The sequence below is a fragment of the Mustela nigripes genome, chromosome 4, assembly GCF_022355385.1.
Source record: "Mustela nigripes isolate SB6536 chromosome 4, MUSNIG.SB6536, whole genome shotgun sequence".
NCBI classification, from domain to species: Eukaryota; Metazoa; Chordata; class Mammalia; order Carnivora; family Mustelidae; genus Mustela; species Mustela nigripes.
The window spans coordinates 125,331,276-125,475,454 of NC_081560.1; the positions used below are offsets into that span (position 1 = coordinate 125,331,276).

The following is a 144,179-nucleotide window of genomic DNA, read 5'->3' on the forward strand; positions in this document are numbered from 1 at the left end:
CATATTTTTTATTTAAATTCAGTTAGCCAATGTATAGTTTTTGATATAATGATTAATGATTCATTAGTTGTATTTAATAGCCAGAGCTCGTCACCACGTGTCCCCTCCTTAATACCCATCACCCAATTACCCCACTCCCCCCAACCTACATCTCCTCCAGTTTGTTTTTTATGATTGAGTCTCTCATGGCTTGTCTCCCTCTCTAATCTCTTCTCATTCAGTTTTCCCTCCTTTCCCCTGTGGTCCTCCACACTATTCCTTGTGTTCCACATATGAGTGACACCATATGATTATTGTCGTTCTCTGCTTGACTGATTTCATTTAGCATAAATTCCTCCAGTTCCATCCATGTTGAGGCTAATGGAAGGCATTCATCCCTTCTGATGGCTGAATACTATCCTATGGTATGTATGTACCACATCTTCTTTATCCATTCCTCTGTTGAAGGACATCTCAGATCCTTCCACAGTTTGGCTCTTGTGGACATTGCTGCTATGAACATCATTGGGGAGCATGTGCCCCTTCTTTTCACTGAATCTGTATCTTTAGGGTAAATACCCAGGAGAGCAATTGCTGGGTCATAGGACAGCTCCATTTTTAACTTTTTGAGGAACCTCCATGCTGTTTTCCAGAGTGACTGCACCAGCCTGAATTCCCACCAACAGTGTAAGAGGGTTCCCCTTTCTCCACTACCTCGCCAACAGTTGTTCCTGTCCTGCTAATTTTAGCCATCCTAACTACTGGAGGGTGGTATCTCATTGTGGTTTTGAATTCCCAGATGACAAGTGATGTGGAGCATTTTTCTTCATGGTCTGTTGACCATTTGTGTTTCTTTTTTGGAGAAATGTCTCTTCCTGTCTTCTGCTCACTTGAGTGGTTTCATTGTTTCTTGGGTATTGAGTTTGAGCAGTTCTTTGTAGATCTGTGGATACCAGACCTTTATCTGGCATGCCATTTGCATATATCTTCTCCCATTCTGTAGGTTGCCTTTTTGTTTTGTTAATTGTTTTCTTTGCTGTGCAAAAGCTTTTTATCTTGATGAAGTCCCAATAGTTCATTTTTACTTTTGTTTTCCTGACCTTTAGAGACATGTCTTGCAAGAAGTTGCAGTGCCCAAGGTTGAAGAGGTTGTTGGCTTTGTTCTCCTCTAGCATTTTGATGTGAGACAGGAATCAATTATCTTTTTTTCCTGATTGTATTTGATTTCTTGCTCTTTCTTGGTGAGTCTAGCTAAAAGTTTTTCTGTTTTGTTTATCTTTCAAAAAAAGGCAACTTGTATTTTCTTTGATCTTTTGTCTTTTTAGTCTCCATTAGATTTATTTCCACTTTCCACTTTGTTATTTCATTCTATCTATTGATTTGGAAATTTCCTTGCATGTGTGTGTGTATGTGTGTGTGTGTGTTTCCCACTTCTTTTCCCATGTGTATTAGGTTGGTTATTGGAGGGCTTTCAGATGGATTGATGAGGACCTGAATTTCTATGAACTTCCGTCTTAAAAAAACTTTTGCTGCATCCCATAACTTTTCATAGGTTCTCTTTTTCATTTGTCTCAAGGTACTTCTAAATTTTCTTTTGATTGCTTATTTGACTATTGGTTGTTTACTAGCATCTCGTTAAATTCCCACATATTTGTGACTATCCCATTTTCTTCTTGTGACTGATTTCTAGTTTCATACTATTGTGATTGGACAAGATTTGAACCAGAGCATGAAGGGAGCATTCAGTTTAAAGGTTAGTTTCCTGGGGTATTTTCTGAGGGTGGGCCATGACTTCCATGGGGACAGAGGAAGGGTTTGTGAGACTGGGGGAGGTGGTCAACCCTTGTTAGATTACTGATTACTACCATGCAGGCTATGTACCACACTGTTCACACGTTAGCCCTGATGGACTTGTACTTCCTTAGAAACATTTTCCAGGAGGTACAGGGTGGCCTTCTCTAACAGAAAGGTGCCATTGTGGGTTCATAGCATGGCCCCAAGTCAGCAACCAGGATGTATGGTAAATTGGGGGATCAGAACCTGGCTTTCTGTAGCAAGTGACAGAAACAGGGCATGGGGAGTTTCATGACAATATATGAGGTCATGAGTGACCCACTGTGTGTTCATAGTGGGTGGGGTAATGGGGCCTGTGGATCTGTCCCCAGAACCTATGGAATTCATGGACACTCTAGTGTCAGTTGAGTTGTGTGGAGACAGGTAGACAGCAGTCTCTGGCCAGGCACGAGGGCCACACTAGACTGCCACCAGAGGGGCAGTGTGTGGTGGGAGCCAGTGCTTGGTTTCCATGAAAACCAATCGCAATCTGGTGACTGTGATTCCCAGCACCAGCATGGGGAGAGGAAGGTGGCGGTGGTGCATGCTTCCTAGGATTGTGGTCAGCACTCATCTGGAGCCCACTGAAGTGAACCGTGTCTGACACAGAAGGCACCCAGTCACTATAGCTGTGGGCACTATACCCATGGCACTTTGATGCTAACCAGCTCCCATGTGGCTGCCTCCAACTTTTCATCATCTTCATTGCCATGAACCTCTGCTCTTGCCCCATGGCCCCCCAGGGTATTGTCCACCTCCATCAGGGCCTCATTCTCTTCTCTACCTTGTGCAACCCAATGCCAGGGTAGCCTTCTTGAGAGTCAGCACTTGTCAGGCCCCTGATGGAACACTTCCATTGGTCCTGTGAGGTGAGGATAATGCTTTGCCCTGGAGGGGGGTTGCAGGTCCCCAATCAGGAAAGACACATCTCCTTTTTCAGGCTGGCCTGCCCTCCCCTCAGTACTCCTCAGGGAAGCTGTCCCCACATCCTGAGCTGACAGCTCTGATCTTAATAACAATATTGTTTTCTGTTTCTCCATGCCTTAGTTCATCCATGGCATGTCTTTCAAACCTCTCAGTGGGTTTTTAGAGGTCCCACAGCACTGTCTGCTCAAAGAGGTGATGATCTGGGAGGGGCAGCCTTCCCTGAACCTCTTTCAGCTTGTCCCTGAGCCCTGGAGTCAGCTGTCCTACTGAGGATTGAGGGACCCAAGCCAGCTCATCCTGAGCCTGGGTTGTGTCAGCAGTGTAGACTGATGTGTGCCAGGAGCAGTGACCAGCTGGCATGAGCCAGGTGCAGGCAGTTTCTCTTTCTCATACCCTCCCCCACTCCCTCCCAGAGGAAGCTCAGAGCAGCCTCCATGCCCCGCATCTTGAGATCCCTTGACCTGTGTCTCCTGCATTCAGGTGGTGAGTTTGGTGGTTTCCTGTTGTTTCTGTCTCCCATACCCGCACCCATGGCAGTTCCTGGATCAGGGGAGGGATTGTATCCTTGTCTGTACTTGATCCTCTTCCTATCCCACACTGAGCCCACCGACATTTGTGTCTTCCATGGATGTGCTTGGAAGCAAGCTCACCCACAGGTAACCTATTAGCCAAATGGATCCAGGGAATGACCCCTGAATTAACGATCCAGGTTAGAGAACAAACCTGCTATGAAACCTGTCCCACACTCTGTGACCATCTAATCCTAAAACATAAACAATAATAGCTTTCTGGATTATGACATAGCATCTATTTCTACTTATACTCTCTTGAATGCATAGGTGATGATCCTGGATAGAAAGGAACCATGGCTCCTGTGGGCTAGGATTAACAAGTAAAATAGAAGAATTCAGTGAAATTTGAATTCCAGGCATAGAGTGAATGAATATTGACAAGGAAATGCTCCCTAATAGAGCATGTGAACATTGTGTACCAAAGCTTTTTCAAATAGATTACTGAAAGAAAAATCTTTTTGATTGTTTCTTTTAATTCATGTTGACATACAGTACTATATGAGTTACAGGTGTACCATAGCATGAGTCAGTAATTCTCTATATCACTCAGTCCTTATCAAGAAAAGTGTATTCTCAGTCCCCTTCATCTCTTTCACTCATCCCTCCAGCCATTTACCCTTTGGTAACCATTGGTTTGTTCTCTTTTGATAAGAATCTGTATTTTGGTTTGTCTCCTTTTTCTCCTTTTTTAAATGTATGTTTTTTTCTTCAGTTCTACACAGGAGTGACATCCTATGGTATTGTCTTTCTCTGACTGATTTCACTTAGGATAATCCTCTCTAGATCCATCCATGTGGCTGCAAATGGCGAATTTCATTCTTTTAATGGCTGAGTAATATTCCACTGTGTGTGTGTGTGTGTGTGTGTGTACACATCTGTCATCTCATTTATCATTTTATCAGCAGACACCTGGGTTGCTTCCATATTGTGACCTTGTAAATAATGTTGCAAGAAACATGAGGGTACATGTATCCTTTTGAGTTATTGTTTTTGTATTCTTTGGGTAAATACCCAGTAGTGTGGTTGCTGGATCCTAGAGTAGCTCTATTTTTAATGCCTTCAGGACCCTCCGTACTTTTCTTCAGAGTGGCTGTAGCAGGTTGCTTGTCCACCAACAGTTCACAAGGGTTGCCCTTTCCCCACATCCTCCCAGCACCTGTCATTCCTTCTGCTATTGATGGGAGCCATTCGGACAGTATGTGGTAATATCTCATTATACTTATGATTTGCATTTTCCTGAGCTTGGGTGATGGTGTACGTCTTTTCATGGGACCATTGGCCATCTGTATTTCTTCTTTGGAGACATGTCTGTTCAAGTCTTTGGACTGTTTTAAGTGGATTATTTGTTTTTGGGGTGTTAAGGTGTATCCACTCCACGTATTTTGGACAGTATCCCTTTACTGCATAGGATATTTGCAAATATCTTCTCCCTTTCAGTAGATTGTCTTATTATTACTACTTCTTCTTAGTTCTTCTGCGGTGTAGAAACTTTTTATTGTGATACATTCTCAGTTGTTTATTTTTGCTTTTATTTCGTTTGACTCAAGAGACAGTTTAGAAAAATATTGCTTTGGTCCATGTCAAGAAGTTACTGTCTGTGCCCTCTTGTAGGATTTTTATGGTTTCAGGTCTTCTATTAAGGTCTTGAAACTGCTTTGAGCTTATGTGTCTGTATGCCATAAGGAAGCAAAAAAAAAAAAAGAAAGAAAGAAAGAAAAAGCATTCTTCTGTGCGAAGCTGTCCAGTTTTCCCAATACCGTTTGTTGTAAAGACTGTCCTTTTTCCTTTTGATATTCTTGCCTGCTTTGTGGAACACTAATAGGCCACACAATTGCAGGTTTATATCTGAGCTTCAATCCTGTTCCCTAGGTCACTGTGTGTATTTTTGTGCTAGTACCATCCTGTGAGGATGACCACAGCTTTGTAGCATAACTTGAAATCTGGAATTGTGACTCCTCCAACTTTGTTTTTCTTCTCAACATTGCGTTGACTGTTCAGTATCTAAAAATACAAATTTTTAGGAGTGTTTCCTTGAGTTCTTTTTGCTTACCTTTAATTCAATGAGCCAATTTACAGTACATCTTTTGTTTCAGATGTAGTGTTCAATAGTAGATCAGGTGTGTATAACACCCAGTACTCATTGCATCACATGCCCTCCTTAATGCCCATCACCCAGTTACCCCACCCCCCATCCACCTCCCCTCCAGCAACCCTCAGTTTGTTTCTGTAATGAAGAGTCTCTGTAGTTTGTCTCCCTCTCTGTCTTTCTGGTCTTCGCTAAAAGCATCTTCTCAGGAGCTTCCTTAATGGGCCACTCTGAATAGAATGGATCCCTTAGCCCTTAGCCTACATTCCTTCCTAAAAATTGATCCATTGATTATATCCCACATTCTTCACAAGCCCCCAGGTGGGACTAGAGCCATATATTTGCATGAAGTATATACTCCATAAATATTTATTAATTGAAGAAGTATGGCTTTCTTTTTAATTAAAAATATCTATGTTTTATCAGTGAATTTTTTTTTTACCATATCAGAATATATTTGGAGAAAGCTATTGCTCCATGAATATACATCTTTCAAAGCTGTGGCTTTATTATGTCCTGTATCATGCTTCCCTGAGCTAGTCGGAGCACTTATGACCTATGTATGAAGCTCAGCTTCAAACCTTAGGGGAGAGTTCTGTGATGCCACTGGGGGGCTTTTGGGGGGCGTGTCCTGCTGGACACCACCATGTCATCCATGAGCACCCCTCTCTCCCTAGCTTTTCCCATCTTCTACCCTCTGTCAACATGTGGGTTTCCCACCAACCCTATCTTTGCAGACAAACTCTGAGTTGGCCTATGGCTTGGGACTCCATTGACATCATAGAGTCTCATTATATCCAGTTTCAAAGATTTCTGTGGCACTGACATGATCTTTGTTCCCACAATATGCCCCATAAAGAGTTTCATGACAGTTGGGGATTCCAGGAAAGATAAATGGGTGATTGCAGCTCTAACTAAAGCTGCTCTGGGGGATCCTGCAGCTGGGGGATCCCATCTCAGTCTGGCTCTTTTGCTGATTTCCAGTATGACCTAGGAGAGTCACTTCCTCAGAGCTTCAGGCTCATCTTTTCTAAAATGTGGAAGTGTTTTTAGATTAATTGATTCATGCAAGATTATGGAATGAAACTCCTAGGAAGTTCTGGGCAGTCTCCAATATGAATTCTATCTCAGGAGTCCTGACTCCCATCCTCCCCACTCCTAATGAGTTCCCCCACTGGACACAATGGCTCTTCCATGGAGATTCCCCAGGGAAACACTGGACTAGCAAGAGTCTTCAGGGTGGGCCCCCATGACATCTGATGTGGCTAAAGGGCCATGAGCAATCCTGTACCCAAACCAAAGTTCGGCTGTGCTGCCTTGCACAAAAATAGCAGCACCAGGGTCAGGATTTCACTGCAACCACTGGGCTGGCTTAATGAGGACCTTGCCCAGGACACTAGCACCCATGACACTGTGAGGGCACTTAGAGTCCACAGTTAAGTCATGGAATGCAACTAAGGGATTCTACATCAGGGTAGATGATGCAATGTATCATTTCAAAGCAAAGATGACAAAAACCATTTAAATGACAGAACAGAAAGTAGTTAAATGTACTCTGTATTATGGCCATGATAATAAAAGTGAACGATCTGGTCTGAAAGGGGAATGGGAGTTCCAAGAAGCAGGCTGGTCATCAGGAGCAGGGGGTGTCTCATGGAGGAAGGGACCAGGAAGCTTGGCATGGGTTCCAACAGTGCAGCATCAGGGTGTGCCCTGACCCAAGACCCCCAGGGGCATTGGGGGCTTTCTAGCTCCAGAGGATCTACAGAAATGCAAATTAGCCTGAGCAGAGCCTCCATGGTCGGTTGGTCTTCTTGGTTCCTGGGTGTGACTCCTTCTCTGGTTCTGGAGGCTGCTGATTCTCCTTTGTTTTCCTCTGAGCTGTACTATTTTGTATGGATTCAGTACTGTGAGTGGACACCGATTCTTACTGCAAAGAAGTGGAATAAAACTCATCCTTGTTTCCTAAGTAGACCTGAATAGATTCAACAGTAATAGCCTTTCCCCAGGTCCCTAGCCTTCATCTGCTTGCCAACTCTGAGATTTTAGAAAACATCTTCTATTCTGAACAGGTTGAAAGGATTAGTTTGGTTTTTAAAAATTCAGCAAAGTTACACTTCTCATAATCTCTACAATGATCTGTAAACATTGAATGAACAAGGTTTGACAGGATAAAGGAAGAATTGGCTTTGCAGTGGGATTTGGGGCAATGTTTACTCACTGTTGCCCCCATGTGGCCACTCTCCAGATAGCACGTGGCCCTATATATTCTGCGTTACCAGCTTCCAGGGAGAAGACAGAAGAAAGTTGGTCCCTGAATTCCTTAGCTCCTAAACACCATCCTCTAATTTATGAGCAATATTCTAAATTGGGCATATCTTAAGTAGAGATTACGGCGAGGGTCACAGTCAAGTTATGTACATTAACTATGGGCAGCTTTTTGTATGTCAATCTTACCTGCCTAAGGGGTTTTTAAAAAATATAGTGGAAGAGGATATAGTCACCAAACCACTGAGCATATTCCCTATCCCTGGATATAGGTCACTAAACATAAATACCGTTTCATCTTATCTGGGGACCAGGGGCTCGTCCTATAGGTACTTGACAGGTAGCATCTGTGGCCAGCAGGCCGTCTCCCCTCCGACATCCACACCCAGCTCAGCACATCCTCTGCCCTGCTCAAGGGCAGCAAAAAGATGGACTGGGTGCAGGTGGGACTCCCTCTGGTCAGGCATGACTTGCTTCTGACAGGTAGAGAAGTGGGCTAGTTCACATGCACATGACATGTTCTTTTGGTTCCTTACTCTCTGTTTTCCCTTTCTGTCACCATGGTCCTGAACATTTAGCTCCTGGGAGAACTTGGGATTTCAAATTTCTGTTGACATTTCAAGGTCTAGGTCTGTGTTGCTTTGGTTCCCTGTCCTTGGGTTGGAGGTGAAGGCAGGAAAAGTCATCATACTCTGAAAGCAGAGTATGAAATATTCAGTGCACTCTGACCCCAGCACCTCAGGCTTGCTTGAAAGCAATGGCAAACTACATACTTCATGTTATACACAATGAGCTTTAGGGACTCAAGGACACATGTGATATGAAATCATACTGAAAGAAATCTCGTTACTGAACTTTGCCTTGCAGAAGACAATTTAGGGATACCGCCCCTCACCCACGCTGTCAGTTCCAGTCTGGCCAATGCCCAGTCACACTGACATGTGTAGCCACACAAAGGCACATCTCAGACATCCTCCTAGAGCACTCCTGGTCCCCCTGCCACCCTGTCTGGCCAACCCTGCACACCTCCAGTCCTCCATAGCATCCCCCATAGTGAAACAGCTGTGATCACCCTCCTGGAGGATTTCCGGTCCCCCTACCGCCAGGTCTGGTGAACCCTGCACACCCTCAGCACTCCTGAGTGTCCCCTGTCATGGCACATGTCACACAAGGCTGTCAGTTGTTGTCTCTCAGTCTGTCCTTTCTGCTTGGAGTAGATCTCTCACAGATGCCTGGCTGGATGATGGATGGATGAATAGTTACAAGATCTTTTGTCCTGGAACAACAGGTATGCTTCAAAACCCCGATGGGCAGGGGCAGTCTCTGTCTCTCTGTGTGTCCCCAGCCTCAGTGGAACATTGTGTCCAGGACAAGGGAATTGGGAGTCCTCCCAGAGGAAGTTTATTCTACGAAGGTGACTTCCTTCCAAGATCCTGGAACCACATGGTGTGGCCGACCATTCCAATGGGACAGAAAGCATGCTACTCTATTGTCTTCTCCTTGCACACTGTGCCTAATAAAGAGGCAACACACGTTCACACTCACAAGTTCACACTTACACCTCCTTTTCTGAGCATCACTGCCATGTAAATGACAGTGAATTCCCACTGGGCTGCAGACCTGTAGACGTGCCATTCCAGGTGTATATAGAGGAGGCATGAGATGGAGTTCTGCCTAAAAGGATGGAAGTCCTTGCCTCTGAGGATGAAGAAATTGGATCTTTTCCCAGAAGGTGCTACATTCTACTCAAAGAAGGGACATGTTCCTAGGATCTTTAAACCAAGAATCGGCACAGACTATTCTGGAAAGTCTTCTGTAAAGATTTTCTGTTAGGTTTGCAGGCCGTGTGGTCTCTCTGACGATGACTCCACTCTTGCATTGTGGCTTGAAAGCAACCACAGACCATCCATAACTCATGTTCCAGGCACACTTGATTGACAGAATACAGGGGGAGGTTCCATTTGGCCCATGGGTGGTAGTTTCCCACACCCCAGATTTGCAACATGATCGTTGATGGGGGACAGGGCTCTTCTTTTCCAATGGCAGAGTGGGAGTACACTTTCCCAGTGGCTGGGTGGGAGTACTCTGGGATCTATCCTGCCTGAATCCGGCCCCTCTACTTGAAAGGACAAAAGATGATAGTGAGATTGGCCAACAATTAAGGCCTCAGGAATCCTCCCACCCCCACCCCAGCCATTTCTCTGTAGGCCTCAAGCTTCCCATAATACGTTTGTCTGTGGTTGAATTCCATGTAGGTATTTTTTGGCTGAGTAAGTCCCCATTGCCGGGTGGGTATATCTTACAAGTTATACACCACACAGATGGTCATCTTGTTCAGGCCAAGACCATAAGCACATTTAGGGTTCTCCTGAGTTAGCAGAGGATATAGCATGTGTGGGCTTCAGGATGAGCCCTCAGCAATGTTATGGAACACGTGAATTTCTGGGCCCTCTCTGCCACTGGCATGGGCCTGGCCTAGGCCACTTCTGCAGTTGCAATGGAAAAGCCCCTGGCCTGGGTGGCCCAGCCCATGCTTGGCTCTGCAGGCTGAGACGAGGATCCTCCCACCTCTTTGGCTGGGACCAGGTCACATGCCCATGGATGAGCCAATCCCCGGAAACAGGGAGTGGAGCCATGGAGATTGGCACACGTTGTTAAGACCTCTGTTGTAATGACTTTTCTGTTGGCTGTGGTGGCAAGATATTCTGGGATGCATCAGTTAATAAAATGAGTATTAATTTCTGATAGTAAGTGGGTCCAAGGTGCTGACTTAGCACCTAGGACCTCAATCCCAGCATCTCCGTGTTACTGTACTTCTCTGCAGAGACAATGGCTGAGAATCAGTGAAATGGATGGAAATGGGTCTGGAGTGCACAAGGGAAGGGTGTGTGTGTGGGGGGGGGGGGGTGGGGGTAATAGCACTGGCAAAGCTGTATCTCCAACTTACCTAGGTTCAAGAAGGTGTGGAGAATCTGTGGTGTTTCACCCTCCATCATTCTGTAGACAGAAAATATGCATTTGCATGGAGTATGGCAAGACTTGTTCTAAGTATTCTCTAGTTGGTACAGAAGTCAGGAAGAGCAGCATCCTCCTTCTCCTAGGAGAGGATTGAGAGACTGAGTGCTCTCAAGAAGGTGTCTGGCCTTCACAGGACTCACTGTGAGCCTGCACACAGGACTGACAAGTACAGTTCATAGTTTTGTTCTGAGAATGGAGTATTGGAAGAATGTGGTTTCCCTTGTAATCTCTGTGGCCCCAGGATCCCCAGTCTGGAGAAGTTTGGGGCCAGAATTCTGGGAACAGAAGTCTGTGGGTCAGGCCTATGGCATGGCAGGCCCGATCTTCAGATGTTGATTCAAGCTGCCTGGGGTCTGAGTTTATATTGGCAGTCAGGCTGTGGCTCAGGCTCGAGTTTGTATCCATGGCAGACCTCTGAAAGTGGGGGTGGCCTTGAGGGTGGTGCATGTTTCTTCTACTCTGAGGGTTTTACAGAACTCTAAATAGCAGGGTGACCTTCTGGGGGTCAGGATGATTTCCATTTTATGGCTCAGCGGTTTCCATTTGGAGGGATTTGAGACCAGGCCTCTGTGGTGGGAGGTGGGAGGATGCTGGAAAACCTAAGGTAGAGATAGGAATACAGCCTAGGGACATGGCAGGCCTGAGCTGGTGGCTCTGGGGCAAGCTATCCAAGGGGTTGATTTGATGGGCAGGACTCAGGATGAGTGTCAGACTGTGCATCAATGTCCAGGGCAGCCTATGACAGTGGGGTGACTTTGGGGACCTTGCAAGTTTCTCCTAATCTGGGTGTTTTGTGCAGATCCATAGGACATGTTTTCCTTCTGGAGGGCAGGCAGAGTCCTGTGGTATAACTCCAGAGTCTTCAGTTGGGAGGGCTTGTGGATCAGGAGTCTGGAGACAGAAGTGTGAACTCAAGCTAGGGCTAGGGACTAGGGCATGGTAGGACCAATCTGCAGATGCTGAGATGAGCTTCCCGAGATCTGAAGTTAGGGCACGTGTCAGGCTGTGGTTCAGGCTGGAGATTGCATCCATGAGGGGCCCTGAATGTGGGGTGGCCTCAGGGGGCTATGGAGGTTTCTCCTGTCTAGAGGTTTTGCATAAACCCAAATAGCAAGATTACATTCTGGGGGACAGGAAGAATCCTGTTTTGTAGTTCAGGGGTTCCCATATGGAGGGATTCGAGACCAGGCCTCTGGGATTAATGCCTGAGAATCCAAACTAGGGTTAGAATTAAGGTCAGAGGCATGGGAGGCCAGATCTGCCAGCTGTGGGGCGAGCTACCTGGAGGCCTGAGTTGAAGCTGGGCTCAAGCTGAGTGTCCCCGCCACAGGAAGCAAGTTCACTGGAGCTTTCTGGCCAATTCTCACGAGCTTTCTGCCCAAATCTACATCTATTTGGGCAGAAAGCTCGTGAGAATTGGCGATTCGGGCCACACTGGCGCCTACGGTCTAGACTGCTTTCTTGCTAAGCGTGTGTCATAGCCATCTGGAAAAATGGGTCAGCCCCGCGCAATTCCACCGAGGGCCCATGCCCAGGGTAGCTTTCTGGGGGAAGAGTTAAGTGAGGGATTCTTGCTGGGCATCAGTTTCCAAGTTTGCAGCACGGTGTGGCGCCAAATGTGGGGGATGATCTCAGGGTGGGCATTCAGCTTTCTCCCATTCTGAAGGTTTTCTGCAGCTCTGCATGGCACTGATTCCTCCTGGGTGGCAGGCAGAGTCATGCGCTGTGGCTCAGTGGTCCCCATTGTGGAGGACTTGAGGGACAGGTCCTTGGGGATGGAAGCATGAAACCCAACGGAAGATTAGGGCTGGGACCTAGGAGCATGGCAGGCTCCATCTGCCAGTGCTGGTGCAGGCAACCCAGGGGGCTGAGTAGCTGGAGGCGTTGGCCAAATGTGCGCCTGATTCATAGAGGGCTTTTTGTCATGTTGGCCTCTTGGCATGGAAACCTGAAAACCCAAACTAGGGTTAGGATTAGGATTAATCCTAATTAATCCCTAATTGAGGGCGGGTGTCAGGTGGAAGGGTGGGAGTCTGGGTTTGGGTCCAGGCGGCACGCAGATGCTGGGAGTGGCCTCAGGGGCATGCAGGTCTCTCCTGCTCTGAGGTTTCTGCACAGCTCCAAATGGCACCATTTCATCCTAGGAGGCTGGAATAGTGCAGGCACAAGTCTCAGGCATCCCCAGTCTGGCAGGTTTGGGAGCCATGCCTCTGGACACGGAAGCCTGTATACCCTACCTAGGGTTATGGTTAAGGCCTAGGGCCATGGCAGGCCTGATCTGCTGGCACTGAGGTGGGCTCCCCTCAGGGCTGACTTGGAGTCATTTGTTTAGCATCACAGCAAATCCAGCTTTATGGCCAGGGGGCTACTGATGATTGGTGTGGCTTTAAGGGGGCGTGCAGTTTTCTCCCTCTCTAAGGGTATGGGCAGCTCCAAATGGCATGGTTTCCTACTGTATGGCTGGCAGAGTCTTTGAGTATCACTTAGGAGTCAGGGCCCTCGGAATGGAAGCCTGAAAACCCAAACTTGGGTTAGGGTTAGGGCCTAGGCTCAATCTGCTGGAGTGGAGATGGGCTCCCCTCAGGGCTGAAATGAGGGCATGCATCCGGCAGCATGGTGGAATCTGGCTCAACAGCTGGGGGGCTGCTGCTGATGGGGTTGGCTTTAGAGGGGGGCATGCAGGTTTCTCCCCCTCTGAGGGTTTGGTGCAGCTTCAAATAGCACAGTTTCCTACCGTGTGGCTGGCAGAGTCTTGGAGTGTCACTCAGAGGTCCTTTATCCAGGGGGCTTGGGAGCCAGGCCTCTCAGAATGGAAGCCTTAAAACACAAACTAGGATTAGGGTTAGGGCCTATGAACATTACAGGCCCAATCTGGTGGCACTGAGGCGGGCTCCCCTCAGGTCTGAGTTGAGGGAATTTTTGGGGAACCACAGCAGAATCTGGCTTTATGGTTTGTGGGTCGCTGATGGTTGGGGTGGCTTTTTGGTGCAGCAGTTTTCTCCCCAACTGAGGGTTTGGCACAGCCCCAAATGGCACAGTTTTCCTACCATGCTGGCAGAGTCCTGGAGTGTCATTCAGGGGTCCTTTATCCAGGGGGCTTGGGAGCCAGGCCCCTCAAAATGGAAGCCTGAAAACCCATACTAGAGTTAGAGTTAGGGCCTGGGGAGATTATAGGCCCAATCTGCTGTGGCTGAGGTGGGCTCCTCTCAGGGTTGAGTTGAGGGCCTTTGTCCAGCACCACTGCAAAATCTGGCTTTGTGGCTGGGGGCTGCTGATGGTTGGGGTGGCTTTAGGGGGGCATGCAGTTTTCTCCTGCTCTGAGGGTTTTGCGCAGCTCCGATTGGCACAGTTTCCTCCTGGGTGGCAGCCAGAGTCCTGGGGTGTGGCTCAGATGTCCCCAATGTGGAGGGCTTGGCGGACAGTTCTCTGGGGTCAGAAACCTGAAAAGCCAACATAGGGTTAGGGTTAGGGCCTAGGGGCATGGCAGACCCAATCTGCTGGTGCTGAGGCAGGATCACTGGGGGCTGAGTCATGAATGGGGCTCAAGCAGCACATCAGGCTCCGGGTTTTGTTGTCGTGTGGGTGGTCTCAGGAATGCATGCGGGTTTCTCCAGGTCCGAGGGTTCTGGGCAGCTCTGAACAGAACAGTTTCCTCCTGGGTGGCTGGCAGGGAGTCCTTGGGTGTGGCTCGGGGGGCTTACAATCTGGAGGGCTTGTTGGCCAGGTCTCTGGGCACGGAAGCCTGAAAACAAAACCTAGGGTTTGGGTTAGGGCTTAGGGGTATCCAGGCCCGATCTGCTGGCACTGAGGCAGGAACCCTTGGGGCTGAATTGAGCATGGGGGTCAGGAAACACGTCAGGCTGTGAGTTTGTGGCTGGGGTGGGGGCATCGAGGTTGCGGGTGTCCTCAGGGAGACATGTGGGTTTGTTCCATTCTTAGGGTTCTGCACAGCTTCTAATGGCACAGTTTCCTTCTGGGTGGCAGGCGGACTCCGGAGTTGTGACCCAGAGGTCCCCATTCTGGAGGGACAGTGCCAGTGTGGCTTTAGACCTGTGGAGGGGTTGTGAGCTGCATTAGGAGTCTGTGGAAGGCCCAGCAGTGCCGATTCATGCCACTGGAGGGAGTGGTGAGCTGTGGTGTGAGAGACCGCTCAAGGCATGGCAATACTTATTGACACCACTGGAGGCAGTGGCGAGCTGCGGTGGGAAACAGAAGAGTCAGTGGCAGCCTGCTGGGTTTGAGGGCAGTGGTGAAGTGCTGGGTGAGAGACGCTGAAAGGTGAGGTTGCAGTCAACTTGTTTTTACTGGAGGGAATGGTGAGCTAAAGACTCTGTTTCTCCAGGCTCCAGAGTGATGTTAATAACCCCTGGAGCTGGGCCCCCACTCAGCATTGTGCCCTGTTGCCCCAGGTTTTCCAGCAATGTGCTATCAGGATTATTCAGGAGGGTCCTCCCGGTGGGGGTCTGGACCCGGGGGGAAACCAAACCTGACTCGTGGTGCATTTGGAACCGAGGAGTTGAGTGTTTGGAAGAGTAAATTTGCTTCTCCAAAAAGGACAAAGGCATTGGTCGGCTTTAGAAGAAAGTTAATGACCACTTAAGAAACAAGCATGTGTCTCTCCTCCCAGGAATCGGAGCAGGTGTGCAGGCTTTAGGTGGGAGGTGCTTGCTTATCCCCACCTGACAACCCTTCTTCACTCTGGCTCCACGAGACCTGAAGTTTGGAAATCAGCATGTGACTCAGTTATGCAGCTTGTCCCAGGACGTCAGCTTTCAGAGAAAACAGCAGGCCCATGGGGCACAATGTTACATCCATGCCAGGATGGGAGGTAAAACTTCTCTTTCACCCCAAACTTCCTGGGTTTTCTCTTGTCTCCAGTGGAGCCATAAAGTCACACTAAAGCAGCTGTCAGCAATGTAAAGTGGGTGCCAGAGTTCCTGAGTTTCCCTGCAGGGAGCACCTGGCAGAGGTTCTCATTTCTCTGTTTATTTCTGGCTTACAAAGGTATTTGGAATATCTCTTTCCTTGGCAATCCCTTGGATTCGAAAGGGAAGATGAGACTGACACAGTGTGTGTTTTGAACATAGGATGTGTTCCTTCATCTACTGGTGTTTATTCCATTGGTCCTAGGCTGTGGTGGAATGGCCAGCATCTAGAGTTAGGTGGCTGTTTGTGGTCAGATAGAGACTTGGATGACGTCTTCTCTTTTGTCAAAAGTGATGTATCCTAATGGATTCATCTTTTTTATCCAAAGAGTTCCAATGAGGGCAGAGGGAAAATGCAAAAGGATTCCAAGGAGCCTTGGATGATTAAAAAGGGAAGCTTGACTTTCTAGTTTCACTTGATGGACTATCTAGATAGTTGGACATGTCATATTTTCTCTGCAGTTTTATGGGTGGTAAAGTCAGGAGAGTCTTTGGGAATTCCCTGGGGTAGAGGCATTCTGATGGCTTCATGGGGATTGGCATCAGGAACCCTGGGGTGAATTTCTGTAGCTGTTTGCCTGATGCTGGGTGAGTCAGGTTTTCCCACAGGTTTTCCATTTCCTCCTTAGGAAATACTCTTAGGTATTTCCCTAAAGAGCACAAAAATGCACATTCAAAGGTGTACAAGCACCGTGATATTTACAGCAGCATTATCAACCATAGAAAAATGATAGAGGGAGTCCCAATGTCATTCACTGATGAGTGATCAGACACACACACACACACACACACAAACACACACACACAAACACACACATACATATATATTAAATATATATATATATATATATATTTAATCTCCCACATCTTCTTAATGGGATAGAAGCCAGGTTCAAAAAAATGAAATCTTACCATCTGCAAGGATGTGGATGGATCTAGAGTGGATTTAGCTAAGCAAAATCAGTAACAAAAGACCAATATCCTATGACTTGACTCCTATTGAATTTCAGAAAGAAAACAGATGAACATAGTGAGGGGAGAAAGGCCAATGAGGAAAAGACTCAACCTTAGAGCATAAACAGAGGGTTCCTAGAGGCAGGGGTGTGGGGGGAAGGGTTAAATGTGTGACGTCTATTAGGGAGGGCACTTGTGATGAGCTCTGGGTCAAGTGAGGAATCACGAAATCCTACCCCTGAAGCAAAGGAATGAACACTGCATGGAAACATATTGGAATTGAAGTCAGTGAGGAAAAGAAGACCATGTACTACCTCAGGAAGACTGAGGTAAATATGGAGTGGTTTTTGCTCTTCTAGTCTGTATATGATCATTTTCAAACACACTGTGGTAGGATACACTAGTTTCTGATTGCATAAGGAGTCCTCAGAAAGCTGCAATGAAAGATTCAGATCTCAGAGCATGTACATGTTCCATTGATATGTTCCTTCCAGTTTGCCCAGGTACAAAGGTAAGTGGAGAAAAATATGGCAGAAGAGGAGAGGAGGTGTTAAGCATTCAGGAGGTAGCCTTCCCCCTTTCTCATGAAAGCCTTGGGCCAGTGTAAATTAAGAAAAATGGGGGTGGGGGATCCCAGGGCTTTGTGGTAGGCAGGGGAGTTCCAGGTTTGCCTAGAGCTGACAGGGGTCCCTGAGGAGAGCTGAGCTAGGGGCGTGGCAGACCCAAACTGCTGGTCTGAAGGTGGCTTCCCTAAAGAGCTGAGTTGAGGATGAGGGTCAGGCAGTGCATCAGGCTCTGGGTTTGTAGCTGGGGGGCTGCAGAACGTGGGGGGGTCCTCATATGGGGGTTCTCTGAAGAAACTGGAGCTCCAGCATGGCAGTCGAATTCCTGGATTGTTGCAGAGAGATCCTTAATCTGGGGAGTTTGGGGGGCAGGCCTGTTGGGATGGAAGCCTGAAAACAGAAACTAGAGTTATGGTAAGGGCCTAGGGGCTAGGCAGGCTCCATCTGCCGGTGCTGAGGTGGGCTCCCCAGTGGGCTGATGTCAGGGTGGGCATCAGGTGGCACGTCAGACTCCAAGTTTGTGTCCAGGGAGGCTATAGAAGCTGGGGGTGTCCTCAAAGTGGCATGTAGGTTTCTCCCCCTCTGAGGGTTCTTCAGAGCTCTAGAGGGCACCGTTTCCACCTGTATGGCGGGCGCAGTCCTGGGGTGTCACTGAGGCATCCTTAATCTATGCTAGCGTGAGTCTCTGAGATGCCCATCAGCGGGCTTGTGGGACAGACCTCTGGGCATGGAATCCTGTACACCCCACCTAGGGTTAGGGTTAGAACCTAAGGGCATGGCAGGCCCAATGTGCAGGTGCTTATGCAGGCTCCCCTCAGGGCTGAATTGAGGCATGTGTTGGGCAGCAGCAGGATCCAGTTTTATGACCATGGGGGCCTCTCATAGTGGGAGTGGCTCGAGGGGGGCTTACAGGTTTCTCCCTGAGGGTTCCACGCAGATCCAAACCACAAGGTTTCCTCCCACGTGGCAGGTGGAGTCCTGTGGTATCACTCAGTAGTCCTTAATCTGGGGGTCATGGGGACCAGGCCTCATGGGATGGAAGCCTGAAAACCCAAACTAGGGTTATGGTAAAGGACTAGGGACATGGCAGGCCAATCTGCCTGCGCTGAGGCAGTTGCTCCAAGAGGCTGAGCAGTGAGAGGCATTGGACTCGCATGCACTTGGCATGTAGAGGGCTTTCTTGTAGGGTTGGGGTTGTGACCACTGAGGACCCTATTCTAGGTAAAGGCTGCGGCCCTAAAAACATGTGTCTCAGGAAGCGAGTTCACCGGAGGTTTTCTGGCCAGTTCTCATGAGTTTTCTGCCCAAATCAATATCCATTTGAGCATAAAGCATGTGAGAATTGGCTGGCATTGGGCAGCGATTCAGGCCACTCTGGTGCCCGCGATATTTAACACTTTCTCCCTAGGTGTGTGTAGCAGCAATCTGGGAACACAGGCAGAGCCCACGTGGATCCCCCCAAGGGCCCCCATGCAGGGAAGCTTTTTAGGGGCAGAGTTGAGGGAGGGGTTTCGGCTGGGCCTCAGCGACCATATTTGTGGCCCAGTGGGGTGCCCAGTGGGGGGTGGCCTCAGGGGCCGCATGCAGGTTTCTCCCACTCTTAGGGTTTTCTGCTGCTCTGAATGTCACTCTTTCTTCCTGGGTGGCAGGTGGACTCATGGGGTGTGTTTCAGAGTTCCCTAATTTGAGGGCTTGAGGGACAGCCCCTAGGGAAGGAAGACTGAAAACCCAACTGAGGGTTTGGGCCTGGGCCTAGAGTCATGGCAGGCCCAATCCACCAGAGCCCGGGTGGACACCTCAGGGTACTGAGTAGCAGGAGGCATCGACCTCCCATGCATCTGGGTCATAGGGGGGCATTCTCACTGTGTTTGGGCTGTGACCACTCAGGACCCTGGGCCAGGCCCAAGCAGCAGCCCTGCAGACATGCACCACAAGAATTGAGTTCACCAGGGTTTTCCAGCCTGTTCTCACGAGCTTTCTGCCCAAATCGATATCAATATGTATTTGGGCAGAAAGCTCGTGAGAATTGGCTGGCATTGGGTGGTGATTTGGGCCACGCTGTCACCTGGGGTCTAGAGCACTTCCTTGTTAGGTGCATATCACAGCCATCTGAGAAAATGGGCTGGGCCCGGCAGCTCCTGAGAGGAACCCTCCTCATGGAAGCTTTCTAGGGGCAAGGTTGAGGGAGAGGAGTCAGCCTCCATGTTAGTGGCCCAGTGGGACACCGAAGGTGGGGGATGGCCTCAGCGCGGGGCATGCAGGTAAATCCTTCTCGGAGGGTTTTGCACAGCCCCGAGCAGCACGGTTTCCTCCTGCGTGGCAGGTGGAGTCATGCGGTGTGGCTCAGGGGTCCCCAATCTGGAGGATTCGAGGGACAGTCCACTGGGGATGGAAGCCTGAAATCCCAACCAAGCATTTGGGCCAGGGCCTAGGGGCATGGCAGGCCTGATCCGCCAGCGCCAGACCGGGCACTCCAGGGGGCTGAGTAGCAGGAGGCATTGGCCTCCCATGCACCTGACTCATAGAGGGCTTTCTTGCAGGGTTCCAGCCATGACCACTCAGGACCCAGGTCAGGTTCAGGCCCAGGCAGAGGCCCTGCAGACATGCACCACAGGAAGTGAGTTCACTGGGGTTTTGCCAGCCAGTTCTCACGAGATTTCTGCCCAAGTCAATATTGATTTGGGCAGAAAGCTTGTGAGAATTGGCCGGCGTTGGGTGGCGGTTCGGGCTGCACTGGCGCCCATGGTCTAGAGTGCTGTCTCGCTCAGTACATGTTGGAGCCATCCAGTAACACAGTCCGGGCCCATGTGGCTCCCCAAGAACCCCCACGCATGGGAGCTTTCTGGGGGCAGAAAGAAAGCGTGTCTTCTTTCATGGAGATAGAAGCCTTGACAAAGGGATATGTGAAAGCATAAGGAAAGTGCCCTGTCCCTAACTCTAAGAAAACTGTAGAGAAACCTCCATTCTCCTGCATCGTCACTCACAGAAATCGAAGTCTTTTGCAATGGACATGCAGAAGCATCAGGAAGTAGCATATACTTAATTCTAAAAAGATTCCCAGAGACAGGGTGTCTTGTAACTGACCTGTTTCACAGAGATAAGAGCATTTTCAACTGTGTGTGTAAAGCACAGAAAAATGGCCAATACTATTTGCCCTCAGAGAGCACACCATATACAAAAACCCTCTTTCAACCAAAATGACTTTTTATGAGGACAGAAGTGTTTTTCCATGTATGCATGAAAGGGGAAGGCAAGTGCTGTAGGCTGAACTTGGAAAAAGAAGTCTGTGGAGAAAGCTTCCTTCAAGTACCCTATGCTTTCATGAAAATAGAGCTATTTCCCATGTATGTGTGGTTGCATAAGGAAAGTGCCCTATACTTACTTTACCAAGTGCCCTTACTTACTTTACCAAATATAGTGCCCTATACTTCCTTAACTTTTACTTTACTAAAGAACCATATATAGAAACACTCTTTCAAGCATCTTCCAATGAATCCATAAAAAAAATGCCATCTACTGAACACTAAAAAGAACACCGTCAAAAAACCATCTTTCAACTCTCATCCTCTGTCATCAAGATGGAGGCATTTGCAAAAGTGTGTGTGAATGCATCAGGAAAGTAGCATTTACTTCATTCTAAGAAGCAAGTCATTTGTGCAAAGAGAATGCACCTTTGAAATAACATCTTGATTTGTGAAGATACAAGCACTTTCAGGTGTGCATATTGAAGCTGAAGGAAAGGGCCATTGACTTAACTCTAAGAAACAACACAGTTGAGAAACTGTCCTTCCACTAATGTGTTCATTCCTGAAGATAGAAGTGCTTTAAAAAGTGTGTTTGAACTACATAATTCTTAAAGGGACTATTCACCAAGATGACCTAACAATTGTAAATATCTATGCCCCCAATATGGGAGCAGCCAATTATATAAGAAAACTATTAATCAAGATAAAGAGTCATATTGATAAGAATACATTTGATAGTAGGAGATCTTAACATGCCTCTCTCAGTAATAGATCATCCAAGCAGAAAATCAATAAAGAACCAAGAGCATTGAATGACACAGTGAACCAGATGGATCTCATAGATATATACAGAACATTCCACCCTAAAACAACAGAATACTCATTCTCCTCAAGTGCACATGGAACTTTCTCCAGAATAGACCACATACTGGCTCACAAATCAGGAACCAACCGATACCAAAAGACTGAAATTATTCCCTGCGTATTCTCAGACCACAATGCTTTGAAACTGGAACTCAAACGCAAGAAAAAGTTTGGAAGGAATTCAAGCACCTGAAAGCTAAAGACCGCCTTGCTTAAGAATGCTTGGATCATGAAGGAAATCAAGAACTTAAACAATTCATGGAAACCAATGAGAATGAAGACACTTTGGTCCAAAACCTATGGGATACAGCAAAGGCAGTCCTAAGGGGGAAATACATAGGCCATCCAAGCCTCCCTCAAAAAAATTTAAAAATCCAGAATACATAAAGTCTCTTTACACTTTAAATAACTGAAGAATCAACAACAAATTAAGCCAGCCCCATGCACAGGAAGGGAAATAATCAAGATTAGAGCAGAGATCGGGGCGCCTGGGTGGCTCAGTGGGTTAAAGCCTCTGCTTTCGGCTCAGGTCATGATCCCAGGGTCCTGGGATCGAGCCCCACATCGGGTTCTCTGCTCAGCAGGGAGCCTGCTTCCTCCTCTTCTCTGTCTGCCTCTCTGCCTACTTGTGATCTCTGTCTGTCAAATAAATAAATAAATCTTAAAAAAAAAAAAAGAAAATTAAAAAAAAAAAAAAAAAAGATTAGAGCAGAGATCAATGAGATAGAAACTAGAGATACAGTAGTACACATCAACGAAACTAGGAGCTGGTTTTTTTAAAGAATCAATAAGATCAATAAACCACTGGCCAAACTGATCCAAAAGAAAGAAAGAAGACCCAAATTAATAAAATTATGAATGAAAAGGGAGAGATCACGATTAACACCAAGGAAATAGAAACAGTCATCGGAAATTATTATCAACAGTTATATGCCAATAAGTTAAGCAACCTAATTGAAATGGATGCATTTCTGGAAACCTATAAACTTCCAAAACTGAATCAGGAAGAAATTGACATCCTGAATGGACCAATATCTAGTAATGAGATTGAAGCAGTGAGCAAAAACCTCCCAAAGAACAGGAGCCCAGGAGCTGATGGATTCCCTGGGAATTCTATCAAAGTTCAAAGAAGAAAAAATACCTATTCTTCTGAAGCTGCTTCAAAAAATTGAAGCAGAAGGAAAACTCCCGAACTCTTTTTATGAAGCCAGCATTACCCTGATCCCCAAACCTGGTGAAGACCTCACTAAAAAGAATTTCAGCCCAATATCCCTGATGAATATGAATGCCAAGATTCTCAACAAGACCTTAGCTAACAGGATCCAACAGTATACGAAAAAAATTATCCACCATGACCAGGTGGGATTTATCCATGGGACACAAGGGTGATTCAACATTTGCGAATCAATCAATGTGATAGAACAAATCAATAAGAGACGAGAGAAGAACCATATGGTCCTCTCAATTTATGCAGAAAAAGCATTTGACAAGATACAGCATCTGTTCCTAATTAAAACGCTCAAAGCATAGGGATAGAGGGAACATTCCTCAACTTCATAAAATCTATCTAGGAAAAACCCACAGCAAATTTCATCCTCAATGGGGAAAAGCTGATGGCCTTCCCTTTGAGATCAGGAACATGACAAGGATACCCACTCTCACCACAACATAGTATTAGAAGTCCTAGTAACCACAACATAGTATTAGAAGTCCTAGCAACAGCAATTAGGCAACAAAAAGAAATAAAGGGTATTCAAATTGGCAATGAAGAAGTCAAACTCTCTCTCTTCGCAGATGACATGATACTTTATATGGAAAACTCAAAAGACTCCACCCCCAAACCACTAGAACTCATACAGCAATTCAGTAATGTGGCAGGATACAAAATCAATATATAGAAATAAGTTGTTTCTTACTAACAATGAAAACATAGGAAGGGAAATTAGAGAATCAATTCCATTTACTATAGCACCAAGAATCATAAGATATTTGAAATTAATAATATAGTATGCATATCTTATGTTTCTTTGGTTAGGAATAAGCCTAACCAAAGAGGTGAAGCAACTGTACTCGAGGAAATACACAACACTCATGAAAGAAACTGAGGAATACACAAAAAGATAGAAGACTATTCCCTGCTCATGGATCAGAAGAATTACATTGTTAAAATGTCTATACTGCCTAGAGCAATCTATACTTTCGATGCCATTCCAATCAAAATCCCACCAGCATTTCTCAAAGAGCTGGAGCAAACAATCCCCAAATTTGTATGGAACCAGAAGAGACCCCAAATTGCTAAGGAAATGTTAAAAAAAAGAAAAACAAAACTGGGGACATCACACTGTCTGATTTCAAGCTTTACTACAAAGCTGTGATCACCAAGACAGCATGGTACTGGCACAAAAACAGGCACATAGACCAGTGGAACAGAGTAGAGAGCCCAGATATGGACCCTCAACTGCATGGTCAAATAATCTTCAACAAAGCAGGGAAAAATATACAGTGGAAAAAAGTCTCTTCAACAAATGGTGCTGGGAAAATTGGACAGCTATGTATAGAAGAATGAAACTCGACCATTCTCTTACACAGTACACAAAGATAAACTTGAAATGGATGAAAGACTGCAACGTGAAGCAGGAATCCATCAGAATCCTAGAGGAGAACATAGGCAGTAACTTCTTCGACATTGGCTATAGCATCTTCTTTCAAGATATGTTTCCAAAGGCAAAGGAAACAAAAGTGAAAATAAACTTTTGGGACTTTATCAAGATCAAAAACTTCTGCACAGCAAAGGAAATAGTCAACAAAACAAAGAGGCAACCCACGGAATGGGAGAAGATATTCGCAAATGACACTACAGACAAAGGGCTGATATCCAAGATCTATAAAGAACACCTCAAACTCAACACACACAAAACAGATAATCACATCAAAAAATTGGCAGAAGACATGAACAGATACTTCTCCAAAGAAGACATACAAATGGCTAACAGGCACATGAAAAGATGTTCATCATCATTAGCCATCAGGGAGATTCAAATCAAAACCACACTGAGATACCACTTTACACCAGTTAGAATGGGTAAAATTAACAAGACAGTAAACAACATGTGTTGGAGAGGATGTGGAGAAAGGGGGACCCTCTTTTTTTTTTTTTTTTAAGATTTTTATTTATTTATTTGACAGAGAGAGATCACAAGTAGGCAGAGAGGCAGGCAGAGAGAGAGGAAGGGAAGCAGGCTCTCCACTGAGCAGAGAGCCCGATGTGGGGCTCGATCCCAGGACCCTGGGATCATGACCTGAGCCGAAGGCAGAGGCTTAACCCACTGAGCCACCCAGGCTCCCAAGGGGGGACCCTCTTACACTGCTGGTGGGAATGCAAGTTGGTGCAGCCACTTTGGAAAACAGTGTGGAGATTCCTTAAGAAATTAAAAATAGAGCTACTTATAACCCTGCAATTGCACTATAAGTTATTTACCCGAAAGATACAGATGCAGTGAAAAGGAGGACCATCTGTACCCCAGTATTCATAGCAATGGCCACAGTCACCAAACTGTGGAAAGAACCAAGATGCCCTTCAATGAATGAATGGATAAAGAAGATATGGTCCATATGTACAATGGAGTATTATCCCTCCATAAGAGAAGATGAATACCCAACTTTTGTATCAACATGGATGGTACTGGGAGAGATTATGCTAAGTGAAATAAGTCAAGCAGAGTCAATTATCATATGGTTTTGCTTCCTTGTGGAGCATAAGGAATAACATGGAGGATGTGGGGAGATAGAGAGGAGAAGGGAATTGGGGGAAATTGGAGGAGGAGAAAAACCATGAGAGACTGTGGACTCTGAGAAACAAACTGAGGGTTTTGGAGGGGAGGGGGGTGAGGAGTTGGGTGAGCCTGGTGGTGGGTATTATGGAAGGCACATATTGCATAGAGCACTGGGTGTGGTGCATAAACAATGAATTCTAGAACACTGAAAATAATTTTTTTTTTAAATGGGGGGAGAACCTCGCTATCAAGATGTTTAATACAAGGTAGTTCTTTCCAGAGAACCCAGGACACTGTAGTAGTGATTTGAACATTGCAGATCCTCAACACTTTCTCTTCAGTGTTTCTTCTTTAGTTAGTATGAAAGATATTTCTCACCTTAAAATATATTCCTTTAGAGAAATACCTAGTAGTGCAATTGCTGGATCATAAGGTAGCTCTATTGTTAAGGAAACTCCTTACTGTTTTCTGGAGTGGCTGGATCAGTTTGCATTCCCACCAACAGTGCAAAAGTGTTCCCCTTTCTCTGCATCCTCACCAATGTCTGTTGTTTTCTAAATCATTAATTTTTAGGGGCACATGAACCCCAATGTTCATAGCAACAATGTCCACAATAGTCAAAATATGGAAAGAGCCCAGATGCCCATTGACAGATGCATGGATAAGGAAAAAGTGGTATGTATGTGTGTGTATATATATATATATATATATATATAGCAATATTACTTAGCCATCAAAAAGAATGACATCTTGTCATTTGCAATGACATGGTTGGAACTAGAAGCTGTTATGCTAAGCAAAATAAGTCAATCAGAGAAAGACAAATACCGTATGAATTCACTCGTGAAATTTAAGAAACAAGCAGATGAGGGGTACCTGGGTGGCTCATTGGGTTAAGCCTGCCTTCGGCTCAGGTTGTGATCCCAGGGTCCTGGGATTGAGCCCCGCATCCGGCTCTCTGCTCGGCAAGGAGCCTGCTTCCCCCTCTCTCTCTGCCTGCCTCTCTGTCTACTTGTGATCTCTGTGTGTCAAATAAATAAATAAAATATTAAAAAAAAAAAGAACGAAAGCAGATGAACATAGAGGAAGGGAAGGAAAAATAAGATGAAAAGAGATGGTGGCAAACAGTACAAAACACTGAATTTTAGGAAACAAACTGGAGGTTGCTGGAGGGGAGTGAGGGTGGGGTAATTGGGTGAGGGACATTAAGGAGGGCACTTGAGGTAATGAGCACGGGGTGTTAAATGCAATGGACAAATCACTAAATTCTACCTTGGAAATTAATAATACAGTATGCATTAACTAAATTGAATTTAAATAAAGTATTTAAGAAAATAAAATAAATAAAAGAATCACCAGTGTCTTGAGGTTTCCAAACAGTCTCAGGCTGCTGAATCATGGTGGTTTCAGAACCACGGACAGCACCGGCATCTACCTCTCCTATACTGTATTTTATATTCTATCTACACTTGTAGGAGTGGTGTGATCAGAATTCCCCAGTCACATATTAAGTTACACCACTCTAAGAAAATAATACTACCAGTGCAATAATAGTAACAATACCTTATAGTTAGAGCTTAATATATGGTATTCATGTATTGTTTAATTTAATTCCCGTAACAACCTTACAAATACTTTACAAGGTATTTTTGTTATCCCCAGTTTACAGTTGAGAAGTTCAGGACAAAGATGTCAGGTGGTTTTACCACAGTTACGTGGATAGTATAAATCAGAGCCAGAACTGGAATCTAAATTAAGTATTATTATTCAATTTGATGTCCCTAATTGCATAACTCTTTGCCAAAACTATTTTCACCCTGAATAATTTTTTATAATAAAGCACTGTTTTCTAGTAATACTATCAGAAATATGTACATTTCACTATAATAACACTGTTGATCATATTTAAATAACCTTGGAACATTGAGCTCCCATGAAACGAGGTAACAGGTGGAGTCCCCAGCAAGGAGTCATACTGAGAGGCTGAGGCAGGTGTCCCTTAGATAACCACCACCTTCAGTCTTAACCTATGAGTGAGGCAGTTACTGCTACCAACAGGGAGGAACCAAGAAAGGGAATAGTCGTGAAAAATTACTGCCTTTAAGGTACTTTGTTAGGCATTTTTGTGATATGATGAAATTTGATGTTCACTTTTGAAAATAGAGCTTATTTTTTTTTCAATTCTAAATATATACTCGAGAAAAATAAAAGGAAAAATTAACTCATTTTCAAATACCTAAGTATAACCACTCTTTGTATTTTTGTGTATTTCTCTGCAGCCTTTTCTTTATAAAGTTACTCTTACCAAGTCAGGGAGTAAGTTGGTTAGGATCCTGGCTTCAAATGATTTATCCTTGCCTCAAATAAAGCTGTTAAGCATTTATCAACCTAAACATACTGGGGTCCCCACTAAACTCTCATTCAAAGAAAAGATACTGTTACTTTTTAAAATTAAACTTCAATAAATTTATCTAGTAAGGCTTTTAGATAAGATTATGGGTGTTTTTGAGTTGAGTTTCAATGATAAACCATAAATATTTGTAGCTTATGTAGTGATCCCATTGAAGGATTCTCAAATCGAGGATTTTGAGAACTCCAGTATCAACTTGCTATCTACATAAACACCACTAGGTGGTACCAGGCGATTTTCCTTTTTAATTCAAGTAGTAAAGCCTGTGTGTGCATGTGTGTTCCTACCTCAGGCCTGTTAAAAACAGTGAAAAAATTGCAGATGGGCTGAGGAACAGTTTGGGGGTAATGGAAAATTCTAAAATCGATTGTAATTTAAATCTCAAATTTGCTAACAGGTCTTGAATTATACCTCAATAAAATGTAAAAGGATAAAAGAAAATTTTCCGTACATGGTATATCTTGATAGCATTCATTTACTTTGTCTATGTATTCATGAGAAAGTTCTACTTAGCAGTAAGTTAAAATTTTGAATTAATTTATATAATGTAAACACATTCCCACCATGGTACTTTTAGCTCTAATCTGCACCCTTTCAAATTTGCCTAACAACATCAGAAAACCATTACAATGCTGCAAATAGCTAACCAGTATAATTAAATACAATTTTAAAATCTCCATTCCTGTGTCATATTCTACACTAAATAGAGATTATTCAATTTTTACTTCCAGAATTTTAACCTCTTTATTTCTTTTTAGATTTTATTTATTTTAAGAGAGTTGTGTGTCAGCTTTGGTGGGGACGGGCAGAGGGAGAGAAAGTCTTTTTTTTCTTTTTTAAAGATTTTATTTATTTATTTGACAGACAGAGATCACAAGTAGGCAGGGAAACAGGCAGAGAGAGAGGAGGAAGCAGGCACCCTGCTGAGCAGAGAGCCTGATGCTGGGCTCAATCCCAGGACCCTGGGATCATGACCTGAGCCCAAGGCAGAGGCTTTAACCCACTGAGCCACCCAGGCACCCCGGGAAAGAAAGTCTTAAGCAGACTCCACACCGAGTGCAGAACTGATAATGGGGCTGGATCTCACAACCTGAGCCAAAACCCAGTCAGTCGCTTAAATGACTGTGCCACCTAGGCATCCCTCTTGATTGCTTTTTAAGTTATATTTATTATTTTTCTTAGCAATCTGTACACCCAACCTGGGGCTCAAACTCATGACCCTGAGATCAAGAGTCACATGCTCCTCTTCCTGAGCCAGCCAGTTGCCCAGAATACCTCTGTGGAGTTGCCCAGAATACCTCTGTGGAGAGTAAGAGTTCATAAACCCACATTTCTAATTTGGATAATATTTTCAGCATTTGATTGTGGGTGTTTTTTCCTATAGGTCAGTAAGTGGCATATTCTTACTCATCCAGACATTTCTTATTAGGGAATTTAAAGAACTGAGTAGTAAGCAAATCTAGTGTGGTGGTTAAGCACTGTGGCCTCTTAGATGTAGGTTGAATTTCTTGTATTAAAGTCTGAACTCTGATAAGTTACTTAACCTCTAATAGGCCTTTTCCTAGTCTGTAAATCTGAAATAAATCTTTCTTATAAAGACTTTGTGAGGATTAAATGGATTTGAAATTAGCTACATAAAGGAGGAAAATGGACTTAAAATTGCCACAGCCAATTGTGCTTGCCAAAGAGTGGTTACCATAATTCATTAGACTTAAACTAAATCTCTGTTCTTCTATTTACAGATATTGCTAGGAAAGAGGAAAAAACAGACTAATGACTATAGTAGCTATTTATTTTTAATAAAGTTCCAGGAGATTGGATGGAGGAAATAAAGGACAATTTAGGGCAAGGATGTTTAATATTCTATTCTGTTTTTGTTACTACAGCATAACCAAGTTTTCAATTTCTCAGCCTTCCCTAGTCTGCTATACAAATGCCTTGTGCAAACAGTCTGAGAGTAAATCAAGAAAAAAGAGCTGAGTCCCACTCTTGGTTTTGTATGGAGCAGAAAGTACAGTTGTAGAGATAAACGAAATGAAATGCTTGGAGAAATACACATGGGCTAGTTTCTATTGAGAACAAGCCCTGGAGAAGTATACTGAACTTCTTACAGGATGTGGGATAGGTGCTTCTTATTTTTTTTTTAAGATTTTATTTATTTATTTGACAGAGATCACAAACAGGCAGAGAGGCAGGCAGAGAGAGAGGAGGAAGCAGGCTCCCTGCTGAGCAGAGAGCCCGTTGTGTGGCTTGATCCCAGGACCCTGAGATCATGACATGAGCCGAAGGCAGCGGCTTAATCCATTAAGCCACCCAGGTGCCCGGGATAGGTGCTTCTAACTAATTATGCCTAGACCCCAAACTAAAAGAATTGAGTTATAAATGATTATAATATGTAAATAATGCAGTGGCTGATATAAACATTCTCACTCTTTATTACAGTTGAGCCTAACTATTCATGGATTCCATATTTGCAAATTCACCTACTCAGTAAAATTTATTATAGCTTCAAATCAATATTCATGCCATTTTTACAATAATTTGTGGACATGCACAGAGTAGCAAAAAATTTGAGTTGCCCAGCTGAAGTTGAACAAGGCAGTGCTCTACCTTCATTTCACTTCTCATATTATCTCTTTTTTGTATTTTGTTTTGTGCTATATTATTGTAATTTTGTGCCTTTTTTGGGTGATATCATTGTTTAAATGGCCCTTGAGCAGGGCTGAACTTCTACCTAGTGTATCTGAGAGAAGAAGGCTGTGATGTGTCTGGCAAAGAAACACATATATTTGATAAGCTTTGATCAGGGATGAGTTATAGTGCTGTTGGCCATGATTTTGATGTTAATGAATCAAATATATAAATTTGTGTGTGTATATACGTACATACATATGTATACACATACTAAGGTGATTTAAACAGAAACACACATTAAAATACTGCAATATAATCCTGATGCTAACTGCTTGAGTTTAGCATCACACTCCACAGATTACAGGACAGTTTCCAGTAAGACCTTTCTTCAGACTTCAGCCACCAGTTTGAGTGCATATACATGGATATCACCTTTAAAAAACTTCACAGAGAGACTGACTGTGAGCCAGGTCACAGTGATGTATTTTACATCACTGGAGGGCCGTGAGTAGAAGGCACAGTAAGGAAAGATAGGTACTTCACAGGAGTTTGCTTTTGCTTTGTTATGTTTAAGGAAGGAAGCAGGAATAACAATGATTCTGGAAGTGGCTACACCTCCTGGCCTAAAGTTGTTTAGGTAGAGGAAAAAACAGTCACTACTTACCTTTAATGTCTTCTTCTGAAAATATAAGAAATTGTACAATGCTTTTTGGATGGATTACTATAAAGAGTTTAAGAACATTGTGACACCTGAAGTTATTTGTAGCTTTGTTATGTGAAGCTTCTAATACATTATTTGCTATTTATGGCTTACCTCAAAAGTTTATATTATATATATATATTTTAAAAGATCTAATTTATTTATTTGAGAGGAAGACAAAGGAAAAGCTTGGTGCGGGCCAGAGGGAGAAGTAGACTCCCCACTGAGCAGGGAGCCTGAAGCAGGGCTGGATCCCAGGACTCCAGGATCATGACCTGAGCTGAAGGCAGATGCTTAACTGACTGAGCCAGCCAGGTGCCCCTGAATATCATATTCCTAAGACTCCAATACTTGAGCCCTTCTGTAAAAGCAATGTCTCTACAAAAGCTATAAAAGAAAAATAAAGATCGAACAGCCAGGAAAAGCTACATAGCATGGATTTGTGTAGTTACTGAGCAAAATGTCTAATTTTGCTCAGTAACTACACCTATTTGATGTTATACAGAATTACTAAAAACCTAGAAACTGGAAATTAAGGATAAAATCCCTGACTGCTTTGGATAAGTAGAGAGATGTTGTTTCTCTTAAAAGAAGACTTCTTAATTTTATTTTCCCCAAGAAATATATTCAGAACATACTAAAAGGGTAAAAACCATAGTAGTATCTCCTCCTTGAAAAATGAATGAGAAATTCATAGAAAAGAGAAATTATGAAATAAACAGACATTCTTTCTAATAATTTTCGCCCTTAGGGGCACCTGTGGTTCAGTGGGTTAAGCCTTTGTCTTTGTTTCAGGTCATGATCCCAGGGTACTGGGATGGAGCCCCACATCAGGCTCTCCGCTCAGCAGGAAGCCTCCTTTCCCCTCTCTCTCGGCCTGCCTCTCTCACTCTCTCTCTCTCATGAGCTCTCTGACAAATAAATAAATAAAACTTTAAAAATAAAAGGATTTTCACCCTCAGTGGTATATTATATACTAATAACAGAAAAAAAGTGGGGAGAAAATGAAAACTAAAATCTAGCTAACCTGACAATAAAACAGCGCATTCAAGTTCAAATAATATTTTAGAATAAAGTAGCTCTTGTACCTAAAAACTGAACCAAAAGTACTAGTTCAATTAAAAACATAGTTTCATCAACTGGAAAAGAGTTATCTGCAATATGTAATAGAAAGTACATGTCTTTTGCATAATTTTTGTCATAGAAACGTAAGTTTATATACACTTGAAAGAAAATTGACACTCAAGTCATCACCAAGGAACCCCATTAAGATTGCTTAGGATAGGGACGCCTGGGTGGCTCAGTTGGTTAAGCAGCTGCCTTCGGCTCAGGTCATGATCCCAGCATCCTGGGATCGAGTCCCACATCGGGCTCCTTGCTCAGCAGGGAGCCTGCTTCTCCCTCTGCCTCTGCCTGCCATTGCCATTCTGTCTGCCTGTGCTTGCTCTCTCCCTCTCTCTCTCTCTGATAAATAAATAAAATTTAAAAAAAAAAAAAAAAGATTGCTTAGGATACCTTGTGGTATTATTCAGCCATCAAAAAGAATGAAATCTTGCCATCTGCAAGGACATCGACCAAGCTAAATAGTATTATTCTAAGTGAAATAAGTCAGTCAGAGAAAGACAAATACCATATTTCACTCATAAGTGGGACTTTTTAAAGATTTTATTTGAGAGCAGAAAGAGAGAGATCATGAGTGGAGGGAGGGGTAGAGGGATAGGGAGAAGCAGATGCCCTGCTGAGAAGGGAGCCCAATGCTGGGCTACATCTCGGGAATCCAGGATCATGACCTGAGCCGAAGGCAGCCACTTAACTGACTGAACCACCCAGGCACCTCTATATGTGGAATTTAAGAAACAAATGAACATGGGGGCGGGGGTGGAGAGGCAAACCAAAAAACACTCTAACTATAGAGAACAAATCAATAGTTACTGGAGGAGGTGAGACTGATGGGAGGAGGTGTTAAACAGGTGATGGGGATTAAGGAGAGCTCTTGCAATGTGTACCTGGTGTTGTATTTAAGTGATGAATCCCTAAATTCTCCACTTGAAACTAGTATTACACTGTATGTTAATTAACTTGAATTTAAGTAAAAACTTCGGAGGGGGGCGGGGACGTACCAAACCATTCCTCAAATAACATATTATTACAAACTGAGGATGGCAACATTGTGAGACTACCCAGAGGGCTCTACCTAGGGGAGGTAAAGTGTGGGAACCTGGGTGAAATCTTTAAAAAAGGGAAAACAGACGAGATTTTTAAATTTGAACACAGTTTATCCTGCTGCCTCTGTTCTGATCAACGGATCATTCTTATGGAATGCCCACATTGTCCACTTGATCTGACTTTGCTGCCTGATGAAAATATAGACCATGATAAGCCAGGACAATATTTTGGTGTCCTATATGAGTTGGTCTGAGTTTGGAGCATGTGGTTAATTGCATCATGCCCTTCCGTAGCTGCCCACACTAACTGGGTTGGGCAATAATAGCAAACTTGACACAAACAATCTTGAAAACCTGTTTGCATGGTTTCAGCGTCTTCTCTTAGACTCCCACAACTACCAAAAGAAAATGCTGGGGCTAGCCTGATGAAAGAAGGTTAAGACATGTCATCCCAGCCATCCTGGACTAGCTCACAACCCACCCCCTCCCAGCCCCCAACTCAGCTGACCTGACAGCTGACTATAGAAACATGAGTAAATCTAGCCAAGATCAGCAGAATCACCCAACGGACTTGCAAATCCATACAAATAATAAAGGACAATTGTTAAGCCACCTACATTTTAGGGTGTTATGCAGCAATCATGCTGACAGAGTGGTCAGGCTAGCCCATTACTGAGATTGGTCTCTCTGCCGCTGGCATAACCTGGATGGGTTAGAGTTGACCACAATAAGGAGTGGAAAATGGAAGTTAAGACTGAGGAGAACTAAAAGTTATGGTTTCTTTACAAACTCACAAAAATAAAGATACTCTTTGAACTGGATCAAAGCCCTATAAGCTATAAATTCAGCCTATTTACCTTAAACTTACAATCTTTAAAATGTTTGAGGTGATACTGTTCATTCTTCCATAGATAACAAGTGTCCACATGACGCTTCCACATTCAGCATCTTTTTTGTGCCCATCCCAAAGCACTTTGTCAAATTATATTAGTTTAATTAATAACAATTTTAACGACCTTCCTTTATGCTTGGGTGGCGCAGTCCATTGAGCATCCGACTCTAGATATGGGCTCAGGTCATGATCTCAGGGTTGTGAAATGGACCCCACATTGGGCTTCACAGTCTAAAATTCTCTGCCTGCATGCCACACTCTTTAAAAATACGGTGTGGTGCATAAACAATGAATTCTGGAACACTGAAATTGAAAAAAAAAAAAATAGGGCTTGTGATCAGCTAAAAAAGAAAAAAACCTTAAAAAAACCCCAAACCTTCCTAACTTCTCTTTAGAAACATATAGACTCAAAACATCTGAGTGTCCAAACCAATTGTACCACATTATTTCTCCCTAAAGCAAATACAATGTAATTAACAAGCATATGCAGACTGTTTTCTTCAGTTGGCAAAGTAGGCATCGTTCACACCTGTGAAAAGCTAACAAATAGAAATAGAAAAATAGAAAAAGATTAGCCTATTATTACAGGAGCCCTAAGACCTGGAGGAGGAAAGTTTAATGGCCTGACATAGCGGATGAACTTTTCTTCCATTCAAGAATGGACAGTATTGGGGCATCTGGGGTGGCTCAGTGGTTTAAGCCTCTGCCTTCAGCTCAGGTCATGATCTCAGGGTCCTGGGATCAAGCCCCACATCGGGCTCTCTGCTCGGCAGGGAGCCTGCTTCCCCCTCTGTCTCTGCCTGCCTTCTGCCAACTTGTGATCTCTATCAAATAAATAAATAAATAAATAAATAAATAAATAAGAAATAAATAAATAAATAAATAAATAAGTGACTTTAAGGGGAAAAAAAAAAAAAAAGAATGGACGGTATTAACGTGAGCCATTATTGCCTGTTATTTTCTCACATTCTTTCTCAACACTCTCCCTGGCTTTCAAATAGCTCTGGTTGCTTGGATAAAAGTGATCCAAGTTCTATTGCACATTCTACACCAAAAGAACCTTTTGAAAATCTTGCTACTAAGGAGTAGTCCATGGGCCAGGAGCATCACAGACCCCATCCAGGCCTGCTGAATCGGAATCTGCATTTTCAATGAAATTCTCAGGTGGTCATTTTCACTTACTTCATTTTTTTTTTTAAGATTTTATTTATTTATTTGACAGATCACAAGTAGGCAGAGAGGCAGGCAGAGAGAGAGAGGAGGAAGCAGGCTCCCTGCTGAGCAGAGAGCCTGACGTGGGGCTTGATCCCAAGACCCTGAGATCAAGACCTGAGCCGAAGGCAGAGGCTTTAACCCACTGCGCCAGCCGGCGCCCCTTCATTTCAGCTTTTACTTAGTTCTTACAGTTAGCTGTAACTAGGGGACTACAGCTATGGGATTCTGTTATTCTCAGCAGTTAGGCAGCCAGTCTTAGAAACTACTTCACATAGTATTGCTCCTTCCCATGGTTCATAGTAGCAGGCATAAAGAGGAATGCCTTCTAGCTTTTTGGAGCCTTGACTCACAATTGCAATGAGACTATAAATCCCTTCTTCCTCTTGCATTTTATCAGAACTGACTCCTCTCTTTCACAGCTCTGCTGTATATTGGTTAAGTATCAGTCATACCCCAATAATATTTTACCCCATATTTATATTGTTTTTTCTTTCTACCAGATAGTACATATCTTGAGAACATGTACCGAATCTCTTATGCAGCTTTTCAAAATCTCCAAAGCCAAATATGGTGCCTAATATTGGGACAGCATTTGATATACCCTCTCTTTTTAATTAATGAATGAAAATAATTAGGTCACTGATTAAGTAGCTGATTCACAAAACTTCAAATACAGGCAAAACTATCTTACCCACTTCTGAAGTTTTACAATTGTAATATGTATCTTCACAGCCAAGTCAGTTTGTTCTCCTGTTTTCCACTTCCCCTACAAGGTTGATTCCAAAGACTTTAGTACATCTCATAGAAAAATATTCAGACAAAAAAGTTAACATTTTTTTCATTTGCAATGCATTTTTTTTTTCTGTTACTAGCTTGTCCTAATCATCCTTGAATCCTTCATGATTCCTGTAGTTTCTGGTACATAACATGCACTCAAATATTTGTTGAATGAGTATGTTATTTTTCAATTACCATGAGTTTGTTAGCATAATACAATTAATAAAGAAAAGCTCCAATTGCAAAACATTTTAATAGGTTGTCAAATATACAGTTATTAGAATTATCTAAATATCACTTATAAAAATCGGTATATCACATTAGATGATTCTATAAAATAAAAACACAAATCACACATTGACAATAACCCCTGCAGTCCAAGTCCAAATACCCCCCATCAATACTACAAATTACAAACACATTTAAAAAAAGACATTGTGTAGACATTTAAACCAAAGTAACTTTGACTACACTAAATACATTCATTCATCAAGTAAAATAAATTTAGCATAGTCACTAATACAATTTTAGGTGCAATTTCACATGCTTTCATAAATCTTCCAGTACAACTCCCTATAGTAAAGTGTCTTTGTGCACACCAATTTCATTTATACGCAGGTGCATTACTATTTGAAACTATTTCACTTCATAATTAAACTTACTAACAGATTGTAAGTGAACACCAGGCCAAAATATAACCCCATGATGACAAAGTTTAACAATTAAAACTTTTAAAAGTATATTCTAATTTAATCGCACAAATGCTATTTCCTCTTATTAGACACTATTAACATAAGTAACAATTTAAACACCAAAAAACGGAGATTCCAACCTTCCTAAAATATTAACAGGCATTTTAAGTAACAATACAATCACTCTGTAAGTCAAAAATTTCGTATTCATTGCCAAATTTAAAATACCAGTGGTTTGAAGATGAGACTGAGGTCTAAAGTACTTGTATGAAATTGTAAAATACAATTTTAAAAATGTGCAGTAATTTGCTTATGAATATGTAATGGAATGTTTTTCACAGTAATGTTCTGTTAAAACACTACTCTAAATGGACAGCCTAAAAATAAACGTACCTTTACCAGCAAAAAAAGTGAAAAATTAAGGCCTTTTTATCCTATCTATAATTACTACCTGAACTCAAGAGTCAAATAGAGGTTATAATGCTGCAAGTATTATTTTTCACCCAACATATTGTCAGTTGCTTTATCTCAGCTCAATAATCATTACCTTATCTTTACACAAACTCAAATGCTAGTTAGCTTCACTATTGACAATGCATATTTTTCTGTAGCTCTCTTTTAATTAAGTCCCCAGACCCACCCCATCCAGACAGAATGCAGACAATGGTTAGGGCTTTGTCTGAACTGCATATTCAGGGCCAAAAATGCTGGGCACATGGTAGACATCCAATATTTTTGAATGAATTAAGGAGAATGGCCTATGGGTAACTCTACTTGTCTTCCCAAAGCATTGATAGACAATTGCTACCTCTTTACATGATCAAATTGACATTTTTTTTTAAAACAAATTGCTGTCTAGGCTATAAAAATATTGCAGGATGTAGTGGAATGATAACTGAGGCTACAATCATATCAAATCAAGGTTAAAGGCACTGAATAAGAAAGATTATTACAAAGCATTGTAAACAATTTTAAGAGCAAATCAAGTTTTAAAGTATCAAATGTCTAACTGTTAAGAGAGTACTAAAATGATGACAGTGTTTTAAAAACAGTAATTTCTCAAATAAAATTGTTTCATACCATTTTCTTTCATCCTGTATTTTCTACAATATTCCGAATCCTAGAAACAAAAGTTTTCAGTTGCATGAAATATGAAAACTACAACTGAAATCTTTGAAAATTAATCACTTTTTCTTAAGTTATATTATCAATATAGAGATAATATGAAGAACACTGCCTTAGAAATCATAAAATAGTAAATTATACTGAAAATCAGAAAAAAAGTTCTTATTCAGTTTAACACAATCTAAAGCCCCATAATAGCAAATTGTAGTGTAAAGAGGAATACTAAGTATGATCTTTCTAGACATATAAAACAAAGAATAATGAATACTGAGTTGAAAATACCACAAAGCTCCATGTTAGAGCCACTTAATATACACATTTTCACAATTGTTTCTTGAAAAACTATTTAGATAAAATATTTAGCATTTATCAATTTTTAATTTATCTGAATCTATGCAACTTCTATCCATATTAAAATATTAGTGTAAATACTTTATTATAAAACTATTATACAATTTACATTTTAATTAGAGAAATGTATTGTTATACTATCCACAATCTCTTAAAGTCCTTTTCATGAGTGCATTCCATAAGAAATACACTAAAATCATTATTTATGTTTCCTAGGGGGAAAAAAAACCTATGATAATCCAATTAACCCAAACTATATCCTTATTATGCTTATTTCTTAAACATGTACATGTTTAAATATGGTTGGTGAATAGTGATCATTCTTCCCCACAGTGGTAAATTTCAGCATAATGTTAAATGGCTAAACATAATGTTAAACTGGGCTAGACAGTATAATATTCACATCTAGATTACATAAACAGATACTTCCTCTGTGATATGTAAGATTACTTATAATGTAACATAAAATGGGCATTGGATAATAGTGATAAAAATGTAAACAAACAGAATTAAATGTTAATCCCTTCCCTGAAAAACAAATGATTAAAGCGCTTTTTGTTTTATTAAAACCAAGATTATCTACTGTATCAAAAAGGTAAGACACTGATTTTTCCAAAACTGTATTTCCAAATATGGATAAAGAAAATCTAGAAAGCTGATTCACACTTTATTGAGCTAAAATGTGCAAAAGTCTGGTAATACTTAGATTTATTAAATTTACTGTACATAGACCGATACCATCCCCTACAAAAAAATTTTTGTTAAAAGACTCAAAATTATTAATTAACTGAGCTTATTAAGACTTACTGAACTACTGTCCAAATAAGAACAACAGAAGTCTATACGGTAGGAGAAAAAAGGTAAAATTAAAAATTTGACTATTTATGAGCACTTGAAATTTATCTCCCCCAAAAAGCTATAGCCAATACCCATTTAGGCAGTAAGAAAAATATGAAGTCTCTACGAAAAATACTTAAACTCTAAAAAAAAATTTTTTTTTTGCTCTAACAAAATGTATATGAATTTTAAAGTAATTCAGGTTTATTAGATTTACCAAACACAGAATCATAGAGCATTTGGTACTTCCGTCTGTGCTCAGATATTTGCAAAGTATGCTTAGAGATAAAGATAAAATTGTGATACTTTCCTCCACACCAAAAAAAGCTGCTTAGTTTAAAACTTTAATTTGTAATTCTAGGGGGAAAAAGAGGGAAAAGTCCAACAGCCCACAAATCTGAAACATTTTTCAGGAATATGGCAAAACTGTTAACTATTTAGATGTGTTATTAGTAAGTCAAAGTACAATTAATGCTTTCATAAACAGCTAATATATTTGTAAATCCTTTTAGGTGGTAAGTGTGAAATGCAGAAAATACTTAAAAATCTCATTTTTCCAGGAAAAATAGCATCCCCCCCACCTATCACAAAATTAAATCATAATTTCTCTCTGGAATAGGGTATAAAACTGTTTAAGAGTGACATAGAAGGATGAATTTAGATATGCACCAATCATAGAGATGCACTAATTTACATAGTACTTTTGATAACACAATACTTGATGGTGTCCTTCATTGCTTTCTAAAATTCTGAGAAGCACTTTTTTGGCAACATATACTTATACTACTGTTGAACTAAATGGGGACATATAAATACATGAATTTTAAATGAGAAAATTCTCAAGCTACTTAAAGGAGAAATAAGACAAAGCTTCAATAATCTACCTTTTAAAGCTGCATTTAGAGCAAAAGGTATTATACGGTTTACAGCACTTTTCAAATGTAGTAAATATATATTCCAATTTTCACATCAATGAAAGATTTTAAAAGAAAACCATTTTGTTCCTTGCAAATAACTTATTTCTTCTCCTAACCCTGACAAGAATAATTACTGACATTAATTTCAAGATTTTTGTTGTTGTTCTTGTTGTTTAATTATTTTTTAATTATTTTTCTCATGAAGTATAATATATTGAAATATCCATTTTAATGGAAATTAAAAGAGAAAATCTGCTTTTGGAATGCAATAATTCTAAATCGCTTTACTAAGAAGCACCTTTTGATATGCTGGTCTGAACTTTTAACATAAAACCTAAACAGTACTTAATTGTTCTGAAGTAGAATTTTCTCCAGTTTTAATGACTTCATACATAGTAATACCAAGGACAACCTGTGCTTTCTAGATTTTTAAAAGTGTTCCATTAATTTAATGAGTTTAGATATGGCTCATTGTCAAGGTTCAGTGGACAGAGAGTTCATGACAAATTGGCTACAGAAAGCTAAATAAACTCTTAATGACTGAATAATGGTTTGCATCTTTGTTCAGCCAGATGTTTAAGCCATGTACCACCCCATTCCCTGCTTAAGATTCCTAAGTTTCTTTATTCTTCATAGTTTTCTAATGAGCAAATAATTAGTTTTCCTGAGTAAGATTATAAAAAAGATAACCCTCCTACCAAAAGTATAAAGACAAAATGTAGACTCACAATATAAATTTTTTACATAGCTTTACATGTACAGAGATATTGACTGCTGCTCTTATGATTGTCCCATCCTTTACAAAGACTGCAGCAAAAGATTCAATTGTCTAAAATACTTTGCAGTACAGTAATTAAATGCTTCAGCCCATAAACATATCCCTCATCTATTGAGTTGCTAGGGAACACATGAGCAAAATCTATCATTCGCACTTCTGCTTCTGAAATCTCTTGGCAACCAGTGGGAAGATGATAGAAAACTTTTTCCAGTTGGGAAAGTACATTTCCATTTAAATGTTCCTGTGACATGCTTTTCCACCCATTGTCTTGCTCTATATTTTCAACTTTCAATGAAGTCTGACTGTGATGCCTTTTTGAACACATTTTTCTGTGACGAGCATACATCTTGGAGAGGCTTTTGCCTACTGAAGCATCTATTTTTCCATTCTCTGTGGAATTTAACACATGAAAGTTATTATTGTACTCTAGTACATCTGTGTCTGACAGTTGCCCTTTGGACAGAAGTTTTTCTACCAAAGTTCTGTCATTCGATTTTGTAGTAGTTGGCCAAGATGAACCTTCATAAACAAACAGTAATGAACTTGCATAAAAATTAAGCTGCTTCTGATTTTCAAACCACTGCAGAATATTCTCAATCTTCTGAATACTGGCAGCAACAGCATCTTTTCTTAAGCAGAATCCATTATGAAAAAACCTGGAGACTCCTATAAACAGGAAAATATTAGGATTGTAATGAAATTATGAACTAGCTGTCACATGGGAAATAAACTTATCTTAAATACAATTCTTCAATTTCTTCCTATCACCCCTTGCAATTAGCTGAACAGGTAAAATTCTAGTCAGACATAGAAACCTGAACCTCAACATAATTTTTAGTGAAGATTCTCTTATTAGAAAATGACACTTCGGTAAAGTAAAACATACTATTTAGATTAAAAAAATTATTACACAAAGACTGGTAGTTTAGTTCTCTCTATATATATATTCTCTTAAGGAATGTGATTCCAAGATCTGCTTCATTTGCTAGTGTGAGGGATTTATTTTTAATTAGATTACTTGTTTGTTAGAGTCACATTCAAGAGCTAATCTAAAACCTAGAGTCAAATCACAACTACTTGTAATGGCAACAATGGCCCATTACCAAAATACCAAATCATAACTATAATAAATTCTTTCTGTTCTTAATAATATTGATTAAATCAGTCTTCACAAAAGTTAAGCTCACTTTGGGGATCAAAGCTACTCCAGGTTGAATATGTTATTCAAAACTGAGACTTTTATGTGTTTTAAACTATCAGATTATTAAGCCTCTTTCACATTGTTTATGCCTATTTTATCATATGTGAAAATTTATGGGTATATATAACTTGATTTCTGCTTTTAAATAGTTTGTTCCTCCACTATGGGTAGAAATTGCTAAAAATGTATACTCACATTAGCCTGCAAAATATTTTAACAAAGAGCCAATCTGAGTATTATCCTGCTATTGGTTATGTAAACCAAGGCAGATACTGTTAAGATCACACTGTGTGTGTTTGTCTTCTATATATAAAATTAAAAATTTTTTTCAAACTACACTACACGTAAGCTCTTTCCCATCTCAGGCAAAGCTAAGAATAAAGTTTTTAATAGAATATTATTTCCAGGAATCTATTAGGGTATCATTGCTTTCGTAATAGCTCGGCTGTAACTATTTTAGAGGCATTTATGTTAACAGGCTTTAAACTACTTCTAATGCCATTTATTTTTACTATGTGGTTCTAGAAGCTTATAATATACAGCTAAATTAGACATGGGAGATTTGGATAAAAATATATTACATATAACAATATACATTTTAAAGTCTCTTATGTAAAAAGCAGTTTTAATACATTATGATTTACACACTAGGATTTGAAAGACAACCTCTAGTTTCAGGACTTGAACTATATGGCTGGTTCACAGATGTTCATTATTTTTTAATGTATAATAAGAAATGAACTAAAATTTAAAAAGGCACTCAAGGATTCATAGTTTTGGTGTATTACAAACTAGGAATTATGAATAATCCAACTGTATAAATTTAAGGGTTTACATTTATTTATTACGGATCAAATCATTATACCATCATTATACCAAAGAACTGAGACCGAAATTATTTTAGAATTATTTTGATAACTGTGCAGTAATAAAAGTATTGAAATAAGTTTTTCAATCCATACCATCTTTTAAAGTTTCTTTTGTTAAGCTTCTTCCATAGTGCTGATTTTGTGTCTCATAGCTGTCAGAATGAACATGGTAAACCTGTGAGAAAAAGCACTGAATATTAAAAACTAATCATCCTTGACCATGTGGGGTTTACCCAACAATGCAATGATAGTTAAGGTAGGAAGATCTACTCATATTTCATTCTAACAGACTCAAGAAGAAAAAAATTCATATCATATCAATGGATGCTGAAAAGGCATCTAAAAAATTTATATCCTCTATTGATAGAAACTCTTTTAAAGGACTGATAAATATTTTCAATATGAAAGAATTATCAACATCAATCCACCAAAAGTTAGCCTCGAGTTTAAAAAGGAAACAAGGAAACATCTTGTCCTAAAATACAAGAAGCTTTTAGAAAAAGTATTCTACCACATTTTTTTTTTTTATCATCTATCTAATATCATTCTGGAATTCCTAGCAAATATAGACAAGAGAAAGGGTATAATAATTTGGAAAGGAGATAAATATATTACTCTTTATAGATAATAGTTGTGTATTGGAAAATCAACTGAAAAGCTAATACAAACAGTTAAGAACTTGAAACGGTTACTGAGTACAAATTGGTACCCAGAAATAACCCTTCATATTTACAAATAACCAGTTAGAAAATATAATGGAAGACCCTATTTACCAATGCAACAACAAAGAAATAAACTCAATAAGTGTAAGTCTATATAAAGATATCTTTAAAACATTCTTAAGACATACAAATCACCCCCATTGTTCTCAGAATGGAAACTCAGCATCATAAAGGTATTAATCCTACTTAAATTAACAATTTAATTTACTTAAATCAACAACTAAATCAATTTACTACTACTTATTCAACAACTAAAGTGAGATTATAATAAAAACTTTTTTTAGCCATAAAAACTAATTCTGAAGTTCATATTTAAAAAAACAATAGGCAGGAGAAATCCAAATAAGAGTAATGAGGGACTAGCCTTGCCATCCTACTAGATATTAAAATATATTTATATTTTCCAGCTTTATTGAGGAACGTATGAGAAATATAATCATACATAGTGTACGTGATTATTTGCTGCACATACACACTGTTAATGATTACTAAGATCAAGATAATTAACATGTGCATCACCTCACAGTTAACTCATTTTTTGTGCATGTGTGGTGAGAATGCTTAAGAGCTACTCTCAGCCAATTTCAAGTACACAGTACCATATTATTAACTAGAGTTACCATGCTGTACAGCAGGTCCTTTAGAACTTACCCTGTAACTGGAAGTCTGTACCCTTTGACATACATCTCCTTATTTCCGCCCCCCCCCCCCAACCCTTAGGAGCCACCATTCTAATCTGTTTCCATGAAATTGGTTTCTTTCTTTTTTGGGGGGGGGGGGTTCACGTGTAAGTGGTACCACACATCATTTGTCTTTCTTTGGTTTATTTCACTCAGCAAAATGCCCTTCAGGTTCATCCATACTATAGCACAGTAGGATTTCCTTCTTTCTTGTGGCTGAATAATATTCTGTTGTGTGTGTATATATACAAACTACATCTTCCTTATCCATTCATCTGTACATGTACTGTTTCCGTATCTTAACCATCACTAATAATGCTGCAATAAACATGGGAGTTCAGATATCTCTAAGACACTGATTTCATTAAAACATATCTTTGGAATCAAATACATGAGAAGTCTGTGAGAACAGTATTTTAAATCAATAGAAAAAGATGGATAATTAAGTAATGATAGTGTCTTTAGGTAGTGATCTGGAAAAAAAATTAGTTGTATTTATACCTTATACAAGGATAAAGTCCAAATATATCAAATATCAAAATGCACAAAATGAAATGATAAAAGTATCCCCACAAAGATGGAAGAATAACTGATACTAGGGAAGGCATTTCTAAACAGAACTCAGAAATTTCATTCATACACAGTATGTTTTAAAAAATGTTCATAGTGTTTTTGCCAAGCAGAAATCAAAAGACAAATAGACACAGAGAAAAAGTATTTAAAATTTATATAATGAACAAAGGGCATGATTACTTTTATGTGAAAAAATGAAAAAAGGATCTCAACAGTTCACATAAATCAGCTCTCGAACACAAGGGGAGCACAGCCCTCCCCCAAATCGTGAAAAATCAAGTGTCCTGGACTTTGCCAAAAGTTTCCCTGGAGCAAAACTGCTCCTGGTTCAAAATTACTGTTCCCTATCAGGGATAGTGCCAATATCTACCAAAATTACAAATGCATATAACCCAGCAATTCTCCTATAGGAACTTGTGCCATAAATATGCTTGCATACTGGTGAAATGATGTAGGTCTCTGTTTATTCATTTGTAACATTATTTGTAATAGCAAAAGACTGGAAACAATCAAAGGGAGCTGGTTAAGTCACGGTGTAGTAACAGTGTGCCACTGTGGAGAGATCTTTATGATATGTTAAATGGAAAAAAAAAGTAATATACAAAACCATGTTCAAAGTAGGTTTTTTGATAAAAGAACACATATATGTAGTATTTATATATGTTAAAAATATCTCTGGAAGGATACACTGGGGAGAAAATAATAACATCCTGTATGGAAGGTGACTTCTCACTGTGTATGTTTCTACAATTTTTGGAGTTTGAGGCATACAATAATGTACCTTCTCAAATTTAAAATAAATACATTTATTTTAAAGATTTCTTTATTTTTGAGAGAGAGAGCATGCACAAGTGGGCGGAGGGGCAGAGAGATAAAATCTCAACCAGACTCCCCACTAAGTGCAGAGCCCCACCTGAGCTGAAACCAAGAGTCACATGTTAAACCAGCTGAGCTATCCAGGCACCCCCTAAATAAATATTTTTAGGAAGTATTAAGAATATATTGATTTGGGGGCACCTCAGTGGCTCAGTGGGTTAAAGCCTCTGCCTCCGGCTCAGATCATGATCCCAGGGTCCTGGGACTGAGCCCCGCATCAGGCTCTCTGCTCAGCAGGGAGCCTGCTTCCCTTCCTCTCTCTCTGCCTACTTGTGATCTCTGTCTGTCAAATAAATAAAATCTTAAAAACAACAAAAAAAAAATACACTGATTTGGGAATTGATATAATATCTTTTAGTCTGTTACAGTTAATTACCATCTATTTCAAATGCTATACTTAACTGAGAAAAGTTCAATTACAATCACTATTTTTTTAAATTTTATTTATTTATTTGACAGAGATCAGAAGTAGGCAGAAAGGCAGGCAGAGAGAGAGGGGGAAGCAGGCTCCCTGCTGAGCAGAGAGCCTGATGTGGGACTCGATCTCAGGACCCTGAGGATCATGACCTGAGCAGAAGGCAGAGGCTTAACCCACTGAGACACCCAGGCGCCCCTACAATCATGTTCTTAAACACACACACATACTGCCTACTAAAGAAATATAATTTGGGGTGCCTGGGTGGCTCAGCTAGTTAAGTGACTGCCTTTGGCTCAGGTCATGATCCCAGGGTCCTGGGATTGAGCCCGCATCAGGCTCCCTGCTCAGCGGGGAGCCTGTTTCTCCCTCTCCCTCTGCTGCTCTGACTGCTTGCACTTTCTTGTTCTGTCAAGTAAATAAATAAAATCCTTAAAATAAGTGTGTGTGTGTGTGTGTGTGTAATTTATCTTGAGCAAAGTGTTACTATGAATGGAAGAAGGCACTTTATAAACATCAAAAATTACATGTGGCTACAGGAAATATTATTTTTATAAGAACTGTTAAGTATATCCAAAATGTGTTTTAAAATAACCACTCATGTTCTCTATACACATAAACAGGTTTAAAAGAGGATTCTTGGGAAAAAAAAAAAAAAGTAAATTAATTAATTAAATAAATAAGAATTTCCAACATGATAGAGGTGTTAGCTAATCTAATGCTAAGGTGGTAATCATATTGCAATATATAAATGTATCAAATCAACATGCTGTATACCTTAAAATTACACAATGTTATATGTCAATTATATTGCAATAAAAAAGGATGAAATTGAGAAAATTAATAATCTGAATAGATCAATGCAAAAAATGAGAATTTTCAAATTTTTAAGTACATAGTTATGTGAACCATAAACTAGAAAATGTACAAAAAAACCCATGATTTTCAAAATAAAAACTATTCTACTTATTAGAATAAGGGGTGTATTATCTGAGCTAAATTGTATTTCACATATAAGAATCTACATTTCACACACAGACTAAAGTTAAATAGTTTCAGTGGAACTCCTTTATTGATCTTCTCTTTTCCTCTATTTTACAGTTAACACTGGAATGGAAAGAAATAGAGTATCTCCATCTCTACTCTCTATCTCTACTGACTGCCCAGTCTTGGTCAGCAGCAAAGATACTTATAAATCAAAAGTTACACACCAATCTTGAAAACATGTAGAAAAAAAAAAGTTTAATGGAAAGGAAAGCTGGGTGACATGAGTAGGGCAGATTAACAGGCAAACAGGCAAAAGCTGGGGAGTCTGGCTGGCTCCGTCAGTGGGAGCATGTGACTGACCCTTAATCTCACAGTTTAAGCTCTACGTTGGGCGTGGAGCCCACTTAAAAACAAAACCAAAAACCAAGCAAAAGCAAGTTCTAGCCCTTCCTAGATCATATTTCACCATATGAGTTGCTCATTTTGTGTGAACTTAAATCTGGAGCAAACAAATAATATCTTTAGCAAAACACCTTTCCTATTAAGTCAATTCAAGATGTAAGAGGTTACTATTATCATATTATAAAGAAAAAAAAGATAAGAGTCTAATCTTTAAATAATGTGCTCAATAAATACCAAAAGAGAAGAATCATTTCTCCAATTAACTAGGAATCAGTGATTAAGAAAAAGTACTTCCCTTCAAAAGTATTTCTTTGTCAAAAAAAAAAAAAAAAAAAGTATTTCTTTGTCAAAACTTTAAGTTGTTGCCAAAAATACAGTGGAACATCTGAAAATTAAATCATTTAAAATCTTGAATTCTATGATTTAAAGAAATTTCAGATAAATTTCTATACACTATATTTTAATTACTTTTGGCTAATAAATATAATAAATCCCTATAATTACATCTTGGTTTCAGAATCAATACAAAACTGGAAAATTAAACAAGAATGTATATAATAGTCAATCCATAAGGACACTATTTTAAAAAACCCAGTAAGTCCTAAAGCAGGTTACTTCTCTTAAATCTAACACTTTAAGAAAATATACACCTCACCTACCTATATACATTGTTTCAGTCACCTTACATAAACTCCTGTCTCACAATACACATTACTTCTCAATTTTTTTACTTTCCCTTGTTGCCAGTTCAAAGGATATCTCTTGCTTTTCAGAAGTTTGTGTAACACCACTTTACTTTCACGAAAGAACTACATTAGTATCTGTTTTTACTAACCAAAAGAGGCCAAAGAGGATTTTCATTTCTATAAAGAAAGGCAAAAAGTGAAAATAGTGTTCAGCCTTTGTTTGGAGGTAACTGTTATAGAGGCAACATGAACCCCCAGCAGCAAGAGCAGCACCACCAACTCCTTCACAGGGAACTGCAGTCAGCATTCCAGGATCAGGATGCCATACCTTTGAACTGTGAGTATCTGTGCTTTACTTGATGAATTTTGTGCATCCATTAGCAAGATGGAGCCTAAGGTATCAGAAGAACCTGAGGGGTTATTTCTTGAGTGTGGGAAAACTCAAAACTTTTCCATATAAGTTAACGGTAACTGAGTTTTCACTTGAGGCCATATCAGATCACAAAAAGTTTCATAGGAGCACTCTACTTTCAGAGAGCGTGGAAAAATTGTACCATCTTTTCTAAAGTCACTCTATAACGCTCCTTTCTTGACTCCCTTGCTCTTACAGGCTCTACTCTGTTTCTACCTGTTTTGTAACACATATCTCAATAAATCTTGTTATTAAATCAATCAGTCTTTTTTTTTCAAGTTTATTTTTCATTTTTTAAGTTATCTCTACACCAACATGGGGCTCGAACTCACAATCCTGAAACAAGAGTTATGTGTACCACCAACTGAGCCAGCCAAGCACCTGAAAATTAATTTTTTTTAAAGCTTTCTTTTTTAAATTAAATTTTAGTTAGTTAACATAGAATGCAATATTGGTTTCTGGAGTAGAATTCAGTGATTCATCACTTATATACAATACCCACTGCTTATCTCATCAAGTGCCCTCCTTTAATACCCATCACCCATCTAGCCCACCCCCCACCTACCTCCCTCCATCAATCCTATTCGTTCACTACCATTAAGAATCTCTTATGGTTTCCCTCTCTCCTTCATTTTGTTTCCCCCTTCACATATGTTCATCTGTGTTCTTTCTTAAATTTCACATGAATGAGATCATATGGTATTTGTCTTTCTCTGACTTACTTTACTTAGCATACTACATCCTAGCTCCAGCCATGTCATTGCAAATGGCAAGATTTCATTTTTCTTCAGTCTTATCATCCACATCATCTTGGGATCAATGAAATATAGTATAATTACTGAAAGTCATTAAAAGTAAATAATTCCTAGGGGCACTTGGGTGGCTCAGTTGTTAAGTGTCCAACTCTTGATTTTGGTTCAGGTCATGATCTCAGGGTCGTGAGACTGAGCCCTGTGTCAGACTTTGTGCTGGGAGTGGAGCCTGCTTAAGATTCTCTCTCTCTGAAAGGGGAACCCTCCTACACTGTTGGTGGGAATGCAAGCTGGTGCAACTACTCTGGAAAACAGCATGGAGGTTCCTCAAAAAGTTGAAAATAGAGCTACCCTATGATCCAGCAATTGCATTACTGGGTATTTACCCTAAAGATACAAATGTAGTGATCCGAAGGGGCATGTGCACTTGAATGTTTATAGCAGCAATGTCCACAATAGCCAAACTATGGAAAGAACCCAGATGTCCATCAACAGATGAATGGATAAAGAAGATGTGGTGTGTGTGTGTGTGTGTGTGTGTGTGTGTACACACACATACATACATACATACACAATGGAATACTATGCAGCCATCAAAAAATGAAATCTTGCCATTTGTGATGACGTGGATGGAACTAGAGGGTATTATGCTGAGCGAAATAAGTCAATTGGAGAAAGACAACTATCATATGATCTCCCTGATATGAGGAAGTGGAGATGCAACGTAGGGGGTTTGGGGGGTAGGAAAATAAATGAAACAAGATGGGATTGGGAGGGAGACAAACCATAAGAGACTCTTAATGTCACAAAACAAACTGAGGGTGGCTGGGGGGTGGGGGGCAGGGAGAGGGTGGTGGGGTTATGGACACTGGGGAGGGTATGTGCTATGGTGAGTGCTGTGAAGTGTGTAAACCTGGTGATTCACAGACCTGTACCCCTGGGGTTAATAATACATTATATATTAATTAAAAAAAAATTCTCTCTCCCCCCTGCTCACACCCACTCTCTTAAATAAACAAATGAATAAATAAATAAAATCTAAACAAACAAATATAAAAAAAGAGAGATCCTAAACCAGCATAGAAAACTGGCAAGTTACTCTGCCTGCAAAACCTCTTCTACTACTACCTGAACAGAAAAGTATTTAAATATATTTTTGAATATTTGATATATTTGGTAAATTACAGTCTAGTCAGTGATAAGAAGGGATTTTTTTGTTTGTTTAAAGGCATGACTTTCCTGGAGGGAAATTTTTAAACATTAGAGTATAAATTGCACGTATCTCTATGATAATTGTTTTCATTTTCTCGAATATATGCCCAGAAGTAGAATTGCTGCATCATGTGGTAGTTCTATTTTCTAATTTTTTGAGAGACCTCCATACGGTTTTCCATAGTAGCTATACCTAATTTACATTCCTCGCATTCAAACTATTCAAAGTGTTAGTGGCTTGATGCTGGGATGCTGAGTTTAATTCCCAAAGGAGTGTTAATTCCCTTTCTTCCATATTCTGGGCAATTCTTGTTATCTCTTGTCTTTCTGATGTTTGCCATTCTCACAGGTGTGAGGTAATTGTCGTTGTGGTCTTGATTTGTGTTTCCCTGAGATTAGTGATGTTGAGAACGTTTTGATGTTCCTGTTGGCTATTTGGATGTTTTCCTTGGAAAAATCTCTATGTCGTTCCTCTACCCATTTTTTTAATTAGATTTTTTAATCTATTAAATTGTGATTCAAAGGAACTGTCAAGAAAGTGAAAGTGAGAAAATATTTGCAAATCATATCTCATCAGGTATTTGTATAAAACTCGTTAATAAAAAGACAACTATCCCAATTTAAAAACAGCCAAAGGATAGGAATAGACATTTCTCCAAAGAATATATACAAATGGTCAATAAACACATGAAAAGATGCTTAACATAATTGTCATTAGGGAAATGTAAATCAAAACCATATTGAGATACCACTTCACACCCATCGGGATGTCGATTGTATTAAATTATATGAGTACTTTATATATTTTAGACACTAACCCCATATCAAATATATGATTTGCAAATTTTTTTTTGGAACCACACTGTCTATTAATGTAGCCTTGGAAGAAGCTTTGAAGAAACTGTGACAGCTCTAATTTTATTCTTTCTTGTTTCAAGATTGTTTTGACTAATTCTGGGTCCTCCTTAAATTTACACTTGAATTTTAGGATTAAGTTGTAATTGTCAGTTGCTAAAAAAAAAATGCCAGTTTGGATTTTGGTGAGGATCATACTGGATCAATTTGTCTTCCTGTTATTTTTGTTCTCATAACTTCCTTTATACAGTAGTAAACATACTGTTTAATTAGGATGACAATGGTTAAACAAAAAAGAAGATAGTAACAAGTGTTGGGCAAGGATGTGAAGAAATTGGAACTTTCACAACATCACTGGTAGGTATGTAAAATGGTGCAGGAACTTTGGAAAAACACTTTGGCAGTTTCTTAACAAGTTAAACTTAACCACAGGACCTACCAATTTCAAACTCAGAAATCTATCAAAAGAAATAAAAATATGTACATGTAAAAAAGTTTTATACTCATACTCATAATAGCATTAATAATAGACATAACATGGAAATAACCCAATGTCTATCAATAAATGAGTGGATACAGGATGCCTGGGTTGCTCAGTCAGGTAAGCATTGCCTTCATTATGATCCTGAGGGTCCTGGAATCAAGTTCAGCATCGGGTTCCTTGCTCAGCAAGGAGTGTTTCTCCCTCTGCCTGCTGCTCCCCCTGCTTGTGTGCTCTCTCTCTCTGATAAATAAATGAATAGTATCTTTAAAAAAATTAAATGAATGGATAAAGAAAATGTGGACACTGAAATATTATTTCACTATGGACACTGAAATATTATTTAGCAATAAAAAGGAACATAATACCAATCTATGCCACAACATGGATGAACTTTTAAAAACATTAGGTGAAAGAATCCAGTCACAAAAGACCACCTATTAGGGGTGCCTAGCTGGCTCAGTGGGTTAAGGCCTCTGCCTTCAGTTCAGGTCATGATCTCAGTGTCCTGGGATCGAGCCCCGCATTGGGCTCTCTGCTCAGCAAGGAACCTGCTTCCTCCTCTTTCTCCGCCTGCCTCTCTGCCTACTTATGATCTCTGTCTGTCAAATAAATAAATAAAATCTTAAAAAAAAAAAGAAGACCACCTATTATATTGTACAATTCTATTCATATGAAATGTCCAGAAGAAGCAAATATATAGGGATAGAAAGTAGATTACGGTTGCCTAAGGCTAGGGGGAATTAAAAGACTGGAAGAAAAAGAGGGGCAACTGCTAGTTATTATATTTCTTTTGAGGGTGATGAAAATACTCTGAAGTTGAATGTGTTGATGGTTGCCCAACTCCATAAATATACTAAAACCAATGAATCATATCATATATTTAAATAAGTGAATTGAAGGATATATAAATTGTATCTCAAAAAGTTGTTATTAAAAAAAATACAAACAGAAGAACTACTTGTCTGGGGAAACAACATATCCCAAGAATGCTAAATCTTTTGATAGATTTCTGAGTTTGTGAGTCTTATTTATCCTGTATACGTACCCTAATGGTAATGGAAATCCACTGAAGAATTTTTAAATAGGGTAATGTCCTAATTAGGTATGTCTTTTGCAATATTTGATGAACAGACTGGAAGAGAGCAAAACTGAACTTGAGAGATCGGTTAAGAGTAGAGTCTGGAAAGGGATAATGTGACTCAAGAGACATTGGAAATTAAGATCAATAGAACTGATGAATGGTTCTGAGATGTGATAGTACTACAAGTTTTCTGCTTTGTAAAACTGTATGTATGGTGATGCCATTTACTGGGATAGGGAATAATAGAGATGTTACTATTGTTGTGGTTGTTAGTTTGCAAGAGGGATGTGTGTCAGTTTTTAATGTAGTCATTCTAGATGTCTTTACATTATCCAAGTAAATGTCGGATTAGGAGAGCAAAGATAAACCAGAGGTAGAAGATACACCTTGGGTTTAACCAGTGTAAGTAAAAATGAACCATTTAAGAACAAAAGACACTGCTCAGGAAGAAACAGAAAGAAAAACGAGGGAGTAAAATGGAACTGAGCAGAATACATCAACATTTAAAGAGTAAACAGAAAAAAATGAGCTGGTAAATAAGACACGTGGTCTTAGGAAAGTGCTCTTAGGAAACAGCCAAGAGAGGGTATCATGAACACGAAGAGGGAAAGTTTCAAGGATAACTTAGATAGCACTGAAAGTTGCTTTTCAAAGTAAAGTGAATAATGAAAAAATGTCATTTGGACCTACTTAACAATGAAGATTGTTAAGGTCTTTAGGGACCTTAGAAAGGAGCAAATCTGGAGGGATGATCAAACAGAAGCCAGACTAGAATAAGTTTAATATTGAGTGGAGGGGTGCCTGGGTGGCTTGTCCTGTAAGTGTCTGACTCTTGATTTTGGCTCAGGTCATGATCTCTGGGTCATGAGATCAAGGCCTGCATCAGGCTCCATGCTTATTTCTTGTTTGTTTTAACATTATTCCATTACCTTTGTTTTTTTCTTTACCATATAACCATATTTAATTATAGTATTCTAAAATGAAATAACTGTATATTTTTGGGTTTTATTTATAACCAGAATACCAAATTTAACTGTGCTATTATTACCATCACACTAACAATACATCTATAACACTTCTGTATTATAGTTTAAAAATCAAAAGGAACACCTATACATATATCATCTTACATGATGAGTTTCAAAACTACCCACTATACTTATATAGGTAAACAATCATTTATCATATATCCAAATTTTGCCTCCACACATCTAGAAAGCATACCATGTATTTAGAGAATTTTATTCCACATTACTTCTTAACTGTGGCATACTGTTTGCAAAGATGGCTTCAACAATCCTTCCCAACCTTGTGTGCACTACCATTTATATTGTGACCTCTCCATTCCCATTATCAGAATTGAAGTCTATTTCTTTTCCTTATCAATATGGGCTGGCCCTGTGATATTCTTTGTCCTACAGATGTCACATCAAATGACTTCCTAATGTAAATTTCAAGAGACTTTATAGCTCTCACTCTTCCCTTCTTGGAATATGAAGAAGCTCCAGCAAGCTTGCTGGAACACGAGAGATCACAGGGAAAAAGGCCCAGCCAACAGTATGATCTCCTAGACATGAGATTGAGGTCATTTTAGACCTAGCTGAGTCATGAAATGAACACAGCCATATGAGGAATACAGCCATATGAGGGACCCTAACTGAGATCAGCAAACTGTCTACCTGAGCCCAACTCAAACTTTCAACCTACAGAATCATGAGCAAATAAAACAACTGTTTTAAAATACAGTCTCTAGAAATAACCCAATTTTAAATTTTCTTTTTCTATTTTAAAAATAGAAAAAAATAAAAATATAAACTTTAACACTTTTCTCATGGAAAAATCACGAGTAATATCACTTTTACTTATCACATTATTTTGCACCTAAACTTAAGCTTCTTTAAAACAAAATTATCAGAGTCAGAGTCTTATGGTTCAGCCATTCATTCATTTATTAATTACATATTATGTGTCAGAATAACTCCAGACACCCACCATCTATTAGTGAACAAAGGAGATTAAAATCTCTACCTGCATTGGGGAGATATGAATAACCCAAATCCAAAATATATTATCTTCTAATATGTAAGTATTCTAATAACATCTATATTTTCCAAGGGAAGAACATGTAAAGAGAAATGTTACCAATAATCACTCTTACCCTCATGCCAAGCACCAAGAACCCAATCTCTTCCATTAATGGGTACTTGCTGACCTGTTGCTTAATCTTCTCAGATGAGGCAAAAGGATCATAACTCTTTCGCCCTATCTTTACATCCATTATACAGGGCTTATTAAATTTATGGGTCACATCTTCCAGTTTTAAGTATAAATCTGTTATTAAAGAAAAACCTTAATTAGTAATAGGAAAACACATTACTACCCAAATAACTTCCACAGGAAAACAAAATGAGAAAATCTTAAAACTGAGAAAAAGGTTAAAATAAAACCAGAGTCAACAATTATTATTATTCCAACTGAAAGAAGAAGAAAAAACTGACCAACAAATTTATAACAAGTATAAATATCACAGAGAAACTCTTGCAGGAAGTGATTAAATTAATATTCAATCATAAGCAAAAGGATGAAATAGATATAAAGTTCCTAAGGACATTAAAATGAGATTATTTCAAAAGCTTTTTCAAAATGCATTCCCCTTTTGAATACATTTTATGTCATCTGTGCTTCAGCAGATCTCTTAGTATTTTAATAATTCCTAAAAATTTTCATTTAAAATTAATAGTAGGAATAAATCTTTCCCACAGAATACACAACAGAAGCATAGTTTAAGAAAGTAAATCTATCTAGGGGCGACTGGTTGGCTCAGTCGTTTAACTGTCTGCCTTTGGCTCAGGTCATGATCTCAGGGTCTTGGGATGGAGCCCCACAGCGGGCTCCAAGCTCAGCAGGAAGCCTGCTTCTCCCTCTCCCACTCCCCCTGCTTGTGTCCCTCTCGCTGTGTCTGTCTCTGTCAAATAAATAAATAAAATCATTAAAAAGAAGGTAAATCTATCTACATTATGGTCACTGCCAAATACACATTCTAGTATTACTAGTCTCAAAAGAAAAATAAGTATCTTGCTTTTCAGAATATAAGCATTCATCAAAAAGTTCATCTGTAAACTACTTTGGCATCCTGCATACATCTTCCCACAGAAGACTACTATAAATGGAGATTCAAGTAAAAAATTATAAGTTCTAGTTACTAAAGACTGTAACTGAACTAATTACAGCTTAGCTTGAAAGTAAAGTCTAGGTACAAAGGGAAGGAAGGAAAGAAATTCTTTACTTGATGAAAGCATCTTCCCAAAGTTCTGAGATCATAACTTTCAGTTATGAATAAGTGAAGCATTTCTCCTAAAAACTTTTTCTCAAAAACAGAAAAGATTTTATCTACTTTTTACTAAAGTAGCAAAGTTAGAGAAGATATGTATTTTTTATGAATAAAAGGCGACTAGAGAAAAAAGACTTGTCCTATTTTCCTTTACCTTGACCCACACCAAGCATAGTTATTAAATTACAACAAAGAAGGCTGTATTGAACCAAAAATGAGAACAATCCTCATAGAGCTTGTGAAAGTTTTAAGCCACTCAGATTCAAGGGGCATAAATCTTTTCCTTGAAAGGATAAGAAACAGGGGCGCCTGGGTGGCTCAGTGGGTTAAAGCCTCTGCCTTCCGCTCAGGTCATGATCTCAGGGTTCTGGGATAGGGCCTTGCATTGGGTTCTCTGCTCAGCAGGGAGCCTGCTCCCCCCTCCTTCTCTCTGCCTGCCTTTCTGCCTTCTTGTGGTCTCTGTCTGTCAAATAAATAATAAAATAAAATCTTAAAAAAAAAAAAAAGGATAGGAAATAAAGAGGTAAGTTTTATCCCTTAGTAAAAGGAAGATGGGGGCAAGGTCATGATTTTGTAGAACCAGGTGAAGTCAAGCCCAAAAATGACAAAAAACTATAGTCCAAGAAACTAGCACTGGCACAGAGGAAGAAGTAGGACACATTTTAAAAAAGGACTCTCAAAAACAGACATGTTCAGTAAGAGAAAACAAAAGGTCTGGACACAGACACAGGACTGTTGACAATGAAAAGTAAGGGCACTGTGGGAATATTCTGATCAAGAAATTGGAACCCACCCAAGATTCTGTGCTTTCAAAGATAACCACAGGATGGGATGAGATGATGGGGAAGAAAGCAGCACAGAACCGTGCCTTTGTATTCTCTCCTCTCATCTCCAGCTACCTTGAGTGAAAGTAAAGGAAACATAGCCATCCTTTTGCTACAGTTATATAAAAATTTCAGTAACAAGGTTTATATTTCAAATATCAGAAAAAACTAATTAGAACCCAATACAGTAAATCCCTGACATACACAAGTGTATCATTACTTTCTGTAACTCAAAGAGACCTCAAAAGTCTTAAGGAGAGTATAAAGATAGTATGTGAACTTAGCTAACTATCATAGCATCTTTTTCTCAGTGTAGGATTATTATTTTCTACTTGCCAATTTGGTAGTGATTAAAAACAAACAATAAACTGTTTCTTGTAATAATTAGAGATGACAGAAGCAAGAGTAGATTACAAACCAGAATATAAAATCTCTATTTCCTCTTCCTGTCTTGGGAAGGAGGAAAATACAAATGCAAATCCCATGTATAGTAGGAATACAATAAATGTTTGCTGAATGAATAAATGTTTGCTTTTCTCATTCCTACTGCCCAGTGGGACTTTGGATTTGGCCTTACTACCACTGTAATAACTGAGTCATTCCTTCAGTAAACAGGCCTGAGCATCTTGGGTTTTATTTGACATATATTTCAACTAGCCAAATGTGTTTTTCTTTACTTTACTTTCAGGTTCTTGATATGGGATATATGACTCAAATTACCAAACAACTGCTAAAATATTATTAACCTTGTTAATAACTCTTTTTTTAAAAATTAATTTTTTATAAACATATAATGTATTATTAGCCCCAGGGGAAGTTAATAATTCTTAAATTAAAACCTGCTGAGTTGGCTTAGTGTTTTTCTTTTAGTTCCCTGGCCTTGATTCTTTTTTTTTTTGTAAGTGAAACTCAGAATTTGAGATTGTAATTTCTATCCTTCCCTTAGTTGTAAAAATAAACATCAAAACCTGCTTCAGAGATGCAGGTTTTTTTTTTTTTTAAGGCTATAATGTCATATATCTAGCAGCTTGCCACAAGTACTTTTGAATGAAATAGATAAATAGGAAAATGGGACATGATCTGAGCACTGACACCTTTACAGATTTTTTTTTTAAACAGGTTATCACTAGAGTAAAGTCTGAATATTAATTCTTTCTGCAAAATGCGATTAGCAAATTATTTCACTAGCATACAGCTTAATTCAAAATAAGTCAATCTTGAGATTTAGTAACTTAAATGCTCAAAGGCATTTTACTACAGGGGAGTTTCACTTGTAAAGCAATGTCACAGACTGGATAACAAAGGATGCTTTTTCAGCCAGGCCCCTCTGGCTATAGAATGAAGTAGTATTTTTTAATTTTCAGGTAAACAGAAAATATGTTCTAAAACTCATCCAGGGTTTTAGCCACCTTGGGTGGCTCAGTCGGTTAAGCGTCTGCCTTTGGCTCAGGTCATGATCTCAGCATCCTGGGACTGAGCCCTGCATCCAGCTCCCTGCTCAGCAAGGAGCCTGCTTCTCCCTCTCCTGCTCCCCCTAATTGTGCTGTCTCTCTCTCTCTCTCTCTCTCTCTGTCAAATAAATTTAAAAAAAAAATCTTAAAAAAAAAAATGAAACTCATCCAAAAAATCGGATGGACTAAGAATAAGTACTATCTGGATTATTTTTAAGTTCATTCTGACCAAGGTCAAGGAAATAAATGAAAATACTTTCATACAATGTTTGGAAAATAATTATGATTATTTAATATGATGTAACTTGCAAGATATGATTTTGAATGAAGAGAGGTGATTTTTACACATACATGTGTATAACTGTATGTTGTATACATTATAAAGACTGATAGAATAATAACTAGATTTACTTTTTTAAATTCTGAAAACCTCTATTTAAGACAACAGATACTGATACAACCAGTCTCCCAGAGGTCAAAGGACTGGCATTTATGAAACTCAGATCTAAGGAGATATTCTGTAATAATTGTATAATAAATAAAAGGCCATCTACTTTTCAGAAATACATGGAACTCATTATAAGAGATCACAATGACTAGAAATACAGTTAAGTTTAAGAGGCTATGGCTATAAGAGATAAATCCATTATTTATCTACAAATTCATGGAAGCATACACAGAATTTCTATAATTCATTAATTTTTTGAGGCAAAGATCATGAAAATAACTACCAGGTATTCAGAAATACAGCACTTCATGCTGTTATAAGCAGATTACTAAGTAAAATTTCTCAATGGCTTTACCAATGACATGTTTAGCATGCTCAAAATATTATATACTTCATGCTGTTGACGACAGTGTAAGATTACCCAAGGTTACTATGGCTGAAGGAAGCTTCCTATTTTAAATATATTTTCTAATTAAATATGTATAATTAAATATAATTACCTTTAATATAAATTAAATGTAAAACATTGCTTTGTAATAACTTATGCATAAAAAGTTCCTATAGCAAATTTTCTACTGCTGTAATATATTCCTGACACCCTAAGAAAGGGGCAGAAAATTCCCAGTATCAAAGAGAAAAAAGTAGAAACATTTGAAATAGTGTAGAAAAACTGAAAGACCTACATATAACTAAAGAGTAAAGATAATTAATTTCTTTAAAGGAAGGACTAGGGAGAGGGCATTCAGGGAGTTGAAGGAAGAGTTATTTAGATGCTCTTATACTAAATATTACTGATTGTATAAATTATGAGAATATGGGTTCCAAGTTTCATCAAATTCTTCCCCACCATCTCCAGAAAGTCCAGTAGGTATTAATTACTATCTTCATTTCTGAACCTCTCAAAAAAGGAGAAAAGGCCAGATGAGGAGCCCCCGCCCAACCAGGAAGCCATATGGAAAAACAGAGAAGACCTTTTGCTTCTGCTTTCAACTGCAATCATTGGTCATTTCTAAAGGCAAGATAATCTGAAAGTAGAAAGAATCACAGGCAGAGACCTTGAGCTTCCAAATTTGACCTAAGTGTATAGGAGCTTATTTCAGTGCATGCTTCCTAAAATTTGACTAGTAGCTAGATCCAGACACCTAACAATTAATCAAGCTGGAAAGTACATTTAAAAACTCTCAATTTGCTCAAACCCACTAAAGATATACTTTTCTATCTCCCTAGATAACTATCAATAAAATCTTTTTGATGGTATATATCCTAGGCATCATATGTTTATATAGATAAGGATGAGATTTAATATATGTAACTCAAAATCTTCAAAGATAATTTATAAATGTTTTAACTTAAAAAAAAATCTATTGGTCATGTTCTAAAATTAGCTAATGGTGATGATTTTATAGCTCTATGAATATACTAAGAACTACCGAATTGTATACTTTAAATGAGTGGGTTTTATGATACATAAATTATATCTTAATAAAGCTATCATAAAAAATCAAAAGGAACAAACCTTATTGGTCAGCATGATCTTACACTTCACTTAAGTTACAATAATTTGCTAAGCAAATTTGCAGTACTTTCTACATTTTACTACTCTGGGCTGTAAGAACTACATCAAGTTTATAAAACTACCATTAGCACCTGAAAAATAATAAATAATTTATAAAACTACCATAAGCACCCACCTGGTGGGTGGATTGGGAGGCCAGTTATTCCTACGTAAAATACAGTAATGCAAACCACAGTGTTCTAAAATTTAAGAAAATATTTGGTTTCATGATATAAATATTTATATTTGTTTCATTATCAAAAGGATAACAGAAAAATGATCCCATGGATTCTCTAAAAAAAGCTAAACACCTGCACAGTGCAAGAATTTTTGTGTAACTTCCTCCAGAGCAAAAAAATTGAAAAACAATAGGAAATCTACCAAGGCAACTATTCAATTACTAAACCACTCTATATACAGTTTGATTCCTGTCCTTTCCACCCTTTTATTTACATTTTCTCCTCTCATTTTCCTCACCTCATTTTCTTATCCCAGTAGCACCAACTTCTCCGTAAGAGAAATTCAAATAAGAATATTAGAATTTTCAAAGCATTCTTACATAACATGCAACTCCTCAAATCTATGTGGTATTATTTTCAATTTATAAAAGAAAAAGTAGAGCTCAAAAGGGTTAATGAGTTGGGGTGCCTGTGTGGCTTAGTCATTAAGTGTCTGCCTTTGGCTCAGGTCATGATCTCAGGGTCCTGGGATGGAGCCCTACATCGGGAGTCATGCTCAGCCTGGAGCCTTCTTCTCACTCTTCCAGTCCCCTATCCCCTATCTTGTGTTCCCTCTCTCGCTGTGTCTCTCTCTGTCAAATAAATAAATAAAATCTTAAAAAAAAAAAAAAAAGGTTCATGATTACCAACTTCGCAAAATTTCGAAAAAATCAAGGTAAAACCAAGTCTTTTGGGGTGCCTGGGTGGCTGAGTGGTTTAGCCTCTGCTTTTGGCTCGGGTCATGATCCCAGAGTCCTGGGACGGAGCCCCACTTCCGGCTCTCTGCTTGGCAGGGAGCCTGCTTCCTCCTCTCTCTGCCTGCCTCTGCCTGCTTGTGATCTCTATCTGTCAAATAAATAAATAAAATCTTTAAAAAACAAAACCCAAGTCTTTGGACTTCAAACTACTCTTTCTATTTTAGTATAGATGTCTATTTAGTACTGAAGACCAAGAAGATTGTTAATTGCTAGTAAGTCCTTTATATTTAAATCATATGCTAGTAATTCCAAGCTATAAAATGTTATTTTTAATTAAAATATTTCTTCTTACCCAGATTCTTTCTATATACTCTACTTTTCAAAATAATGATGCTGTTTGCTCAGTTATTCTACGCCTTCCTAACAACGTTTTTAAAAATGAGTATTTACTTATCTGGATGTTGAATACAGTACCATCCTCAGCGACCTCTGTTAATCTTTCAGTCACTTTAACGACAAGTAATGATTCGCTCAAAATTAAACAGCAACCAGTGGCAAAGTTTAATGGAATCCAATTATTTTATGTTACAACGGAAACCTCTATGAAGTAAGATGATCATAAAGATTTGTGAAGTAACTTAAGTAATATGGTGATCTCAATCAGGATATACTGTATATTTGGGACAAAAAGACAAAGAAAGAAGGGAAAAGAGAAAGGAAAGAAATAAAGGGAAAAAAGAAAAAAGGAAGACAAAAGCTAAACTCACTCATTTTTTTTTTTCATATTACTGAAATACAGAAGAATCCTAAATACCCGGGGAATCATAGATTTACTATTACCTAACTGAGAATACCAGGAAGATACCATGATTCCCTACAAATGACACTTCCTTACCTAGTAAATAAGTAGAAGAAAAGAAGAAAAACAAAGCTGATGAACAAGCCCAAGCTGGAGCTCTTTCTCTCCCTCTTCTCAAAATGCAGCTACATCCCAAAAAAAGTGTAGCTTTTTTTTTAACAAGCATATCACTAAACTCTAACATTAATCTGCATAATCAAAACACTGGGAGTTGAGACTATTAATTTGCATTTTAACAAGCCTCTGGGTTTTTCTCAAACTCACTCAAGTTTGAAACTCTTCACTTATTCATGAATGATTCTTCAATCATTAAGCAGTCATGCTATTTGTTTAATTCTGCTCTGTCAAAGGCTTCGAAAAGGCAAATACTTCAAGTATTCATTAAGAAAGAGATGTGACCTTACATAGATCATTTTGTCTTCTAACCACGAAACTTAGCAGTATTTTTTTTTTTTTAAGACTGTGATTTTTTTTAAAGAGAGGAAGAGGGGAGGAGCAGAGGGAGAAGGAGAGAGAGAATCTTAAGCAGGTTCCACACCCAGCATGGAGCTCAATCTCCCAACCCTGAGATCATGACCCGAAATCAAGAGTCAGATTGACTGAGACACCCAGACGCCCCTAGAAGATTGCAATTTAAAGCCTAGAACGAGACAGAGGAAGTTATGTAAACAAAATATTTTTCTTGGTTTTCCTACTCAAAATGAAAAAAGAAATTGCCCAATAAATAAGGAAAAAAGAACATTTATAAATTTACACAGTATTAAGTACATAGATTTTGTTATTCAATTATAAGAAATTGATCATTAATTTTTTTTTTAAAGACATTTATTTTAGAGAGAAAGAATGTGCACATGTGAGTGGAGGGTGGTGGGAAGGGGCAGAAGAAGAGGGAGGGAGGGAGGGATAGAAGCAGACTCCCTGCTGACCACAGAGCCATCAGGGGGCCAGATGTCATGACTCCGATCATGACCTAAGCTTACATCAAGAGTTGGACACTCAACCAACTAAGCCACCTAGGTTTCCCATTGGTCATTAACGCTATACACCATTTAAGAAACTGGGTATGAAAAACAAAAGCAGGGACACCTGGGTGGCTCAGTCAGTTAAGTGTCTACCTTTAGCTCAGCTCATGATCCCAGATCCTGAGATGGAGACCCACATTGGGCTCCCTGCTCAACAGAGAATCTGCTTCTTCCTCTCCCACTGCCCACCCCACAACTGCTCACGCTTGCTCTCTCACTTTCTCTCTCTTTCAAATAAATAAATAAAATCCTAAAAAAAGAAAGAAAGAAGTACGATTCCCTTAATGAAGTGAAGAAAAGACTAGAAAGAAAACCACATATATTCTGTCTGTATAAAACTAGGCTTAAATTTATATAAAGGCATTTAAAAAGACACTCTCAGGTCATGATCTCAGGCTCCTAGGATCAAGTCCCACATCAGACTCCCCTGCTTAGTGGGGAGTCTGCTTCTCCCTCTGCCCCCAGCTCCCCATGCTTATATACTCTCTCTCTCGAAAACAAAAAAAATCTTTAAAAATAATTTTAAAAATCAAAATAAAAAGTCATTGTCATGAATTAATAGTAAAGAACAGATTTTTAAGAAAAGATTACCATTCGGTGCAGTGGGAGGTGACCAGATGCCGTAATATTTTGGCAAATATTTTCGTAGCTCTAAAAGAATACCATCAGTACAGTCAGCAGCATAAACCTGAAACAGAGAGAAATATAACATTTGCATGGCAGTTTCTTATAATGCTTTATAATTGCCCTACACATTTCTCAAATAAAATGATACTGGTGAATCATAATCTCGTATTGAGTTTCAATTGGAAATACATTTGGAAGCAAAAAAAAGATTACTTTGTGTCTCCAACAAAAAAGTATGATTGTTTAGAGCACATCTTTCTTGGTTATCTAATTCTAGCCTTTCACTGTCCTTGAACTATTTTACAACTAAGTTGTAGATAAAGCTTCAACAAATGCAAAATAATTCTTGTCCATGGAAATGTAAAAAAATTCTGGCTGGAAGAAGTTCAGCTCACTTCCTTCCACCCTCCACTACCCCTCATGGGAGGGCAGAAGATATATACTTATTTCAACTTCCCTTTAATTCTTATAAATTTGTGCTTCTTTGGATTCTCTTTTGAACCAGTTTCAATATCTGCTGAGTTTACCAAAATCTTTAACACATGTTCATTTTATATCTGTAAGGGTGTTATGGTTTTTTTTAGAAGACTTTATTTATTTATTTGACTGAGAGAGCACAAGTACAGGGAACAGCAGAGGGAGACGAAGAAGCAGGCTCCCTGCTGAGCAGAGAGCTGGATGCAGGGCTCAGTCCCAGGACCCTGAGATCATGACCTGAGCTGAAGGCAGATAGTTAACTGACTTAACAAAGGCACTCGGGAGTTATGATTTTACCTTTAAAAAATTATCCTTTAACTCAATGTAAGTCTAATTATTTGTCATTTAACTCCTTGATGTATAACCGGTAATAATTCTAGAAAATACTAGAAATGTTCACATATCCTGGAACTAGATTCTTAGTTTTTTCCCTAGAAGAGTAGGGAAAGAAAATATTTTTGGTTTAAAACAACTTGTAAAACATATTATCCAATGAATTCTCACAATATGGTCTACCCAATTATCCAAAACCATTAAAGTTCACTGGTGTAAAATATTTGTGAAATCTCAGTATTACAATTCTATTTGTCAAGCCATATTCATGTCTAGTAGTTATACATAAAACAATTCTACAAAATAAACTCAAGTGTGGCTGACTCACTAAATATCCATGTGATAGATTGTATTACCCAGTTTTCCCTATTGAAATGTGAGCAGAAATGGTATTAGTCAACTCTAGGCCAAGGTAAGTAAGGGAAGGGTATACCTTACCAACCTTTTGTTCCTGGCATAACATCAGTGAGGGCACAGTGTTCATGAAGACATAACAACAGGATGGAGGAACCAAGTATATATCTATGTTGATATGGACTTAAAATCCATGATATATTTTTAAGTAAAAAAGATAAAAGTACTGGAAGAGTATATATAAAAGGTAAACTTTCTCTTCTTACTTAAATATGGGAGGAGGGAGAGATGATTAAAAAAAAACAAAAAACAAAAAAAAAAAACTTTCTACCTGGAAAAATGTAGGATAAAATATAATAAACATTTTCTTAAATGTATACCTGAGCTCCCAAGGAAGAGAAAAGGAAACTCGTAGGGGTCTGAAATAAAGAGGGAACCAAAAGCGTTAAACTGAGCTGTAATGTTTGGGCTTCATAAAGGTCTACTCTGAAGATCTGAACCAAAGGTTCTCTTTGTTTCTCACAGATGAAGACAGAGTTACTATACTGAAACAGGGAGAGTAAAAGAAAATCTAACTACTGAATTGTAAAAACTCTGTCATCCTCTCCCTTCCCCTACCATTACACTCTAAAAATGCCAGGGACCAAAAAAAAAAAAAAAAAAGATGCTGCTGGGGGCCAAACTGATCAACAAAAAGACAGAAGCAACAAATAAGCAAATAATATTAGGAATATAAAAGAAGTTGTATGTAATCCAACTATATTTTACTATCACAATGACAGAAAAGTCAAGATATTAAAAAACAGAATCAGTGGTTAAAAATATATCCCTTCCCAGGGGCACATGGGTAGCTCAGTAGGTTAAGCATCCAACTCTTAGATTTAGCTCAGGTCCTGATCCCATGGCTCGTGAGATCAAGTCCTGTGTCCAGCCAGCTCCATGCTCAGCAGGAGTCTGCTTCGATATTCTCTCCCTCTGCCCCTTCTCATGCTCACACTTTCTCTCTCTTTCAAATAAACAAATAAATCTTTAAAAAAAAAATCCAGGAAAGAAGGAATGAAATGGAAAAAAAAAAAAAAAAGCATATTAAAAAGAAAAAAAAAAGACAACTGGCTACAATGATACAGTTAAATTCTACTGAGTCCTTAAGGAGGGGCACCTGGGTGGCTTATTGTTAAGTGTCTGCCTTTGGCTCAAGTCATGATCCCAGGGTCCTGGGACTGAGCCCCACACTGGGCTCCCTGCTCAACAGAAATAAATAAATTTCTAAAAATAAAAATAAATAAATAAATCTCTAAAAATGAATAGGTGAATGAATAAATAAATAAAACGAATAGATAAATGAATAAAATCTTTTTTTAAAAAAGCCCTTAAGGAACAAAATCCTTATCTGATAGAAATTCTTCCATAAAATAGAAAAGGAAATGCCCCTCCTTTCATGAAGATATAAGAAATCTGATATCAAAGTTAGACAAGGAAAATATGTCAATAAAATAATTTAATCTCATTTTTGGGAATAGGTGGAAAAAATATTAAATAAAACACTAGCAAACAAAATCCAGTAATGCATATTATTAAGAAAAAATTAGAAGGACATGTACAAGTAGGTTTTACTCCAAAAATGAAAGGTGACAATAGATTAGAAATCTATTATGACATTTACATTAACAGATTAAAAGAGGAAACTCATAAAATCATTTCAATAGATACAGAGAGGGTAGCTGAAAAATATTCAATACCCATTCTTGAAATAAAAATAGAATGGATGTTGTGTAACTTCCCCTTTTCCCAAGAAACTAACTTCAATCAACTAGATCGGTGGGCATCCCTTGTCCACCAGTGATGGACTTAATAGTACAAGATAGTGGAGGGTAGGAAAAGTGTTGAGGTCAGGTTATTTACTTCTCTAATTTCCTCCTTCTCAGTTCATACCTTCTAGTAAAGTTACCTTCCCTTAGTTCTAGTAACCAGTGTCTCTTAATAGTACAAGATAGTGGAGGGTAGGAAAAGTGTTGAGGTAAGGTTATTTATTTCTTTAATTTCCTCCTTCTCAGTTCATACCTTCTAGTAAAGTTACCTTCCCTTAGTTCTAGTAACCAGTCCCTTTCTTTGCCCTTTCAGGCCCAGAGATGATATAGCATTATCTCTTGTAGGTGGCCTTGAACTGTGACCACACCTTTGTAAACAGTCCTTTTATTAAACTGACAGAGTGAGGGTGGGCCGGTTAGCTCAGCTGGTTAGAGCGTGGTGCTAATAAACTGACAGAGTGTACCTTCATATTTTGACAGTCTTGACGCCCACAGAAGGCAATTTCCTTAATCTGGGAAGAAGTATCAGAAACTTAAGAGAAAGCCATACTTAAAAGGAGAAATTTAGAAGTACTTTTCTTAAATGAGAAGAAGATGCCCTTTCTTTCCCCCATCACTACTTCCATTCACCACTGTACTGGAAGTACTTAAAAGAAATATATGGATTCAAAAGGAACAATAACAGGGGCACCTGAGTGGCTCAGTAGGTTAAGCCTCTGCCTTTGGCTCAGGTCATGATATAAGGGTCCTGGGACCGAGCCCTGCATCAGGCTCTCTGCTGGGCAGGGAACCTGCTTCCCTCTCTCTCTCTATCAAATGAATAAATAAAATATTAAACAACAATAACAACAAAAACCCTTCCAATCACCATAGCTTTAACTGTCTACACAGGAAACAATTAGAACTGTTATAGTTCAATGAGATTACTAGATAAAAGAAATACAAATATCATTCCTATATATTAGCAATCATTGGGAAACAATTCAAAAAAATATTTATGACAGAAACAAAAAATGAGGTACAAAGAGTAAGCTGAACAAATTATGTAAAAGACTTTTACAGAGGGAATATAAAATACATTCTTCAAAAAGGAGGGCATGTGTAGCAGTTAAAAGTACATATTCAAGAGCTAGACTGAGTACATTCAAATCCTAGGGCCATCATTAACTATTTGAATGATTTGGTAAAATTATTTCAACTAATGATGCCTTCATATGTATAGGTATAAAAAGAGGATAATATAGAACCTAACTCACAGGTTTTTTCTGAGGATTAAACAAGTTAATACTGGAAAAGCATTTATATTAGTATTTGTTTTTTGTTTTGGCTTGTACTGTTTTTTTCTACTTCATCTAAATGAGCTAAAACTACAAAATTCTTAGATGAAAATAAGCATAAATCTTCATGACTTTAGATATGACACCAAAAGCACAAGCAACAAAATAAAAAACAGATGAATTGGACTTCAAATTTTTAAAACATTTGTGCTTCTAATCACTACCAAGGAAGTGAAAAGACAACCCAAAGAATGGAAGAAAATATCTGCAAATCATTTACCTGATAAGGGACTTTTATCTAAAATACATAAAGAACTAAAACTAAATTAAAAAGACCACCCAATGAAAAAATAAGCAAAGGATTTGAAAAGACATTAGTCCAGAGAATAAATATACATAGTCAGTAAGTACATGAAAAGATACTCAACATCATTAGCCATTAGGGAATTGCAAACCAAACAAACTGCAATGAAATTAGCATTGCACTCTCAAAAACAAAAACAAAACAAAACAACAACAAAAACCACAAAAAAATAAAAACCACTTCAACACTCACTTGGATGGCCATTAAAAACAAACAAAAACCCTGACAAATATTGGTGAGGATGAGGGGAAACTGGAAACTTCATACATTGCTGGTGAAAATATAAAAAAATGGTAAAGCCCCTCTGGGACACACTGACAGTTCCTGTAGAATATTCAAATGACCCACCAATTCCAAAATTGGAAACAGGTATTCAAGCACTAATGCAAAAATATACATAGCCAACACTATTTACAAAAGCCAAAAGATGAGAACAACCCAAATGTCCATCAGTGGGTGAATGGATAAACAAAATGGGGTATGGAAGTAAAACGGAATGTTACTTTTCCTTAAAAAGGAACAAAGTTTATGGACAATGGGGAGAGTATGTGCTATGGTGAGTGCTGTGAAGTGTGTAAACCTGGCGATTCACCGACCTATACCCCTGGGGATAAAAATACATTATAATACAGGTTATAAAAAAATTTTAAAAAATAAAATGAAAAAAACAAAAAAAAGGAACAAAGTACTGATGCATACTATAACGTGGATGAACTTTAAAAACATTATGCTAGGGGTACCTGGGTAATGCAGTTGGTTAAGCAATCAATTCTTGGTTTCAGCTCAGGTCATGAGACAGAGCCATAAGTTGGGCTCCACACTCAGCACAGAGTCTGCTTGACATTCTCGCTCCCTCATCCTCACCACCTCCTGCTCATGCTCTCTCTCCCTCTAAAATGAGTAAATAAATCTTTAAAAGAAAAAAACTCTACGCTAAAAAACCAGGCTAGGCCCATATTATACATAATTCCATTTATATGAAATATCCTGTGGGCACCTGGATGGTTCAGTGGGTTAAGCCTCTGCCTTTGGCTCAGGTCATGATCTCAGGGTCCTGCGATCGAGCCCCACTTTCGGCTCTCTGCTCATCAGGGAGCCTGCTTCCCCCTCTCTCTCTGCTTGCCTCTCTGCCTACTTGTGATCTCTCTCTGTCAGATAGATAAATAAAATCTTTTTAAAAAAATTTTTATATGAAATATCCTGAATAGGTAAATCCATAGAAAGCAGATTAACAGTTGCCAGGGATGGCTTAACAGGTACAGGGTTTTGTGTGATGAAAACATTTTGGAACTAGACAGAGTTGAGAGTTGAAAACACTGTGAATGCACTAAAAAGTATTCCTACTCATAGAGGTAATTAGATGTTAAGTATGCCATGTCCCTTTCCCCAAATTTAAAGATTCATAGTATGTATTAGCACATTTAAGGTTCTAAAAAAAGTCCTGTAGTAAAAATAAAAACACTTACTTAAATTCAGCACTTCTGCAATGGGCTCTCAGTTAAGGGGTATTTATTTATTTATTTTTGTCAGAGAGAGAGAGAGAGAGAGAAAACAAGCAGGCAGAGTGGCAGGCAGAGGCAGAGAAACAGGTTCCCTGCTAAGCAAGGAGCCCAATGTGGGGACTCGATCTCAGGATCCCCCTGAGATCATGACCTGAGCTGAAGGCAGCAGCTTAACCCACTGAGCCACCCAGGTGTCCCAATTAAGGGGTTTTTAGAATGTAGGTCTAAATCCATTAATTGAAATCAATTTAGCAGATCGAAATAAGGATCTTTAAGAAATAAAGTAGACTAGGGGCACCTGATTGGCTCAGTCAGTTGGGCAGCCGACTCTTCATTTCAGCTCAGGTTATGATCTCAGGGTTGTGAGATCAAGTCCCGAGTTGGGCTCTTCACTCAGCACGAAGTCTATTCGAGTTCCTCTCCCTCTGCCTTTTCCCTACCCCCCTGCTCATGCGTGTGCTCTAAAATAAATAAATAAAATTTTAAAAATGAAGTATAGTGGAAAATACTAGACTGTAGAGATACACATTATATTCATGAAGCTTTTATTTTAGTCACATATACAATATACCAGGACATGCTGTCAAATGAATTTACCTAGTCATCAGAGAACTACGAAAAACTCTTTGAATACAATGAAACAAACCTTACCTCACTTACCATATTATAGAATTCCAGCTCTCTTGGACCCCTTGGAGGTGGCTGTAACTGTTTCAAAACTGTGCCATCTGGATGTTGCAGAATACCTATAGAACAAAAATCAGCTATTTTTTAATGCTTTGATAATGGTATACCTTGTATCACAAGATAAATGAGTTCTTAAAGTTACAGATAAATCACTTTCATAAAAATTAAGGGGTCTGTTTTCCTTATTTCAGAAATTTCAACATTTAACCAATAGATTTCAGTGCTTGTTATATGCAAAGCACCAGAACACAAATTGTGATGTGTGGTTTTATTGTCTCAAATTACTATTCCCTTTAGAGCCCTCTCAGACTTTCTAATAAATTTAGAATATATTTCTAAATTTTATAGAAATTCTTCAGTAATAGTCTTTCTGGGAGAAAGTAATTTATAGTTAAAAAAAATCACAAGCAGTAGTGTAAACTGATTCCACTCTTGTATACAGAAAAAAACAAATATGTTAAAGGTGGTACTATATGAACTTCCTATTTTATAACTTTTTAATAAGTTTTTCTCATTTATTATAAGAAACCAACTAAAAGTTTTTCCTGATTCAGATGCACTACGTACAGATAGTTTGAGGGCACATAACCAGTGGGAAAAGTGGGGATGGAAATCAGATACCAAGTCTGAAGCAGGAAGGGGCAACTTCTCATTATCAGCCCACTCAAAGGAGAACCCTTTTCTTAAAGCCATCACATATGTACTAGCACTGGTCCTGTCCCTATACCAACAACACTCATTACCAAATTTATATGCTAAAATCTTAAATTTTCAAATACTGAGATTTTCACCAAATCACATGTTAGAACACAACAGGGCTCAAATAAGTATCGTAAGGAAAAAAAGAGACTATGTCAAAAAAAATTCCTTCACTGAAAAAATTAAATTAAAAAACAAAAAACAAAAAAAACCTCTTGGACTTCTACTTTCACTTAAGAGTCAGAAATCTAAAAATCCCATCCCAAGACTCAGGGTCAGAGGGCCTACCTAATATTGAAGCTGACCAAGACAACAAGAAACACCCCCTACAGCCTTGCATCAGGCTGGTAATTATCAAGTAATAAGCCAACAGTAGCCTACATTTGGAGAAAAGGCATGAACATGGAGAAAAATTATCTCTGAAGCCTGAGTACACAAAGAAGACATAAAGTAGAGGGTTAAACAGGAATGTTGAGAAAACTCCTCTGGCAAATCAACCCCATTCTAAACATAAGATTACAAGAGAAAAACTTCAAGCCTGAGGGGCACTAAAGGTGTTATTAGTCTGCTCTAGCTTCCATAACAAAATACTGTAGACTAAGTGGCTTAAACAACAAAAATTTATTTTTTCACAATTCTAGTAGCTGGAAGTCACAGATCAAGATGACAGCCTATTTAGCTACCGGTGAGAATTTTCTTCCTAGCCTGTAGACAGCTGCCTTCTTATTTTTACCTCACATGGTGGAGACAGTGAGAGAAAAAACATACTCTCATATCTCTTTTTATAAGGACATTCATCCTTTTGGGTCAGGCCCACCCTTAAGCCCTCATTAATCTTAATTATCCCCACAAAGACCCTCTCCAAATACAATCATACTGAAGAAGGTTGTTCCTTCAGTGTATGAATTTGGGGCAATACAACATTCAGTTCATAACAGAAAGTATAACAAAATTCAAACTTGGCTCTATTCCGGACTAGATTGGCTCAATCACCAACACTAACTGCCTAGCAGAAGAGGTACATTCATTTCAGTTATAAATACTGTTTGCTTTCAGTCTCACATGTGATGTCCAGAATTTAATAAAATATTACAAGACATATGAAAAAGCAAGGGAAAAAAACACTACCAAAAGAAGATGCAACATATAGAAGAGTTTCAGAGATGATACAAATGTCAGAATTATCAAAGGAAATTAAATAACCACAATTAACATGTTAAAGATTATAACAGAAAAGGTAAATAGCATGCATGCAAAGATGGGAAATTTCAGTACAGAAACTTAAGAGACAAATGGAATGTTAGACGTGAAAAAGGGAGTGGCACCTGGGTGGCTTAGTCAGGCAAGTGTCTGCCTTCAGCTCAGGTCATGATCCCAGAGATCTGGGATCCAGTCCCCCAACAGGTTCCCTGCTCAGTGGGGAGTCTGCTCCTCTCTCCCTCTGTCCCTTCCCTGGCTTGTGTTCCCTCCTCTCTTGCTCACTCTCTCTCAAATAAAAAAAGAAATTTAAAAAAAAATAAGAAAAAAGAATAAAGAGACAAAAACATGCTTTCCATGGGCTCATAAGCAGACAAAGTATAGAAGAGGAAGGAATCAGAATATAGAAGGAATCAAAATATAGAAGAGGAAGGAATTGCTGTTGACAGGTCAACAGCAATTACCCAAACTGAAACACAAACAGGAGAAAAAAAAAGTGGAAAAAGTTAGAAGAAAGCATCTACAATCTGTGGAATAATACTGAACAGCCTAAGATAACTATTAGAATCCTAGAAAAAAGAAAAGGCACACTCATGTTCACTGAAGCCATTATTCACAATAGCCAAAAGTGGAAGTAACCTAAATGTCTATCAACAGATGAAAGATTTAAAAAATGTGGTCTATACATATAATGGAATATTTTTCAGCCTTCAAACAGGAAATTCTTCATTCCATGCTACAGTATGGATGAACATGGAGGGCATATGTTAAGTGAAATGAGACAGTTACAGAAATACAAATACTGCATGATTCCACTTACATAAGATATTTAAAGTAGTCAAACTCTTAGAAACGGCAATTACAATGCTGGTTTCCAGATCCTGGAGGAAGGGAGAGGGGAATTTGTTGCTCAAGGAATAGAGTTTCACTTTTGCAAGATGAAAAAGTTCTGAGAGATATGTTGCACAAAAATGTTTGTATAGTTAGCACTACTGTACTGTATGGTTAAAATGATTAATATGGTAAATTTAATGTTGTGGGGCTTTTTTTTTTTACTAAAATGAAAAAATTATGTAGGTAGTGGGATTACAACTATGTAAAATAAGTGCATGTTAAAATTTCTATCTGTGGCAAGAACTTTCTAGGTAATTTTTATTTCTTTTTTTGTAACTTTCTCCAGGAGTTTCTATAATAAACACACTGCTTTTATTATGAGAAAAAATATATGACATGAAAAATTCAAATATACTAAAATGATTATACATTCTATTTAATCTCAATTATGTTATCAAGTTATTGAAAAAGACGAAGGGAAAAGTTTTTAAATGACAGAAAGGGTATGAGGAAATACTTGACAAGACAATGTCTAAAATGTCCTAAAACTAATAAAAAAACTAAAAACACAGAGACAGGAATTCTAAATAGGATAGAAAATACAAACTCCTACTAGACTTTTTTTAAAGACTTTATTTATTTATTTGACACAGAGAGAGAGATCACAAGTAGGCAGACAGGCAGGCAGAGAGAGAGGGGGAAGCAGGCTCCCCGCTGAGCAGAGAGCCCGATGCAGGGCTCGATCCCAGGACCCTGATATCATGACCTGACGTGAAGGCAGACACATAATCCACCGAGCCACCCAGGCGCCCCCAAACTCCTAGATATTTTAAATATAAAGACACAGAGGAGTTAAAAGTAAAAGGATAAGAAAAAGGACTATACTAGCAACTACCATTCATAAGAAAGTTAACATATTATTATTACCATATATCAGACTATGTTAATAATAGAGAACTCAAGAAAAAGGAATGCTGTATTATGCAAAAAGGGACATTTCATAAGTCAATTCATTTAGACACAGCAATCCTAAATGTGTGTACCTAATAAGAACTTCAAAATAAATGACAAAAAAAAAAAAAAAAAACCTGACAGAACTGAGAAGAGAGACAAACCTGCAATTACTCTCTCAAAAATTGATAAAACATTAGTAGTGACACATAAAACTAAACAACAGTATCAAACAATCACATTGACAGTTACGGGATACTATATCCAACAGAATAGACATTTTTTCATGTACAAATGGAACATTTTTTCATGTACAAATGGAACATTTACCAAGACTGACCATGTGCTAAATGATTTAAAAAAAAAAAAAAAAGTTTAAATTTAAAAGGACTGAATATTCTCTGTCCATAATGGAAATAAGATATTTGGGAAAATACCAAAGAGATGAGAAGTAAACACACTTGTAGTTAATCCATGGATCAAAATACACAAAGGAAATTAAAAAACATTTTTAACTAAATAATAATAAAAACTAACTAACAACATTTGTGAAATGTAACTGAAGTACTGCTTAGTACTCAGAGGAAAATGAGTAGTTTTAAATACTTATATTAGAAAAAAAGAAAAAGAAAGGGGGAGTTCCAACTTAAGATGCTAGAAAGAAGTAAAATATTAACCCAAAATAAGTGGAAAGGCAGGAGCAAATAAAAACAAAAACAATGAAGTAAGAATAGACAACAGGAAAAAAAAAAAAATCAATGAAAAAGATTCTCTGAGATCAATAAAACTGATATAACTCTAGCTAGATGGAGCAAGAAAAAAACAAATTACCATAGTGAGGAATAAATGAAAGATGGGGTGTCACAATAAATGCTATAAGCATTAAAGTCATAAGACAGTTATGAACTTCATACCAATAAATCCAACTTAAATAAAATGAATAAACTCCTTTACACATAAATTATTAAAACACAAGAAGCAGAAAACCTGAGTTGCCCTAGGTCTATGAAGAACACTGAATTCATAATTTTAAATATCTTTATAGATAACTGTAGGCCAAAATGGTTTCAACAGTAAATTCTATCAAACATTTACAGAAAAAGATAATAGCACTCTTCCCAAATTTTTTTTAGAAAACAGGAAAGTGGGGAACATTTCCCCACTAATTTTATGAAACCAGCATATTCTTTTTAAAAATCCCAACAGACTTAAAAGAATATTATAGACCTCATGAACACAGTCATAAAAATATTTAATGAAACATCAGTAAACTTAATCCAGTAATATATTATCACGACCATGAGGACTTATTCCAGGAATGCAAAGTTGGTTGAAATATTTCAGTATGAGTAAATACGTTGATATTTTGGATAAGACAGAATTCTCAAAGAGAAAGAAGAGATATATAAACAGGAGAAGGTAAAGAAAAACCCTGTGGTATTAGGTTTAAATTATAGGTATAGGTATGAACCCAAATTTTAAAAATATTAAATTACGTATCTCTTAGTCCAATCTGCTTAAGGAAAACCAGCAACCATACCCAAGGACCAATGAGTATACCTAGTGCCCATACTCTGGTTTTTAAATACCATTCTTCCCTAAAGGAACCAGGTTCTTAAAGAAAAATAAGCTTGCTCCAGGGCTGGAACAGAAAAAGTACAAGATAAACAGAGAACATCTTTTTTATGCTAGAAAGTGAGAAAGTGCTTCAAAAGAAAATTGGGAGGGGTGCCTGGGTGGCTCAGTGGGTTAAAGCCTCTGCCTTTGGCTCAGGTCATGATCCCAGGGTCCTGGGACTGAGCCTCCCATCAGGCTTTCTGCTCAGCAGGGAGCCTGCTTTCTCCTCTCTCTCTCTGCCTGCCTCTCTGCCTACTTGTGATTTCTGTCTGTCAAATAAATAAATAAAAATCTTAAAAAAAAAAAAAAAAAGGAAAAATGGGAAATGTTGAAAAGACCAAGTAACCAGCCTGAAGAAGCTCCCACTGCCCAAATTTGGGACAAGATGAGCATCAATGTAAGTAGTAACAATAATGGATAAGACCCATTGCCTAGAGTCTGCAAAAATCCTTATAATGAAAGAAAGCAAGAGAGAGAGAGAAGGGAAACCTACAATTCCCTAAAGCAGAATGCCAACTAACAAATTTAACAGGAATGACAATTATTACCATTTTGCAACTACCACAGTAATAAGTTGGTCAAATATCGTCAATGTATGCTTATAACGCTGGATGAAAACTGAGGAACAGGATTTTAAGTCTCCATCAGTCTTTTTTTTATTCCTCTCAAATTACTTAATTACAATAAAAAAAAAAATGAAAACTTCACAGTGGAAAACTTGGCACATATCACCTAACCAAGCTGTCAAAGTCACATCACCAGTAATGCAACTGACATCCTGTGCTTCAAAAATACAATGTAACTCAAATAGTGTTCTGACGAAGCCTATACTCTTTAAGTATTTCACAGTTATGAAATAAAAGAAAAAAAATGAAAAACTGTTCCAAATGATAAGTAACTAAAGAGTCCTAACAACTAAATGCAACATGCAGTCTTGGATGGGGGAAATTGCTACAATGGATATTACAGGGGGAAAAAATGACAAAAGCCTAATATTAAATATTCTCAATTTGATCACTGTACCATGGTTAGGTAAGAGAATGTTCTCATTTTTAGGAATTATTTAGAGGAAAAGGGGTCATAATGTCTGCAATTTAATCTTAAATGATTCTGCTAAATCATTATCAAGTAGAAAGTGATAAAGCTAATGTGGCAAAATATTAATAACAGGTAAACCTAGATGAATGGTATACATTAATTGATTATACTATTCTTGCAACTTTTCAGTTTGAAATTTTCCCAAAATAAAATAAAAATTCCTTAAAAAAGGCAGTACAATTTATAGTAGCATCAAATACTTAGGGCAAAATCTAGCAAATGCTGTATAAGACCTCTACAATGAAAACTATGACTAAGAGAAATTTAAGAAGGCCTAAATAAATGGAGAAATCTGCTATGTTCATGTATTGGAAGATGCAAGTACTATAAAGAAATCAATTTTCACCATAGCACCTTATAGACTCAAAGCAAACACAAAAATCTTACCTTTTCTTGGGAAAAATGACAGGTTGATTTAAAATCTATATGGAAATGCAAAGGATCAGAAATCATCAAGACAATCTCAAAAAAGAAAACAGGATGCTATTCCACCATACATTAATACTCAATTCCTCACTGAATTAAGACAATGGGATATTACTTCTATGATAAACAAATCAATGAAAATAAATACAAGTCTAAAAGCAAATCCAAGAAATCCAGGGGTATATATGCACAATGGAGTACAACTGACTGTTAAAAAGGATGAGGAAGCACTCTATGAATTGATACTACTGATTTCTAAGATATATTAAGTTTAAAATTGAAGTGCAAAACAGTAGATAAAGTGTACTACTTTTTGTGCCAGAAAGAAAGAAAAATACAAAAATTTATATATATATCTCTGCATGTTCTTGCAACAAGTAACTTAGCAAGGATAAATCAGAAAATGAGACTCGTTACCTACAAAGGATGTTGAGAAATGGGTGGAGTGACAGAGAATGAAGTGATACTTCTGATAGATCTCTCTGTAAAGTTTTGAGTTTTGGAAGAATGTTAATTTTATAAACATTCAAAAATACATAATTAAATAAAAATGAAGGGAGGGAACTGAATTTAAACACAAATGAATCCAACTGTTTTTCAAATAAACAATATTACTTTAGAGAAGAGGGGGGAAAATAACCAACCCCCCCTCACCCCACAAACCCCTAACCCAATAGCTTCTGAAGTGTTTCCAACCACATACCCTTAGTATAAGGGAATCTCATCTTGAATTCTTTATTCTAGGTTTGTTTTCTGTAGTAGTAGAGGTATAGAAATTCTGAAAATCACAGGAACAAGCAAAACATACAAACCAAAAAACACACACACCCAAAAGAACATTAACAGTGTTGCGAGCCAGGATTCTCACTGAGGTAGATAGGAAATACAAATTTAGAATTAGGAAAGAAAAGAACTCTGTGGTACTGGAAAGAAATTGGAAATATCAGTATAAATTATGATTTCTAAATATTTATACATTCTTCTCAGTTATGTTCTTTGGAAGGGCCAAGAAGCAGTAATACTCCAACAGCAATGAGCACATCTAGCACCCAGATCTTAGTTTCAAAATACCATTTCCCACTGAAAATGAACCAGGACTCCTGAGAGCAACTGCTGGCTCTAGAATTGGGAAGGGAACGTATAAGTCTAAAATAACTTGTGACAAAAAGGAAGGAAGTACTCCCACTCAACAAATCTGGGACAATTTGAACACCAAAATAAATACATTCTATAATGGGTCATGACACTATAAAATAAGAATCTATGGGTCCAAACTATTAATAAAGGACATATACAGGAGTAAATTGAGGGCTGTTTTTAGAATGCTGACTGTGAAAATAAATAGAGGTAGTGATAGAACTGGGGAGAAAAATCACAATTTTTCAACTTTCAGAGTAAAGACTGCTTCAGGCAAAAATCACCAATAGATGCCAAACCTAAGATGAAGTCTGAGGAGGATCTGGATATGTCCATGATCTCGAAGTGTCTCTCCACAGTTTATCAGTTGCAAAGTGAAAAATATTAACTACATGCTGGAGAAGCCTGACCACAACTGGACCAGATAATCAAAATAAATATCACTAATAATGGAGAGATGGACATTGTAGGCCTCCAGATGTGATACCTTGAGGAGAACACACTTCTATAATAATCCAGTCAGAAACACATCACCTGAATCTTATAACCCATCAGAAATCCAAATTAAAGACCATTTCATAAAATAACTAGTTGGTATTCTTAAAAAATGACAATGTCATAAAAGATAAAGGCTGAGGAGTTGTTACAAATTAAAGGATTCTGAGAGACATGACAACTAAATGCAATAAATGATCTTTAACTAAATCCTGGACTGAGGAAAACAAGTATGATAAAAGACATTACTGGAACAGCTGACAAAATTAGAATATGGATTATGGATAAAGGCACTGTATCACTGTTAAATTTCATATATTTGATAAATATGCCATGGTTACAGAAATACACAGACATATTACTGTATAAAGGGACAAGATATATACAACCTATCCTCAAATAGTTCCTCCCAATAAATAATATGCAAGAGAAAGAAATTCCATAAAATGTTAAGTTCTCTATACTGTCTTTGCAACTTTCCTGTAAGTCTGAAATTATTTTAAGTCAATTAGTTTTAGAACATATCTAATGAAACAGACCATAAGCCAACATAGATAACACCAGTTTAAATACTTCTTTTACCCTAACCACCTCATTTCTATATCCTTTGATCAGGAAACAAATACAGGATTTCAATATTTGTTTGAAACTTTAAGGAATTTTGAAAGAAATTGATGGTACATGTTAAATAATAAAACAGAAAAAGGATTTCATGCTAACTTTGGTGAGCTTTGGGAATTTAAACCAAATTCCTCCCTCTTAAGAATGTGAAACCTCCCTATAATGTTGCACAATGTGTTAAGTATACTATATTGCACAAAAATGCACTATTACGGAATTGTTGGAATAAATTGTGATAGAGTCACACTATGGAATACACCAGTTTTTTTTTTTAAATATAAAGTGTATTATGAATACAAAAATATGGATATACTACATAATACAGAATTTTTAAGAAGCTGCTGATATATCGCGGCGCCTGAGTGGCTCAGTGGGCTAAGGCCTCTGCCTTTGGCTCAGGTCATGTTCCCAGGGTCCTGGGATGGAGACCCCTTCCCACCACCCCTGCATTGGGCTCTCTGCTCAGCGGGGAGCCTGCTTCCTCCTCTCTCTCTCTGCCTGCCTCTCTGCCTACTTGTGATCTCTATCAAATAAATAAATAAAATCTTTAAAAAAAAAAAGTTGCTAATATATCTATTTGTACAAAAATTAGAGTTCTGTTAGTGTATTTACATATGGGCCCAGAAACAAAAACCTGAGAAGTTGCACCAGGAATAGTTACCAGTGACTACCTATAAGAGAGGGAGAGTAGGAAGAAGGGTACTATTATACCATTTGAATTTTTTTCCTAAAAGATTATGTACTACTTTTACAATTAAAAAACCAACACTTTGTATTCTTAGATATAAGACTGAAATCATACTTCAGTGAAGAACACAAAATATTACTCTGATAGCAGAAATATAACATGTTCTTATTACTCAACTATAACAAGATCTATTTTTACATTCAAGTACTTTTGTGCAATTGGTTTCATGTTTTTAATTTTTAATTTAACAAAGCCAACAACTTCTTTTTGGAAATAGGTAAGATAGATTATCAATCCAAAACTGAAAAACCCTTAGTTAATGGTAGTAAGAAAAATTTTAAAAGGCAAAACAAATATCTACACAATGTCTTTAAGAAAATTTACTCTGAAAATTTCAGTTGACAGCCAAGCCAAAGTATAATCTACACAAAGTACTTTACAACTGTAAGTGATTTATGATAGTAGAGAGACACAACAAATTCTTGAACTTTGAATTACTGAGCATCTTGTTATCCATTTTATGAATACATAAGATTATCATCATTCAGGTGTCCTTTCATTAATAACATATACTAGGCTGTGTAAATAACTATGAATTAAATTCAATAAAATATTTATTAGGTTGCTAGCACAGTATGTTCGAGGCATTGTGCACTAGTGATACAGACAATCCCTAGTCAAGAGTATCCTACAAAATTTTTTAAATTGAATGCAATAATAAATAAAATTAAGGACTTTTAGAATCTTAACTACTCCTTCAATTAGGTAATTTGGGTGCCAAAACAACTTTCAGCCACTGTTTGCAATGTGGTATAAAGTCACATTTAGAGTACATTTGTGAATAGGCTGAATAGGTTCACTATTACACACTTTGATAAGCAGTGGTTACACTCTCAAATGACAATCACCATTGAAATTGTGTGTATTCTGGGGTATTTTATCTATTTTCCTTTGTACATGAGTCAATCTCTAGGGACCCTTAGGAAAACAATTATTTTTTTAAGGCTTCTAAAATACTATTAGGAATATTATCATTACAATTCATTAAAATAAATCAGTAGGTATGCAGTATAAATTTACTAACAATAATTCCATAATTACTCTCAAACTTTCAATACCAGAAGAGACACACACAAGAATGTGTCTGTGCAAAGCATCTTAAGTTGTTTCCTTACATCTAGGCTAAGTACCTTGAGAACTATATTTGTTTCCTTGCCTTTGTGAACTAAAAGAACTGTCATTTTTCACTCTTTCAACATTTCTCAATTTAACTAAGCCCCAATCCCAGGACAAGGCTATGAGGATAAACAGATTTGGTCCCTAACTTAAAGGAACTCACAGTTCAGTGGGGACAAAGGCAGAGTCTACATGACATCATTAACACCTAACTTTCACCATGAAAAAAAAGAAAGGTGGGTAAAGATAAAAGCAGGAAGAAATACCGCTCCTTGAGAAATAACATACATACAAAGATTCAAACAAATACTCATCCACTTTCAAAAATCCCTGTTGGATGAGTTATCTGCAAGAACAATACACGATGTACAGTGCTCTGAGGCATGACGCTTGGTTTCCCCATTCTAACACGCAGTGACGTAACTTCAGGCTTGCCACTTAACCAGGCTCAGCCTCAGTTACTCTTCTAAAAATGTCAATATTATCTTACTACCCTAAGCCCGAATCATTTTACTAACATAAACCAAACTGTATCTCATGGTTTCTAAGTCTAAGATCTGCATTACTCACATACTCATACATCAGATTCCCCAAGTAATCATGGCCCGGAGAAGGAGTGTGAGTAAACTAGGTGAATTACGGTTCCTAAACTCAACTTTTACATCACCAAGAGAACCAACTGCGATAGGTCCTACATTGTGCTTTAAACGTGGTGGGCTCACAAAATGTGTTACACAGACCATGACACAGTCTTAAAAAGATAATCAAGAATAATTGAATGCCTTAACTGTGTACCTTTCTAGTAACAGCAGGGTATATTTCCTATCACGAATTCGAGTTTCTGCATTACCGGAACCACGCCTCCTGAAAAACCCAGGAGACACCAGAAAAACCTCTCAAAGGAATGGGAAGAAAGATCCTGGGTAAGCCAATAAAACGTTCCCAGTAAATAAGTAAGTGAAATAAGCCCTGTGTTTTTTCTTCCCCTCCAGCTATGCAGCTGCACACAGGAGAGAAACAACTAGATTAGCATCATCTGCATTTCATTCCTTTTCTTGTGCAATTGCTCCCCGCCTATAATAAACAGACCTTGTGCTCAGGGGAGAATTCACTTCCCCGTTCAGTAAGTTCCTATTTTTCACTTATAACCCCGTCTCCAATCAACAACCACCCTCTTGGGAAGACCAGGCACTCCTCTCCCCCACCACCTCCCGCTGCTGCCCTGACGCCCCCCCACCCTAGAAATCTCCCCTCCCTTTCGAGCCTCTGCTGCACAGGTCTCGAGGCTACGGGGGACAGTGGAATAGGCCTGGGGTGCTGTGCGCAAACCGGAGGGGAGTCTAGCCCAGCCAGTGAGCGCCAAGCTGCCTCGGCCGGCCGGGGGCTCACACAAGCGAAAGCGGAGCGGCGAGCCCCACGCCACCCCCCACTTACCCACTTTGTCTTTCCCGTACATGTGCCCAGCCACCTGATGCGAGAGGGGCACGCATCCGTTGAGGAAGCAGAGCCTGCCGCCTGCCGGCTTCGGGGTGCCCTCGGGGGGGGCTTCGCTCACCGGTGGGGTCCGCATTTCTGGGGGGCCGGGCGCCTCAAGTCGGAGGGGGGAAGGCGGCTCCGTTGCCATAACGGAGAGCCGAAGCTGAAGGTACAGCCGCAGTGAGAGCAGGAAAAAAATAAGGCGGAAGGAGGGGGAGCCGGAGAACCCGAGGGTCGCTTAGGCTTGGCCGCGAGGAGGCCCGGGGGTTCCCGCGGCTGGTGCCCGTTGAGGCCCGGGAAGGGGGCCCATGACGCCGCGGAAGCGCGAGCGCTCCCCTGCCCGACTCTCAGCGGAGCGCGGCTCCCGACTCCTGCTGCTCTGCCGCTGCGGCTACCGTTGCCGGCTCAGCCCTGGAAACGGAACCGAGCCGAGGAGCGGCGGCCGCGGCGGCGCCCCGCTCTCCCTGGGGCCCTGACGGCGAGGGCGGCCCCACCTCCTGCGCCCCCGCCCCCTCCCGCCGTCCTCCAGTCCCCTCAGCTGCCGAGCGCGTCAGCGCCGCCTGCACCGCCGCCGCAGCGGCGAGCTTCCGACTGCGCGACCCGCTGCCGCCGCTGCTACTGAGCATGCCCAGAAGCTGCCCGACGGGACCCCCTGCAGCGGGGCGGGAGCCCGGCGCAGTCAGCGCGCACCGAAGGCTACCGGATGGGGCAAGGGCCCTCGCGGTCTTTCTCACCACCCCCACCCCCCCACCGCCGAGCTGGCTTTACAGTACCAGCCGGGCTATCGTAGCTTCATTCATTCAGTGGGCGTTTCAGCGCTTCCTGGGGTCCGGCTCAAAGACTCCAGGGGCTTCCAGGTGTGAGGAGCAATCAGTCACGTGTTGAGAATTGGGAGGCCGTGGTGCCGTGGCTTGGGAGGCTACCTGCAATCAACTTCCTCCAGCTCCCATCCCGCATGGAAACAAGAATAGTAAAAACAAGCAGCTTCTTAGAAAATGCACCTTCAAAACATCCTTTGAGTTAATTCTAACCCCCCTCCCCAAATTTGGGCCCCTAAACCGCTTTTATAAAATATTTTGTAACTGACACTAATTGCAGACTGTAGGAGATAGAGAATAATCTTAGTATCTTTTCGAGTACACTTTTTTTTGAAGAAATAAGCCGCTTTGTTTCTCCTACTCAGCCCCTAGCGCGGTTCCAGGGTCCTCAATGGATAACTGGCTCTAAAGCATTAGAAAGTGACGTACATGGAGAGCGAGGTGAGGTTCTAAAATAGGACTTGTCTGCCACTGGCATTTTATAATGGAAACTGGTCGTGGCCGAACTGAGCAAGAAAACTGTAGATAAAATCTTAGATACCTGATTATGTCAAGTGTACTACCAGCACCTGTCCTTCGCCGTAAGAAACCCGCACACCTGTAAAAGACTTAAATCTGGCCTGGAATCTCTATTCTCCAAGCCCTGCCCCAGGCTCCAGGACTCCGCCCCCTACGACTGCGCACACTCAGTTGCTACCACTCTAGGTCTTCTCCTCCCTACTTTCCCGCTGTCAAAATCCGGACTCAAGACTTTAGACTGGGACGCAGCTCCGCGCATGCTCAGCATCAACTAGAGTAGCAATACACACCGGCTCACGGCCAGCCGCGGCGCCTGCGCCGTAGCGGCCTGGAGTCGGTACGCGTAGGACGTTTCTCGAACCTTGACTCCGGGCCTCCGCAAGAACCTCTTTGTGCCTAGTGTCCTGTGCACACTCCTTGCAAGCGACGGCGCCATGAGTCTGACTTCCAGCGTACGAGGTGAAGTGGGGCCTGGGAGCGGGTGAGGCTGGAGGCCTGCGCACCGGTTGCTGCTTCCTCAGCGCCTCTCTGGGCTGTTAGTTACCGCTGCCCTGCGAGCCCGCCAGCCCTGTAACCTTGAGATGTAGAAGGGCAAGCGTAGGGCGGGCCTGCGGACTCCCTGGGCCAAACCAGGAACGGGGGCGATGTCGATATGAATTGGTGATCTCTCCAGGCCTAAGGGGTACTGGGGCCATGGAAGCATCTACCCAAGTCTGGACCACGTTTTCCTTAACTAGCCGTGTCCTAAAACCTAACGATTCCGCCGCTAGCTTTTTTTTCTTGTTCTCCCTTGAGACACCTCTGTTTTCTTAAATCACAGAGCTTGGAAAAGAGGAAAGGTTTTTTTTTTTTGTTTTTTTTTTTTTTTAAAAAAAAAAAAAAAAAAAGAACTGCTCCCCCTTCTCAAGTTTAAATCACCGTGGAGTCAGACCATCAATTTTCTGCAACCCTGAAGCAATGCGTGACTAATCACATCTCAGTTTTGTACATTTTTTAAAGGAAAGAAACCCAATCCAAGACCTTCAGTTTTCCCAGGTTTTTTGTTGTTGTTATTGTGGGTTTTTCATTTTTTTAATTTTCCTTTTTTTAATCCCTCTGGCATCTGCCACTCTGTGGCAGTAGTCCAGGAGAGAGGATTGAAAACGGAGCTCTCTGAACTCTCGGCTTTCTCAGCCTTGCTTCCTTTGCTCTAGTCTGGCGTTTGGAAACAGGTCCAGTTAAAATTAAGAGATTTGCTAGAATCTATTAATGTAGAGATTCACATTATAACAATTCTTGGTGGTGGTAGAACTGTTAAATATAATACTGTGCACCAGTAATAAAATACTCTGCCCAGGTATATAACGCCACGCCTCATAGTTTGGTTACCTTTAACAATTGTAAAGTAAAAGTAAAGAGATTGTCCAGAAGCTAATTAAAAAGAGCCTTGTTGATTCATTTAGTAAATATTGAGCATCTAGAGTTCCCGGGTTCTGTAAAGGCTCTCTGTTTACCTGAGACCTAATTTTGTAATCTGTTCTTTAAATTGGAGAATTTCATGTCTGTTTCTAAAAGTTACCTGGCAGAGTTAGGGTGATAACCCATGACATTTTTAACTTACTAATGAAGTTTGTAGGAAGTGATTATTTATAAAACTTATTTCAAAGCATGCTCATCTTTAAATAGAGGTACCTTGGTGCTCTTAAAATAGCGATTTTTGTTTTTGTTTTTTAAAAAATCCAAGCCTGTATTTTCTCAGGAATAAAACTGTTGTGTAAAATAAGTTATCGTATGACTTGAGCCACTGATAATTTTATAGGAAGACAGTTTGCACTTTTGTGATATGGAAAGATGCCAACACGATTTTAAAATGTGGAGTCACTTTGTGTATTTTAAACCTAGGGTGTAGTGCCCATTGAAATGTGAAGTAAGTGAACCCTAGGACTCCTTCAGACTCCCTGCTGGCCAATCTTTCTTGCAATAGAGACAAGGGGGTGTGTGTGTGTGTGTGTTCAATCCAACCATAAGTGTTGGCCAATCTTTCTTGCAATCGAGACAAGGGTGTGTGTGTGTGTGTGTGTGTGTGTTCAATCCAACCATAAGGGAATCCAAAGGAAACTTTCCCATTAGCTTGCTCTTTTGTGTGTGTGTGTGCATGTGTGTGAGTGTGTGTGTGTGTGTGTAATCCAATCATAAGGGAATCCAAAGGTGACTTTCCTTGCTTTTTTCTAGGAATAGGAAATTGCTTGTTGAAGAGGGTTATCAGCTTAAACTTGAAGTACTCAACTTTGTAATGAGAAGTAACTACTTCTTATTTCACTTAAAAGTGTAAAGCTTGTTAGGAGGACTGTGGGCAAAGGTTCAAAACCTTTGTAAATCACTTTATCCAGCACCTTCTTATCTTCTTCTCCAAACACAGTAGTTTGGCAAGGAAGGGACAGATAATATATTGGGAGTCCACCTTATAATATTTAGACCTCAAATTGTTCCCAATTTTTAAACCACACTAAAAAATCTGAAATTTTGATTTTTTAATTTGGGGAAGATGAAAAGATGTCTCTTCTCAACTAAATAGATTAATAATTATAAAGGGCTTAAAAATAGTATGTGCTTTTTAAGTATATGTTAAATAAAAAATAAAAGGGTGTTGCCTTTGCATGTAGAATTCTTGTTTGTATTCAGAAGAAAAAGAATGGGTTGTGGGTTATAAATAAAATTAATAGGGATCAGGCCAGGACATAAATCTGGGCAAGTCAGTGAGGATAAGTCATTGGAATTGAAATCCAGAGATCCTATTCAGTGAGATGGTTTTTGATATACCTTGAGTGGGTGATGCCAACCTTTGGTTTTCCCTTATTGACTTATAATCAATGTACTTATGCTGAACTTACTTTTTTATGTGATACCAGATACTATTAGTTTATTACAGTTTCTAACATTAAGCATCTTTCACTGCAATGGAGTCCCCCATCTTTAGTGACCCCTCCTCAACCCAGTATATGACTTTTAGGAAGTTTAGTATATGTGTTGCTCCTTGATACCTCTAAAAGTCATTGAATCTGCTCCTTTAGGTTATAAACAATAAATAAATATTGGGGGACATTAGGGACTATAGATGAAACAGGATTGGCAGTGAGTTTATCCTTGTTGGAGCTGAGTGAGAATAAATGGGAGTTCATTATAGTAATCCATGTATATGTCTGAAGTGTTCCATAATAAAGTTTTATTTTTATTTTTTTAAGATTTTATTTATGAGAGAGAGAGCGCATATGTGAGTGCACAAGCAGGAGGTGCAGCAGGCAGGAGGAGAAGCAGGCTCCCTGCTGACCAAGGAACCCCAGGCAATTCAGGGCTCCATTCCAGCACCCTGGAATCATGACCTGAGCCAAAGGCAAATACTTAATTGACTGAGCGACCCAGGCATTCCTAAAGCTTTATTTTTAATATAAAGAAATGTTTAAGTCCCACACTTACACAGTAGGTTAAGATGAGGCCAAAGATAAGTCAATTGGTGTAAGAGCAATGTGATGATAAAATAGACAGATGGAGTTGCAAATTCAAATTAATAATCTGTTCTTTCTTTTTATTCAACTAACATTGAACACCACCTGTAAGCCAGGCGTTAAGAAAAAAACTACCAGGCACAGCCTGCCGATTTGGGAGAGAGACCTTAGGGAGGGAAAGATTTAAACATAGTTCCCCTCCCCCTCTCCTGAGAAGAAAAGGACATTCTGATTCTGTGGCAGTTGACACTGGGGGAAAGAGGACAGTTTTGGACAGATAAGGGACTAAAGGAACAGAAACAGGGTGAGATTTCTGTCTAAGTTAAAATAATTACCACAGTAGAAGAGAAAAGCTGGGGAGTGGGTTATAAACAAGAGATTGTTTTCAATATCTGAATTATCCTGAGAGAAAACCAGTATTCTGCTATACAAATCAATGTTATACAATAGTAGACCAAGGGAAGAGTAAGAATGGAAAGGATTATTTAGAAATGTATTTCCTGTATTTTGTTCTTTATATTGGTTTATTCATTGTATTTGTAGAGAGAGAAAGCATGGTTAAGCAAGATTGGGAGGGGTGGGGTTTGATCTAACTGTAGGAATACTGTACCTTGAGTGATGTTTATAAGAGAAGGGAAGTGAGGGTAAAACCAGAGGCAGCAGTAGTGCTCAGTGCTCTCTGGACCCCAGGTAGGAAAGAATGTCTGAAGGGTGCCAGCTGAAATGTCTTTGAAAATTGGGTTTTAGTAAAGTCTCATTTTGCCTTTGAGGTTGTGTTTATTCTTAATAGAATATGCCCACTATCAAAAACTAAATGTTACTTAGGTTTTGTTGTTTTTATTTGTTTGTTATATTGGGTTTTCATTTCTTTCTCTATTCTAATTGTTGACTTTTCAGGCAATCGTCATTCTTGCCTGTCTCTACAGTTTCCTTTTCCTTCTTTCCCCTAGAGTTGCCAGTGGCATCCACAGCTTTTTGCCAGAAAAAAAAATATATATATATGATTCATTTATCATGAAATGATAAAACAGTAACATATTTCTTATTCTGGGAACTTTTACATTTGTTTCTATGAGATTAGAGAATTAGGTTTTTGGGTGGGGGATGGAAATTCTTAAGAATTTATCTAGTCCTGATTCTAAAAAACCCACTGGAGCAAATGCAAAGCCATTTTCCTAGCACACATACGCTACTATGACATTTATATAGGGTCATAAGTCACCTTTGTTAGGGGGTAGAGTAACACTGCATGTTTTGATTCCCTGTGGGGCAGCTACTTTTCAATAATATCTAGACTCAGTTTCCATTTCTTCATTTGCTATTGCCTCTTTTGTGTGTCAGTTATTCTGTCATTTATTCCACTGTCAAAAATTCCAGAGAGGTAAAGGTTTAAAAAAAAAAAGTCACTATATGGATTCAGTGGCTAATATGAGAAAAGAGAATAGAAGACTGTTTTGATGGTTAAGAAAGATTCTTTTGGCCTATTACGGTTTTCAGGTAGAAATTCCTATAGGATTTCTTTCTTACGTTGTGAGACAAATTAATCTTAATCAATTTTAGTTCTTTGGGTTTCAGACCTTTTTGATATATGTAGGCACTATTAAAGCAAATCTGTTAGGGATTACTTCATAATTCACCTAAAAAGTAGGGTGTAACTAAGATTTCACAATTTTTATTGTCTTAATTTATTCTTTTGGGGTATTTCCTCCTTTTAAGTTGATACTAAAGATAATATTTAAGCAAATACACTAGAATATATACTATGCATAGCAGTATTTTAGCCCATTTTGTGATACGTACATTAGCTAATCAGAGTGGCTTTCCATTAACTTAGAAGCAGATTGCTACAGCTCCTGCCGTGTCCCTTCTCATGGGAGTTCCATGGTAAATAATACATCAGAAAGGACTATCATGAACCAAGCTAGAAATCAGAGTGAAGTTTCAGCCCTGTTTGGAATTGCTACAGGGTAATATCATGAAGCTGCACTAAAATTCAAGACCAATCTACACAAAATGTGTAGTTAAAAACGTTCTTTAGTGAGTCCAAAGTTTGAAGCTGTCAAATAACTTATTAACTTGTCTTAGTCATGTAGCACCTGGGAAGGACATAATGTTAATGTTTATTTTAAAAGGATTTTAGCAAGGAAGAATAGAAATATTGTGGAAAGGAAAACTATTGTGTAAAGAATACTGTAGTTGAAAGTAGAATCCAAGGAATGAGTTAAAAGAGAGGACCCAAGATAAAAGGAACTAAGAGTGAGAATGGTTGTTCCTTCCCATTATAGTTTTGTAAGAATGAGCTCCAGTTTAATGTAGGGCACTATTAGGAAGGGTGATTAATCACAAATAAGAAATTTGACTCAATAGTGCAAATAAGCCATACAGTTAATTATTCATTATATGTTTTTATTTGTTCTTGGGATGTGTTTTTTGTACTTATCTCTCTAGAGCTTTATTTGATAGTCTGGGAACTTATTACAAACACAGAGAAGATCTGACTCAGGAAGTGCTGGGAAGCAGTCCAGTGTGTTTATCCTGACCCCTGTTCAACTTCTTCCTGCAGTTCGCTGGGAATAGACAACTCTCCTCTGAGGCTGAGGCTAACCAGACTATGCAGAACTTTCTACTCTCCAACATTCTGTGGAACTGGGGTAGTTAAGTGCTTGGGTTTCTAAGGGCTGCTTGAAAAGCTACATGAAAAGAATAAGTAGATGGTCTGTTAGTCAAGCAAATAATTGAGTAGAAAAATGTCATTAAATTTAAAATGACGTTTGTAGGGAATTCAAATCATCATCCACTGGTGGGTAATGGAAATTTAGACTTTATTGAGAATATAACTGTAATTATATTCATGTTTTCTCTGAAATAAGAAATTAATACATTCTGATTTAATACATTCTGCCCTTCTCTAATGAGAAAGCACTTTGACATTTAAAAAACAAAAACAAAAACTTTTGAGTGACGGAATCCCAGAATCCTGCTGGATATATTTCTTTGAATGTTTAAGGGCAGCTTTGTTTTATTTGTCCTTTTGTTTGTTTTTTCTCTTCAGATACCAATGCTGTTTGTGGTTATGCACTTTAAAATCACTAAAGGACCTACTATTTAAATGAACTCTGATGAGTCAGTTTGTTAACATAATCACCTCCTGATTTTTTGGGTGGGGGTAGTCTTTATAATCTGAATTTTTTTATCAGGTTTTTTTTTAAGCAGTAGGTATCTTCAGGTTTACATTTTATTTTAAATCTATGAACACTTTAAAAATTATTATTAAACATCATTTTTTTCTTTTTTCTTTTCTTTTTTTTTTATTTTTAAGATTTCCTCTATCTCAATTTAGCTATTATCTTTCAATAGAAAATATGCAATAGCCTCAGTAAAGGCTGGGGAAAATCTTAAGAATTGTTACACCATTGTGTTGTGATTATTTTGTTAACAGTAAAACTTTTTGACTGTCGGAATGCTTAACTCAAAAACTAGATTTCCTGAACATATCATATTAGTAAAAATACACATTATTAGTTTATATTTTGGTTTTGATGATTATTCCTGTTTTCCTTCCCCGCTCTAGTTGAATGGATCGCAGCAGTTACTATTGCTGCTGGGACAGCTGCAGTTGGTTATCTAGCTTACAAAAGATTTTATGTTAAAGATCATCGCAACAAATCTATGGTAAACCTTCACATCCAGAAAGACAACCCCAAGATAGTACATGCTTTTGATATGGAGGATTTGGGAGATAAAGCTGTGTATTGCCGTTGTTGGAGGTCCAAAAAGGTGAGGAAAACAAGTCTTTTATGTTAGTGCCATCTTTAATGTAACATTTCTTTTTAAACTATTCTGTCAAACATGTATCACTAGATATTATTAGGATATCACTTCATCTTTTTTTTTTTCATTTGTAAGTAATCTCTGTGCCCATCATGAGGCTTGAACTCACAACCCTGAGATCAAGAGTCACCTGCTCCACTGACTGAGCCAACCAGGCTCCCCTTTTCTTTCTTTCTTTTCTAATGCATTCTGTTCTTCTCTGTTTTTCATGTTCTCTTCATGAGTATATTTCCTAAAATGTATAACTATTATGCAGTAAAATTGCGTTATTCCCTTACTGAGTTCAGGTGAGTGTAACTGTATTCTTGACCAAGAAGAGAAAAAAAAAAAAAAAAATCCCTTTATTTATTCTTAGGATTTCCTCCCCAAGTGGATCTTTGCCTCCACTTTCCCAGGAAAGAGTATGCAGCCTAAAACACAAAGAAATACAGAAGGGTAGATTCTTTTCTTGAGCTTTTTAAGTTCCTGAATTCTAGGACAAGTTTTAGAAAATTCAGGAGAAACTTGGAAAACTATCTTTGAAAATTTCTTATCTGATAAATATATTGACACTGTATCTAAGCTTTCTTTAAGCTATTGCTCCTGTAATTAAATACATAACAGGATTTTTTAAATCTTCTTTTGTGATAATTACATTTCATCAAGTTCCATTTGGAACTCTTATCTGTGATACCTGCAGCTTTTAGACAGTGATGACAGGTAGTGAGGTAAAGATGGTAAATCCTTTCCTAAGGTCATCTTGAAAAGCTTCATACATTGAATGTGATGTATTGTAAGAAATATGGTGAGTGTACTGCCACTATTTGTATTTAAATAAGATGGATTTCACCAAAGATGATACTATAACACTTAATAGACAATAGGGCACCTGGGTGGCTTAAGCGTCCGCCTTCAGCTCAGATCGTGATCCCAGAGTCCTGGGATTGAGTCCAGCATCAGGCTCCCTGCTTAGGGAGCCTGCTTCTCCCACTCCTCTCCCTGCTTATGTTTTCTCTCTCTCTCTGTCAAATAAATAAATAAAATCTTAAAAAAAAAAAAAAAAGAAAGAAAGAAAATAGACGATAAAAATGATTTATCTGTTTCTGAAAGCACGTGTCAGGGACCATCTCTTTCCACAGTGGGAAACCATTATCACAAATTGTATATCAAATAAGGAAGACGTGACAAACTAGGTACTAGAAAGTGTATTCTAACTCTCTTCACCAATAAAATGATGATGTATAATCCAGTGATACATTGCGGGATAATGTCATTGTATTTGAAACTGCTTGATGAACATATGGAATGTGAAAAATTAATAGTTCCATTACAGGTTGTACCTTAAAAAGAACAGTGTTCATTTGGTATGTAGGATTATTTATAAGTACTAGAGGGGTTGCTAGAAAATAATCCTCAGTAATATTCTGTAGACCAGACCTGGTTTGTATTTTAAAAATAATGTTCATTATAGGTTTTATTCTGCTGTTGATCACCAAAACATACAAAACAATGCCTTTAGAAATTCAGGAATCTTAAGTCAGTTTAGTAGTTCTTTAGTCAATGATCATTTAGTGTCTACTATATACTTATTAGAAAAGGTAAATTGTAATATACCAAGTATCATAAATGTGTACAGTAGACTCAGTGCTTTAAATAAAAGAAAGGGCTTACACTGTGCTAGAATTTTCTAGGATAGCGTAGTGATATACATGGGAGTTAAATTGCCCTTGAAAAGTGTGATGGTATTTAAATAAACTACCAGTTTGGGGGAAGTCTTTATTAAAATCTGTAGGAAAGGACTCGGGTGAGCAAAGTGGTGGGATCAATAAAGAATCTAGTCTGGTCACTGCTCTTCCATCCCCCCAGGAATAAGTCCAAATTGAGGAGAGTCTTAAGTACCTTTGCGAGGAGTTTGTGCCTGCAGACATGGGGAACTTCTTGTCAGGAATTTCCAAAGTTATGAGACTTATGCGAGAGTGATAGCTCTACGAATGGAAAAGAATGAACCCATAGAGGAAACATTTTGAGGGAAGGATAAGCTTAATGCACTGACTGATTGATAAGGGAGATTGGTGGAGAAAAACTGAAACTAATTAACGAATTTAAACCTGTTGTATTAGAAGAGATGGTGCTGCTAACAGAAATAGGACTTCCAAGAAGAAAAGCTGATTTTCTAGAAAGGTGACAAGGAATTCAATTCCAAAGTGAATTTGAGGTGACATTTGATTGGAAATGTTCAGCAGATAATCTGAAATGTGGGTCTAAGGCTGAGATATCAGGTTTGGAGATAGAAATCAGCAAAACTGAGGAGTTAAACGTAAGAATGCTTATGTTTAAGCATTAAGAATGCTTAAGAAGATCCGTGATGCAGATAAAAATCAAGCATGAAATCTTGGGGAATTTTTTGCATTTTTGGAAAGAGGAATAAGAGCCAAAAAAGGAGATGAAATGGGCCAGAGTCAGAAGAAAACTGGAACTTTCTCCTTTCCATTATGAAGCCATGATATTCTTAAAGACTTGGCTATGAACATAGGCTTGTGTAAAGACAACTAGGTCAATATTATAGTATGAGTTGCATTAAACAATTAGGCAATTGACCTTTTGTTGTCATTTCAACAGAATAATTAGAATAGAAGCTATGCTGTGTGTAAGTGGGTTAACGTGTGAATTACTAAAAGTGAAATGCTAAGAGTCTGAGTCTGAGTATATGTTAAAATTTCAGTAACTTTCATAGTAAATAGAAAGGAAAAGAAAGATGACTGCTTTAGTGAAATCTAAAGCGTAGATTTGGGGTCAAGTAAGGGGTGTTTGCCTTGGTTGGATTTTCCCAGAGGGTAAAGAAAGGGTCAATAAAAGCAAATAGGAACGTATGAGGACTAAGATCTTAAGTATATCAGGAAGAATCATAAATGGACACAAGCTACTGGTTTAAATGTTTATTAGACTTTATAATTCAATAAAACATTCTGGGATTATTTTTTCATCCCACAGTTTCCAGATTATTAAACCAGAGATAGTCATTTCCCATAAGTAGACATCAAGGAAAGGAATGACAGACCAGTGAATTTATTTCCCGTTTTCTCTTTTTTTAAAGCTTATCTTTTATGCTGTTAGTGATCCTCTTTGCATCTAGTATTTGTCAGTTCTGAATTTTCACTGAATTTTAGGAACTTTTTATTCCCACATGAATCAGTTAAGAATTCACTTTGAATTTTATTCTTGTTAATGGATGTTCTTATTCTGATATCTTTGGAAACTCCCCCATTCTAGAGGTATGTAAGGTTATCACAGAGATGCCAACTCACACATTTCTCTACCAGTGTACAAAAGACTTTAATTAATACCTTTGGCTGTATTGAGTTCATAATCAGTAATTTTTTTTTCTTCATATAAACCAGTTGTGTTTATAATGCAACAAAATGAAAACACCTTTCTACTTATCTCAGAAAAGTTACATATGATACAATCTTTAATTCTGTTCTGATTCATTCTTAAGGTACAATCACTAGTGTAGCCCATTGTGTGGGTTTAACATTTTTGAGTGGTTTTCTCAGGCCTAATGAATCCTCTCTTAGCAGTGTGCAGAAATTACATTTTTAAATATGCCTTGTTTGTCCTCCCCCCCCCCCAAGGACTGGTATGCCGCCTGCTGTTTCAGAAACATGGTTATTTCATCATATTTCACAAAAGGGCTATCCATATGTGACAGGAGAAAGAAAGGAGGCAATAGAGAAGTGACTGCAGGAAAGATAGTGTTTGAGACAGTGCTGTGTTGAAAGAGGTGGAAGATGAGAGTGGGAGCTCAAATGTGAAACTCAGGAAGGAAAAGAGAGCTTTATTTTAGAAATAAGAAAGTCAGAGGACTTTAATGTTAGAGGGAAGAGTATGCAGCATAGTCTTGCTAGATTGCCACCCTACCCCCACTCACCTGAGTTGTGTTTTGGCCATTAGGAGGCAGGAGAGAGTTTGAACAAGGACAGTAGATGCACACACACTAAGAAATAAGAATAGAGGAAAGGTGTGCCAGTTACTGTCAGGAACTCAAATGAAGTTGAAATGCAACTGAACATACTGTGTAGAATCATTTTGTTTCATTTACAACTTCAGGATTTTAATTAGGTCTTTTGTTAGTGGTGTGTTTTTGTTTTAGGTTGTGTGTGTCTGTGCCTTACGGAAGTCTCCAACCTATTAATGATTTGGAAGAGAGTGCATGGAATCTGAAACAAAATTCTGAGTGACGGTTACATAGCTTGACCAATCCACATAAGGATAGTCTTATAAAATCTTAATCTCTCTTAATATATTTTACTACTATCTTACATTTTACTTAAAGTAAGTCGCTAAGAATGGAATAAAATGTCATATCCTCTCAGATTATGTCAGATCTTACTGCTTTTCTTTCTCAACCAAAGCAAGACTATTTCTCAGAGTTTATGGTAGTCAAAATGGCCCCTGGCAACTTCCTTGGGAAATACAATTCAAACTCATTAAAAATACAAAGTTTGGAGAAGGAAAATAATTTGTTTTAATTGTTGCAGATAAAAAAGGTGAGGATCATTTATTTATTTTTATCTTGAAATACCCAAAAACCAGAAACATAACTTGAGATTAAAGCCTTTAAAAAGAAGTAAATCTTGTGTATTTTATGAAGACGGATGTTGCTAGCTTTATAAATGAAAAGAATTTCTAGGCCTTTTTTGGTTGACCCTAATCTTTTTTTTTTTTTTTTTAAGATTTTATTTATTTATTTATTTATTTGACAGGCAGAGATCACAAGTAGGCAGAGAGGCAGGCAGAGAGAGAGGAGGAAGCAGGCTCCCCACTGAGCAGAGAGCCCGACGTGGGGCTCGATCCCAGGACCCTGGGATCATGACCTGAGGTGAAGGCAGAGGCTTTAGCCCACTGAGCCACCCAGGCGCCCCCACCCTAATCATTTTTTAAGCCTCTTCTCTAATTTTAAAAATATGTGGGATTTGTAGTTTACTAATTGGGTTAACAAATACATGATATTTTCTGGACATACAGGAAGTTCAGCCAATTCAGTTTGCAAGCTTTTCTCCAGAATTTGTTAATAATAACAAACACTGGCATGTTAGAACAGATTTTAGAATCACTCATGAGCTAAACTTTTTTCCATCGGTTATTTAGGTTTTACTTTTAAATATTGATGACTACGTGAATTAAATATACCCTTTGTGGGTTTTTTGTTATTTCATCTCTTTGCTTGACTGTTTAACAAATTTCAAATCTTCAGTGAAAGGGTATTTTTTGTTTTTGATATATAATTGCATTAATACAAAAACTACTATACTTCCTAGATTACATTTGAAAGTATACACATATTTTCTTTCTCTCGCATAGAAAAGTTAAAAAATAGAACAAGACACTTCCTGAAAAACATAAATACTGTTACATAATTTACAATTTGAATTTTTTTTTAATTTTTTCAATTTATTTATTTTCAGAAAAACAGTATTCATTATTTTTTCACCACACCCAGTGCTCCATGCAATCCGTGCCCTCTATAAATACCCACCACCTGGATTTTAATGCCATGTAATTGACATTCATATTGAGAATCATGAATTAATTTCAATAAATATATCCCATTTATATGTATAGTGTATTCTTAAGAAATTGCTAATCCGGTCCTGTAGTAACTCATCTTGGTCCTGGTTGGGGGCGGGAGTTTAGTTTTTTTCATTAACTTATAGTGAAAACTCTGATGAGTAAATATGAAAATACCTAATCTTCACATGAAGTTTGGGAGAAGATTCTGCCCTAAGTCAGTAATTCCTGAGATTAATAAGGTACTATTAAAAGATATATGTGTCTCTGAACAAAATGATTTTTAATGCTTAGTTTACATTTTAAAGTCATAAAAGCTTTATATATTATGAAAGCATGAAAGTTTTTTGAACAAATAGCCAGAATCTACTGTTCGCTGCTTTTTTTTTTTAGTATTTTATTTATTTATTTGACAGAGATCATAAGTAGGCTGAGAGGCAGGCAGAGAAAGAGGAGGAAGCAGAGAGCCGGATGTGGGGCTTGATTCAGGACCCTGGGATCATCACCTGAGCCAAAAGCAGAGGCTTTAACTCAGTGAGCCACCCAGGTGCCCCTGTTCGCTGCTTTTTAAAGAAATATATTGGGGTACCTGGGTGGCTCAGTGGGTTAAAGCCTCTGCCTTCGGCTCAGGTCATGATCCCAGGGTCCTGGGATCGAGCCCTGCATCAGGCTCCCTTCTTGGCAGGGAGCCTGCTTCCCTAGGGACGCCTGGGTGGCTCAGTTGGTTAAGCAGCTGCCTTCGGCTCAGGTCATGATCCCAGCGTCCTGGGATCGAGTCCCACATCGGGCTCCTTGCTCAGCAGGGAGCCTGCTTCTCCCTCTGCCTCTGCCTGCCATTCTGTCTGCCTGTGTTCGCTCTCTCCCCCTCTCTCTCTCTGATAAATAAATAAAATCTTTAAAAAAAAAAAAAAAAAAAAGAAATATATTTTCTTTTAAAACAGGAAACAGACAAATTTCTGTTTCTAGGCATACCTAGATTATCATATAAAAAGTATATTCTCATCTTAGATATATGGCTTTCTTAACGTTTTATAAGATGTTCTTTGTAGATTTCTCTGTAGATTTCTCTCCTGTTCTTGATTCTATATAGAGAGGGAGATAATTTTTGAACATGTATTATTTTTCTAGAATTTTTCAGTATTTTCAAAATGAGATTCAAAAAGAAAGAAACATGCTATTTCAGTAAGTTATTTAAGGCTTTTCTATTTTAAATACTTTATATTTTAGAAATACATTTTATAATCTGTATATGTAAAACTGTTCAGTAACATGTTTTGTGTGTGCTGTTTATAAAAAATGGAGTCTTTTACAATGTAAATTTGTATTCTCACTGTAAAATCATCTGTGTTTGTTTATTAAATGTATGTCACCTTGAAATGCTGATCTCTGCTATAGGGTACATTTTAGTTTGATTTTTGTGGATTGTTATGGCCTCTTATCCATGCCAAGAAAAAAATGAGAGTTTTGATTGATTGTTTTTGTTGTGAGGACTTGTTTTTAACAGGAATATACTGTGTACCATATCCTATTGAGGAAAGAAAGAGGAAAAGAGGAGGGGAGGGAGGAGAAAGGAAAGAAGAAAAGAAAGCGTTAACATACATTGCATTGATGTTGCCATCTACCCCAAGATAGAATTTTTACTTGGAAATATTAGATATGCTCGTACCTTGACTTTTGCTGTAAATTTTAGCTAATTTACTGTATCTTGGAATTATATACAAATAGTAAAATTAAAATTGAATTTCTTTAACATGAGATTTTAATCTTAGAATAGACACTTCTAATGTCAGAGTTGAAGATTATATACCCTTATTGTCTGTTTTCAGGTATCTAAAATTATACTGCCTCCACTGTGAGTAATGAGGCAATTTTAATCTTAAGGCTAAGATTCCAGTCATCTAAATTGGCCTCTTCAGTGCAATAGTTAGTGTACCTTAAACCAAACAGTGACTCTAGATTCTAGAATGTTAGGTACACTTCAGACATCAAGAATAAAACAAAGATGCTAGCTATCATTACTTAATGTGAAATAGAAATAAAAGGTATAAATATAGAAGGAAAGAAAAAATAATTTACTAGTAATTGGACCTTCTAAGTGTAAAATCCTGAGGAGACACGTAAAACATTGTTGAATTCCTATTTTTGTCATTTAACAGTAGGAAGGCTGTACCTGCAAAAACTGTTGATAATATATAAGTAGTTAGGTATGAAAAATATACCTATAAAATATGTAAGACAGAAATAATGTTATCAGAGTATGCATGAGACCTTAAGATGAGGATTCTAAGAGAAATTAAATAGTACTTGGCAAAAAAAAAATTCTCAGGTTTATCTGGAAGAAAAATTGGCAAAGTTTAATAAAGATAGGTAGAGAATAAATAAGAAAAGTTTAACAAGAATAATTTGAAGGAAACCTAGCTCTACCAAATACTGAAGCATATTTTAGACATCGTTATTACCCCAGCAGAGTAGATTGATGAGTATGATAATGTAGAACCTATCAATAGGCATTTTTACAGGTACAACTTACTTTGTAAAATTAGGAATAAAGGTGTAACAATTGTACAAACTCTATTAATATTGAAGCAACAGGATCTTAGAACATCATTTTGTAAAGTGTGTTCTGTAGAACACTATGATAATAGATATCAGAGTTAAAAGCGTCCATGGCAGAGGTACCTGGGTGGCTTAGTGAGTTAAGTGTCTACCTTCGGCTCAGGTCATGATTTCAGGGTCCCGGGATCGAGCCCTGCCATCAGGCTCTCTGCTCAGTGGGGAACCTGTTCCCCCCACACACCCCCCGCCTCTCTGCCTACTTGTGATCTCTCTCTCTGTCACATAAATAAATAAAATCTTCAACAACAACAAAAAAAGCATCCATGGTTCAGTCAGCCTGGGAAATGTTGAGCTAAAATTGTATTTTTTAATAACAGGACTTATTTTAAAAATGTATGCTACAAATCAAGAGAATTATATATGTTTTTTAAGACATAATGAAACCAAATCAGAACATCTGTTAGGACTTCTTTGGAGCACACTGACAGGCACTGTTAGAAATTTACTTCTGGGTGTGCCTGGGTGACTCAGTCATTAAGAGTCTGCCTTCTGCTCAGGTCATGATCCCAGGGTCCTGGAATTGAGCCCCGCATCTGACTCCCTTCTCAGAGGGAAGCCTGCTTCTCCCTCACCTGCTCCCCGTGCTTCTGTTCCCTTTCTTGCTGTGTCTCTGTCAAATAAATAAAAATAAAATCTTTTTAAAAAAGGAAAGAAATTTACTTCTGGGGTGCTTGGGTGGCTAAGTGGGTTAAGCGTCTGCCTTCGGATCAGGTAAGGATCCCGGGGTCCTGGGATCTAGCCCCACATCCGGCTCCCTGCCCAGTGGGGAGTCTGCTTCTTCCTCTCCCACTCCCCCTGCTTGTTTTCCTGCTCTTGCTATCTTTCTTTGTCAAAATATTAATTAAAAGAAATTTACTACTGTCACTTTTCTACCACTGAATCCCAAAATGTCAGTTATATTTAAAATGTGAAATCATGTAAAGAAATTTACTCTAGGAGAAAGATGTCTCCATGAAGAATGTTAAAAAGGGAAATACTGGCATGTTTGTATGAAACTAATAGGAAAGTAACATGAAAAAATTAGCAAAAACGTTTGGGAAAAATTGCTGCAAAGATGATCAAAGGGATAACACACAAATTGATTCTAAACAAATGAACTGAGGCTCTAAATGGACATAGTTCACTAGATGGGGAATTGTAACTGTAACATATAAACAGAGAAAAGATACTCAGCATCCATGAACAAATACCACAAATGGAAATGCAGTTAATCATCTGTATTATCCACAAGTTGATTTCTTCCTTCTGCTTGGTGTTTGTACTTCAAATATGCTCTTTAAGAATACTTATATAAGGTGGGCTAAGAAAATCTTTTTATTGAGAAAAAGCATCACCCCCACTCTGCTAAGCTAATAGTGATTTTGCAATTAGACATTGACATTCTCTCTTTTTCTAGTTCCCATTCTGCGATGGATCTCACACAAAACACAACGAAGAGACTGGTGACAACGTGGGACCTCTGATCATTAAGAGAAAGGAAACTTAAATAGACAGTTTTGACACTGCAAACAAACTTAAGATGTTTTCTGATTGTTTAATTAGAATGACTGCGACTTCTGTCTAATTCGCCTCCCCTGGGTCCTAGATGTGGTCTCTTGGAAACTGCAGCTTTCATATTCATGGCATTTGCCTTACTTGTTGAACCATTGTGGTGCACATTTGTTAAAACGTAAAAAAGGAAAAAGTAAAAACCAACTTCATGGCTTGTGGGTTATTTTGGTCTTGTAAGGATCCGTTTCTTTATGTTTAAAGTAATTATATTAGAATATAGTTCTGTATTAAAGTTACCATTAAATTATTGTCAAAATCCTGTATATGCAGGTTGTACTTATAAGTTTCAAAGAAAACTACCACCTTTTAATATTACTTAGTTAACCTAGAAAGTAAATTGGGTGTGATTAAGGTATACTAATCTCTTAATATAGGAAAAACCTGTTACGACCATGATTCTCTACTTGACAGAGATGATGACACTGAGAAAAATATAGCTTCTATATTTTCATAGTTTTTAATCAAAATGAACTTGGAATGTTATTCTGCTTAATTATACGTGGGCTGGGCCTAAAATAAAAGGGCACAGTAGCTTCTTTATTCATTTTCATGTGTATTTAATTGACCTATTAAAGGAACCAGTACTGGAAATTTAGATCAAAGTGATATTAGATTTAAAGTAGTCATGAAGAAGGTCTTAAAATGTTAATGTTCTAGGGTTCTATTCCAAGAAGTGGCACTTGAAGCAGGAACATTGAAAGATTTGGAACACATGATGTCAAGCCTCTTGAACAGAAAGCCACACATCCATGACAGAAATAGTAGTCACAAAGCTAGATCAAAGGCACAGGTAGATTTTATTTCCTACTCTCGAAAATCAGGCACATGCATATTTCTAGTAAAGAAACTTGGAGGGAAAAAACAACTACATTCTATTAAATTACATGATCTTAAAAGCAAAAATTTGAAGACAAGTTTTTGTTTATATAATATTTTTCAAAGACTCAGAAATATTGCATTCATTCCTGATTCAGGAAAAAAAGTGAAAACTGAAAATAATTAGCAATAAAAATATTAAGACAGGAGTAGTTAACGGGTGAATTTTTAGAGATTAGTTCTTTGGGTTTTATGGATTAGAAGGAAAAGCCAGGACAGAATATATATGTAATACAAACAACTTGACAAAGGTAACAAAAATATTCTTACCATTTTTTTTAGTCTACTTGAATTCTCAGTAGTAGTCAATAACAAGTTTCTATATGCCAAAACCCAGAATTACCATGGAAGTCACAGGAATTAAACCAAATATTAGCATTCCTATATTTCATGTACGATCAGTGATATTTTTTTAAATGTACAATTTTGTGTATTACAATAGGTAAAGTTTTTACCAAAATTGTGTATACTGATAGTAAGCAGCCTATATGACTTAATACGGATGTGTCTTAAAGGCACATCTTAAATATATAATGTAAAATACTACAAACCCTGATTCTGCCTATCAGTTTCTTAAGGTGAATTTCTTTCCTTACCTCTGCTCCCTGTTTTAAGTATGAGCGGGTCTGCAAAAGAAGCATCATGCTTTTAAAGGTTGGTTGATTTAAGGAAAAAAAAAATCCATGAACTCCTGGTTTCTGATAAAGGGGCATCCCTTTAACACACTAAACTGTATTTTTAATTTTAAATTTGAAATTACACTATTGGTCATGCATTTTTATAACTATGGGGGGGAATTAGTGCCAATTCTCAAAACTATTTTTCAAAGGAATAAGATTATGTGTACGTTTATGGTGGAATTAGAGGTGATCGCCTAATTGAAATGCAGATCTACTGTAGAATTTTGTTAGTCCAAAGTAATTAGATAAATGTATCCTCAGGGTGATGGTAAAAATGTGTTTCATGCTCTTGAACTAGAATTCCTTTAGAATATTAAGACTTTCCTGTTACTTATCCTAAAAAGGTTAAGTGGGTATGGTTAAATTACTGTGATGTTTTTACCCAAAAATCACTGTGTGCAAATACTGTTCTCATTAAGCACCGCAAAGTATCTGATTGCTTTTTTTTTTTTTTTTTTGAGAAGTCAGGCAAATTGGGTTCCCCAACACCACCACTATCTTTTTTTCTCTATACATTAATGTTCCAGTGATTTCCAAAATAGGATTCCATGCTAAGTTGAGAGTTTCTAATGTTAGGAAGAATCTTGTTTTGCAGTGATTGAAAGTGACACTCCTCTGTTAGTACAACAGACATTTATTAAGCATCTTCCATAGACCATGTACTTAAGAATGAAACATTTTGGATAATTAAAAGCTTACAGATAAGATTATATCATTTATGATATAGGTTACATAATTATAATTTATGATTTGGGGTTTTCCTTATAATATGTATGGCTGCGTATAACAAGTCTTTATACTACAAAGTAAGTGGATTTGAATTTTCATTAGTTAGGAAGGATTTGGGTTTGGTTTGGTTTGAAGATAAACATTGATTAAGGTTCCTAATCAGCAACATGTTTAGTGATTATGTTTCTGTGAGAGTGTATTATCTACTAGTTGTCAGAAGCTATGCTTCCTCTCTGAGTTTAACACAAGCTGATTTCAGACAAAGCCACTCACCTTTCAGCCTCTATTTAAAATGGTTGGAGAAAATGGGATTTTAGGCAATTTATTTGCAAATTTTAGGACAACCCTAAATTTTCAGCATCCAGAAGGGGGAAAAAAAGTAAAAGGCTGATAGGTAGCTTGACTTTAATTCTTATTATAAGATCATTCCAACTTTTGTGGTATTGAAATATCCTTTTATGGAATGTTGATAGTATTATTAGTTGCTTTAAAGTATCCTTACTTGGCAAAATAAAAAGTTGACAGCTCTGTATTGGTCCCCACTTTTTTTTTTTTTTTTAACTACATGAAATCTGGAAACCTGGGAAACACTAACCCGTGATCCTATCTAAAGTTCTGGGACTTACTGTTTTATTAGGATATTAAAACAATACAGTTTTATTCATTCTGATAGTTTATATATTTGAAAATTTTCACATATGATTACAATGTGTTGAGGTTTCATGCAAAGTAAATTTAGAAGAAATCATTTTTTTTAAGAATGAATTTTTTTCTAAGATTTTATTTTATTTGTTTGACAGAGAGCACAAGCAGGCAGAATGGCAGGCAGAAGCAGGCTCCCTGCTGAGCACGAAGTCTGACACTGGGGCTGGATCCCAGGACCCTGGGATCATGACCTGAGCCCAAGGCAGATGCTCAACTGACTGAGTCAGCCAGGCACCCCAAGAAATCATTATTATTTCCATTCAGATGTACGATCATGGAATGGGTCCAAACTAAGAATAATGGCTATCCATCTTAATCCTTTATTTAAAGCATTAAAATATACAACACAGAAACTTAGAAAGGATCGTTAATTGGGTATATGCCTTTCCTGAGAAAAATCTATGTTTTTGTGGACTTAAGTATTTCATAAACAAAAGAATGGTATAAGTTAACTAAAGTTGCCAGGAATTATGACAAAGAGGAAAGACGGAATAAAATTTTAATCAATAAATTGGTGAATATAGTTAGGATTATAGATTAGGGGTATTGATATGGTATTACCCCTAAAATCTGAATAACAAAAAGGCAGTACAGCTTCAAACATGAAGAGTAGAATGCCAAGCTCAGAATGTCAGCCAGACATTGCGTAAACTAAATGGTTTTCAGCCACCCCTGTTACCTGTGAGAATAGACTATTTCTTGTTCTTTCAGCCTTTTTTTTACAGATAAGCAGAGGTCAATTTCTGTTAAGACCTGGTTTTCCTGAGTTCAAAAGTTGTTTTCATTAGTAAGTATAGAGTCGTATAGATTTCCAGCCTTATGTTTAAAATAATTGTGAATATTGCCCACCTGCCTACATGCTCATTACTAGGGGATAAATTATTTCTTCTGCTGGTAATCCTGTCTACTAACATTTTCATTATTGGATTAGGCAGTGAGTGGCTGATCTAACTCCATATTCAAGATAGACAAGAGAGAGTATGTCTCTTAACAGCCGTATCATCCATTATACTTAGCTAAATCTGTTATATTTCAAAATCTCCCAACCATGAAAGAGTTTCATTTATGTACTCCATCTGCACAGAAATCCGTTTTCTTTATCCGAGACTTTCTTGATACAGGCTTACAGGCTTGCTTCATTCTAGACAAGAAGGCTGTATATTCACTTTAATACTATTATTTTATACTTTTAAAATTCCTCAGCCTTCATCTTCCCAACTTGCAGTTGCCCTGGAGTCATCACATGACCCTTTCTCCGATCTCTTCATCTCTGTGTCTCTTCAAATGGAGAGCATTTTGATCATCACTTAAGCAACTAGTTCTTTAATACTATTTCTTCCGGCATCCACTGGGAAGTTGCTTCTAGCACAGAAGCTAAAATACATTGGTTTTCCATTGCTGGTTACCACTTCCATTCGAACCCCGGATGCCACCTAGTATAGATTCTCTGATAATAAAAATTTTAAACCATAAGTTACATTTCTCAAAACATTGCCATCCATTGTATGCACTCAAGTCCCTGTTCCTCTAGTATCTTTGTACCCCCAAGAGGCTGGTCACTTACAGCAGTTTGCAGTTTTTGGCTTTGTTACTCCTTATGCTTTTGTCATCTTGTTTGCCAAAGTCCTTGGTCATGCTACATGACTCACTTTTTTTTGAACCCCTGAGAAGGAAAAATTTTCAAATTCTAATTACAATATACCCCGTACCCAGAACAATATAAGCACATAGCAAGTACTCAATAAAGACTTGTTTTAATTAGTAAGAGATTGGAATGTAATTTTAAAAGGATACAATGATAATCCCCCAAAAGTCAATATTTTTGTCTTGTTCTACCCCCAAGTCCTGGTTATCTTTCCTTTTTTCAAATTTGCTCCTTTATATCCAGTATATATACCTTTGGACATGCTTATTAGGAAAACTTACTAAGTAGCTCTCTTACCCTGACAAGATTAGTGATATAATTTAGTCTAATTAATACTTAAACATGCCTAAACTTCTAGTATAAAAACCAACAAATCCTACAACCCAAATCAGCTTGTTTGAGGACAGTATGTGCATGATGCATTATAATTGGGGGAAAATTATGGTACTTAGAATATTTAAAATCTGTGGACATTGCTTTAGGATTTTTTTGGGGGGAGGGGGGGAACTGCTATGAAAAAGACTAAAAGTTTTGAAGTTTGTCAACCTGGAAGGCTTTCTAATTGCATTTATTACCTCCTTGGAGGCAGTGTGTGCCCTGACACAACAATATAGCTCTTTAAATCAGACATCTTAAAATCCCTGCTCTGCTACTCGAAGAAATAATTTTCTGTGGGCCTCTGTGATGGTTAGTTATATATGTCTACTTGACCAAACCACAGACTGCCCAGATATTGGGCCAAATGTTATTCTAATTATTTCCATGAGGGTGTTTTTAGATGAGATTAACATTTAAATTGATAGACTAAAGCAGATTGTCTTCCCTAATGTTGAGTAGGCCACATCCAACCAGCTGAAGGCTCGAATAGAACAAAAAAGCTGACCCTCCCCAGAGGAAGAATTCTTCCTGCCTGCCTTTGAACTGAAACATCTGCTCTTCCCGAGAGTGACTCTTGCAAGACTGCCAGTCTTTGGACTGAAACTACACCATTGGATCTCTGAGGTCCCCAGCTTGCTGACTCACCCTGCAAATCTTGGGACTTGTCAGCAGCCTTTACAATCTCATGAGCCAATTCCTTCTAATCACATAATACAAACTGTCTTGGCTTCCTTACCGCAAAAGCGTGTCTCCTGCTAAAAGTAGTACAAAAAGATTCAGAGCTGTTTTCTACACAAATAATACCGAGAAATGATTCAATATTGGCATACTTCTGTTAACATTCCCAGGACATTTTTCTAAAATAGTCTCCAGTTTTTCCTGGGGAAAAAAGCAGGTTTTGTTGTTAATTATAAGGTCTTTCTATAGTAATTTCTACAACTAATTACTCTGCACCTACTGTTTGCCAGGCTGTAAGTAACAAGACTCAAACAATCCCTGCCTTTACAGAGTTTATCAGCCCCCAAGTCTTAGGAGGGGTAAAAGGTGGTATTACAACAGGCCCTTATTAGTATGATTAGAGAGATGAGGTGAAGGAGATTGTTGGGTCTTCAATGTTAGGTCCCCCAATAATGAGTCCGTGATTAAAGGAGCGAGACTGATAGAAAGCGAAGGTCAAGCAAAGCTTTATTTCATGCCAAGCATCGAGAATCAAACCGACTGGCCGGGGCCACACCTCTTACAGAGAGCATGACCACTCCCTGCCTCAGACTAACTTTTATAGAGCAAAGGCCATCTGGTTGAGCCTGACCACACACAGGTGGCCAATGAGATTGCAATACACAGAGAAAGCTGCACAGTCATGCTAGGTCAAACACGGGTGGCCAATTGAACGACAAGTCACCCCATAGTATCTCTTTGAATTAGCCTACCACCTTAGCACCCAAAAGGCACCCTAAGGGCGCGGCCTATACTTCTTGGTAGCTAGGAGACAGTATGTGCCCCCACTGACTCCACTTGACCAGACCCACCCTTGTATTTGGGCTTTGTTGCCTGGGACTGGTTTCCCGGACTTGCTTTTAAGTTCCCCTGGGGGGCAGGGTCAATTTAGTTTTACCGAACAAACAACAAAATGGGGTGGGGCTGCTCTAGCTGAATAGCCCTTACAGAGATAAGTACAAACACTGTAAGAGTACAAGGGGCAAAAATCCAGAACCAGGTTAAGGCAGAATGAGTAAGTGTTTGAAGGGGAAGAGAAAGTTTCAAGTCTGGAAGACCAGAGATCACCTTACCCTCTCATCCAACATGGCCCTGATTGGCTCTACCTAAACTTGTTATGTCAGCAGTGCAACTTCTTGTGGAATGATTGTATTCTCAGTATTTTTTTTCCTAATTTTTAATGTGTAAGATAAAATCCAGTTGTCATCCCTGACTAACCAGATGAAAGCAGACAAAGTTAGCATTAAACCCAGGTAGAAGAGGTTAGCCCTTTTTGCTTTAGCGAGAACTTAAAAGGTCCTGTATTCAACCTTGATCATGTCACCAGAGAGGACAAGAAGTTAAATCAATGGTGTTCTATAATGTTCTCACTGCATAATGAAAAATACTTGATCTGAATATGAAAGGTTTCATAATCTCAGTAATAATGGTGATTTTTAAGTTAAACTATACCATAATGTAATGTTGAAGAGGAAAATTAAGTGGATATTTATACTAAAACCATTCTTGGTATTCATTAACCATCAGTGAGTAAGTATGTTGGAAGTTTCCTAACAAAGCCAAGAGCTAAAGACTCCACCTTTTCGACTCTATGACCTTAGTTGACCAATTAATCTATTTGAGTCCCTGTAAAACAAGGATAATAGGACTATCTCATAGCACTGTCATGAAGATGAATGCATATAAAATGTATATGAAGTCTTTTACATAGTGCCCAACACCTGGAAAGTATGCTCAATTGTTCACTACTGTCAATTCTTGTTCACCTGTTAGCATATCAGAATGCTGTATGAGCCATTACTACTACATTACCATGACCATTTTAATTCAAAGAAATCTTTTTCTTGATCAAAAACTATAATTTGAGTACAAAGTTGGTTCGATTAATATATCCTTTGATAGATACAGTCTAAGACCAAGTAACTAAAAAAGAACAAAAACAATAAACACACCACACAGAGTTGATGAGATTGGAAAGTTAAACTGAGAGAAGTAACCCAAATGACATTCCTAAATGTCATCCTTCCCCTTTCTTCCTTTGGCCTCATCTATTAGTAACCACTCTATAGAAGGAAAGCCTAGTTTCACTTATTTGTGGAGCATAACAAATATCATGGAGGACAAGGGGTGTTAGAGAGGAGAAGGGAGTCGGGGTAAATTGGAAGGGGAGGTGAATCATGAGAGACTATGGACTCTGAAAAACAATCTGAGGGGTTTGAAGTGGCAGGGGTGTGGAAGGTTGGGTATTATAGAGGGCACGGATTGCATGGAGCATTGGGTGTGGTAAAATAATGAATACTGTTTTTCTGAAAATAAATAAATTGAAAAAATTAAAAAAGAAAAGAAAGAAAGAATCCATGGAACTAGCAAAATAAATAAATAAATAAGGGGGAAAAAAAAAAAGAAGGAAAGCCTAGTGAGAAATGCAAAATTCTAAACATTCCCATGTATGTCCCCAGTGACCATCACCACCAGGGGGAGTCCTGGGCACGCCTTTCTATTCCAAGATACCAGGGTGGTGAAAAGTCTCTTTTATAAAAGTTTCTCATTAACGTTTAATCAAGATCAGGAAAACTGGAGTACTGTTGACTAGAGTCAACAGTACCAATTGATTTCAAAGGAGCCATTCCAATCAGCTAAATTTTGTATTAGTGTCCTAGGAGAAAAAGAGGAGAATGTAAACCCTGAGGGCAGAATCAAACTACAAATAGTAGGAAGATCAAAGCAAGCAAGCGATCTCAGACTGTTCCTTATCAATAGGCTGAGAAAAAACGAGCTCTAAGAAGCTTCATGTATAATATCAAATAAAATTTTTGATCTCCCATTGTCTTCAAATATATTTTAAACAAAGGAAATATTTAAAATAATACATTTCTTGAGTGAACATTTCTCTAATATTATTTTTCTGAAGTTTGAGATTTTTTTTTCCTTCTTAGTAAGGATTCCATATATTTATAATTCTGTGAGAAGGTAAAACGAAGAGTCAATAATGTATGTATATTGTTCTATATGCATATGTGTGGTAAATATGATGTCTTACAATATCAACCACATGCTAAAAAAGTAATTTTATAAATACAATTCAAAGTATAAAATATGCAATTACAAAAGAAGTAAGCATCTCTTCAGGGGTTATAATCTTTATTGGAAGAAGTACCAGCAGAAAGTCTGGAGGGATTTGGAAACGAGAAACGAGCCCCTAGGATTTCAATAATTGGAAAAGACTGCATAGAGAAAGTCAAATATAAACTGGGTATTAAAATACACACAATAAGGAAAGAAAGACCTGTCATAGTTGTCTTTTCAACTGCACTTGCATAAATAAATACTTTCACCTTTTCAGAAATATTTGAACATAGGTCAAAGCAGTGGAAGAATTCAGTGTGAAACGGAATTTCATGACAGCCTTCCTTTTAGCAAATGCCATCAAAATTTCTTTATCCTCGGGGCACCTGGCTGGCTCGGTTAGTTAAGCGATTGCCTTCAGCTGAGGTCATGATCTCTGAATTCTGGGATCGAGTCCCACATTGGGCTCCCAGCTCCATGGGGAGTCAGCTTCTTCCTCGGACCTTCTCCTCTCTCATGTTCTCTTTCATTCTCTCTCTCTCTCTCTTTCAAATAAATAAATAAACTTTTAAAAAATTTCTTTATCTTTTCTAATCACTTGGGCAGTCATTTTAACCAAAATGATTTAATAAGAAATATCTTTGCTCCTGGGGCACCTGGGTGGCTCAGTTGGTTGAGCATCCAACTCAGCTCAGGTCATGATCTCAGGGTCATGGTATCAAGCCCTGGGTCAGGCTCAACACTCAGCTCAGAGTCTGCTTGTCCCTCTCCCTCTACCTCAAAATTGTGTGCTCTCTCTCTCTCTCTAAAATAAAAACTTTAAGAAAAAAAAAATCTTTGCTCCTTTTCCATTTGCATGATATGCCATCCCTCATGCATGTGTGTGTGTCTAATGTTACTTATTCTCAACATCCATCTAAAATGCTATTTCCTCTGAGAAGCTGATGACAATCTATTCATTCAAGGGACAAATAAGAAATATCTAATGGATGTTTTAGATACCAAGATGAACTTAAAAAAAATTAACTTTATAAACATAAGATGATCCCAGCCTAGCTGAAAAACTGATAATAAATATAAAACAAAATAATTAGAATGAAAATATAAATATGTGCAAAGTACAAAGGTTCAATCAACTCAAATTCTGTTCATAAGGGTTAGAGGGAGGTTGAGACCATCTTTCCAGAAAAACTGGAATTTGTACTAGTAAATCTCACTGGATAAGTGAGATTTTCCCAGTCAGAGAATTGAAAGAAATTATAGACTGGGGGGATAAAACAATTGGAAAAAAAAAGAGAGAGAGAGAGGCATTAGTTTGCATTGTGTGCTGGTCTCACATGAACTTATTCAATGTAGTTTTTTTAAGATCTTATTTTATTCATTTGACAGAGAGAGAGAGAGAGAGAGAGAGTGCACAAGCAGGTGGAAAGGCAGGGAGAGGGAGAGGGAGAAGTAGACTCTCCACTGAGCAGAAAGCCTGACGTGGGGCTCAATCCCAGGACCCTGGGATCATGACCTAAGCTGAAGGCAGATGCTTAACTGACTGAGCCACCCAGGTGCCGCCTTCAATGTAGTTCTTTTTGACCAATCCTGACTACCCTCTGGCACCATCATCCAGCATTCCCAACCAATGCTCTGGAATGAGCTCCCATATCAGACTGCTTTCTCTTCTTGGAATGGCTCTGCACACCTTTTTTCTTTTTTCTGGATAAAACCAGTTTCTTCAAGAATCAAAGAATTATTCCAGATATTGCCTCCTCTGGGGAGTGGGGGAGGCATCTCTAGCCCTTCATTTAGGATTAGGTGCCCCTTCTTTGCATCCCACAGGACTATTCTTATTTTTTGTTCAAGTCCTTATTATACTTATTATAAAACTTTTCATTTAGCCTATAAACTCTTCTGTTTCTCTGCTATCTAACATTTGTTGAGTGAGTATATGAATCAACAAATAAATGCATGACACCATTAAGTACCAGAAACTATGGTAGACAGGAGGAAGTGGAGAGGGGATGTAATAAGAAAGGATGTTCTTAAAGAGTTCACAGTCCAAGCAATTCATAAGAGGCATTATCAATGGCTGAGGATGAAGGGAGAAGGAGTAGGGGTAACTGAACTGTAAGAACAATTGGCTGATGCTGGAGGGAGGAGACAATAAAGGAAATATATTTGTTTGTCCTCAGTACCTACTAACACAACAACTGAGTGCTGGTAGACCCGTGGTCAAAAGAGAAACAGGCAGTTTTTGTTTGTTTCTTCAAGCTAACAGTAAAAAGTCAGAAGATTTTATATAATAAGATGGATTTCTGCTTCATTTGAATAATTTGGTAACATGGAACACATTTTTCAGATATGAGGAACAGCTGGGTTTCTTGGGGGGGGGGGGCTTAACTCTCATTTAACTCTTTTTGTTAAACTTATTTCAGTTAAGAAACATGTGATTGGGAGGGGGAGCTAAGATGGTGGCATAGTAGGAGGACCCTAGGCTTGCCTTCTCCCTTGAACACAACTAGATTAACTATCAAATCATCCTGAATACCCAAGAAATTGATGTGAGGACTGACAAAACAAACTGCACAAATAGAAGGAGAAATGATGCTACATCAAAGAAAGTAGAAAGTGCAGAGACATGGTTTGGGAGAGAAACCGATCTTGGGTGCTGCAGAGGAAATGGAGCACTGGTTGCAGGAAAAGGTGAGTGGGTAGAATGCACAAGGATATGCACAAAGATAACACTCCCCCAAAGCCACTAGCTGGGAAATCAAGAGGGACTGATTTTTGTGAGTTTTTGCAACCAGCTGGGCTCAAAGACTGGAGATTAGAGATCAAGGGTTTGGCTGGGATAGAGCCCTGAATGTACTGTCCTGCTCTTGGAGAGAAGGCACACGAGCAACCCTGGGGCAGATGGCACTATCTGAAAATAGCCTAAGGCATGAAGAGAATATTAGCTCTTCTTGGAGCACATATGTGAGATGTGCTGGTCACAGAGTTCCCTCTCCTGGAACAAAAGAGCCAGAAGGTGCCATTTCCCTCCCCTGCACCTCAGCATGGGCACAAAAACATCTGCTAAGGGTGGCTAACCTGGACACTGGTTGTTTAGCCTGCTTTGCTCCATATCCCACTCTCCTACATCCTGGTGCCACTCCCCTTCTTGGTCAAACCTGCATCAGTCCCAGTGTGGCAAGACCATCCACCAGAAGACCAGCACAGGACCCTGTCTATACCACATCCCTAAAGTCTGGAGTTTTGAAAGTTAGCAGACTTGGCTGGAATACAGCCCAAAGTGTACTGTGCTGCTCCAGGCAGACAAGCAACCCAGAGACAGACAGCATGAAAACAGTGATCAAAAAAATACTTGAACACACAAGGGGGAAATTATTTGTTTCTCTGGGAGCACATCTCTGAAAGCAGCAAGCACGAGGTTCCCCCTCTGGGGACAAAGGTGCTGGCTGGTACAATTTCTCTCCCCCATCCCTCAGTGTAAACCAACTTTAATAAACAGCACAGCACCCATAATGCTGCCTAACCTGCTTACACCAAGTCCCACCCAAACCTATGCTCTCCTGATACTGCTTTTCTCAGGCAAGGGTGTCTTAGGACCAGCATAGCAGGCTCATTCCCCAGGAGAACAGCACAAACCCCTATATATATATCATGTCTGCCAACCACAGAGTTCTGAAAGGCTTCAGTTCTAATAGAATTAGCATCAGGTCTCATTTAACAAGCAAAACATCGTACGTAGTTAAAACTCACCATACTCTAGACAAGGTCCAAACACTGCCTTCTGCTGACAACTGACCTGAGGGATATAGCAGCCAAAACACAGCATCAGTGTCATGCAGTACACATCAGAGACACTCCCTGAAGCTCCAGGCTCTGGACATTATATGACCTCTTCTTCATAAAGCCATTACTTTACAGAGCAGGAAATACAACAAGCTTCTCCAACACAGAGAAAAAGACAGAAACCTAGACAAAACGCCAAGCCAGGGGAATTCATTCAAAAAGAGTAAGAAAAGGTCACAACTGGAGATAAAATCAAAATAGATATAATGTAATATGTCTGATGGGGAATTTAAAGCAACAACCATTAAGATACTCACTGAGCTTGAGAAAAGCATGGAAGACATCAGGGAGTCCCTTACTGTGGAAATAAAAGAGTTAAAAAAATTACGTCAAAATGAAGAAAATGTAATAACTGAGATTTGAAATAAAGTGGATGCAATGATCAAAAGTATGGAAGAAACAGAGCAATGAATAAGTGATATAGAAGATAGAATTATGAAAATAATGAAGCTGAACAAAGGAGAGAAAGAATTATGAATCATGAGAGTAAACTTAGGGAACTCAGTGACTCCAACAAACATAGTAACATTCATATCATAGGAGTCTCAGAAGAAAAGAGAGAAGGGAGAAGAAGGTTTATTTGAAAAATAATAGCTGAAAACTTCTCTAATCTGGGGAATGAAACAAGCATATAAATCCAGGAGGCACAGAGAACTCCCATAAAAATCAATAAAGCAGACCAACACCAAGATATATTGTAGTTAAATTTGCAAAATATAGTGGTGAAATATCCTAAAAGTGGCAAGACAAAAGCCCCTACTTACAAGAGAAGAACATAAGGCAAGCTGAAAATATCTACACAGAAACCAGGCAATTTGGAAAAAAAAAAAAAATGGCATGGTATACTCAATGTGCTGAATGGGGAAAATCTGCAGCCAATAATATTCTACCCAGCGAGGCTATCAGTTAGAATACAAGGAGAGATAAAGAGTTTCCCAGACAAACAAAAGCTAGAAGCATTCATGCCCATGAAACCAGCCCTGCAAGAAAAATAAAAGGGGACTTTTTGAGTGGGAAAGAAAGACCAAAAGAGAAAAACATTAGAAAGGAATAAGGAAATCTCCAGAAAAAATATTTAACAGAAATACATATCTATCAATAATCACTCAAATGTACATGGTGACAAAATGACAAAGACTAGAGAGGAACAGAAAAAATCTACAGAAACAATGACTTAATCAATAAAATGACACTAAATACATACCAATCAATAATCACTGCAAATGCAGGTGGACTAAATGCTTAAATCAAAAAAACATGGGATGTAAGATTGGATTAAAAACAAACCCATCTATATGCTGCCTACAAGAGATTTACTTTAGGCCTAAAGACAACTGCAGATTGAAATTGAGGTATGGTGAGTCATTTATCAAGCAAATGGATGTCAAAAGAAAGCCAGAGTAGCAATATGTATAACCTGACAAACTAGATTTTAAACCAAAGGCTCTAATAAGAGATGAACAGCCCTGTATTATAATAAAAGGGACTATCCAAAAAGAAGATCTAACAATTGTAAATATTTGTGCCCCCAACATGAGAGGACCCAAATATATAAAACAATAACAAACATAAAGGAACTCTGATAATATTACAATACTAGTAGGGGACTATAACATGCCCCATACATCAATGGACACATCATCTAAGCAGAAAATCAATGAGGAAACAATGGTTTTGAATGACACACTGGACCAGATGGACTTAACAGATATATTCAGAACATGTCATCCTAAAACAACAAAATACATTCTTTTCAAGTGCACATGGGACATTCTGAGAATAGATCACATACCAGGTCACAAATCATGCCTCAAATACAACAAAGTTGAGATCATGCCATGCATATTTCAGACCACAATGCTATGAAACTTGAAGTCAACCATAAGAATTCTGGAAGGACCACAAATAACATGGATTTTAAACAACATGCTAGTGAAGAATAATGAATTAACCAGGAACTCAAAGAAGAAATTTAAAAAATACATGGACGCTGATGAAAATGAAAACACGATTATCCAAAACCTTTAGGATGCAGCAAAAATGGTCATAAGAGGGAATTGTATAGCAATATAGACCTATCTCAAGAAGTGATAAAAACCTCAAATACACAACCTAACCTTACACCTGTAGGAGCTAGAAAAAGAACAACAAATGAAGCCTAAAGCCAGTAGAAGTGAAATAAAGTTTAGAGCAGAAATAAATTATATAGAAACTAAAAAACAAAAACAAAAACACTAGGACAGATCAATGAAATCAGGAGATGGTTTTTCAAAAAAATTAATAAAATTGATAAACCCCTAGCCAGACTTATCAAAAAGAAAAGAGAGAGGACCCAAATACATAAAATCACAAATGAGAGAAGAGAAATAAGAACACCACCACAGAAACAGAAAAATAAGAAGAGAATACTATGAAAAATTATATGTCAACAAATTGGGCAACCTAGAAAAAATGGGTAAATTCCTAGAAACACAAAAACTACTAAAACTGAAACAGGAAGAAATAGAAAACTTGAACATACTGATAATCAATGAAGAAATTGAATCACTAATCAAAAATCTCCCAACAAACAAAAGTCCAGGGCCAGACAGCTTTCAGGAGAATTCTACCAAACTTTTTTTTTTTCCTTAAGGATTTATTTATTTTTCTGAGAGAGAGAGAGTGAGAGAGTACACCTGTATGTGTGCAAGTGCAGGGCAGACGGAGAGGGAGAGAGAATCTTTTATTTTTTTTTAAAGATTTTATTTATTTATTAGACAGAGAGATAGACATCACAAGTAGGCAGAGCAGCAGGCAGAGAGAGAAGGGGGAAGCAGGCTCCCTGCTGAGCAGAGAGCCCAATGTGGGGCTCAATCCCAGGACCCTGATCATGGCCTGAGCCAAAGGCAGAGGCTTAACCCACTGAGCCACCCAGGTGCCCCAAGAGAGAATCTTTTAAGCAGAATCCTCACTGAGTGTGGAGCCTGATGAGGAGATTGATCTTAGAACTCTGAGATCACCACCTAAGCCAAAATTAAGAGTCAGCCACTTAACCAACTGTACAACCCAAGCCCTCCTCTATCAAACATTTAAAGAAGATTTAATATGTATGTTCTCAAAATATTCCAAAAAATAGAAATGGAAGGAAAACTACCAAACTCATTCTATGAGGCCAGCACTGCCCTGATTCTGAAATCAAAGACTCCACTAAGAAGGAGGACTACAGCCCAATATCCTTGAAGAACATGGATACAAAAATTTTCAACAAAATACTAACAAATCAAATTCAATAGTACCTTAAAAGAATCATTCACTATGACCAAGTGCAATTCATTCCTGGGCTGCAAGAGTGATTCAATATTCACAAATCAATCAATATGCTATACCACATTAATAAAAGAAAAATGACATTTATACATACTCCAAGAGCCAATATAAACTGGAGGTGTCTTGGGCTCCATCTCTCAGGGGTTTAAGTCTGTGATTTGCCTATCTCTACAGAGATTGGCAAACTATTGCCCATGGGTCAAAACTGACTATCTGTTTCTGAAGATAAAATGTTATAAGAATACAGCCACAGGGCAGTGCCATTCCATTGGGCAAAGACATTTGAGAAGCACTGCAACAGGCCCCTCCCCCAGAAGATCAGCAAGAACTTCCAGCCAAGATGAAGTTCACCCATCAACAAGAATTATGGAACTCCAGAGCTAAGGGAAAGCAATGCATAGAATTCATAGCTTTTCCCCCATGATTCCTTAGTCTTACAAAGCTAAATTTTAAGAATTTATGAGTGCTGTGAAGTGTGTAAACCTGGTGATTCACAGACCTGTACCCCTGGGGGTAAAAATATATGTTTATAAAAAATAAAAAATTATAAATAAAAAAAATAATAATGCAAAAATAAAAAAAAAGAAAAGTTCTAACACATTATAAAAAAAAATTAAGAATTTATGTTCTTATTCTATTTTTTTAAACCTTTCTCCTTTCCTCTTTTAATGTTTTTAAACTATTTTATCTTAATACCTTTTTAAGGAAAAAAATTTAAAATTTTCATTGTTATAGTCATATTTTATCCCTTCATTGTATTTAACCTTATTTTTGTATACATATAGTTTTTTTTCTTTAAAATTTTGGAATATAATTTATTCTAATAGATCAAAATATACCCTAAATATGGCATTTGCTTTCTTCTAGTCTCCAGCCTGTTCATTCTCTCCTCTTCTTTTTTTCTTTTCCAACCAATTTATCAATTCCTTTTTCAGAATCTTTATAAAATTTTCATCTTTACAGTCATATTCAACCCCTTCATCATGTTTACCTTTATTTTTGTTTATATATAAGGTTTTTTTTCTTTAACATTTTGGGAGTTAGTTTCTTCTAAGAGACCAGAATACATTCAAAATCAAGTGGTGGGGCGCCTGGGTGGCTCAGTGGGTTGGGCCACTGCCTTCGGCTTGGGTCGTGATCTCAGGGTCCTGGGATCGAGTCCCACATCGGGCTCTCTGCTCAGCGGGGAGCCTGCTTCCTCCTCTCTCTCTCTCTGCCTACTTGTGATGTCTCTATGTCGAATAAATAAATAAATAATATTTAAAAAAAAATCAAGTGGTGGCTCTGTTCTATTCACCAGTAATATATATATATATTTAATTTTATTTATTTAATTTTTTAGTTTTATTTTTTCCTCCTTTCTTCTCCCCCCAGTCTCAGGTCTCTTCTGATTTGGTTAGCGTATATTTTCTGGGGTCTTTGCCACCCTTTTAGTATTTTATTCTCTTGTTCATATATTCTTCTCTGGATAAAATAACAAGGCAGAAAACTTACAACAACAACAACAACAAAAAGAACAAGAGGCAGTACCGACAGCTAGAGACCTAATCAATATGAACATTGGTAATATGTCAGAACCAGAATTCAGAATGACCATTATCAAGGTGCTAGTTGGGCTCAAAAAAGGCATGGAAGATGTTAGAAAATCCCTTTCTGGGAAAATAAAAGAATGAAAATCTAACCAAGTTGAAATCAAAAGAGCTATTAATGAGATGCAAACAAAAATGGAGGCTCTTACTGCTAGGATAAATGAGGCAGAAGAGAGAATTAGTGAAGACCAAATGACGGAGAATAAAGAAGCTGAGTAAAAGAGAGCCAAACAACTACTGGACTGCAAGGGCAGAAATCAAGAGATAAGTGATACCATAAGATGAAACAATATTAGAATAATTGGGATTTCAGAAGAAGAAGAAAGAGAGAGGGTCAGAAGGTATATTGGGGCAAATTATAGTAGAGAATTTCCCTAACTGAGGAAATTCCCTAATATGGCAAAGGGAACAAGCATCAAAATCCAGGAGGCACAGAGAATGCCCCTCAAACTCAATAAAAATAGATCCACATCCTGTCATCTAATAGTAAAACTTATAAGTATTCATAACAAAGAGAAAATCCTGAAAGCAGCTTGGGACGAGAAGTCTGTAATATACAATGGTAGAAATATTAGATTAAAGCAGACTTATCCACAGAGACCTGGGAGGCCAGAAAGAACTGGCATGATATATTCAGAGCACTAAATGAGAAAAATATGCAGCCAAGAATAATATATCCAGTGAGGCTGTCATTGAAAATGGAAGAGGAGATAAAAAGCTTCCAGAACAAACAAAATTTAAACACCAAACCAGCCCTACAGAAAATATTGAAAGGAATCTTCGAAGCAAAGAGAGAGCCTAAAAGTAGTAAACCAGAAAGGAACAGAGAAAATATACAGTAACAGTCATCTTACAGGCAATATAATGGCACTAAATTAATATCTTTCAATAGTTATCCTGAATGTAAATGGGCTAAATGCCCCAATCAAAAGACATAGAGTATCAGAATGGACAAAAAAACAAGATCCATCAATATGCTATCTACTGCTATCATTTAGGACCCAAAGACACCTCCAGATTGAAAATGAGGGTGTGGAAAACAATTACCACGCTAATGGACATCAAAAGAAAGTTGGGGTGGCAATCCTTATACCAGATAAATTAGATTTTAAGAAAAAGACTATAAGAAGAGATGAGGAAGGGCATTATAACATACTTAAATGGTCTTTCCAACAAGAAGATCTAACAACTTTAAATAACTATGCCCCTAACATGGGAACAGCCAATTATATAAACTAATTAATAACAAAATCAAAGAAACACATTGATAATAATACCATAATAGTAGGGAACTTTAACACCCTCCTTACTGAAATGGACAGGTCATCTAAACAAAAGATCAACAAGGAAATAAAGGCTTTAAATGACATGCTGGACTAGATGGACATCACAGATATATTCAGAACATTCCATCCCCAAACAACAGAATAACATTCTTCTCTAGAGCACATGGAATATTCTCCAGAATAAATCACATCCTGTGTCACAAATCAGGTCTCAACTGGTACCAAAAGACTGGGATCTTTCTCTGCATATTTTCAGACCACAGTTCTCTAATACTAGAACTCAGTCACAAGAGGAAAGCTAGAAAGAACTCAAATACATGGAAGCTAAAGAGCACCTTACTAAAGGATGAATGGGCCAACCAGGAAATTAAAGAAGAATTTTAAAAATACATGGAAACAAATGAAAATGAAAATGCAACTGTTCAAAATCTTTAGGACACAGCGAAGGCAGTCAAGGGAGGAAAGTATATAGCAATACAAGCCTTTCTCAAGAAACAAGAAAGATCTCAAGTACTCAACCTAACCCTACACTTAAAGGAGCTGGACAAAGAACAGCAAAGTAAGCCTAAAACTAGCAAGAGAAGAGAAGCCATGAAGATCAGAGCAGAAATCAACGAAATAGAAACCAAAAGATCAGTAGAACAAATCAACAAAACTTGGAGCTGGTTTTTTAAAGAATTAATACGATTGATAAACCCCTGGCCAGACTTATCAAAAAGAAAGAGAAAGGACCCAAATAAATAAAATCATGAATAAAAGAGGAGAGATCACAACCAAAATCAAAGAAATACAAACAAGTATAAGAGCATATTATGAGCAACTATACACTAGCAAAATTGACAATCTGGAAGAAATGGATGCATTCCTAGAGACATATAAACTACCAAAAGTGAACCAGGAAGAAATAGAAATAGAAGAGATTCCTAACCAGTAAGGATATTGAAACAGTCATCAAAAACCTCCCAAAAAACAAGAGCCCAAGGCCAGAGAGCTTCCCAGGGGAACTCTACCAAACATTTAAAGAAGAGTTAATATCTATTCTCCTGACACTGCTCCAAAAAATAGAAATGGAAGGAAAACTTCCAAACTCATTTCATGATGCCAGCATTACCTTGGTCCCCAAACCAAACAAAAACCCCATCAAAAAGGAGAATTACAGACCCATACCCTTGATGAACACAGATGCAAAAATTCTCACCAAAATGCTAGTCGACAGGATCCAACAGTATCTTAAAAGGATTATTCACCATGACCAAGTGGAGTTTACTCCTGGGTGACAAGGTTGGTTCATTTGCAAATCAATCAACGTGATACAATACATTAATGAAAGAAAGAACAAGAACCATATGATACTCTCAATAGATGCTGAAAAAGCATATGACAAAGAACAGCATCCTTTCTTGATCAAAACTCTTCATAGTGTAGGCATAGAGGGTACATACCTCGATATCATCAAAGCTATCTATGAAAAACCACAGCAAATATCATTCTCAATGGGGAAAAACTGAGAGCTTTTCCCTTAAGCTCAGGAACAAGGCAAGGATGTCCACTATCGCCACTGCTATTCAACATAGTACTAGAAGTCCTAGCCTCAGCAATCAGACAACAAAAAGAACTAAAAGGCATCTGAATTGACAAAGAAAAAGTCAAACTATCACTTTATGTGGAAAACCCAAAAGACTTCACTCCAAAACTGCTAGAACTCATATAGGAATTCAGTTAAGTGTCAGGATATAAAGTCAATGCACGGAAATTAGTTGTATTTCTATACACAAACAGCAAGACAGAAGAAAGAGAAATTAAGGAGTTGATCCCATTTACAACTGCACCCAAAACCATAAGATATCTAAGAATAAACCTAACCAAGGAGACAAAGAATCTGTACTCAGATAATAATAAAAAATAAAATAAAATAAAAAATGTTTAAAAATAGAAAAATTTTAAAAAGTACTCATGAAAGAAATGGAGGAAGACAAAAAGAGATGGAAAAACGTTCCATTCTCATGCATTGGAAGAAAATATACTGTGAAAATGTCTATGCTACCTAAAGCAATCTATACATTTAATGCAATCTCTATCAAAACACCATCAATTTTTTTCAAAGAAATGGAACAAAGAATCCTAAAATTTATATGGAACCAAAAAAGACCCTGAACAGCAAGAGGAATGTTGAAAAAGAAAGCCAAAGTTGGTGGCATCACAATTCCAGATTTCAAGCTCTATTACAAAGCTGTAAGCATCAAGACAGTATGGTACTGGCATAAAAACAGACACATGGATCAATGGAACAGAACAGACAACCAAGAAATGGATCCTCAACTCTGTGGTCAACTAATCTTTGATGAGAGCATCAAAGGTTTTGCACAGCAAAGGAAACAGTCAACCAAACCAAAAGATAACCGACAGAATGAGAGAAGATATTTGCAAATGACATATCAGATAAAGGGCTAATATCCAAAATCTATAAAGATTTTGTTTCTTATGCAAAGAAAACATCTAGATGGCCAACAGACATATGAAAAAGTGCTCAACATCCCTCAGCACCAGGGAAATACAAATCAATACCACAATGAGATATCACCTCACACCAGTCAGAATGGCTAAAATTAACAGTCATGAAATGATAGATGTTGATGAGGATGCAGAGAAAGAGGAACCTTCCTAAACTGTTGGTGGGAATGCAAGCTGGTATAGCCACTCTGGAAAACAGCATGGAGGTTCCTCAAAAAGTTGAAAATAGAGCTACCCTATGATCCAGCAATCACACTACTGGGTATTTATCTTCAAGATACAAATGTAGGGATCCCAAAGGGCCTGTGCACCTGAATGTTTATAGCAGCAATGTCCACAATAGCCAAACTATGGAAAAAACCTAGATGTCCATCAATAGATGAATAGATAAGATGTGGAAAATACATATACAATACAATACTATGCAGTCTTTTTTTTTATTATTTTATTTATTTGACAGAGAGAAATCACAACTAGGCAGAGAGAGAGGAGGAAGCAGGCTCCCTGCTGAGCCGAGAGCCCGATGCGGGGCCTGGTCCCAGGACCCTGGGATCATGACCTGAGTTGAAGGCAGAGGCCTGAACCCACTGAGCCACCCAGGCACCCCAATACTATGCAGTCTTAAGAGAAATCAAATCTTGCCATTTGCAATGATGTGGACGGAACTAGAGGGTATTATGCTGAGCGAAATAAGTCAGTCAGAGAAAGACAATTATCATATGATCTTCCTGATATGAGGAATTTGAGAGGCAGGGCAGGGATTTGGGAGGTAGGGAAATAAAATTGAAGGAAGATGGGATCAGGAGGGAAAGAAACAATAAGAGACTCTTAATCTCACAAAACAAACTGAGGGTTTCTGGAGGGTGGGGGGATAGGGAGAGATTAGTTGGGTTATGGACATTGGCGATGGTATGTGTTATGGTGAGTGTTGTGAAGTGTGTAAGCCTGATGATTCACAGACCTGTACCCTAGGGCAAATAGTACATTATATGTTAATAAAAATAATTAAAAAATAAAAGAAAGATGAGAAGTATATGATCCTCTCAACAGATGCAGAAAAACATTTGACAAAATAAAATATCCCTTCATTATTTAAAAAAAAAATATTTTAACAAAACCCTAATAAAGAAGATTGAAAGAGAACACACCTCAACACAACAAAGGTCATATACAAGAAACCCACAGCTAATATCAGCCTCAGTGGGAAAAATCTAAGAACTTTTCCTCTATAGTTAGGAATATGACAGATATGTCTACTCTAACCACTGTTATTATACTACTGGATGTCCTAACCTCAGCAATCAGACAACAAACAGAAGTAAAAGGCATACAAATCAGTAAGGAAGAAGTAAAACTTTCACTATTTGCAGATGACATGATACTCTGTATAGAAAACCCAAAAGACTCCACCAAAATATTGCTGGAACTGATAAAGGAATTCAGCAAAGTAACAGGATATAAAATTAATGTACAGAAATCTGTTGCATTTCTGTACACCAAAAATGAAACAGCAGAAAGTGAAATCAAGAATTCAGTTCCATTTATAATTGCATCAAAAGCCATAAGATACCTAGGAATAAACCTAACCAAAGAGGTAGAATATCTGTACTCTGAAAACTATAAAACATACATTTTAAAAAATTGAAAATGACACAAAGAAATGAAAAGACAGTCCATGCTCATGGACTGGAAGAATAAATATAGTTAAAATGTCTATACTACATAGAAATCTACACATTTAATTCAATCCCTATCAAAATACCCACAACATTTTCACAGAGTTAGAACAAACAATCCTAAACTTCGTGTAGAACCACAAAAGACCCAGAATAGCTACTGGCACAAAAACAGACACATAGGTCAATAGAACAGAATAAACCCAGACATATACCCACAACTATAGTCTCTAACAAAAAAAAAAGGAAAGAATATCCAATGGAAAAAATTCTCTTCAACAAACAGTGTCGGGAAAACTGGACAGCAATGGGCAAAGGAATGAAACCAGACCACTGTCTTACACCATACACAAAAATAATTTTGAAATGGATGAAAGACCTAAATGTGAGACAGGAAATTATCAAAATTCTGGAGGAGAATATAGGTGGTAACCTTTCTGACACTTCTTGCTAGATAGGTCTCTTGTCACAAGGAAAACAAAGCAAAAATAAACTATTAGAATTTCATCAAGTTAAACAGCTTTTGCACAGTGAAGGAAACAACAAAACTAAAAGGCAGCTTTTAGGAGAAGATATTTCCAAATGACACATCATCTAATAAAGGGTTAGTATCCAAAATCTATAAAGAACTTATCAAACTCAACACCCAAAAACCAAATAATCCAATTAAGAAATGAGTAGAAGCCATGAATAGACATTCTTCCAAAGAAGACATGTGTCTGAAAGACACATGAAAAGATGCTTAACATCACTCGTCATCATGGAAATACAAATCAAAACTACAACAAGATATAACCTCACACCTGTCAGAATGACTAAAATTAACAGCACAGGAAACAACAGATGTTGGTAAGGATGTGGAGAAAGGGGAATCCTCTTACACTGGTGGTGGGAATGAAAACTGGTGCAGCTATTCTGGAAAACAGTATGGAGTTTCCTCAAAAAGTTAAAAATAGAACTACCCTATAATACAGCAACTGCACTATTATTTAAGTATTTACCTAAAGAATACAAAAATACAGATTTGAAGGGAGATATGCACCCTGTTTATAGCAGCATTATCAACAAACAATAGCTACGTTATAGAAGGAACCCTAATGTCCATTGACTGATGAATGGATAAAGAAGAGATGATGTATATACATACAATAAAATCAAAGCTTGCCATTTGCAATGATATGGATGAAAGTAGAAGGTATTATGCTGAATGAGATAAATCAGTCAGAAAAAGACAAATGCCATATGATTTCATTAATATATGGAACTTAAGGGAAAAAAAGAAAAACAAATGAACATAGGAGGGGAAAAAAGAGAAGAAAACCAGGAAAACCAGGAAACAGACTCTTAATGATAGAGAACAAACTGAGGGTTACTGGAGGGGAAGTCGGTGGCAGGATGAATGAAATAGGTAATTGGTAATTTTTTTTTTAAAGATTTTATTTATTTATGTGACACAGAGAGAGCAGAAGAATGGCAGGCAGAGGAAGGGGGTAAAGAGAAAGGTAGAAGCAGGCTCCCCACTGAGCAGGAAGCCAGATGCTGAGCTCAATTACAGGACTGTGGGGTCGCGACCTGGGCTGAAGGCAGACACTTAACAGACTGAGCCACCCAGGCACCTGCAGGTGATTGGTATTGAGGAGTGCATTTGTTGTGATGAACACCAGGTGATGTATGGAAGTGTTAAATCACTAAATTCTCCACCTGAAACTAATATTACACTGTAGGTTAACTAACAGAAACTTAAATAAAAACGTGAAAAAAAAAGGAAATGTGCCATTAAAAAATTATGGTAAATAACTAGAAAGGCAATAATTGGATATGACCTTAAAAGCAGAGTTGGTGCTTAAATGATGGTTCAAGGCCACAGAAAGCAACGCATGAGCCTGCCAGATTTTCTACCATTGCCCACTCCCAACCTCACCTGCAACTTCCAGCTATTTGAGTAAAATTGTACATATAAGCTGGGCATATCATAAAACCTTCATTGTATATTGCATTCTTTATAAAGTGTCATGTTTGTAATTATTTTCCAGAATTTAATCTCATCTGATATTAATATTGCAACCCCTCTTTCTTTTTATGTATTTTCATAGAATATCTTTGTTCATCTTTTTATTTTCAAATATTCTGAGTAATTTTAATTTAGTGTTTTCTCTATGTACAGAATGTACAATATGGAATGCTCTTTGCTTTATAATTCAACCAGAGTCTTTTTTTTAGTAGGTATGTTTTAGCATATTTACATATATGGATATAATAGGTATGTTTTAGTTCTATCATTGTTTATTATTTCTTTCTTATTTTTAGCCTTTTAAATATAATTTCTCACTATATGTCCTGTGTTTGTTTTATGCTGGTATATGTATCCTGAAAACTTGGGAAGTTTGTATTTTGCTTTTTGCCGTTAACTTTATTATGAAATATACTCTATCTTCTGTTTGTTAGGATAGTGCCTAGAAGCTACTTCTTAAGAAATTATAACAGAATATCTGAACTTCTTACTTCCCTCTTTGTCAGCAACTGAAGTAGATATACAAAGGAAGTAAGTTCCAGGTAGTAGATGAGCGAGTGCGAAGGCCTGCGGTAAATTATGCTAAGTGGTTTTGTTTATGTATTTGAAGGATAGCAGGGAGGCTCCTGGAACTGGAGGGAGTGGGAGTCTAGGAAGTCAGAGAAGTCAGTGGGGCTGAGTGAGTATTTGTCTTTTACTTTGAGTAAGCTCAAATGTTACCAGAGGGTTTTTGAGCAGGATGCTGACATTGATTTACATGTGTTCCACACTTTTGTATGGAGATGAACTGTAGGGACTCTAGGCCCGGAAGCAAGAAAAGCATTTGGGAGGCTACTGCAATAATCCAGATGAGAGAAATGAAGGTAGCTTTGGGTAGGATGGAGCAAGAAGGGGTCAAACTCAGGATATGTTCTTAAAGTAGAATGGATCAGAATAGCTGATGGATTGTGTGTAGAATGTGAGAGAAATAGGAAGGGTCATGGTGAGGACTTGACCTAAGTTTTACTGAGATGTTCTCCAGAATGCTATGGGGGTGGGGTGGGTAGCAAAACCTATTAAAACCCAAATTAGCAACCTTAGATTATCCAACCTATTATTAAACTACAATAATAATCGAAAAGGCGTGATAATGGAGTATGAATTTGTACTTTAAAAAAAAGTCTATGAAAAAGAATAGTTTAGGAAGGACCTTAATTCAAATTGGGATTTAAAATAAAAATGACATTTCTCATCGTTTAATAGAAGATAAATAATCCAAAGGATTGTGTTGAAACAACTAATAGCCAACTGGAAGAAAAAAATGTTGCATACTTGCTGCTACCTGATATATTACTATAATTGATAATTGTCCCCCCCAAATGTAAAGCCTTGGAGAGACTATAAGGTTCTGAAAGAAAGAAGAAAAGTTTTTAACTCTTGAAGTAGAAAAAAATTTTATAACACAAAACACGGAAGGCATAACTTTTGAAATCATTTTTAAAAATAAAACAAAGGGGGCGCCTGGGTGGCTCAGTGGGTTAAAGCCTCTGCCTTTGGCTCAGGTCCTGATCCCAGGGTCCTGGGATCGAGCCCCACATCAGATTCTCTGCTCAGTGGGGAGCCTGCTTCCTCCTCTCTCTGACTGCCTCTCTGCCTACTTGTGATCTCTGTCTGTCAAATAAATAAATAAAATATTTTTAAAAAATTAAAAAAAAAATAAAACAAAACAAAAAATTCTGCATGACAAACACCCAATAAATAAAAATCAAAAGAAACAAGAAACTGGTGGAATAGAGTTATACTTGTAAGAATCATAGACATACATGCTTTTATTTGTCAAAGTCTGTATTAATAAAAAAGTCTTGTTTTTAAAATCTCATAATAAAAATACTAAGAAGAAAAATAGAATTCTACTGAGATTCAGGAATTGGGCTAACCATGAACATGGGGAAAAGAGTATGGTCCTGAAAACAAGAGGATACATTAGATATCTGACTAGGGGCTATAAACACCTTCCACTGTGAAATTTCCTGTCAGGTCCACAGGCAGTTAACTGCCCCTTTGCCCCACTCGGTGAAAGATGCTTTGATCTTTACTCTGGAGAAAGGCTGTCATGGGTGGCTCTGGACTTCAAGACTCTAGAATTGGCAAGGGCCTGGATTTAAAAGAGGAGGGCTAAGTTAAAAATTTGTATAGCAAGACCTGGAGCTCCTTTTCCTAATGGGTTGCTTATAACTTCTCTCTATATTTCCTTCCCACCTTATTTAGTTCAAGCTACTGTAACAAGAATAACAACCATTAGCTGGGTGGCTTAAATAACAAACATTTATTTTTCACACTTCTGGAGGCTGAAAAATCCAAGATCAAGTTGCTCAACAGATCCTGTGTCTTGTAAGAGCCTGCATCTTTGTTTGCAGAAGGACATCTTCTCATGCTATCCTTACATGGCAGAAGGCTAACTCTCTTCCTCTACTTATAAGGATATTAATCCCATCATGTGGTCTCCATCTTCCATCTTCATGGATGATATACCTCTTAAAGGCCCCACTTTCAAGGGCCATCACATTAGAGCTTCAACATAGGAATTTAGGTGAAGACACAAATATTTTGTCTGTAGCACCACCCCAGCCCGACAGAATAGCCAAGGGAAAATATTGACATTTGTAACTTAAATAGATAGCTCAAAAATAATACCCTTTGGTCAGCAAATCCTACTTATTCATGCAGAGACTGAAACCAGCTTTTTAAGTGCCTCCTCTTAAAAGTGAAATGATAGGCAATGATCACTAGGCCTGTGAGGTAAACCTCTAACATGAAAAACAGAAACAAATAAATAACAGAGAATTTGGAAATTAATAGGTGCATTATAAACTCCAAGCCAAGTAAATATGATAAAAGAAAAGAAAAAAGTCCTGTGTGGCTGTGCTGTGAATAATATTTATGTGGTTATGATAATTAAACCACTAGCTTTGATTTTATAAAAACTGGATAGATAGCAAAGGACAGCTGTTTTCTCTTCAGGGCCTTTTTGTACTACTTGGCTATGAAAACTATGTTCAGATGAGTCTCTGAAAGTCCTAGTCAGTTTAAGAGGTGATGGGGAAAAGAGGGAGAATAAGATACTTAAGAGACAAAGAGATTGAAAAGAACAAACACAATTCTAAATGGTCTATTTGTTACTTTGTAATTTGAAGTCTTTTGTTTTTAAAGATTTTATTTATTTATCAGACAGAGATCACAAGTAGGCCGAGAGGCAGGCAGAGAGAATGGGGGAAGCAAGCTCCCTTCGGAGCAGAGAGCTAGATTTGGGGCTCTATCCCAGGACCCTAAGACCATGACCAGAGCCAAAGGCAGAAGGTTAAAGCCCCTGAAGAATCTTAACTATGACATTGTAATGAGTCTTGACTTTGGGATACACTTTAATGTATACTTTGACTTTGATACCATAAAGATTGTCAGTGTGAAAATCTTGGAATAATTAGAACATATAAGATCATATAGAATTACTGAATATAAAATTGTGATACCAAAATCAATCATATTCTTATAAACTAGCAACAAATAATTACAAAAATGTCAAGAAATTAATTTAAGAAAAAAATGCAAAAATCTTTATGGGAAAATGTATCGAATTTAGTAAAGAAACATTTAAGAAGACCTAAGTAAATGAAGACTATAGCATGATCAAGAATGGTAAGAATCACCATCACAACGAGACCAGTTTCTCCCCAAATTAATCTTTATATTTAATGCAGTTGCAGCTGAAATCCCTATAAGGGTCTTCCACGTACTTTGATGAGCTGATTCTAAAATTCATATGAATAAGCAACTTAGTTTTCAAGGCAAATAAGAGAAGGGCACTTGTCCTACAGGAAAACAAAACTCATTATAAAGCTAGAGTAATTGAAATAATCTGGTTTGGTATGAGACAAAAATACCTTTGAAAAAGAACAGGAAGCCCCTACCAGATCTACTTATATATGAACTGTAACAGAGCAATTGTTCAACCATTGGAGAAAGATAAAATTAGGTTCCTGTATCCTTCTGTTCCAGGTAAATTGAAGAACAAAATATAAAGTGAAAATTATAAAACGTTTCGGAAAAAAATGTAGCAGACCACTTTAATGACATTGAGATAGGGAAGATTTCTTAGACAAGACCCTAAACACATGAACTCTGAAGGGGAAGACCTGATTATATAGATCACATAGATATTTGATTACACAGATATTTAAAACTTCCATTTGACTAAAAACAACCCATCTAGTATCCAGAATATATAAAAAACTTCTAAAAACTCATAAAGAAAAAAAAAAGAAAAATTGACAAAAGATGTGAAAAGCAATTCATACACAAGGACACTCAAATGATCAATAATCGGGTAGAAGATGCTCAATCTATGGAGTAATCAGAGAAATTCAGATTTTAAAATAATAATAACTTGCCATTCATCTGATTATCAAAAAAGCCTGGCAATACTAAATGTTGGGAGAAAATGAGAGAATGCAAGTTGGCGTAAGAGTTTAGAGAGCAATTTGGCAATATTGAGTAAAGTTAAAGATGTGTATACTCTATGCCCCAACAATTTCACTTCTAGAATTTAACCTAGAAAAACTGCTTAATTTTAAGATCCAAAAAGCAATAGCTATTAGGGACACATTATTAGTAATAGAAAAAATTGAAACAATCTAAGTGTCCACTGACAGGAGCTAATGGATAAGTTGTGGTATATTTATACATAATATATAGTAATTAAAGTATTTAAACTGTATATGCATCAAAATAAAACTCAAAAACATTTTCTTGAGCTAAGAAAGGAAATTATAGATTGATGAACTGTGATACATTCATGTACTATTCTAAGACACAAATATAATATACAAGCCAATATTATATATAACTAATATTTTAATATCTATACAGATATATATAATATTACATATAGCTGTGTATCCATAAATGTGTGACCAAGTTGTAAAAACATGCAACAGCATCACACAAAACTTCAAAATAGGAGCCACCTCTCCAGAAAGAAGTAGGGGAATGAAATGCTTAACTTTAATAGTAAATATGGCAAAACATAAATATTCATTATATTTGGGGGGGTGAACATAGGAGTTGGGGGTCTTTACATAATTTTGACACTTTTCATATGTGTAAGGTATGCTATAATTTAAAGAGAGAAAGAGAAGCAGACAAGCCTAATCTAGTACCAAAGACTGGGATTAGGAATAATTTTAAGTAACACGTGATTTTTCTTCTCATACTATTCATTGAGCCAAGTCTCCACTTGCCCCATGTGCTCACTCCCAAAGTTTACTTGAGAAAATTGGAGGTGAGGAAAAGGGGGGAAATGCTTCAAATGTAAACTGAAAGTATATTCTCCTTAAATTCTAGAAGATGTAGTGGTACAAGGCATGGTAGGGCAAACTTCTCTCACACATTTCCTTTTTGAATCCTGGTATGTATGACAGCTATGAAAACAAAGAGAAGCCTTGGTAATATAATTAAAGCCAAGGAGATCGAAGCTAATTTTTTTTTTTGGAGTATAGTTGATATAGAATGTTGCACTAATTTCAGGTATATAACATAGTGGTTCCACAGCCCTATAATGCTATTTATGCTATGTTCACCACAAATGTAGCTACTATTTGTCACCATATAACTTGACGGGAGGTTAATTTTAACAGTGCAAAATGTTAACTTTCTTTTAGGGACTCTACCATAAGACCAGAGTACTGAGTGGACCTCTTTCCCTTTGCTTGTCCTGCCTTCAGAATCTGAAAATCCCCGGTCATCTGATAACCCCAGCAATAAGAACAATTTAAGTCCTGAGAATGAGGGATTTAAAAGGACTGAAGAGTTTAAGAGAAGGGAAGAGATAGAGTGAGCCAAGTTTGGGGGCAATTATGCAGAGATTGGTCATGCAGAATGCCTCTAAGCTGAAAACTAAGACGTCTGAGCTGTTTGGAAAAGATAAGGAGGAATACTCCACAGTCTCTTGCACCAAGCACAGTGTAACATTAGGACACAGGGCTGCAGAGAGCACAGTGCAACTTAAGTGCTATAGAGATCCAGGACATGATCTGGATTTCCTTTTGAGAAGTCTGGCGAAAGCAGCACATAACAAGTGCCCTGTGGAAGCAACCGTCCTATGGGCACTGAATGCAGCAGCAGCATGGCACCAAGCCCGCTAACAACACTGGAGTCAGGTACACACACAGTACTCACACTAATGGAGGGTTTCAAAAAGAGGAGTCCAGAGGAACCCTTGGGATTCTATGATCTGGAGGTGAATGACTTCCATGCTTTTATCTACAGTGAGTCTATGCTCCTAAAATTTGGAGTATTGGTTGTTTTCCTCTGTTATATATGGTGTGTCTTTGCTTCTGGAGTTTGCAAATTTTGGACGGTCCTTGTGACATTTTGGTATGAGGTGGGGATACTGTGAAAGACTGATCAAAATTCATCACATAACAATTTCCTTTAAAACTGTGTGTGTGTGTGTGTGTGTGTGTGTGTGTGTGTGTGTGTTGTTTGAAAGGAAAAGTAGTGATAACATTTAAGTATCTCTCCCCAGGTAGCCCAAAGAGAAAAGGAAACTGAAGACAGATATTTGACCCATTGATTCCCCTTATCCCAGTAAGAAGAACCTGAGGGGGCTCCTGGGTAGGCAATGGTAAGTCTCATGTTCAGCCCAGGAAACATCAGGGTGACTGTTCCAGATGTTAAATTATTGAAATTCCTCTGAACAAGTTGGTCAATGTTCACTGCCCATGGATGACCCCTTCAAGTGCTGCCCCAGCTTTCCTGGGTCTTCTCCCAAACTCTGCTCTCCCACCCAGTTCCCTATGATCCAATAACTAAAGACCTCCACGATCCTGTTCCAATATTACGGTCCAAAGGAATGACCATACCATACTTTAGCTTTTGCATCTTTTCACAAAGCTTGTTATGCCCTCTTCTACTGGATAAAATCCTTTTTTCCTCCTTCCTCTTCTACTACCCATGTCTAGCTAACACTTACTTTTTCCTTTAGAACCAGGACCCTTTTTAATATTCATACTATTTAACACCAGCTGGCATTACTAAAGAGATTAGCCACTGATCCTGCTGCTATTCAGTTGAGAACACAGTATTTAGAGTTGTCTGTAGAAGTTGCAGCTTAATTACAAGCAAATTCCTGAAATTTATAGTTTCCCCTCTGGTCCTTTACTTCTGTACACATTTCCCTGGAAGCAAAGTTCAGAGAGGCTAAATACCTTGTCCACATTCACATAATCAGGCAGATCAGGATTTGAACCCAAGTTTCTCTGCCTCTAAAAATCCAAGCTGTTGCACACAATTCCATTTTTCACTCAATCCCAGACAAAGATGAATGCTAAAGTTATTACTCGCTGTATTTTAAGAGGAGAGAGAACATTCTGGACAAAGGCTGGAAGAAAGACAGCTTAGTTCCTCTCTATAACAGAGGGAAGTGAAAGGAAAGGAGATACTTCAAAATAATGAAGTTAAAAGAAAGGGAAAAAATAAACAGGAAGAGAAAAGGCATGAGTATATCAGTTCTCTGTTGCTGCATAAAAATATCACCAGAAATTTAATAGCTTAAAACAATACATGTTTATTGTCTCACAATTCTGTGGGTCAGGAATTCAGACTGGGCTTTACTTCAGGGTCTCATGAGACTGAAATCAAGGTTTGAACAGATTGTGGTCCATCTCATGATTTGACTGTGGAAGGATCTATTTCAAATTCAGAGGATTGTTAGCAGAAATCAGTTCCTGTGGCCTGCGGACTGAGAGCCTGGGTTTCTAGGTGTCAGCAGAGGCTCTCTTCAGTTCCTGGCTAGTCGTTGGCTAAGGACATCCTCAGCTCCTTGTCACATGGCTGTCGTCAACATGACCTTCGCTTCATAAATGCCAGGAAGATGGGTGTTATACTTCATGTAATATGAATTACAGAAGTGACATGCGGTCACCTTCGCAGTATTCTGTTGATTAGAAGCAAGTCACAGGACCTGCCCACATTCAAGGGGAAGGGATTTCACAGAGGCATAAGTACTAGGAGATGGGGAATTTGGGGAACAGTTATAAATCTGTCCACCATAGAGAGCAAAGAATTTTAGACCTCCAGGTAAATTTGCCTTTCTCTAAGTCCCCCCAAAATCCCTTGAACCCAAAACCTCCTAAAATTCCCTTCCCATTTCTTTAGCTGCCAAATACATAATCATCCTTCAAATCACAGATCAAATATTTATTTAACTGTGAATGTGGGTGCTCCCTTTGGTCCCCCATTTGCATGTTCCATTACTCTCTCCTTTGTTGCCGCATGGTGTCCTGTTCAAACCTCTAATAGAGATTCTCACAGTTTCTTGTTATGCATGTCGGTGGCTTGGGGACTCCTGTATTTCTTGACGTGGGAGACAGAGGCATCCCTGACATCTTTTCCCAACTTCCAGTCCATGACTTTATAAAGCTACTGCATTTTTGCCTCCATCTGGCAATCCAGCTATATTTTCTTCTTGAGTTTGATCTATAAGGGGAATTTTTAGTTGTGGGACATGATAAAGGGATTGGAATTAGAAAGAACTCAGTGTTTTTGGTTTTGATTTTGTTTTTAGCAAAGCAAACCTTAGTCTGCACCAGACGATGGATTCTCCCTACATAATACATTCTGTCTTTTGAGGTGGGGAAGGGATACAGGAATAAGAATTATGGTCCACAAATGAGATAGCTATCTGTCCCGGTTTGTACTAACCATTTGTGCAGAAAAAGAAAGAGGCGAAAACAGAGCAATATCACATGCTTTGGCCTGTTTTGCAATGGGAACATAAAATAAGGATGATGTGAGTCTAGGTGTTAGGGACCCATTAAAATGGTTTTCAAAGTCAAAACTTGAGAGATAATGACAGGAAAGTAACTATAATGAAACTTTTCAACAAACTTCATCTCCATTTCCCCACCTCCCAAATGCGACCTTTCCCTGTATCAACTACCTCCCTTTTCCTGGCCCCTAACGTGCCCCTTGCCCCAAGATATTTTCCCTCTATTCCCCAAGAACCCCAGCTCCTTTACTTCCTGGTTCTTCTCCAAGGCCTTTGCTCTCCTCTCCATCTCCAGCCACCCAAACTTTTTCTTAGCTAATCACCTTGGTTGGGTTCATTTTCCCAAAGAATTTACCCAAGCTTGACTTCTGTTACTGGAGTCTCCTGCCTGTCTGGAGACTGGGACAGCCAAGACTCTGACCTTCCTGTCCCGGACTTCTTAAGGCTTTGAGAGAGGTCTAGGGAAGAACACAAAAGGCCTCCTTTCCAGACTTCCCTGCACTTTTCACCTGTGTGAAAGTAAGAGTTTTTGTGCAGTAGGATTTCTCTCTTCTCTTGTGTTTGCAGTGTATCTCCTATACTCCCTTTGTCCATTTTCTTGCTTCCTATTTCAAGTTTTGTTTTGTACACAATATAGGCTCCAATAATATGGGATAAACTGAATCTAATGCACTTTTATGGTGAGCTGCTTTGTTGGAACCAGCAGACAGTAAAGCAGTAAGGGGTCAATCTTTTGTTTCTAAAAGAAAATAATTTGGTTCCAGTTACATTGAAAACCATCAGTGTCAATCTCTATGAAGGAGATTTTAGAACATTTTTTTTTTAAAGATTTTATTTATTTATTTGACAGACAGAGATCACAAGTAGGCAGAGAGGCAGGCAGAGAGAGGGGAGGAAGCAGGCTCCACTGCTGAGCAGAGAGCCCAAAGCGGGCCTCGATCCCAGGACCCTGAGATCATGACCTGAGCCAAAGACAGAGGCTTAACCCACTGAGCCACCCAGGCACCCTGGCACTGTCTTTAAAAATTAAAAATTAATATACCATTTAACCCAGATCTTCCATTTCTAGGAAATCCTATAGATTTATTCACCCATAAATTAAAAGGTATAGTTTTAAGATTACTATGTGATGCACTGTTTGTAACAGCAAACCAAAAGAAACAATTTAAGGTTAAAAATAGTGTTCAGATTGAATAAATTATAGCATTTGGCTAAAATGAAGCCATTAATACTCTCTATAATATATGTCTATAACATGTTCACATAAAAAAGCAACGTGTGAAGAATATGTATATGCTTTATTAATCACTACCTTTTGTGAAAAAAGATATTTGTGTGTATATATATTTCTGTGTAATACATATACATGGTAATTAAAAATCATAAAATTTTAAGAAGAATCAAAAGCTTTGTCCATAGCTATTATGTTCTAAATATTTGTTACATTGAATATAGTGAAATTAGCTTCTGAAATCCAAGCCCAAATTTGAAAATGATTGGAAATGGTTGGTACAATTTTATCTTAATCAAGTGGGTAGACCAAAAGGACATGAATTTTCTTTTCTAAGCAGGTCCTTCTAAATCAATTACATTCAGCACTTAAGAGTCCTGACAAGCCAGGAGCAGACCTAACTTTGCACATTTTTTAATACAGATTACTTTTCTTTTGTAGTTCCGTATGGAAACACACTCTTACAGGCCCTGCTCTATCCTTTTCCTACAAAGCCTTTTCAACTGTGAGAGTCCCTAGTGATGATTCCCTGTCTTGATCCAATAAAAGTATTGGTCATGTCTTTATGGGTAGTTAACATATATTAGTTATAGTATGTTATCTTTTTTTATCTTCATTTATGTGTTCTAACTTGTACCCTAAACACCTGCAGAACAATACCACTCATTGGAGGCTGATTCAAATTCGCAAATTAGAAACCATGTTGCTAAACCTTGTTTACGTTGCTAAACCTCTCCTAACCTCATCTGTAAAATCAAATTAATAAAACCTACCACATGGAGTTATTGTGATGACTGAATACATGAGAACTGCTTTTCCTAGCATCTGACAGCTGTGAGTACCAGATGTGAGTCATGTTTCTCCCCAGATCCTAACAGAGTAATTTTCAGGAAGTCATTAGTATATCTGTAATTATGATAACATATGTTTTTAAAAAAGAAACCAAACATAAAAATAATTTTCAAAGACAATCAATGTAGCAGTCAAATGTCTTGCATATCTGACATCTAGATATACCCATTCTTTATGATGAAACTTGTTTCAGTAATATAAAAAGCAATGGATAACACTAATGGCCAGAAAAGAAATGCCAATGGAGAAAATTTTCATATATTTAACTTCATATATATAAACATGCTGGTAAAAATAAAAATAAAAATTGAAATATTTTGGTAAAATTTTGAAAATCAAAACATCAATGCTTTTTAATTACATTAATGTGTTTTTTGAAAGAGGCAGATGTACCTATTGGACTTTGAAAGAAATGAATAATATTTTCTAGTTTTGAGTTAATTTAGAAAAGTTTGTCAATGATTGTGTGTCTTAACATTCAATAGATTGTATATCCAGATTTGTTGATCTTTCTTCAGAGCAAATGACATATTTTAATGATTTTAACTTAGAAGAGTTTCTTTCACACAAAGAAAACAGACGTACAAGAGTCAGGGAAAGTCTTAAATGTGAGGAAAATTTGGCAGTCTTAAAAATAAGATTTAACAAAAATTTCCAGAAATTACAATATTCTCCATGTCTTTGTCTTCAAGATAGATTATAGAGGCTTTCAAATGTCTCCACAATGAAAATTTTTCATTGAAATGTTGTCTTTACCAGAAATTACTTTTTCTGTAATTTAGTAAAAATTTCCAGTTTTTCATCTTTTTTTTTTTTAAAGACTATTTATTTATTTGACACAGAGAGAGAGAGATCACAAGTAGTCAGAGAGGCAGGCAGAGAGAGAGGGAGAAGCAGGCTCCCCGCTGAGCAGAGAGCTCGACATGGGGCTCGATCTCAGGACCCTGAGATCATGACCTGAGCTGAAGGCATAGGCTTAACCCACTGAGCCACCCAGGCACCCCTGAAGTTTTTCATCTATTAAAAAAAACCTGGGAGAGAAAACCTGCTGCTGGCCCTGAAGAAACTACCTGTCATGTTATAGAGAAGGCTACCTGACAAGGAATGGCAGGCAGACTCTAGGAGCTGAGTATCTTGTTCCTACAATATCAAGGGAGTGAAGTCTGCCAATAGTCAGTGACTCCAAAGAAGACCTAAACTTCAGATGAAATTGTGACCTACCTATCACCTTGATTTAATCTTAATCAAACTCTGAGCAGAGAACCAAGCCCACCCATGCCTGAACTTCTTACCCAGGAATACTGTGAGGAATAAATTTATATTGTTGAAGGAAAAAAAAAAATCTGACAAAATAAATGAATAATAGTAAATATTGATATTTTTTGATCCATTGCTTTAAAGAAAGTGTCCAGTGCTTAGAACTCAAACATTGAATTTTTATTTCTTCTAGCAATGTAAGAACAGCGTCTTCCATGGTTTCTCCTGACATTCTTCTGTTGTGCCCGAATTTCGAGACCCCCCAAAGACGACCACCAGAGTCCAGAGTCAAAGCCAAACAGTAAGGGTCAGTTCGAACCCGCACCTCCGTGCACTCGTTGCCGGTGACGCTAAGAGGTCCCGAGCTCAGGATCACAACACTTTTTATACACTATTTTTGGGGAGGCAGGGACTTAGCATACATCATAGTATCTTGTAACAAATCGCCACATACCGCGGGAAAATCAAAAAGGAACTCTATAATATGACTGGCGCGCTACAGAGCAGGAAAAGGCTGGGAACAGATTATTGGTTAGGGCAAAGGGCTCTTCAAACAAAGGGTCATTCTTCAAACTGCTGAGTTGGCACCGCTAGGGTATGTGTCACCTCAGGATTGACTGGGGTCTTCCTGTCAAGCCACGGGGCACCAGGTGGTTGTTATCTCTCGGCCCAGAGCCCGATGGGGGGTCTGGGAGCAGTCATTCTGTTATGTCCAGTTCTGGGTGGGGGCTTCTCTGTCGTCAGATGGCTGTTATCTCTTGGCCCAGAGGCGGGGGAGGGGTCCGGGGGCAGCCTTGCTGTCAGGTTCAATTCTGGGAGGGGGATGTGTGGTTACAGAGTGTCTATAGAAAGTCTGCTGGTATTTTATCATCTCCTCATGGGTTAGTAAGCAAAGGTACAGAAGCAGAAATAGCGGTAATGGTTATAATTTAGGCATCTCACTTCTTTGACTTTTTATTATTTTTTCTTTTTTTCTAAAGGGAGGGGGAGGGGCCAAGGAAGAGGGAGAGTGAGAATTTTCAGCAGGATCCACACGCAGTGCAAGGCCTGAATCAGGCTTGATCTCATATCTCTGAGATCATGACCTGAACCAAAATCAAAAGTCGGATGCTTAACCAGCAGAGAGCCACCCAGGCACCCCTCCTTTTCCTTAATGTAAATATCCCATTTCCTTACATTTTGTTGTTCTATAGTCTTCTCCTCAATTGCTATGCACGGATCTTCCAAGAACAATTTTAAAGCTTGTTTTACCAGATATTATTAAAGTCTGATTCTTGCTGTTTGCAAATATTTTTGTATCTGATTTACCTCATCTAAAAACTTCTTACCAGATGGGACGCCTGGGTGGCTCAGTTGGTTGGACGTCTGCCTTCGGCTCAGATCATGATCCTGGAGTCCCGGGATCGAGTCCCACATTGGACTCCCAGCTCCATGGGGAGTCTGCTTCTCTCTCTGACCCTCTCCTCATTCATGCTCTCTCTCACTGTCTCTCTCTCAAGTAAATAAATAAAATCTTTTTAAATAAATAAAATAAAAACTTCTTACCAGAAAAAAAGATAACTTAAAAGAAATGCTTACATCTATCATTGTTTATTTGGAATCTCTTATTTAAATGTGTGAATATGTAAATTACAATGGTCGGAGACAGTAGCTGCCCAATGACCTGAAACAATTCTAGATCACTGTGAACTTACTTTCAAAACAAATGTATGTAGCTAAAGTCCATTGGGTCAGAGACCAACAGTATAATTGGAAATTCTCCAAATTAACTTCTGTGCAATATCCGAATCTATTAAAGTATTAGTAATAAAAATGTGCTAATTAGAAGCTTACATATGTATTACTAAAACCCAATATATGAAGAAAATATTCTAAACTTAGATGTGGTGATGTCTGTACAACTCTGAATATGCTAAAAACCATTGAATTATATACTTTAAAAAGGGGAATATTTTTTAAAGATTTTATTTATTTGTTTGACAGACAGAGATCACAAGTAGCCAGAGAGGCAGGCAGAGAGAGAGGAGGAAGCAGGCTCCCTGCTGAGCAGAGATCCCAATGCGGAGCTCGATCCCAGGACCCTGGGATCATGACCTGAGCCAAAGGCAGAGGCTTTAACCCACTGAGCCACCCAGGCACCCCTAAAAAGGAGAACTTTATGACTTCACAATCATAAATCAAAATATAAAAAAATTATATCATAATCAAAATGTAAAAACAAACCCTCAAAACAAAAACAAAAACACCTCAGGAGGAACTGAAGTAATAGTTTAGAACTTAAAGAAAGATTTTTGGGACAGGAGTTATTACTGACATTGTTTAGAATTGCTGGCAGTTTATATTATGCTTAAATTTTCTATGGTGAGCCGCATGTAGTTAGTACCCAGGGTTAACATCACCCTTGGCACTTAACTGGATCATTTGTGTGTCCATAATTCTATGTAACTTAATTGTTATTAAATTTTACTCCTTTAGGCTCTAAACTCAGGCCTTGATATGGCTGCCCTAATGCTAACCACACAGTAATCCAGGGGATTGTGGACTCCAACATTAAATGACATATGCAGGGACAACTTTGCAGTTTTCCTGCCTCTGATACTGAATTTTCTGCCTTGCACTCCTCTCTGTCTCCCTCACTCATTCTTCCTCTCTCTCTGCCACCAACCCTTAGGATTCTATGTTGGTAATACCTGAGAATTGTTCCAAGAGGCTTAATATTCTTAAACCTGTCAGTTGCCTGGGGTTTTTTAACACCACCAATAGAATAAAGTGATTTTTCTTTTTTAAGGTATTAAGGCTACAGCAGCTGTGTAGTTACAACACCTAACATTCACACTAATTCTACCTCCTTTTCCTGCAAAGGTAAGAGAAACTTCAATCCAGACACCGAAATTTGCCTTGTTTAGAGGTGGATAGGATGTTAATATTAAGATGGGACTCATTTTTTTCCCATCGCCCACAAAGGTGATGGGCTGGAGATACATAAGAAATTAACAACATAACAGTCTCTTATGTAAGTGCACCCTTTGTGGGATGTTTTTGTCAAAATTTAGTATCTGTGGCTCTCTTTTCCATTTCTATTTAATTGCCTTCTCCTTGTTTTCCAACAAGCAAGCAGCAAAACAACATAGTTATCCCCTAGCAAACAAAGGGCCACTGCCTAAAGTCTCACCCTTTTTCTCCTCGTCAAATACACTTTCTCTTCACTGTTTCCCAGATAGCTGTACTCTCTCTACTTCCAAGGTTTACAAAGTAGATTGACCTCCCCTCATTTTTAATCTCTTCTCATTTCCTGGTCATCTAAAGAGAGGGTGTGGCCCTTTCCCCCAGAACAGCAATGGATGGAGTTCTTTGACAGATAAAAGCCAGAGAGACAGGTGTGCAAAAGGGACTGGCTCACAGAATTGAGAGTCACCCTGCCTGTCCTCTCTATAACAGAAAGACAAGTAACAGTTTTGGCCTAACTGCCAGGGCCAACCATGTTCAGCAGTCATGCCAAATCCCACCCTCTGAGAATCCACAGTTCTTAAGAAAGAGGGATTATTGGAGAGGGAGCATATGTATTTAGACAAAATATGTTGTAGTGTAGAGTAGGGCTGTAAAGTACCATGGCTAACAGCATAGCTATTAGCTTAGTCACTTACAGGCTATGTGACCTCATGAAAAATTTTTTTCTCTTTAAATTTCAGTTTCTAAAATAGAGACAGTTAATTATCATATGGTTTCACTTATTTGTGGAACATTAGGAATAGCATGGAGGACATTAGGAGAAGGAAGGAAAAAATGAAGGGGGAGAAAATGAAGGGAGAGACGAACCATAAGAGGGTATGGACTCCAGGAAACAAATTGAGGGTTTTAGAGGGGAAGGTTGTTGGGAGGATGGGTGAGCCCGGTGATGGGTATTAAGGAGGGCACAGATTGTGGAGCACTGGGTGTTGAACACAAACAATGGATCGAGGAACACTACATCAAAAACTAACCATGTACTATATAGTGACTAACATAACACAATAAAATAATAACAAAATAAAAACATAATACAATAAAATAAATAAAGTAAATAAATAAAATAAATAAGTAAATTAAATAAATTTCAGTTTCTATATATGTAAAATGTAAATGTAAATGTAAAATAGGTAAAATGAAGCTAACAAGTTTATCTTTAACTGAAAAGCAGAATTTTTGAATTTTAGTGTTTGTGAAATTGGGGTATCTGACAATCAGTGCTATTATATATTCTATGTACTGCCTACCTCCCAAGGTTGTTAGAAGGTGGAAGAGTGATTATGTGTGTAAAGTGCACTTTTACTGGCAGGATTTCTTCCATGGTAGGGGAAGCAAGTTAGAATCTGTGGAAATATAAGATTTTACTTATATGTATTTGGATTTATTTTGCTCACAATTCTTCATATTGGGCAGAGCTCAACTGAGATAGCTCACATCTGTTCCAAGAAGCACTTGTCCTGGCAGTGTGAACAGTCTGGAGAATCTATTTCTAAGATGGTTCACCATATGTGGGGTGTGTTATTTTTAATTTTATCTTTATTATTGAACTTATTGAAGTATAATTTATATACTATAAAATTAACTAATTTAGTGGGGATACAAGCTGGTGCAGCCACTCTGGAAAACAGTATGGTGGTTCCTCAAAAAGTTAAAAATAGGGCGCCTGGGTGGCTCAGTTGGTTAAGTGACTGCCTTTGGTTCATGTCATGACCCCAGAGTCCCAGGATCAGGGCCTGCATCAGGCTTCCAGCTCCATGGGGAGTCTGCTTCTCCCTCTGACCTTCTCCCCTCTCATGATCTCTCTGTCTTACATAAATAAATAAATAAATAATCTTTTTTAAAAAACGTTTCAAATAGAGCAACCTTAGGACACAGCAATTGTACTACTAGGTATTTATCCGAAGAATACAAAAATATAGATTCCAAGGGGTACATGCACCCTAATGTTTACAGTAGCATTATCAACAAGAGCCTAACAATGGAACAAACCCAAGTGTGTCCACCAATTCATGAATGAATAAAGAAGATGTGGTGTACACACACACACACACACACACACACGAATATTACTCAGCCATCAAAAAGAATGAGATCTTGCCAATTGCAATGACGTGGATGGAAGTAGAATGTATTATGGTAAGTGATCCTAAGTCAGTCAGAGAAAGACAAATACCACATGATTTTCATTCATGTGTGGAATTTAAGAAATAAAACATATGACTAAGAAGGAAGGACTGTAAAAGGGGGGAAGGAACAAATCATAAGAGACTCAGTGAGTGAAAACAAACTGGAGATTGAGGGAGGGAAGCGGCTGGGAGATGGGCTAAATGGGTGATGGATATTAAGGAGAGCACTTGTTATGGTGATACCTGGGTGTCTCAATTCGTTAAGCATCTGGCGTCAGCTCAGGTCATGATCCCAGAGTCCTGGATTGAACCCCACAGAGGACTCCTTGCTCAGCAAGAAATCTGCTTCTCCTTCTCCCTCTGCCTGCCACTCCCCCTTCTTGTGCTCTCTCTCTTTCTTTCTCTCTGTCAAATAAAATCTTTTTTAAAAAAGGAGGGCACTTACTATGATGAGCACTGGGTTATGTAAGTGAAGAATCACTAACTCCTAAAACCAATATTTCACTAAACATTAACTAATTAGAATCTAAACAAAAATTTGGAAGAAAAAAATTCACCAATTTAA

The 144,179-nt window shown here is 38.1% G+C and overlaps 2 protein-coding genes across 4 annotated transcripts; one reads left to right on the plus strand and one right to left on the minus strand.

Annotated features, from left to right (window-relative positions):
• Nucleotides 1-36,034: 36,034 nt before the first annotated feature.
• IPMK (inositol polyphosphate multikinase) lies at nucleotides 36,035-84,467 on the minus strand. Of its 3 annotated transcripts, none has more exons than XM_059397438.1 (8): nucleotides 84,317-84,467; nucleotides 83,731-83,900; nucleotides 82,916-83,120; nucleotides 70,516-70,601; nucleotides 63,705-63,801; nucleotides 54,866-55,038; nucleotides 42,664-42,745; nucleotides 36,035-41,166 (listed from the first exon to the last, which is right to left on the minus strand). In XM_059397438.1, the coding sequence occupies exons 2-8, from the start codon at nucleotides 83,755-83,757 to the stop codon at nucleotides 40,544-40,546; spliced, it is 1,293 nt and encodes a 430-aa protein (XP_059253421.1). In that variant the 5' UTR covers nucleotides 83,758-83,900; nucleotides 84,317-84,467; the 3' UTR covers nucleotides 36,035-40,543. The 3 variants fall into 3 exon arrangements, with proteins under 3 accessions (XP_059253421.1, XP_059253422.1, XP_059253420.1); XM_059397439.1 differs by having other exon boundaries at nucleotides 54,920-55,038; nucleotides 70,507-70,601; XM_059397437.1 differs by having other exon boundaries at nucleotides 70,507-70,601.
• A 129-nt stretch (nucleotides 84,468-84,596) lies between these two features.
• CISD1 (CDGSH iron sulfur domain 1) lies at nucleotides 84,597-104,136 on the plus strand. The gene is made up of 3 exons (XM_059397440.1): nucleotides 84,597-84,753; nucleotides 91,348-91,553; nucleotides 101,167-104,136. Exons 1-3 carry the CDS (start codon nucleotides 84,729-84,731, stop codon nucleotides 101,254-101,256), a joined length of 321 nt encoding a protein of 106 aa, XP_059253423.1. The 5' UTR covers nucleotides 84,597-84,728; the 3' UTR covers nucleotides 101,257-104,136.
• Nucleotides 104,137-144,179: the final 40,043 nt, after the last annotated feature.

Coding starts and splice junctions, on each gene's coding strand:
- IPMK (XM_059397437.1), bottom strand. CDS start 83,757: ATGAATGAAGCTACGATAGCCCGGCTG. Junction 83,121..83,730: donor AAGCTACGATAGCCCGGCTG/GTACTGTAAAGC, acceptor CTGTACCTTCAG/CTTCGGCTCTCCGTTATGGC. Junction 42,746..54,865: donor TCTTGGTGCTTGGCATGAGG/GTAAGAGTGATT, acceptor TTTTTCTCACAG/GTTTACCATGTTCATTCTGA.
- CISD1 (XM_059397440.1), top strand. CDS start 84,729: ATGAGTCTGACTTCCAGCGTACGAG. Junction 84,754..91,347: donor TCTGACTTCCAGCGTACGAG/GTGAAGTGGGGC, acceptor TCCCCGCTCTAG/TTGAATGGATCGCAGCAGTT. Junction 91,554..101,166: donor GTTGTTGGAGGTCCAAAAAG/GTGAGGAAAACA, acceptor CTCTTTTTCTAG/TTCCCATTCTGCGATGGATC.